Source organism: Pelophylax lessonae, assembly GCF_965119305.1.
Source record: "Pelophylax lessonae genome assembly, chromosome: 4".
Taxonomy (NCBI): Eukaryota; Metazoa; Chordata; class Amphibia; order Anura; family Ranidae; genus Pelophylax; species Pelophylax lessonae.
Window position 1 is genome coordinate 348,373,516 of NC_138771.1, and position 144,179 is coordinate 348,517,694.

A 144,179-nucleotide genomic window follows, 5' to 3' on the forward strand; every position below is an offset into this window, starting at 1 on the left:
CGATAGTAGATTGGTTTGCTGCTGACAGTGCCTCCAGTTCCTTCACATTGTCTCCCACCCAGTCTACTGCAGAAAGGTCAGAGTTGGCACCTGCAGCCAATGTCCAAGCGTCTTTCACCTCACCCCCTTGCAAATCAGGCAAGCAGTCTGAGCCCCAAGTCATGCAGCAGTCTCTTCTTCTTTTTGATGACTCTGTCAGCAGGGTTTCCCAGGGCCATCCACCTAGCCCTGCCCCAGAAGTGGAAGAGATTGCGCTGTTTTGAGTACTCCACCAACATGGCCAGTGCCGATGACGCTGTTGTCAGCTTAACTATCCCACTTCTATGCCTCCTTCAAAAAACGATTCGGAAGAGGATGTGGCACAGGATGAGGAGGAGGAGGAGGATGAAGAGGTAACATTTCCAAGGCTTTCAGGGCATTCATTTGCAAGTGGCTCCGAGACCAGAGACAATGTGGACAAGCTCACGTTCATTAAAATGAACCAGGCATGGATCCCACAGGACTTTTCCATACCTTGTGCTGAATAGAGATGGGTACTGACCTTACCCAGCCATTGTTCTATTTTTGCTCTTTCTCACTCTTTTGGGATGTACCCTCATTTAAAATGACTGAAAAAAAGCAGTGTTGGCTACCTCGTCCTCTTCCACCGCCGCTTCCACCTACACCGTCCATAGGTGTGTGCAGCCTATTGCATTAGGGTGTGCACCCTCCAGTTTTGGACGCCATAGTTTCTGCTACTGCTGACAGAAATGAGGGATGGCGATCCGGAAGTTCTGGCATGTACACATTTAAAGTCTGAGGGGGGGAATTCATGCCTTGGGATTCCATGGGCAGATTGCAAGAAAAAGACGTACTGTCCCTTTAAATCGCGGCCGAGGGATTTACCGCGCTATACCGCTCTGCCACTGGAGTCTCCCATTAAGGTTACAAGAGCAACATATGTCAGAGGAAAAAACACTCTATATTTTAACCCCCTGGAGCAGCAGCGCTGTTACTGTATTCAGCTTGCAGACAACGCTGGACAAGAAGTGACCAAAAAAACACTAGAGGCCGAGCAGTGCCTGTGAACACACAGGCTAACACAAAATGGTGCCTAATGTTACAGTATAGAAAGCTCAGGGAAAATGGCTACATGGCCCATACAGTGCGGTTGCCCACACTTAAGATGGCGCCCGAAAACGGCACCAAACACGCAGGGAGACAAAAAAATGGCGGCAGCCCTTACATAGATGCAGCTTGATGCCCACACTTAAAATGGCAGCTGAAAACGGTACCAGCGGTCAGGAGCCCAGGCAATGAGGCCTTCACAGGGGACCCCCCCAGAGGACAAGGTAACATTGTCATACCCCTTCCCCCAGGCATTAGTCTTCGCTATAGCGCCCCCAGCGGGAACAGGGAGGGCAGGATCTGTCCTGTCAGGCCAGGGGGATATTTTAGGAAACACAGCCCTTTTATCCCCAGGAGTGGGCCCACAGCTCCCCCACAGGCATCTGTTCCAGGGACATGGGGGGCTTGCATCACTCACCATACCATGGACTGTGGGGCTCCGCTCCGATACAGCCCTCACCCTGAATGGGGGTGCTGCCAGCCAAGAGGGGTACGCTGCAACTCAGGGCATTGCATTTTGAGGCGTCCCTGTGAAAGCATCTGTTCGCAGGCTCATCCCCATTCGTCTGGGCTCTGTCGTGGCAAGGCCTAGGCGGACCACAACCTGCTCATGCTCGTTGGCCAGGCTGGGAGACCGTAAGGATCTAAATTATCCAGTGCAAAACCTCAGCCCGGCTGTCACTTGTAGTTCACCAGGAGGATCCACTGACACTAGCTAGTGATAGTTAGTAAAGAAAAATAAACATAAACATTTCTTAAAAAAAAAAAAGAAAGACTGAGACGAGAGTCCCAGCAGGGAACCTAGATCCTACTCTTAAGCTAGGCAGCAAGAAACTGATTCTATGAGCAGGTGTGTCTTGAGGTCATGTGGATAGGACAGCCCCTAAAGGTGTGCCTAGTGAAAGCTTTCACTGCCTAGCTACTCCTGAGGAGGGCGCACATAACCATTAGTGAAGAAACTTCCAGAGCTGCGTCTGTCAGAGAACGTAAGAGAAAAAACATTTCGGCTTTAGAACCAGTTTAAGACATGTTAGTGGAATAGAAGGATTCCGAGGAGAGGGTTTCTATGAATTAAGAGAAGTAATAAAGATCGGCCTTGAAATCAAGCAAGAGAAAACAAAGTATGCACTATATGATAGCTGCAGACAGCTTAGAAGGACAGCAAAATATAAAGAATATTGAAAAATAAGCAAATGGATGCAAATACGTTGAAATATAGTAAGCACTGAAATTAAACTAAAATAAAAGCAGTAAATAAGATACTTTGTAATGTGTTTAATGTAAAAATATTGTTTTTAAATCTTTGAACATATCTTTGAACATAAAACTTTATAATGTTTTAATTAGGCCAACATAAGGATCTAAAACACTATGTGTAACAGGAGATGCAAAATTGCTTCAAATATGGGAACAGAAGATACTGAGGAAAATACTATAAGTTTATAAATATGCACTGTGAAGAATTACAAATTAAGAAACATCAAATGTGTATATATATATATATATATATATATATATATATATATATATATATATATATATATATATATACATACATACACAGTGCCTTGCGAAAGTATTCGGCCCCCTTGAACTTTTCGAACGTTTGCCACATTTCGGGCTTCAAACATAGAGATATAAAACTGTACTTTTTTGTGAAGAATCAACAACAAAGGTGACACAATCATGAAGTGGAACGAAATTTATTGGATATTTCAAACTTTGTTAACAAATAAAAAAACTGAAAAATGGGGCGTGCAAAACTATTCATCCCCTTTACTTTCAGTGCAGCAAACTCTCTCCGGAAGTTCAGTGAGGATCTCTGAATAATCCAATGTTGACCTAAATGACTAATGATGATAAATAGAATCCACCTGTGTGTAATCAAGTCTCCGTATAAATGCACCTGCACTGTGATAGTCTCAGAGGTCCGTTTAAAGCACAGAGAGCATCATGAAGAACAAGGAACACACCAGGCAGGTCCGAGATACTGTTGTGGAGAAGTTTAAAGCCGGATTTGGATACAAAAGATTTCCCAAGCTTTAAACATCCCAAGGAGCACTGTGCAAGCGATAATATTGAAATGGAAGGAGTATCAGACCACTGCGTCCCTCTAAACTTTCAGGTCATACAAGGAGAAGACTGATCAGAGATGCAGCCAAGAGACCCATGATCACTCTGGATTAACTGCAGGGATCTACAGCTGAGGTGGGAAGAATCTGTCCATAGGACAACAATCAGTCGTATACTGCACAAATCTGGCGTTTATGGAAGAGTGGCAAGAAGAAAGCCATTTCTTAAAGATATCCATAAAAAGTGTAATTTAAAGTTTGCCACAAGCCACCTAGGAGACACACCAAACATGTGGAAGAAGGTGCTCTGGTCAGATGAAACCAAAATCAACCTTTTTGGCAACAATGCATGCAACGTTATGTTTGGCGTAAAAGCAACACAGCTTCTCACCCTGTACACACCATCCCTACTGTCAAACATGGTGGTGGCAGCATCATGGTTTGGGCCTGCTTTTCTTCAGCAGGGACAGGGAAAATGGTTAAAATTGATGGGAAGATGGATGGAGCCAAATACAGGACCATTCTGGAAGAAAACCTGATGGAGCCTGCAAAAGACCTGAGACTGGGACGGAGATTTGTCTTCCAACAAGACAATGATCCAAAACATAAAGCAAAATCTACAATGGAATGGTTCACAAATAAACATATCCAGGTGTTAGAATGGCCAAGTCAAAGTCCAGACCTGAATCCAATCGAGAATCTGTGGAAAGAACTGAAACCTGCTGTTCACAAACTCTCTCCATCCAACCTCACTGAGCTCAAGCTGTTATGCAAGGAGGAATGGGCAAAAAAGTCTCTCGATGTGCAAAACTGATAGAGATATACCCCAAGCGACTTACAGCTGTAACTGCAGCAAAAGGTGGCGCTACAAAGTATTAACTTAAGGGGGCTGAGTAATTTTGCACGCCCGATTTTTCAGTTTTTTATTTGTTAAAAAAGTTTAAAATATCCAATAAATTTTGTTCCACTTCATGATTGTGTCCCACTTGTTGTTGATTCTTTACAAAAAGTTACAGTTTTACATCTTTATGTTTGAAGCCTGAAAGGTCGAAAAGTTCAAGGGGGCCGAATACTTTCGCAAGGCACTGTGTGTGTATATATATATATATATATATATATATATATATATATATATATATATATAGTCAAATTGTGTAGCATGCTTTCTAAATTGAGATCAACAGGGTATGTGAAAATTCGGAAAGATAACAAAAATGTGAACATATGCAAACCAGAATGCAGGTAAATCAGAAGACACCAAAAGGTGAAGTAAATTACAAATGGATGACATTAAATTCAAATTTTAAAACCAAAGAATCTCAGCTGGAAAAGGAAGGAAAGATACATTAAAGAGAAGAATGGGCACATATACTGCAGGCCGCCAAGGCTTTGAGCCATGCCATGGAGTAAATAAACTTACAAGAATTTATAAATCAATTGTGAATAGGCTTTCTGTAACCTGTTTCATAAAAACAAATTGGCCACTCTCAGTTTCAAGAAACTCTTTGTCACGATTTTGGCCTGTAGTTTTCCTGCTTGTGTAATTCTTATCTCCTTGCTGCAGTGCTTTTCCTAGTCCTCTGATTCCTTTCCCATGTGTGGTTTGGCTTCTGTGCTTACCTATGGGCATTGCCTGATATTCTGTGGGTAAATATTTCCTTGCCTTACATCACTTCCTGGTCTGCCTCCTAGTTTGCTTCTCTATATAACACTAGCAATGGATTGGGGCGTGTTCAGATCGAACCCGCCAGGAACCCGGCACTGCACACTGCCAATCATAGGCAGCATGTGTACGTGCAGCTGCCAGTCGGGAAATGCCTCACTGCCTATGATTGGTCATGTGCAGTGATGGCTTCCTGGCGGGCTTGTTCCAAACATGCCCTGAGCCCATCACTATATAACACTGTTCAGTGCAGCAACTTCCCAGTTCTCTGAGCTCTTGTTTGCCCAGTGACTTCCTGTTTGCTGACTTCGGCTATCGTATTTGCGTGCCTGCTTCCCAGCCTGATCTTGGCTTGTTTGCTTGACTTCCCTCTGTCTCCTGCCATTGTACTTTGCCCAAGTGAGTGGTCTCCTCACCCTCAGCTGGGCATACCTGGGGGCCGCGACCTGGTTCTAGCTTGCTGCAAATCCATCCTCACCATCAGGGGCCCTGGTGAAGAAGCAGGCTGGGGCTATCACAGACACCTGGTACTCATTTCTAATATGTATATTTTAGATAATAATGGATCTGTACCTGGAAAAAAGTAACTAAACTGGCCATAAAGTAAATCTGGGTATTCAAGATTTGTTTTTGTTTTTTTTGTTAGCTTGCAGGCTGAATCTTTTTTTTTTTTCCTGTATGGGAATGCAGTAGCATCTTCCTCCAATACCTCCCCACTCAGCTTGCCCATTACCCAGTCCTTTGCCTACCTGGTAGCCACAGGAGGTACGGACGATGATTGAGAACAATCCATGACACTGGCAGGTCTCAGCCTTGCAAAGGGGGCAGTGCATGCTATAAATTCTGCAGGGTGCCCAATCTTTTGCAGACGCCATTTTTTTGTTTTCTGTTATTTTGAAAGTGTCAATGATGGAAATAAAATCTAACTTTTGTTGACATATTATAAGAATGTCTAATCTGTAATTTTATGCCTTTTGGAGATTTTTCCATCTTTCCTTGGCTTCTTTATGCACATTAATACAAATTTTTACCTGGGGTGCCCAAACTTTTAATCACCACTGTAATAGTCCCTGGGTAGTTTCTAATCTGTCATGCCTCTAACCTCCACCTACCAAAAAATGTCTGTCAGATGCCTAATATGGCTCTAGCCTATGCTGTTTTTAAACCCTAAGCTTAATCTAGCTATAGAATCCCAGTCCAGAAGGGATTGGGTTAACTAAAATAGCAGGAGCTGTATATGAACTCTATTGTAACAAACAGGTTCACCTTCTTAACACACAGTGGGTGACCACTACACACACACCTTATTACAGACCTATTCATCTAGTAGAGTGCTATCAACAAGAAGACAAATTTACACCTGTTATATATATATTGTGCTACCCCCTAGAGGGCCGCTGGATTTTTAGGTCCCCCATATCTCTGGACAGCCAGGCAACACGAATTTTCCAACCTTCATTTGGAGACAGAAATTGGTCCATGGGCTTGTATTTGTCGTTTTTTGGTGGAAAACGACTTGGATGGGAAAAAGGGATGATTGGATGCCTAACTTGACTTGAAACAACACCACAAGGACAACTTCCTTCACTCTGTACTCTTTAAATCCTTGACTGTATTCCCTCCAGAACACTAACAGTCTCTCTTGATTTGGCAAAAAATAATTCCTCTTATAGGAGCTCTGTTTCCCCTTGGAATTGAGTGGAATTGAGTCCCAAACTTGAAGGCGCTCTATGTCCCCTCTCTTGAAAACACCAGCCCACCTGGCTGCCTTGTAAAGGGTCCCAGGATAAGTGACTGGGTTTAACTGTTAGGACTGTCCCTAGAAAGCTTGCTAGATATTGCATCTGGCCCCCTTGCTTCTTTCAGACCCTTGTGATGCAAAAGTACCCACACTGTTCCTAGAATCCTGCTGCTTTGGAAAGACTGCTGTTCAGGTCCTCCCATGCCAGCCAGGGTGTCTCCTAGAACAGACTGTAAGGTAGTGGAAATCACTTTGTCCAGCTTCTCTCCTTCCTCAGCTCCTGCTTGGAGGCAGAGCCCCCTCAGCCTTGGGGTTCCCTCCCAGGCCCCACAACACAGCCTTAGCACTCTATCTTCCACCAAAATACTACTCCACTTTGCTGGCCAGGTTTTGCAATATTTATGTGGTGACCCAACAACCCTGCCAGGCCTCCTGCCTGGGAATTGGTCAGATTCCAAGAAATATGCAGATCATAGCCTTATCTCCTCCACCCACTAGCTTCTAGAAACTTATCCAAGCTTCTAGAACCAGGGGGAGGTACCAGAGGCCTGACCTGTAGACCCACAGTAGCCCCGACCAATTCACAGACTTACATTGCTACCATGAGTCAATATAAGTGTTTCTGACACTAGACTGTGCTACTCATATATTTTATATACTGTAGATGTGTTACACACAGAGTGATATATTTCAAGAATTTCTTTTTTTTAATTTTGATGATTATGGCTTACAGCTGGTTCAAACCCAACATTCAGTATCTCAGAAAATCAGAATATTACATAGGACCAATTAAAAAAAAAAAAAGGATTTTTAATACAGAAATGTTGGCTTACTTAAAAGTATGTCCATGTACACTACAGTATGCACTCAATACTTGGTCAAGGCTCCTTTTGCATGAGGTAATGTATCAATGCAGTGTGGCGTGGAGGCAATCAGCCTGTGGCATTGCTGAGGTGTTATGGAAGCCCAGGTTACTTTGATAGCGGCTTTCAGCTCATCCGCATTGTTGGGTCTGGTGTCTCTCATCTTCTTCGTGACAATACCCCACATATTCTTTATGGGGTTTAGGTCAGGCGAGTTTGCTAGGCAATCAAGCACAGTGATACTATGACCATTGTAGTGTGGGCAGGTGGCAAGTCCTGCTGGAAAATGAAATTAGCATCTTAATAAAGTTGGTCAGGAGAGAGAAGCATGAAGTTCCCTAGAATTTCCCGGTAGAGGGCTGCGTTGACCTTGGACTTGATAAAACACAGTGGACCAACACCAGCAGATGACTTGGCTCCCAAATCATCAGTGACTGTGGGAAATTTTGCATTTTCATTTAGAAATCAAGGTCCCATAGTCTAGAAGAAGAGTGGAGAGGCACAGAATTCAAGTTGCATGAAGTTGCAGCATGAAGTTCCCACAGACAGTGATGATTTGGGGATTTGTCATCTGCTGGTGTTGGTCCACTATGTTTTATCAAGTCCAAAGGCAGCGCAGCCCTCTACCAGGAAATTCTAAAGCACTTCATGCTTCCCTCTGCTGACCAGCTTCATGGAGCTGCTGATTTCATTTTCCAGCAGGACTTTACACCTGTCCACACTGCCAAAAGTACCAGTACCTAGTTTAATGATCATGGTATCACTGTGCTTGATTGCCTAGCAAACTCACCTGACCTAAACCCCATAAATAATATGTGGGGTACTGTCAAGAGGAAGATGAGAGACACCAGACCCAACAATGCAGATGACCTGAAAGCCATTATCAAAGAAACCTGGGATTCCATAACACCTCAGCACTGCCACAGGCTGATCCCCTCCATGCCACGCAATGATGCAATATATCATGCAAAAGGAGCCCCAACCAAGTATTGAGTGCATACTATACTGTACATGGACATACTTTTCAGTAAGCCAACATTTCTGTAATAAAAATCCTTTTTTTATTGTTCTCATGTAATATTACAATTTTCTGAGATACTGAATTTTGGGTTTTTACTAGCTGTAAGTCATAATCATCAAAATTAAAAGAAAGAAATGCTTTTTATGTGTAACACATCTATATAAAATATATATGTTTCACTTTTTGAATTGAATTACTAAAATAAATTAACTTTTTGATGATATTCTAATTTTATGAGATGCACCTGTATATGTATATTCATCAAGAAACCATGGGCAATGATAGAATACTATTATAGGACCACTTGCCAATTAATCCCTTATAGCCTGGATTTATCAGCAGCTTGTCAGGGCCTGGATTTTAACGCAGAACCTCTGCTGTGTCAGGCAATATCCTGTCTTGCTGTGCCACCTGGAATGCTCGACAATTCCGTAGATAATTCCTTGAATGATTCCGCCTTGAACCTTGTTTGTTTTGAAACTTAAACTCTTTGCTCCTCTCATGAACTTCCTGATTTGGGCTATATCTCTGCACTTTCTGTTTGCTAGATTGTTGTGCTCTCTTCAGCTAGTATCTCATTTTGTCTTTCCTGCTGCCTACCGTATTTTACTACCACTCAGGACCGTCTTTAACGCGGGCAAATGGGGCAGCTGCCCAGGGCCCAGTCATTGTTTTAGGGCCCAAAGCAGCTGCCCCTTAAGCCAGCGCTGCCCGCAAATACAGAGCCCCATCGCCACTGCAAAATGAGCACTCCAGTCCACACAGCCAACAGCCGGCATAAGCGCGCTGTGCTGTACATTTCTAGAGCAAGGAGAGGGTGGGACCATGAGCTCCAATGACGCTCTGACTCCACCCCATGCCATGCCTGTACATTGGGACACGACTCGGAAGACCTCGGGTAGGAGCCGATGTTAGAGTGCGAGTGTGAGCCCATGGATGGTGAGCGAGCGGAGCTCAGCAGACCAGGACCAGGTAGGTCTTTCTTCTCCCCTGGCTCCCCATATTAAGTTCTTAAACTCTGACCTGGCTGTGGCTCACAAAACCAGTGGTGGCACTGTGCTGACATCTTCCACACAGACAGTAAAATGAAGCACTGCTTGATGAACTTCTTTTATGCTTGGCTTACATGTATGTGGGTTTTTGAAGGCATAACAGCCCATTTATTTAAATGGGCTGCAATGCCTGCATTTCCGGCAGAAAAAAAGGTGCATGCAGCATTTTAAAAATGCAGTGGCCCTGAAAGCACATCATGCTTTTTGCACCATGCCATTTTTCTGCAGTTTCTGCACCTGCAAACATGCTGCATTTTTAGATGCATAAGCTACACATCAAAAAACACAGCGCATTTGCGGATGCGGGAACTGCAGGGCCACTGCATTTTTAAAATTGCGGGAAATGCAGGCATAACAGCCCATTCAAATAAATGAAGACAAACAGAGGCGCCTTTAAGTGTAGACTTTATGCAACAGGTTTAATGAATAAAATTATGCACTCACGTTAGTAAGCATAAATTCATGCCCATAAAACAAGTGCCGCCCAGAAGGGGGAGTGTCTGACGACGTAGTACTACGTCGTCAGACGATAACGAGCCACTCTGCCGCAGTAATATTACTGTGAGCAGTCGTAAAGTGGTTAATAATAATAATGCTACAAGATATGTGCGCACAGCAGTTGACTAAATGACATACCATATATAACAACTGGAAAAGTTGACCCTACTGGGCAGTGCTCCTAAATCTCCAGTGCTGTAAAAAATATGTTTGAGTATTCTAATAATAATAGAAATAATTGGATATAAAAAGCTTGCCTTGTTATATGTGAAATCTGCACAGCATTTTAATGATTATAAGACATAATAAAAAATTAAAAAATAAAACACATTTAACAGAATATCATGCCGAAGATGCATTCCAATCAATAAAGTGTGTGTGCAAGAGTAATGATAAGATGATTGGTAGAAGAATGTGAAGTATATACAAAATCCAAATGTAAATAGTTTGTTTAGATACAGTAAGTCTATGTGTGTGTGTTTTTTTTTTTTGTTTTTGGAAAGTTTTGGAGAAGAGCAAAATTGCATGGGGGGGGGCCCAATAAAATGTTCGCCCAGGGTCCAATCCATATTAAAGACGGCCCTGCTACCACTCATTACTGACCCTTGGCTCCTTCTTTGACTACGCTTCAGCTTGATCCCAATCTGCAACTGCTTGTTACCGACCTTTGGCTTGTTTATTGTCTACTGTTCTGTTGGATCCTTCCCTGCTATATCCGCTACTGGAACCTGGCTTGCTCACCTCCTGGTGGGGCTATCCTAAGGACTGGGACCTTGTACTAACACGCAACTAAACAGATCTCCCCTATCAGGAGCTTTGGCGAACATATGTTAGTACTAATGCTGGCCATACACTATACAAAAAATAGTTTGAACTAATTTTCAAAACTTACATGAGATCAAACGATAGTGCCATCATGTAATGACTAATAAATTGTTCAATGGACATAAAAGAATCAATTTTTTTGTTTGTTTTTTTCACATATATCTAGTGCAAACAGTTTTGACATGAAACACATTAACCTTCTAATTTATCGTTAGTTCGGCAGAACATTTCCAAACTTGTCCTTCGTTTTTTTGGCTCAAAAATTTCACAACGATTACTGATTTGTGCCCATTAACTGGCTGAAAAACTAACCAACTGTCCAAATGACCAAACTTCCGCCCATTTTTCGTATAGTGTCTGGCCAGCATTAGACTCTGCACCTTAGGTAAGCCTGTGTTTTTGCCAGGGTGACCTGCTTGTATACTAATCCAGCTGGTCGGTGGGAGTCCCTCTACTTCTATAGCTACTGGTTTCTAAGCCTAACTGTGACAGAATAATCTGGACCAATATTCTAGGCTGCTATAGCAAATGCTGTGACTCCTTTTAGGCAGCAAATTGCAGAGCTTCCAGAGATCGGCTTTACCTGCCAAGAAAAATTTTATAAACTGGAAAGTTTGGTAAAAGTGCAACAGGAGGAAATCTTTGCTCTGCAGAGACCGTTTCTAGACTTAATTTGCTAGGATAATGCTAACACCTCTATGCCTCTACCATTCAAGCTCAATGGTGACCATTACAGAGGTTTTGTTAATCAACGTTCCATTTATTTCCAAATGCAACCTACTGCATTTCCTACTGAGAAAAGGAAGGTAATGTTTGTTATCAACCTCCTGACTGAGGAAGCTCTAGCCACTCTGAACCATTTTGAGACTTTTGTGACCGCGATAGACCAGGTTTTTGGCGATCCCAACTGTTGCGCTGCTGCTGAAGCAAAGTTGCATGGTTTGTGGCAGGGGAGGCACTCTATACAGAGGAATTCAAATGTTGGATCGCAAATACCACCTGAAACCCTGCAGTGCAAAAGAGTCAGTTTTGCAAAGGGCTTTCTGAAAAATTAAAAGATGAGCTTGTCAGAGTGGATCTCAAGGCTTTTATCCAATGATGTATCTAATTAGATTAGAGACTTACAGAAAGAAGGAAGAGACACTAGGAATGTCTGAAAGTAATGGTGGCATGCATTTCTCTGCTAGTCAATTTTTTCAAAGGGATCCAAAAGTTGTTCTCGAACCTAACACTCCCAAACTGCTGTGGAGCCTGAGATGATGAGGGTGGCCTCTTGTGCAATTCCCATCCAAGCACCCCTGGTATGGGAGACAGGGAATGGAAGAGCGCAGGTGCCAGGAAGCTGTAGTAGTGAGCTAAAGCTTGGAGACACAGGAGTCCTTCCAGTGGAGGTATAGAGTCTAGTCACAAGCCTTGTTCACTGGTAGCCACACAGACAGATGCAGGGCAAGATCAGGTTCAAGCTCAGGAACAGGCAAAAGTCATTTTTGTGCTGGCAGTGGGGTACCAATAAACGGAAGAAGAGACATAGTCAGAAATCCAAGCCGAGGCAGGCAGGGGTGATCCAAGAGAAGTGTCAGATGTAGTCAGGTCAGGAACAAAGTTAGCAGATTTTCTAGAATCAGGAATACAGGAACCAGAGTTGAAGACAATCCAGCACTGAAGCCAGGCAGACTCTCAGTTTAAATAGGCTACTGGGCACCAGGATCTGTGCATGCGTTTGCACATCTATTTGTACACGTACTTGCACACACATATGCAACAATGCGCATTCTAGTCCTTGCTTCTATGCTCACAAGTCTGCAAATGCACCTGCTGCACGGGAATGAGCACTTGTTGCACAAAATCCCTTACAGGAACCCATGCAGGTTGATGTGATTAAGAGATCCATTTCCACCCAGGAGAAAGGGAGAAGACGCTCTGAGAATTTTTGTCTATATTTTGGGGACACTGAGCATTACACAGGTAATTGTCCCAAGAAGGTTAAAAGAACAATTGCTGTGACTGATGTGATTGTGCCTGAACAAATAAATTCCATTACCTAGTCAATCTCCCCATTAATGCATGAAGAAAAAAAAAAGTTTATTCTTCACTGTCTCATTTTTTTATCCCTATCAAATTTATCACTGAGGGCCATGAAATTCCTTGCTCTGCTATGCTGAACTCCAGGACCAGGGGGAACTTTATGGACATAGAGTTCACCCAAAGCAATTATATTCAAACAAGAAATAAATCTGCTGCAATTGATATAGAGACTGTTGATGGTTCACGTTTATCATGAGGACCTATTACCTATGAAATGGTTCCTCTGCTACTCCAATTTGAGGCTGATCATTGTGAGAGATTCCAGCTAATTACCTCACCCAAAATTTCCTGTTATGCTGTGCATACCATGGTTTTCTATTCACAATCCCTCCATCACTTGGGGAACACAAGCTATACATTCTGCATCCCTCCATTGCAAGGAACATTGTAGAGAACCTCATAAAACAAGTTCTCCACTGATCAAGGAATCACAAGTTGATGTGATAACTACCCAGTCATATGACAACTTGCCTCCACAATACCATGAGTTCCAGGATGTCTTTGAAGAATGCCAATCGATTATCGCCTCATCGTCCATATGATGGTCCCATTGAGCTGCTCCCAGGGGCAGAAATACCCTTCCGGTGCCCTTTTCAATCTGGCAGAACCTGAAGTAAAGGTGGTCACGGAGTAGCTTGATGAGAATTTAGAGAAAGGCTTTATCAGACACTCAACATCTCCTGCAGGAGCAGCCCTTTTCTTTGTTGAAAAGAAAGACTCTACCTTGCGACGTGCATCAATTACAGGCACTTAACTTTTTAATAGGGAAATCACTATTAAACTTTATCCACTGCATCATGTCACCACTATGTTCTGCCCACCCTCACTTCCTCCCCCTCCCCTCTCCAGGAATTAAGTGTGTTGTGACCTGTGTTCTGTCTGCTGTCTCTTACCTTGTGACACCGCTGTTGGAGGGAGGAGAGCAGCTGGTGCATCTTCCGCCCTGTGCTCCGTTCTCCAGCTGCCTACTCCTCACATGCCGACAGAGAACGGAGCACTGACAAACTCACAGCGCCCCCTCCTCCACAAAACAACACAGCGGACCTTTTTTTCTTTTTGTAGCAATAGCGAGGAAGAGAAGAGGCGGCCGGGGGCCGCCCCTCTCTAAGTGCCGCCTGGGTCCCATGGTCCCACCGGGACCCATGGTAGGGCCGGCCCTGACCTTGTCTGTATTCATCAAGGAGATGAATTGAAAGCAGCCTTTTGGCCTTTGCAATGCACCTGCAACTTTTTAACACTTCATCAATAATGTTTTTCGAGATCTATTGAACCAGTTTGTGATTGCTTATCTGGATGATAATCTCATCTTTTCTGATAACCTGGAGGAGCATTGCAAGCATGTTTGCACTGTCCTTGAAAGAATTGCCTACATCAAACTGGAGAAACTGGAGAAATGTGAGTTTCAACGAATCAAGATTCAGTTCTTAGGGGATATTATTTTTCCAGAAAGAGTAGGCATGGCTCTCAAGAAGATCAAAGCAGTAGTAGATTGGCCGGCCCTTAGACGTTAAGGAGAAACAAGGATTTGTTGTGTTTTTCAACTTCTATAGAAAATTCATAAGAAACTTCTCTAAGCGCTTATGTACACAGGGCAGGTGAAAACCTTTTCTGAACACCGGAAACTTAGCAGCAGGAAACTGACGGTGAAAAACGTCCATTCTACAGCTTTTACATACCACATTTATGCGTGTTTAGTAGCCTTTTTGAGCTTTTGAGGTTAGAAGCATTTTTTTTAAAGATAACCTCAGGAGACCCTCCCTAATGCCAACAATGCACGAAAAACAAAATTATTAAGTATTTCAGCCATTCTGTGAGAGAAGACAGAGCAGCAGCAGAGAGAGCAGTCTGCTTGTAGATAGCTGTCTTATTTTTTGTTGTTTTCACTATGGATCCCATCATGAGCATGTGTGAGGGAATGCTCCGGATGTTGCTATTGCTGAGGCCGTAAAGACGTCGAAAATTGCATGAGAGGACCAGAGTTTGTTCCTACTGGACTCATCCATTGATGCAGGCAACTGCATGTTGTGAAATCTGTGTTTTTTCAACATTTTTATACGTTCAAAAATTACCAGAAATGTTTCCCCCTTTAAAAACACTTATTCACACAAATGCTCATAAACATGGTTTACTATGGTTACATGCAGTTACAAGCATTTGGAGTTTGAAATGCCACTAAACTACAGTCCTGAACAGGATTTTTCCGCTTTCAAAAAATGCCTGTAACCTTCTATAAAACGGCTGAGTGTACATGTACACATATTAGAACATAGAGGAGATTTCAGGAGCTGCTGAAAAAACGCCCTAAACTTCAGTTTAGCAGCTGTAGTGTACATGAGGCCTTATGTAATAGCACCAATTACACAGCTGACAAAGAAATGGGTGCACTTTGTGTGGTCACCTGAGGCACAGAACGCTTTTAGCAAGCTAAAGACTCATTTCACTTCTTCATCAGTGTTGGTACATCCTGATCCTGAACTACTATTTATCGTGGAAGTGGATGCTTCAGACTCTGCTGTGTGAGCTATCCTTTCTCAGCGAATCAGGGTAAAGATGCAGCTTCATCCTTGCGCTTACTACTCTCTTTTAATGTCTTTAGCCAAAAGGAATTTTGACATTGGGAATACAGATTTGCTAAGGATTCAGGAAGCCTTTTATGAATGGAGGCATCTGCTGGAAGGGGCTGTAATCACTGATCATATAAATTTGGAATTCATCCAATCTGCCAAGAGATTGTCTTCTAGACAAGCACGTTGGTCTCTATTCTTTTTCAGGTTCAAATATATTATCTTGTATCGACCTGGATCTAGAAATGGTAATGCCGATGCCCTATAAAGGATGTTGTCTGAGCCTCTCCAGTAAGTTGATTCTGAATCTACAATCCTACCTCAAAAGAACTTCCTAGGGGCTAAAAGTTCCAAGACATTGAGTCTCCTCAAAGAGGGGTATGAGAATGACCCACTCCTCAATAATCTTCCTAAGGACATTAACCTTGAATACAAGAACGACTTTTAGACTCAAGCACATTGTCTCTTTTTACCTGAATCTGCTCGGGTTGAAGCTCTCAGTTTTGTTCATGACTTTAAACTTGCAATTCATTTTGGGGTTTCCAGGATGGAAGAACATTTGTCACATTCCTTTTGGTGGCTTAGTTACAAGAAAGATGTCAAAGGCTATGTAGCCTCGTGCCTGATCTGTGCACTCAGTAAGACACCCCAATCTTCTCTATGGGGCAGCTCCAGCCACTCCCTGTTCCATCAAGACTATGGGGGTCAATTTCTATGGACTTTTTGGTTGATTTACCTCCCTCAAAAGAAATGACCACTACCTTGGTAGTCATCAACCGTCTTACTAAGATGGCTCATTTTTATACTAGTTAAGGGGTACCTTATGCTGAACAAACTGTGGAGCTGATACTTCAAAAAAAAAAAAAAAAACCTTTAAACTACATGGAATTCCTGATGATGTGGTGTCTGACAGAGGAGTACAGTTTACTTCAAAATTTTGGAAAAAACTTTTCCTCAATTTTTGGTGTAACAATTAATTTGTCTTCTGGTTTTCATTCTCAGTCTAATGGTCAGACCAAGAGGATCAATCAAACATTAGAGCACTACCTGTTGTCAGTTATCTACTGTATGGTTGAATATATAGACATTGGAAAAACATGGACTTTTTAGGCACAAATGATCCAATCAAAAAAGTTTATTCAAAACAAAATACACATCATAGTCTACAACCATATAAAAGTCAGGCTAGTAAAAATGGAATATCTGACCAAACCAAATGCTGATACTTAACCAGGGCCAGCTGGCAGATCAGAGCCCTGCGATAGTAGCCAGCACAGTGGGGATTGGTCAGCATCAATGATAGAGGCTTAACATGTTTTGCGATACTTCACTTCTTCAGGAGCTCATTTGATAATTCTAAGTGGATAGATTGACTGATACTCTGAGGGAAGCTCAGGACTGTTACAAGGAAGCTAATCCTTAGGATCCTTAGGAACAAATTACAGTATCTGGTTAAATGGGAAGGATATGGGCCAGAAGAAAAATCTTGGGAGCCCTAGGAGATTGTTCATGTCCCTAGATTAACAAGAGAATTCCACCAGAGGTTTATTTACAAACCTGGCTCTAAGACGTCCATGGGACGTCCTGGGAGGAGGGAAGTACTGTCAGGGCCTGGAGTTAAACCCAGAACCTTTGCTTTGTCAGGCAATGTCTCTTCTTGCTGAGCCACTTGGAATGCTGGACAGTTCTGTGGACAATTCCATGAATAACCCTGCCTTGAACCTTGTTTTTCTTGAACTCTTTGCTCCTCCAGTGAACTTCCTGATTTGGGCCATGTCTTTGCTCTTCCTGTTTGCCAGATTGTTGTGCTCTCTCCAGCCAGTATTTCACTTTTGTTTTTCCTTATGCCATCCGTATCTCACTACCACTCATTACTGGCCCTTGGCTCGTACCTTGACTATGCTTCAGCTTGATCCCAACCTAAAAGTACTTGTTACTGACCTTTGGCTTGTTTGTTGACTACGCTTCTGTATCCACTACTGGACCCCGGCTTGCTCACCTCCTGGTGGGGCGATCCTGAGGACCACGATCTGATATCAACACGCAGCTAAACCCATCTCCAGCATCATCAGTTCTTGTGAACACCAGTTAGACTCCGCAACTCAGGTAAGCCTGCATTATTTGCCAGGGTGACCTGCAAGACACAGCATTCAGCATTTCCATAATTTTTTTTTTTTTTTTTAAACAATTTTTATTGAGGTATAAAAATATACAAACAGCAGTAGAATACAGGCGTAACAAAGCATATGTTCAAAAAGAAAACAGATCTAACAGAGGACAACTATCCAGCATGAGATATACGGATATCTAGTAAGGACCTGATGTGGACAAAAGATGACTACAAAAATTGGAAAATAGTCATGATGATCAACAAGGGCTAAAACAATTGTGAAGACCGAGCGCCCAGGAAAAGAGCCAAGCCCGAGCCTTCTATCACTCTGAGAAGAAAAAGGAAAAGAAGAAAAAAAACTGGGGAAAGGAGCTAGATCTGTATAGAAGGTAGAAAGAAAGGAAGGGAAGGCTAAGAAGAGTGAGGAGGCCTCGAATGGAGAATGTATGGCACCCAGGAACAGGGAAGAGTGAGTTGTCAGTATATTAGAAACCAGGCTCCGGGTGTGTGGATAGGACAAGGGGTGCTTGCCTACCGGGCCCGCCCGGTGGCAAGTGTGCACCCAGCAGGAACGGAGGAGGAAGGGACTAGGAAGGTATAGGCAGGTAGGTGAGAGGGAGGGGGGAGGAGGAAAGGAGGAGGGTAAAAAAAAAAAGGGGGAAATTAGAGGCAGGCCAAATGAAATGAGAGAGAGCGAAGCAGTCTCTTGTAAGGGGTCAAACTCCATCACTACGGTTGTGGAAGGGTAGAGCCCAAGGACAAAGTCCATCGTTTGCAGAGACGGGTATATTCAGACGTTGATGTATAGTGAATCCAACAAGTCTATTTTTTGTAAAATTTGGTAGGAGAATCCCTCGCAACATGAATAAGCTCTTCCATCTCAGCCACTCTTTTAATACGTAGGAGCCATTGTTTAATGAGGGGGATTGTGTGGAGTTCCAAAGTGCGGGGATGCATTGCCTAGCCACATTTACCATGAGTACTGTGAGGGACTATGAGTACGTTCTGCTTGAAGTAGGGGAGTGGTGGAGGAGGTATTGGGCTGGCGTGAAAACTAAATTGTACGTGGTCACCTGTGTGATAATCTTGTGTACTTCTTGCCAGAAGGACAATAAGCGTGGACAGGATTATAGAATGTGCAAAAGCGACCCAGTCTCGGACAGGCATCTCCAACAGGTTGGTGAGGTTGAGGGGAAGAGTTTGTGTAACAGTGTCGGAGTGTGGTACCAGCGAGATACGATTTTGTATCCGATTTCCTGTGTAGTAACGTTCAGGGAGCATTTGTGATTGATGGAGAAAATATTTTCCCATTCCTCTTGAGAGAGCGAAATAGCAAGGTCCACTTCCCATAACTGGCAGCATTTAAGTTTGTGCTGATCGGGTCCGTATAACAGAAGGGAGTGGGTAGTGGAGATGAGCTTGTGAAGCGGGCCTTCCTGCTGACAGAGTCAGTCGAACGGTGTGGTGAATGTCATGGAGGGACATTTGCGTGCCATAGATTTTAGAAACTGAGTAAGCAGGTGGTAGGACCATTGGGGTATGAGGGGTTTACCCATCTTTTCAGCAACGGAAGAGGCAGAGAGCACGGAGTTGCCCTCCCATAGGTGATGGACACGCATTTGGTCGAGGGACCAGTTGGAGTCTAAGTATTTATGGTGCATACCCGGTGGAAAGTCAGGGTTCAACCTAACCGGAGTCATTGGACCTGGAATCGCTGATACGCTACGTTTTGCGCACATCGACTGGAGGACGCGAAGAAAGGGGCCAATGAGAGGATGGTGCTTGAGTGAGCTAGGGATATGGGTATCCATGATCCAGGGTAAGGAATGTAGGTCCAAAGTGGTAAATCCCCCTTCGATGGTCACCCAGTCTTTGTGAGAGTTGTATATGTTCCAGTCCACTACTCGAGTGAGGTGGCAAGCGGCGTAATAGATGCTAATGTCCGGAAGTCCAATTCCCCCCTTGTGTTTGGGCAAAGTTAGGTGGTCATATGAAATGGGCAGTTGCTTGTCTTGCCGTAGAAAGGCGGTGCTGATACACTTGTAGAGTTTAAAAAAGGACGGGGGAAGCAAGATGGGGATTGTCTGAAAAACATAAAGCAGGCGTGGCAGGATGCTCATCTTCAGTATTGCTGCCCTACCAAACCAAGAAAACGGCAGTTTGGTCCAGGACTGCAGATCTTTTTTAATTTTGGCGATAATCGGGGGAAGGTTACAGTAGTACAAATGTAGAAGATTGGATGGGATTTTAATTCCCAATAAGGGATTGAATACGAGTTCCAGGTGAAACGGAAATTTGCTCGGCAGCTTTGTACATCTTGTGGAGGTAAAGTAACATTTAGGGCGAAGGATTTGGAAAAATTGATCTTAAAATTGGAAAGGGAAGCGTAGTGGCTGAATAATTTTAGAAGTGCGGGGAGAGTCGTGATCGGATCTGATAGGAACAATAGGAGGTCGTCCACGTAAGCAGCTACTTTGTATTCTCTATTGGCAAATGTAACCCCATGGATTGTTTAGTTGTGCCGAATGCTGTGCAGGAAGGGTTCAAAGGTTAAAACAAAAATCAGGGGAGACAAGGGGCATTCCTGTCTGGTACAGTTAAAAAAAAAGGCATTCGATAGGGTGTCGTTTACTCATATGCCAAACCGCAGGCCCGGGTCAAAGGACAGAATGAAACTAAGAATGCGGGGGGCCCAGACCCCAGGCGGAGAGCGTAGCTGTCATGTATTCCCACGAGACCCTATCGAATGCCTTCTTGGCGTCCAAGGAGAGCAGAAACCCCTTGTGTTTGGTGATCGCGAGGGCATGGTGTAGATTTAGTGCCTTGATGGTGTTATAAAGCCTACTTGGTCATTGTGAATGCCTTTGGAGAGAAGAGGAAGCAATCTATTGGCAGCGAGATCGGCCTGTAGCTAGACGGGGAGGTTGGATCTTTCCTGTCTTTTGGGATTACTACAATGTGGGCCTCAAGCATACGAGAGGATAAGGGGTTGTCGGAAGAAATGGAATTGAAGGCTGCTAAAAAAGGGGCGACTAGCAAATTACAAAAGGATTTGTAATATGCCACAGACAGACCGTCAGGGCCAGGGCTTTTGTTTGGTTGCATCTGTCTAAGAGCCTTTTCCCGTTCTAGTTGGGAAATCGAGACATCCAACTTGCGTTGATGTTCAGGGGAGATTACGTGTGACATGTTGGTAGCCAAGAAATCTGTGATAGCTTGAGATCTGGAAGGACCAGGTGAATGGGGATCATCAGAGTCTAGGTTGTATAGCTTGCGATAATAGCTTTCAAATTCCACGGCGATGTATCTATTATTGGACACCAGCGAACCTGAGGCAGAGCGAAGAGTGTGGACAATAGTTTTCGCTTTTTTTTGTCAGAGAGCTTTAGCAAGGAGCCGACCATTCTTGTTAGCATGTTCACAAGGGTACGGATGTGTGTCAGAAGTTTGAAATAAGGGCTTCCCTTTGCTTTCGAATAGCCGAAGAGAGTGCAATAAACTTTCCCCTGACCACGCATTTATGGGCTTCCCAATGAGTGAGAGCGTTCAGTGTGAAGTAATCTTTTAGGGTGGATCGAATTTCTGCCGTTCTGGCCTTGTCTGTCAGCAGGGAGGCGTCTAAGCTCCAAACCCTGTCTCTAGGAACAGAAAGCGGGAAAGATAGGGTCATAGTGATGGTATTATGGTCCGAGAGTGCGGACGGTTCTATAGTGGCTGAGGTAAGAGAAGTGAGAGCTGTTTGAGACAAAAAGATATAGTAAATTCTTGAGTATTTGTCATGGATCTTTTTCGCGAGCGTGTAGTGTCCGCCATGAGTCGTGGAGCTGAAGGTCGAGGAGGCAAAACTTGATTTGCTTTAGAGCCCTGTATGGGAGACAGGAGGAACCAGATGACGTGTCGAGTAATGGTTCCAGTGGGGCATTGAAATCCCCACCTAAAATCAAAGTGCCTTTTTGATAGGGTAATAGTTCCCCCACCACGGACCTGAAAAAGGAGACCTGGGATGTGTTGGGGCTGTAGATATTAACAAGCGTAAGCGGTATGTGTTTGAAAGAAACCTCTAAGGAACAGGTAGCGTGTACGCCACTGATTGTCAACGGGACTGATTTGGCTATGAGGATGGATACACCTTTAGATTTGAATACGGCAGAAGTAGCATGATACGAGTGAGTGTAATATTTGTGTTCACAGCGTGGAATGGCGTCAGAGCGGAAGTGTGTCTCTTGCAAGAATACCACATCCGCTCTGAGCCTGTGCATATGTGAGAGTAGTTTGGATCGTTTCTATGGAGTAAATATGACAACAAATTAATTAGCGGGAAGCCCCCAGGTCGGTCAGGTCAAGACATAATGAAAAGCAGTGCACTCAGAATGAGTGAATGTGAGGAAAAAAAAGTTCAAGCAGAGTGAAGGTTGTGGACTGGAAAGCAAAGGCAAGGACAGAGAACCCCTGGTGTAAGGGGGGGGGGCAGGGTAACACCCCCCCCGCCCGACATGAACATCAGAGTTAGAAATGGAAAAACCTTGCTTTATGTTTGAAAGAAAAACAAGAAAACAAAGGAAACAAGGTGGTAACATTGGCAATGGTGCGTGGAGAAAAATTCAGTGGAACAAGGGACTAGGCCAGTCAATATAACTTGTATCAAACATGGAACAGGTGAAAAATGATCACAATCAGAAAGCAAAGCAAAAATTACAAAAATACAGTCTCATACTATAAAACAGGCTTTCTTTCCAGGCCAGATATACAGGAAACCGATGTCAGGAGATGAATTGACTTGAAGGAGCTTATGCCTCCAAGGGTCTGCATGTAGAGCTCATACAGGCAGACCGCAAGACACCTTCATTCTCGTTCAGCAGAGGTATAACTCAACAAGAGGGGCGCACATCCATCGGGACAATGCCCCGCCCCCCTCAAGAGGAAAGGCAGCGCATCGCCAAGACGGGCATACCCCCGAAGACCTCATTTACCGGAGAGGAGCAGAAACAAGCCACTGTATAGGGAAGCACGGACAGTAATGGTCACCCCCTGTGGCAGAGGCCAACACCAGATGGCTGTAGGCCTATGCCAAAGGGGAGATCAGGGGGTCTGCCTCCCATCCGCAAACAAGCTAGTCAACAATACAAGTTGGTCTCAGGACATAACAGAGTGGATAGGTACATCTGGTGAGAGAGAGAATCGAGGGGGAAAAGAAGAAGAAAATATAAATAAATAAATAAATGAAAAAAAAAAAGGACCCCCAAAAGGGGAAAACATGAGAGGGAGGCAAAAAGACAAAAGAAGGAAGGTGGAAGAGCAAAAGTGACAGCAGGAGATATCGGAGGCAATCGTATCTTACCCTGTAATAAGGACCATAGGTGTAGGTTCATACAAGGTGGCTAGGATAAGCGAAAGAGAGTCCATTGCACACAGCTGGGAAAAGAGAAGAGGGCAAACCGCAACAGTAATGTGAAGGAGCAAGTCCAAATGCAGCCGAAATCTTTGAGAGAGCAGTTCCGTTAGAGTGTGATGAATCCAGCGTATCGAGCAAAAAAAGCGGGCATAGATGAGGAGGACTTCAAAGATGAGGGGATTCAGGCACATCTAAATGGAGGCGAGGGGGGGGGGGTGTAAGAGGCAAGTAAGTTCACAGGGTCCAGAGGAGAATATGGGCTGTAGAATGTCAGCGCAGAGAGCAGCCATTAGGTTCAGCAAAGATGCGGATGACAGACGTTAGAAGAGGGTCCTGAGGGAGGCAGAGAATAGAGACTAGAGAGACGGAAGAAACATTGGTAAGTACCAGAAAAAAGGACCCGGCGAAGGTAAAGAAGGTGAGACTGTGACGGGACAGGCCAAGTCCATTAAACAAGCATCACTGATCATTGCATCTCAGGATAGCACCAGAGCGACACAAAGCGGGATAAATTATGGCATATGTCGCACTCTCCGGTGGGCAGGTGATGCAGTCGGGCTGCCGTTGCGGGGGGTGGCGCCTTCTCCCCTAACGGGGGAGAGCGAGGGTGAGCGGGTTCGGCGCCTGCCAAGGCTGAAATTCCCTGCCATTTGGATGCCATCCATGGAAGTAGATCTATGAAGTGGAGAAATGCGGAATTCGCTATACCAATCGGGCAAGTTGACAAGCGGTATGCCCAGGGTGGCACGGAAGTGATCAAGGTCTTCCGGAACTCTTAGGAGCGCAGTGCGACCCTGTAAAGTTGCTGAGAGACCAAACGGGAACTTCCATCTATAAACGATAGCCCGTGAGCGGAGTTCCTCCAGAAGAGGATGGAGTTCTCGTCTTCTTTGCCACGTTATGGCAGAAAGATCCTGATACAGCTTGATGTCAGCACCCTGGAAGGTGATGTGCTGCCGCAGCCTAGCATTTCTCAAGACATTCTTTTTAAGCTGAAAATTAGCTAGGCAGCACACCACATCCCTCTGAGGGTCGTTTTCTCTCCCCCTGGGACGCAGGGACCACAGGAATCTCAAGGGGTCTACCCAACAGCTCATTCCAAATCGAGGAGACAGCTTGCGGTAGATTTTGGTATTCAATGCTTTCAGGGACCCCCCTGACTCTCAGATTCCTCCTACGACCCCTGTTGTCGAGAACTTCAACGTGTTTGTTAAGAATGCACAGAAGAAATGCGTGGGATTCAGCGACCTGGGGTACATGTCCCAGGGAGACATCATGGTGGCGGTGACATGTTCAACCTCCTCCACTCTTGCCGTCATAGATTTGAAGTCACTGCGCAGTTCTGCTATGGCCGCCACCATAGCGGATTTGATGTCCTCGGCAATGAACTGCAAGTCAGCCATGGATAGTGCAGGTGGTTGTCTCGGAGGGTCCGGAACAGGTGAGGAGGTCCCCATGCCAGTAGCTTGTCTGTTCGGCAAGCGGGAACGAGAGCGGGTGGCTTGAGAGGGTGAGGGAGAAGGAGAAGGCCGCTGCGTCCGGAAGATGTCAGGGATATTGCGGCTTAGATGGGTCTACATCTTCTGTGGGGACACCGATCTTGTTGCAGAAGTGCTTCTAGATGTGCTTCCCATGATTGTGAGGGTTAGTGCAGTGAGATAGGGCTGTGTAGAAGTAAATGTCGGACCTCGTTCTGCAGGAGCTCAGAGTTAAGTGGCCATCACGGATCGGGACCAAGCCATGCCCCTAGCATTTCCATAGATAGGCCATGTTGGTTGAGACGTTCTCTCTCTCTCACTCTCGCTCTCTACTCTTCCCCTTTTTGTGATTTTCAACCCAACAACCAAGGAATGACAGGAAGTGCATACATAATATATCAGCAGCCCAGGGGATTACAAATACAGACAGTAGAGGACAGCAGACCCCTACAGTATTAAAACAAAATGATGAATGCTCTTGAACACAATTACTTTGTAAACATAATGCAAACTTTCTTACACTCAAGCTTTTTTAAACTTATTTTGTAGAACTTGAAGCCTCAGTTGTCTTAACATTTTATTTGAGGAGAAACTCTGTGATTTTCAACTGCATTAGGCATAGATGATTAATTTCCATCTGTAGCAGAAGTTTTGAAGTCACTAAATCTACACGGCTAAGACAGTGGAATCTGTGACAAGCAGTAATCCTAAAACCTGACTTCATACCTTCTATACAGGAAATTTTATAGTTTAGTTTTCTCCATAGTCTCCCTAAAAGGGCCCCCTCTTATCACAAGCCCCACTCATTAGGGGGGTACAAAGCAAAAAAAAAAATAATGTTAAGACACTATTATTAGGAATTACCAGAATTATAAAGCTGGCCATTGTAATGTTCCGGTACCTTTGGTACCCTAAATTACTTTTTTCACAAGTGTATGCACCCCCACCATTCTCTTTTGGAAAGGTGCGCATACACCTTTAAGACTGAAGCTGTCATCACTCAGCGCCGGACTAGATGGCTATTTAAAGCGCCGGTTCTCACTCACATGTGTTCGTTCAAACACCCTTACCTGGATGCTAACTTGGCTTGAAGCTTTCGTGCTTGCAAGCATACCTCACTGACGGAACCTCGCTGCGCTGATCCCTGCATCCCGCTTCCGGATCATCCTCTCCTCCTGAACCAACCTTCGGCTGTATTGCTATTAGTGCTAAGTACCCCGCAGGGGAACCCTCTATAAACTTATACTAAGCTTACACTATCTAGCTCTGCATAGTAAAGACTATTTATCACATCTGCATATCTAGATTGCTAGCTCTTAAGACTACTGCTACTTATTCCTGCACTGGGTTGATCACTCTTGTATGTCCACCTGCTACTCTGTCATCTGCTACCATACATGATTGCTAAACCTACCTGCATCCATCTGCTACTGTCTTACCTTCAAGTGTCTGTCACCTACCACCTCCACTCAACCTGTCTCTTAAATCTTCATCACTGTGTTACTACATACATAAAGTCACTCTAGGAACCAGCTTGTTGAGTGTGTGTATTTACTAGCTGAATTAAGACCTTCCACACATGATGAGTCATTGAGGTTGGGAATGGTATCTCAGCATCTCTCTTACATGACTACTGAAGTGGAATATTTCTGCAGCTGAAAATCCACACCATACATGAAACGCAGGAGCGTTACAGCCATATACTAGTAGAATTTCTTATAAATGTTCATATGAAAATTCTTGTCAGAACATTCTTTCTTGCCCCTATGGATTCAACTAATTTTACTTGAAAGCCTTAAGAGCCACTATTGAGTCAACTAAATTCACCTAAAAGCCCTTAAGATTTTCCTATGATTTTTTTCCAGAAAGAAATTCACATTCACAATTATAATTTCATTCTTTTGAGATAAAAATTACTATCCTGCTCCTTCAAATTTTTTATCTCTATGGTTGCAAACAAACGTTGCTTTGATTATGATTAATGTATTATGGAGGAGGCCCACATTTTGTGTGGATCTCTCATTTCTTTCTAACAACAGTAGATCTCTGTTACCAAACAGATAATCCATTGTTTATACAAATACATAAATGTTATTATGAAGCAGAAATGCGCAAGTACCTGGATTTGGTTGTTGACAGGTTTGGCAAATCTTACTAAAGTTCAGATGCCAAATCTGAACCCCATTTAAAGTCATAAAAGAGTTAAATGTTAAATTAATAGAAATGGCCATTTTCTAGGCTAATAGACGAGGCTAATAAATAAAGGATTGTCAAACAAATGGTATGGGGTCAGGATATTATCCCTAATTAATCTAGCTGTAATTGCGCATAAGGTAAAACTACTGGTGCTTCTTTAGACATGGCCACAAGTTTTCATTTGGCTTTCACTGCCAGTTTAACAATTTCACTTCCCATTTCGCTGTAGCATCCAGATGATATGAGATTGGAAAAAAAATGTGGGGCAAGGTCAGGACTTTGTAGGTACCGTCTGAGACCAATAAATACAGAGGATATATAAAATCGTTTAGTTTATTATAGATTTCTCAAAAACAAGAAAGAAGCAAAAGAAAATTTGCAAATGGACAAGGGAACAATTGATCTGTACATAGAATCAATACAGTAAAATCATCACATAAATGTGATGATTGCTTCTTTCTTGTTTTTGAGAAATATATAATAAACTAAACGATTTTATACATCCTCTGTATTTATTGGTCTCAGACGGTACCTACAAAGTCCCGACCTTGCCCCACATTTTTTCCAATCTCCTGCCATTATTGAATTGGGATGTGGTACCTTTAACTTATTATCTAGTTCATATGAATGAGCCATCTCCATATACATCCAGATGATATGACAAGCCAATAGAAAACATGTACAGTGCCTTGCGAAAGTATTCGGTCCCCTTGAACTTTTCGACCTTTTGCCACATTTCAGGCTTCAAACATAAAGATATAAAACTGTAATTTTTTGTGAAGAATAAACAACAAGTGGGACACAACCATGAAGTGGAACGAAATTTATTGGATATTTCAAACTTTGTTAACTCTCTCCAGAAGTTCAGTGAGGATCTCTGAATGATCCAATGTTGACCTAAATGACTAATGATGATAAATAGAATCCACCTGTGTGTAATCAAGTCTCCGTATAAATGCACCTGCACTGTGATAGTCTCAGAGGTCCGTTTAAAGCGCAGAGAGCATTATGAAGAACAAGGAACACACAAGGCAGGTCTGAGATACTGTTGTGGAGAAGTTTAAAGCTGGATTTGGATACAAAAAGATTTCCCAAGCTTTAAACATCCCAAGGAGCACTGTGCAAGCGATAATATTGAAATGGAAGGAGTATCAGACCACTGCAAATCTACGAAGACCTGGCCGTCCCTCTAAACTTTCAGCTCATACAAGGAGAAGACTGATCAGAGATGCAGCCAAGAGGCCCATGATCACTCTGGATGAATTGCAGAGATCTACAGCTGAGGTGGGAGACTCTGTCCATAGGGCAACAATCAGTCGTATACTGCACAAATCTGGCCTTTATGGAAGAGTGGCAAGAAAAAAGCCATTTCTTAAAGATATCCATAAAAAGTGTAGTTTAAAGTTTGCCACAAGCCACCTGGGAGACATACCAAACATGTGGAAGAAGGTGCTCTGGTCAGATGAAACCAAAATCAAACTTTTTGGCAATAATGCAAAATGTTATGTTTGGCGTAAAAGCAACACAGCTCATCACCCTGAACACACAATCCCCACTGTCAAACATGGTGGTGGCAGCATCATGGTTTGGGCCTGCTTTTCTTCAGCAGGGACAGGGAAGATGGTTAAAATTGATGGGAAGATGGATGGAGCCAAATACAGGACCATTCTGGAAGAAAACCTGATGGAGTCTGCAAAAGACCTGAGACTGGGACGGAGATTTGTCTTCCAACAAGACAATGATCCAAAACATAAAGCAAAATCTACAATGGAATGGTTCACAAATAAACATATCCAGGTGTTTGAATGGCCAAGTCAAAGTCCAGACCTGAATCCCATCGAGAATCTGTGGAAAGAACTGAAAACTGCTGTTCACAAACGCTCTCCATCCAACCTCACTGAGCTCAAGCTGTTTTGAAAATAGGAATGGGCAAAAATTTCAGTCTCTCGATGTGCAAAACTGATAGAGACATACCCCAAGCGACTTACAGCTGTAATCGCAGCAAAAGGTGGCGCTACAAAGTATTAACTTGAGGGGGCTGAATAATTTTGCATGCCCAATTTTTCAGTTTTTTATTTGTTAAAAAAAGTTTGAAATATCCAATAAATTTCTTTCCACTTCATGATTGTGTCCCACTTGTTGTTGATTCTTCACAAAAATTACAGTTTATATCTTTATGTTTGAAGCCTGAAATGTGGCAAAAGGTCGCAAAGTTCAAGCAGGCCGAATACTTTCGCAAGGCACTGTATATACCTAAAATTTTGGTAGTAGATTGAATTATCTTTTACAACTAGTAGTGTCTTTCTAAAGACGTTCTTGATGAATGCTATTACTACAGTTGATAAACTGCCAAATTACAATTCAATTTTTCTCTGTGGTTAGATTCCAACTACAGTGGAACATTTGAAAATTTACATCAAAAGCTGTACACAGATATTATACTTAAATGTTGATAACTAAAACTGATATTCAAGTTAGGAACACATCTTTAATGTGCTGATAACCATTTACAACTTCAAGTCATTTACAAAGTAATTAGAAGACTGTATGTAAAATTATAAAGTTATTTTCCTATGAACTTAAATATTTCTTGGCCTTATTCACAAAAAAGGAGCTGGCGATCCTGGAAGATAGTGGACATATAACTGTTAGAATCATATGGGTTTTGAAGTTCAAAGCTTTCATTTTCAAATAAGATCAAGGACATGCCCTATCTATTTTTGAGCTGTCACAGTTTGAAATACAAGCTGTGGTGGGAATCAAAGAAAATAATTGGTACAGTGTTCTTAGAGAATTTGTAATTTGCCTGGGATTTAGTGATCTAGTTGATATCTCAGTCACATTTAGAAAATTTAATTAGCTTTATTCATGACAGTAGATTTATACTAGGTCTACAAGATGGTATATTGAAACTGAAAAAGATAAAATAATCTAGAGACATGCCAACATATGCACTTTCCAAAATAGTCAAACCCAAAATATAGACAGAAATAAAATGTTCCCCTAAATACCCAAAGTGATAGAAGTTGCTGGGTTTTCTGTTTTATTTTATTATCAAAGAGGAATAACATTATTTTGTGTGTGTGTGTGTGTGCTATACACACACACACACAAACGCACACATAGTATCTCACAAAAGTGAGTACACCCCTCACATTTTTGTAAATATTTTATTACATCTTTTCATGTGACAACACTGAAGAAATGACACTTTGCTACAATGTAAAGTAGTGAGTGTACAGCTTCTATAACAGTGTAAATTTGCTGCCCCCTCAAAATAACTCAACACACAGCCATCAATGTCTAAACCGCAGGCAACAAAAGTGATTTCCCCCCCCAAAGTGAAAATGTCCAAATTGGGCCCAATTAGCCATTTTCCCTCCCCTGCGTCATGTGACTCGTTAGTGTTAGTAACCAATAGTAGCACAGCTTGTGACAACTGAAAGTGTAAGCGTTTATACACTATACTCAGCTTCCTAGGTCTACTCAGCTTCCTAGGTCTACTTATCTCTTCTAAGTTACCAACTTGTACTCTAGGTCTACTCAGCTTCCTAGGTCTACTTATCTCTTCTAAGTTACCAACTTGTACTCTAGTCTTAATAGTTTTGTACATATTGATAACTTAATTTATCTTTTATAGCTTTAGGCGACTATATAGATTATACTGTAGATCACCGGGCTGAATTTATTATTTATCTTGATAGCATCTATGAGCCAGTGCCTTGAGCAAGAGGAGGTCAGCATTAAGACTCAGTCACAACTTAAAATAAAGACAAAATGAACACAATTTTTGTTTCTTTTTTTCTGGTCACCTCTAGACATTTGTGGCTAGAACCAGAGAACTGTAGACAGAAGTGGGAGTCGGGTAATGTAGGAGGAATCAGAAGATTCTCGATAGTCCAGAAAATATGAGTCCATCTTTCCTTTGTTTAGCAGCCTGTATAGTTGAAAGGTATTTCAAAATATAAAACAGAGACAGGAAAGTCAGGGGCTGCCTAGGGCAGCAAGATGTCTAATTATGGCCCTGTGTACCTCAACATTAGACAAAGAACATGTGGCGATGATCTCTATCTCAACACATTCACAGCAGCACACACACGAAGTCATTTTAATAAAACCTGTGAGTACCCTAAGCCACCTTAAAAAAAAAGGATCATTTTCTCAGAAGTGCCCAATCTTTGCTAGCAAGCATTGTATAAAGAGATTATAAGCATTAACCCCTAGTCCCTTCTGAGCAGTAATCATAATGTTTACAGATTTGCATGGATAATTTTGAAACCTCTAATACTAATTCCCCACTTGGTACTGAATAGATGGATTCCTATTATGTTAGTATAAGTACTGCGTTCAGGTAGCGGTAATGTACTTGTTATCCTACTGTTTAAGTAGCCACTTTACATATAAATTAAAATGAGCAGAATCACATAAATAAATATAATATGGGTTTCTCATACTCGATTTTACATTTCCTGTGAAGTGTGGTTTCCAGAATTTAAAATACTTATGGGGACTGATTAATACAATACTTTAAAACATGAATTTGAAAGCCAATATAAAAGTATTTGAGATCATTTTAAAATAGTTAATCTTCTCTGTTCATAAATCGTTCCTAGGCTTTTATTAGTCGGAAATTTTAACAGAGCTTGATTCTAAAACTGCAATTATTTATTAATATCTAAATGTTTTAATGTATACTGTAGGCACAATTTTGTGATAAAAATAAAAACTATACTGTTGTGCTGGAAATTCCAACTAAATTCATTTCTATATCTGGAAGTCTACTGGAAATTCCAACTAAATTCATTTCCATACCTGGAAGGGATAAGGTTGTTAAGAACATTGTTGAGCCACCAAAAATAACTAACTTGAGCTTTTGGGATATAAATGGGGTTTCATAGATGTTAGAGTCCCTAATAACATCCGAAAAAGGAAAACTTTTACCAACTCCGCCATGCTTAAGCCCTACACCATTAGGGACTTTATATCATGTGACACTAAAGGCGTTGTCTATGCCCTTAATCACATAACGGCCGCCCACCACAGTTTTACTGTGGCAGGCAGCCGCTCCTGGGCAAAGCAACGTAATACTACATCGCTCGCTCAGGAGACTCTAGGGGGTGAACACACACCACCGGCGGTGCACTCCCACCCCCGCCCGTTAGCTGGGGAGCCAGTGCATGGTCTGTCATTCTCCCTGAAGTGATCACAGAGGCTATGTGATCCTGCTATATATAGGATCGCATGTCTCTGTGATTACTTCACAAGCCACACCCCCTGACAGTTAGAATCATGCCCCTAGGGACACATTTAACCCCTTGATCACACATACTGTTAACCCCTCCCCTGCCAGTGTCATTTTTACAGTAACAGTGCATATTTTTAGCACTGATTACTGTAGTAATGTCACTGGTACCCCCAAAAGTCTAAAAAATTTCAGTTAGGGGTCCAATCTGTCCGCCCCAATTTGGCAGTCACACAAAAAAATCGCAGATCGTCGCCATTACTAGTAAAAATAAACAATAAAAATGACATTAAATCTTTTCCGTAGATAGTAAACTCAATAACTTTTGCGCAAACCAACCAAAATATGCTTATTGCGGGTTTTTTTACCAAAAATATGTAGCAGAAAACAAATTGGCCTAAAATGTTAAAAAATTTAGATTTTTACATTTTTTTTTGAGAATTTCATATAAAAGAATGTGAAAAATATTGTAATTTTTTCAAAATTGTCCCTATTTTTTTGTTTATAGCGCAAAAAATAAACATCGCACAGGTGATCAAATACCACCAAAAGAAAGCTCTATTTGTGAGAAAAAAAGGACATCAATTTCGTTTGGGTACAGCGTCGCACGACCGCGCAATTGTCCATTAAAGTAACACAGTGCCAAATCGAAAAATAGGCCCTGGTCATTGAACAGCCAAATCCGCCGGGGCTAAAGTGGTTAAATGTCCTTGTAATTTGGGAGATTACAATTTTGGGGTCTGGAATCCCCCAAGAAACATTGGAGGTGTACTCGTTTTATCCTGGAAGCTCAGTAAAAGGGAGTCTTGGTGGATTTATAAGTTGGGATCTTTGGTGCCAGGGGGTTGAAACAAAGATTTTTCATCTGGGGTGTTTTATCAGTAATCAGTAAGGAAAGGGGGGTGGTGAGATGGGCCACTTTACTACCATTTTCATTACGCAATTTTGAAACAAGGTTTCTATATGGGGAAATTTGTGTGGCCTTAGGTTAACATATTTGGTATTTTTACATACAGTGCCTTGCGAAAGTATTCGGCCCCCTTGAACTTTGCGACCTTTTGCCACATTTCAGACTTCAAACATAAAGATATAAAACTGTAATTTTTTTGAAGAATCAACAACAAGTGGGACACAATCATGAAGTGGAACAAAATTTATTGGATATTTCAAACCTTTTTAACAAATAAAAAACTGAAAAATTGGGCGTGCAAAATTATTCAGCCCCCTTAAATTAATACTTTGTAGCGCCACCTTTTGCTGCGATTACAGCTGTAAGTCGCTTGGGGTATGTCTCTATCAGTTTTGCACATCGAGAGACTGACATTTTTTCCCATTCCTCCTTGCAAAACAGCTCAAACTCAGTGAGGTTGGATGGAGAGCGTTTGGGAACAGCAGTTTTCAGTTCTTTCCACAGATTCTCGATTGGATTCAGGTCTGGACTTTGACTTGGCCATTCTAACACCTGGATATGTTTATATGTGAACCATTCCATTGTAGATTTTGCTTTATGTTTTGGATCATTGTCTTGTTGGAAGACAAATCTCTGTCCCAGTCTCAGGTCTTTTGCAGACTTCATCAGGTTTTCTTCCAGAATGGTCCTGTATTTGGCTCCATCCATCTTCCCATCAATTTTAACCATCTTCCCTGTGCCTGCTGAAGAAAAGCAGGCCCAAACCATGATGCTGCCACCACCACGTTTGACAGTGGGGATGGTGTGTTCAGGGTGATGAGCTGTGTTGCTTTTACGCCAAACATAATGTTTTGCATTGTTGCCAAAAAGTTCGATTTTGGTTTCATCTGACCAGAGCACCTTCTTCCACATGTTTGGTGTGTCTCCCAGGTGGCTTGTGGCAAACTTTAAACTACACGTTTTATGGATATCTTTAAGAAATGGCTTTCTTTTTGCCACTCTTCCATAAAGGCCAGATTTGTGCAGTATACGACTGATTGTTGTCCTATGGACAGAGTCTCCCACCTCAGCTGTAGATCTCTGCAGTTCATCCAGAGTGATCATGGGCCTCTTGGCTGCATCTCTGATTGGTCTTCTCCTTGTATGAGCTGAAAGTTTAGAGGGACGGCCAGGTCTTCGTAGATTTGCAGTGGTCTGATACTCCTTCCATTTCAATATTATTGCTTGCACAGTGCTCCTTGGGATGTTTAAAGCTTGGGAAATCTTTTTGTATCCAAAATTCCGGCTTTAAACTTCTCCACAACAGTATCTCGGACCTGCCTGGTTTGTTCCTTGTTCTTCATGATGCTCTCTGCGCTTTAAACGGACCTCTGAGACTATCACAGTGCAGGTGCATTTATACGGAGACTTGATTACACACAGGTGGATTCTATTTATCATCATTAGTCATTTAGGTCAACATTGGATCATTCAGAGATCCTCACTGAACTTCTGGAGAGAGTTTGCCTCACTGAATAATTTTGCACACCCAATTTTTCAGTTTTTTTATTTGTTAACAAAGTTTGAAATATCCAATAAATTTCATTCCACTTCATGATTGTGTCCCACTTGTTGTTGATTCTTCACAAAAAATTACAGTTTTATATCTTTATGTTTGAAGCCTGAAATGTGGCAAAAGGTCGCAAAGTTCAAGGGGGCCGAATACTTTCACAAGGCACTGTATATCTACTGTGAAAATTATTCCCCTTTGCTAGGTAATTTTCTTTTCAGGGTTGTCACTTGTTTTTCTATGACATTGTGATTATCATTGTGCGATTAATATGCTGTTACCATCTTCATCTCTGTAACCGGAGCTCATAACATACCTCCCCGCCATGGGGTTGTTTTAACATTTTATTTACTCAATATTTTTTGCTATTTTTGATACTGTTTGTTCAATAAAGAAATACTTTTTAGAAGTTTTTGACTTTTCTTCTATTAAATTACCTTTTATTGTTGCTGCCTAAAAACCATCTGGGGGTCGATACCTATGGTATCACTTGTCTCAGGTTATTTTCTTGAACCCTCTTCTGGCAAAATACAAACTGCAATGCAAGAGATGCTGATCAGCACAGGAGGCAGTTCTTCAAATGGTGTTTTTCATCTTGTGGATATTTTTTCAAGAAATATAGAATTCCTAGGGGAAATTGTATGAGCTTGTCAGTAGACAATGCCTGTGGTAACATAGAGATTTACAGCTGAACTCCAGTGTAGGCCTACTCCCATAGGAGCCACTTAAATAATACCCAGATTGTTCTTACTTCTTCACTGGCAGCAAGGCACAAGGTATCTTCTGCAGCCAGGTACACGCACACATTTTAGCTCAATGTAGTCAAAGACCAGTTAAGAGGTGTTGTTTTGTACGTAGTAGAAAAATATGGGACAGGACTCAAATTACTGTGGCTCCATATCCCCATGTAATATTGACAATAAAGGCGGAGAAGGAAATGGGACTTCAAAAGGTAGCCACTAATAACCACATGGAAGAACTCAAGTATTAATGGAATAAAAATTTACTGTATTTAAACATCGTTAAAAATCATACTAAAATCAATTCATGAATGTATGAAAATACATAAAATTACAAAACAATACTGTATCTCCCCATTGTGAAACAAGATCTCTCCCAGTGATAACAAAGTACACAAGGGAGACCTATAGAGATACCCGTATATTGTATATACGTAAATCTTTCAAATTACATAGTTACATAGTTACATAGTTACATAAGTACATAGTTAGTGAGGTTGAAAAAAGACATCAGTCCATCCAGTTCAACCTATGATGTGTGTGTTTGCTGTTAACCGTACATTGTATACCCCTGTATGTTGTGGTCTTTAAGGTGCTCATCTAATAGTTTTTTGAAACTATCGATGCTCCCTGCTGATACGACGGTTTGCGGAAGAGAATTCCACATCCTTACTGCTCTTACAGTGAAGAACCCCCTGCGTATTTTAAGGTTAAACCGCCTTTCCTCTAGTTTTAGTGAGTGGCCACGTGTCTTATTGTATTCCCTTTCTCTGAATAACTTTTTCCATATGCTAGGGTTGCCAGTACAGTATTTGTACATTGATATCATATCCCCCCTCAATCGTCTCTTCTCCAGAGAAAATACGTTCAGTGCTTGTAGTCTTTCCTCATAGTTGATGTCCTCCATTCCCCTAATTATTTTTGTTGCCCTTCTCCAGTTCCAGCACATCCTTTCTGAGGACCGGTGACCAGAACTGGACAGCATACTCCAGATGTGGCCGGACCAGAGTCTTGTAGAGTGGGAGAATAATCCCTTTATTTCTGGAGTGAATCCCCTTTTTTATACATCCCAGCATTCTGTTGGCTTTGCTTGCAGCGGCTTGGCATTGCATGCCACTGCCAAGCCTGTTGTCTACCAGTACCCCCAGGTCCTTTTCCATCCTAGACTCACCCAGAGGCCCCCCCCCCCCCCTAATGAGTAGCTTGCTTTCTGGCACCCAAGTGCATTACTTCACATTTTTCAACATTAAACCTCATCTGCCATGTAGTTGCCTACCCCATTATTTTGTTCAGGTCCGCTTGTAAGGTTTCCACATCCTGCCCAGAACATATTGGCATGCTTAGTTTAGTATCATCCGCAAATACTGAGATTTTACTCGATATCCCCTCCTCTAGATCATTTATGAATAAATTAAACAGGATTGGCCCCAGGACAGAACCCTGGGGGACCCCGCTTTCCACACCCGCCCAATCTGAGTATTCCCCATTAATCACCACCCTTTGCAACCTCCCCTGGAAAAACCTAAATACAATTAAAATAAAAAATGTGCTGCGCTAAAATATAGTGAATGTGAAATCACCAAATTATATAAGGTCAAAAAGCCACTCTAAACCATCAGTGATTGTGATATTACTAAAAAAATATATCATATGTGTTCAAAATAATTGATACTTAAAAATTATCACATATAGTAAAACAATCCGTGCAAAATAGAAAGTGAAAAAACGGAGGATATTTAAATCCAAATAAAGTCCATAGTGATAAAGTGTAGAAATTTAGGAAGATCAGCCACAAGTCCCAGAGATCATTAAATCCACACGGCACTTATTGAGGATAAGGAGGACACCGATGTGCAAATCACCAGATAGATTAATCAGTTGGCTGCTTACCAGAAGGAGTTGGTCACTCAAACTAATGAGTAGACCTAAATGGGCTTGTATGTAATGCCGAAATTGGCCACAGGATGTCGCCTTACAGACTCAAATTCGATATCCACATGGTAAGAATAGGGAAGAAAGTATAGACAGGGACATAGCGTAACTCCGTATAAAAAACGTTTATTTATGTTAAAAGCAGGTAACACACTCACATTTAAGATGAATGTCTAGGGCATGTAAAGCTGAAAGGAACCACATCAGAAGTGAACGAACATCTCCCACGGTAAGGATGTATCTCGGTAGCCGGCTGTTGGGGGCGTGGTTGCGTCACGTCTGACTCACCCAGACGTGAGACGGGTGAGTCAGACATGACGCAACCACGCCCCCAACAGCCGACTACCGATATACATCCTTACCATTGGAGATGTTCGTTCACTTCTGATACGGTTCCTTTCAGCTTTACATGCCCTAGACATTCATCTTAAATGTGAGTATGTTACCTGCTTTTAACATAAATAAACGTTTTTATACGGAGTTACGCTATGTCCCTGTCTATACTTTCTTCCCTATTCTTACCATGTGGATATCGAATTTGAGTCTGTAAGGCGACATCCTGTGGCCAATTTCGGCATTACATACAAGCCCATTTAGGTCTACTCATTAGTTTGAGTGACCAACTCCTTCTGGTAAGCAGCCAACTGATTAATCTATCTGGTGATCTGCACATCGGTGTCCTCCTTATCCTCAATAAGTGCTGTGTGGATTTAATGATCTCTGGGACTTGTGGCTGATCTTCCTAAATTTCTACACTTTATCACTATGGACTTTATTTGGATTTAAATATCCTCCGTTTTTTCACTTTCTATTTTGCACGGATTGTTTTACTATATGTGATAATTTTTAAATATCAATTATTTTGAACACATATGATATATTTTTTTAGTGATATCACAATCACTGATGGTTTAGAGTGGCTTTTTTGACCTTATAATAGGTTTTGAATGGTATAATTTGGCGATTTCACATTCACTAAGTTTTAGCGCAGCACATTTTTGATTTTAATTGCATTTAGGTTTTTCTATGATTCCTTATGTGCAGCAGCTTATTATATAATTTTTTCTGTATTATTTAATTATTAATTCTGATTAGCGCAGAAATTCCACCACCATACCAACCTCCCCTGGAGCCAGTTCTCCATCCAGGTACTCACCTTATGGTCCATACCTACCTTCCTTAGTTTGAACAGTAAGCATTTGTGGGGAACGGTGTCAAAGGCCTTTGCAAAGTCCAGGTACACCATATCCACAGGCTTACCTTTATCTAGGTGGCAGCTCACTTCATCATAGAAGGTTAATAGATTGGTTTGGCAAGAACGATTTTTCATTAATCCACACTACAGTGCCTTGCGAAAGTATTCGGCCCCCTTGAACTTTGCGACCTTTTGCCACATTTCAGGCTTCAAACATAAAGATATAAAACTGTAATTTTTTGTGAAGAATCAACAACAAGTGAGACACAATCATGAAGTGGAATGAAATTTATTGGATATTTCAAACTTTGTTAACAAATAAAAAACTGAAAAATTGGGCGTGCAAAATTATTCAACCCCTTTACTTTCAGTGCAGCAAACTCTCTCCAGAAGTTCAGTGAGGATCTCTGAATGATCCAATGTTGACCTAAATGATTAATGATGATAAATAGAATCCACCTGTGTGTAATCAAGTCTCCGTATAAATGCACCTGCACTGTGATAGTCTCAGAGGTCCGTTTAAAGCGCAGAGAGTATCATGAAGAACAAGGAACACACCAGGCAGGTCCGAGATACTGTTGTGGAGAAGTTTAAAGCCTGATTTGGATACAAAAAGATTTCCAAAGCTTTAAACATCCCAAGGAGCACTGTGCAAGTGATAATATTGAAATGGAAGGAGTATCAGACCACTGCAAATCTACGAAAGACCTGGCCGTCCCTCTAAACTTTCAGCTCATACAAGGAGAAGACTGATCAGAGATGCAGCCAAGAGGCCCATGATCACTCTGGATGAACTGCAGAGATCTACAGCTCAGGTGGGAGACTCTGTCCATAGAACAACAATCAGTCATATACTGCAAAAATCTGGCCTTTATGGAAGAGTGGCAAGAAGAAAGCCATTTTTCTAAAGATATCCATAAAAAGTGTCGTTTAAAGTTTGCCAAAAGCCACCTGGGAGACACACCAAACATGTGGAAGAAGGTGCTCTGGTCAGATGAAACCAAAACCAAACTTTTTGGCAACAATGCAAAACGTTATGTTTGGCGTAAAAGCAACACAGCTCATCACCCTGAACACACCATCCCCACTGTCAAACATGGTGGTGGCAGCATCATGGTTTGGGCCTGCTTTTCTTCAGCAGGGGCAGGGAAGATGGTTAAAATTGTTGGGGGGACGATGGATGGAGCCAAATACAGGACCATTCTAGAAGAAAACCTGATGGAGTCTGCAAAAGACCTGAGACTGAGATGGAGATTTGTCTTCCAACAAGACAATGATCCAAAACATAAAGCAAAATCTACAATGGAATGGTTCACAAATAAACATATCCAGGGGTTAGAAGGGCCAAGTCAAAGTCCAGACCTGAATCTGCATTGTTGGACTGGAGAGAGAGTTGAAACACAGGCTGGTGGGGAGCTGTGGCTCCTTAAATGCAGTGGCTGCATTAGTTTTATTTTTTTACTTTTTTTTATATTTGTACCTGCTGATCTAGCTAGTAATGCACTTCAGAAGTTAGGGTGTCTCTGGTCTAGATGAAGAAGGAACAGAGACAACTTTGGATAGAAAAATTGTTAATCCGGAGGGAGTGTCATATCTAATGCACAGGCAGATTTAGATGGAGATGACTAACAAACAGAAGCCGCATCCCATCTAAAGCCCGGTACACAAGGGCCAAATATTGGCCGGTTTCAGGCAGTTAAACAGAAACCAGCCGACATTCATCCTATATGTACAGCAGCCTATATGACAGAGGCCACCCAAACTGCATGCTGGAACCAGTGCTGACCAGTGTGTTCTGGCAGGGGGGGGGGCAGTCCCCCTGTCAGAACACAATAGCTCAGCAGGGAAATCTCTGTACTAACATTGGATAGTTATTAGTTAGTACAGCGAGCTCCACCTGGGCTCCTCAGTTTTTCATTTGCTAAGCCCACTGGGTTGAATGAAAAAAAAAAAAAATGATAGTGTGTACATAGTGTGTACCAGGCTTTACGTTATAACCACCATTAGATTTTTTTTTTCAACATCTGTGTCCCATTTTGAAGATTTCTATTCACTTCCTGTCCCATAGCCAAAAAGGGAGAGAAAAATCCCTGCAAATAAAGGGAATTCCTTGGGGACGCAAAGGCCACCAGAACGTGTGTCCTCATTGGAATATTTTCCTCCTATTATTTTCTGGGGACAACCCAAAATTTGAGATTTTCTTTTACTTTCAATGATAATGGTAAACATGACAAATAGAGAGAGTTAATCTTCCTAACGGGGGCACAAAAAAAAAAAAAAACTGGTAGGGGTTCTAATCTCTCTCTACTATTTCCAAAATGGAAAAAAAAAAGTTTTCCCCTGTAGTTATACTTTAACCACTTGCCGACCGCCCGCCGCATATCTGCTGCGGCAGGCTGCGCGAACTGACGTATGGGTACGTTGGTTCGTGGGAGTGCTCCTGGGGGTGAACGTGCACCAGCCTCCGCTAGGCAGCAGGGATGCTAATACACGGGGCCAGCGGCCACAATTGCCACCGGGCAACAGCGATCACTCCCCACTGAGAGAGAAGACAGTCTACTGATGTAAACACAGCAGACCGTTGTTCTCTCTGAAATGATCACAGAGCACCTGTGATCTTCCTATTTAGTCCCTCTCCCATACAGTTAGAAAACACTCCCCTAGGCTCACACTTAACCTTTTGATCGCCCTTGGGTTAACCCCTTCCCTGCCAGTGTCATTATTACAGTAACAGTGCATATGTTTAATACTGATTACTGTAGTAATGTTACTGGTCCCCCCAAAAGTATCAAAAATGTCAGTTAGGGGTCCGATCTGTCCGCCACAATGTCGAAGTCCCGTTAAAAATCGCTGATTGCCACCATTACAAGTAAAAAAATAAATAAAAATGACATAAATCTTTCCCCTAGTTTGTAGAAGCGATAACTTTTGTGCAAACCATTCATTCAAAATATGCATATTGGAATTTATTTTTACCAAAAATATGTAGCAGAAAACAAATTGGCCTAAAAGGATAAAAGAAAACCTTGATTTTAATTTTTTTTTTTTGGAATGTTATATAGGAGAATGTAAAAAATATTGTTTTTTTTTTTTTTTTTCCCCCCAGAATGGTCGCTCTTTTTTTTAGTTAGGTAGAGAGAGATTAGAACACCTGCCAGTTTTTGGTTCTGTCTGTGCCTTCATTAGGGAGATTCACCCTCTATCCTGGTTACCATCTTCATCAAATTGAAAGTAAATAAAATCCCAAATTTAGGGCTGACACCGAACAGTAATAGAAGGGAATCTCCCACTAGTTTTGGTGACCCTGGTGACACTTCAGGATTCCCTCACTTTGGAGGGATTTTCTCTCCTATTTTGACAGTGGGACAGGAAGTGAAGGGAATTCTCCCCAATTGGACATAGATGGCAAAAAACTGACAGGGGTTATAACTCTTCCTTACTCTATCCAAAATGATAAAAATAGTTTTGACTTTAGTTCTACTTCAAAGGAAGTTGAAACATAACAGACTTAGTGCTTGTTTTCACATGCGGAAGCCATTGCCACCCCTTTCAAAAGTGATCTGCAGTGGATCGCTTTTCAAGGAGCAGTTGATAGGCAATTGGGAGGCAATATGTCATCTTCTTACCACCTGTTTGAAACTTAAAAAGTTGAAATCACTGCACTGCATGCATTTGCACAGCAGTTGTGGTACAGCCATGTTAACTCTAAAGGGTAACTCCACTTTGTAGGGGGGGGGGGGAGAAAAATCAGCAAATAAAGAAACACCAATAAAGCGTATACAATTGCGACACAAATCATGTTGTAATTGAATGTTATTAAAAATGACCTTTCCTTTTCAATCTGCAGCTGTTGTAATTTTCTGAAAATGCAATGCAATATGGCCACCTGGAGCTGTTCGGTACTCAGAACGTATACTGACCACACCCCAGAAACATTATTTCCTGCTTGTGTGATTGGCTCACCAATTTTCCCAGAAGTCTGCCCAAAGCCCTGTACACAGGCGTCGATAATTGGCAGTGAATTTTCGGCCAACGTCCGATCGGCCGATTTTCGGCTTGTTAGTATGATGCTTCCGACAACCGACTCCGACTTTTTGGCCGAAAAAAATCTGGTGTGCAGGCTATAAAATTTTTGTTGGCCGTCAACACAACGGCCGATTTTCCGTCAGTCAGTACAGATTTCAGCAGACAAAAATCTGATGAGCAAGACTGGGCATGCTCAGAGGAGAAAAAACACACGGAAAGTAAACCAGCACATGACATCACTTCTGAAGTAGATTTTTGTTGGCCGAGAAAATTCGAATGCAGTCTAGGCACATTCAAACCAACAAAACACCACTCTGGACAAAAGTCGGACGATCGGTCGGCCGATAATCGTTGCGTGTGTACGAGGCATAAGAGTCTTAAAGCGGAGTTCCACCCTGGATTTGTTTTTTTTTTTTTTTAATACCCCCGGGACAGTCAGGGCTAGTGCATTCCACAATGGCTAGCCTCTGATCTGTCCCGGGTTGCACTTACCTGCAAGACGAAATACTTACCTTGCAAACGTCTTGTCCAGCGCTGCCATCTCAGATGTGGGCAGCTTGAAGCCAGCGCGTCCTCTTCGGCGTCTTCTTCCGCATTCTGTGGTCCCACGATGCTCTGCGCCGGCCCCGACGTCACTTCCGGGTCGCGCGCGTCACCCCTCCACAGCTTCTGGGCATGCCCAGAAGCTGTTTAGAAGGGGATGACGCGCGCGACCCGGAACTGACGTCGGGGCCGGTGCAGGCGCAATGATTCCTGGGAGCTATGACGTCCAGCTCCCAGGAATCATTGCAGAGCCAGGAAGTGACGACGGGCCGCGGCCGAGGAAGGAGGAAGAAGGAAGTAAGGTAAGTATATTTTGTTCGCTACGAGGTAAGTAAAAAAAAAAAAAAATATGCGATTATCCATTTCTTTTTCAGGTGACCCGGAGCGAGAAGATGGAGGTAAGTATAAAAATAGGGTGGAACTCCACTTTAATGAAGCTTCAGCAAACCCATGGCGAGTGGGTAGTAGACCTGGGTCACCTGTGCATGCTAGCCAATCAGCTTCTAACTTCAGCTTGGTCAATTAGGCTTTGACAAAAAAACCTGGAAGCGGATTGGTTTCTGTGCAGAGCTGCATCAGATTTTGCATGCTCCCGTTTTAGTAAATCAACCCCTAAATGTTTATGATTTGACTTAACGTGGTTGCTATCTGCAGACAGAACAAAGCATATCCCTCTTGTTGTAATCCAGAGGACTATGGGGTTGATTTACTAACAAACCTGGTCCAGCTTTGCATAGAAACTAAAAAAAAAGAAAAAGAAAAAAGAAACTAATCAGCTTCCAGTTGTTTTTTTTTTTTTTTTTGTCAAAGCTAAATTAAACAAGCAGAAGTTAAATGCTGATTGGCTAGCATGTACAGCTGCACCAGATTTTAGTAAATCAACCCCTTAGGCTGCATTCACACTTGAGAGTAGCGTTTTTACAGCGTTTTTCACCGCGATTTTACCGCGATTTTTACTGCGATTTTGCCGCGATTTTCAGGCTTTTTTTTCAGGCGTTTTTGGAGGCAGGCATTGACATCTATCAAAAACGCTGTTAATCAGCCCAAGAAGAAGCTCATGTACTTTTATCAGCTACAGGCGTTTTGTAAAACGCTCTGTTGTGAACAGGGGTCATTTAAATGAATGAGGTTTTACTTGTTGGGCGTTTTGGAACGTTTTTTTTTTAGCGTTTTTGGAGCTGAAAAACACTCAAAAACGCCCAGGTGTGAATGGAGCCTAAAGGCCCGTACACACGTACCGATCGTCGGCCGAAAAGCTTCGGCCGACGACCGATCGGCCGATTGTCGGCTTGTTAGTATGATGCCTCCGACAGCCGACAGCGCACATTCGGCCGAAAATAATCTGGCATGCAAGCATTAAAATTTTTGTATGCCGATTGTTCGCCAGTCAGTACAGAATTCGGCCGACAGACCACAGATTTGCAAGACTGGGTATGCTCAGAAAAGAAAAAACACACGTAAAGTTAACCATTACATGACATCACTTCTGCAGTCGGCTGTAGTCGGCGGACAAAATTCTTGTGCAGTCTTTTGCACTTTTCAACAGACACCGACAGCCCTGGACAAAAGACGGCCGATCGTTCGGCCGACGATCGGTACGTGTGTACAGGGCTTAAGTGTCATTTTTGTTTGGTGTCCAAAAATTAAATGCTGCCCCCCCCACCCCCCAAAAAAAAATCACACCCACCAAAAGTCCCCCTGGATTGTTATTCTATATCATAATAATTAAAACTAAAATTAAATGTATCAGGAAGTCAGACTTATAGGCAACAGCACCTTGTCTACATGCGCAATTATTTGACATACCATTATGTTCAATTCTAAACCACAAACTCCAGTATTATTTTGTTTGTCTGAATGTCTGACGTCATTGCGCACACCACAATCACATAAGGAACGTTCCCCGGAGGAGACCCTCTGCCTCCTCATACTCATCAGTTTGCACTAAGTTCGCAGTATGAGATGGGGAAATGCCGCCCGTAAAGCACTGCAAACTGATGACACACAAAACTGCTGGAAAAAAAATCTTGGGCACCATTTTTCTGCCCCTCTCAAAGTGCTGCCTGGGTCCAATGGACCCAGAGGGACTCGTGGTAGGGCCGGGCACAAGTGTTTGCTGACACGAAGAGGTAAAACATTTACATTGGAGGGAGCTCCAGCACACAGTCTTAGATTGACAGCCTTAGCCTGTCCCAGTGTATTGTGTGAAAGGGCTGTGTCCCTTCCCTCAATTCAGCTCTCGTAGCTCCTCCTTCCGAGCTCTGCAGAGTGTTAAGGCCTGTACACACGTACCGATTGTCGGCCGTAAATATTCGGCCAACGTCCGATCGGCCGATTGTCGGCTTGTTAGTATGATGCTTCCGACAACCGACTGCGACTTTTCGGCCGAACAAAATCTGGTGTGCAGGCTATAAAATTTTTGTAGGCCAACAAAGAACGGCCGATTGTTCGTCAGTCAGTACAGATTTCGGCCGACAAAAAGCAGATGAGCAAGACTGGGCATGCTCAGAGAAAAAAAAACACACGGAAAGTTAACCATCACATGACATCACTTCTGCAGTCGGTTGTTGTTGGCCGACAAAATTCGTGTGCAGTCTTTAGCACTTTTCAACCTACACGACAGCACTGGACAAAAGACGGCCGATCATTCGGCCGACAATCGGTGCGTGTGTACGGGCCTTTACTTTAGCTCCCTGCTCCTTGCCTTCTGAAGCTTAGACAAGCTATATAAATTCTGGACAGTTGTAGAGAAGAGACTACTGCAGATACAGGTACAACTTTTGTAGGAGATCTGTTTTATCACCTGCTGCTAGTCACTTCACTGGGTATATGTAGGGGTTTACAATGACTTTTAGGTTTTGCTAACTTCCTTACCTTCCACTGGACATCTGAAGTAACCTTCGTCTATTCTACCGGAGAACGTTTTTTTTGCCCCTTTCACACTTGTGCGACCTGAAAGTCGCGCAATTTTACCACACATTTTTGACTCAACTTTGACTGGACTTGAAGCAACGCCTGTGTAAATCACATTAAATTTGGACCAAAGTAGTACAAGGACTACTTTGAAGTCGCACATATATGAATGGTATTCATTGGAAATCATGGGGTATTACTTGTCATGCAAATTTGCAGTCTCAAGTTGCACATGTGTGAAAGGAGCCTTATTCACACCCTGTTTTCTTAGGAGTCGAGACATTCTGATGTTGTTGTGGTATTAAGAGCCGGTTCACACTGAGGCGACACAACTTCGGGGGGCGACCTGTGAAGTCGCGTGCACCGCTGTGCACCGCGACTTCGGCGCGACTTATAGGGACTTCACATAATGGAAGTCTATGCAAGTCGCCCCGAGGTCGCCCCAAAGTAGTACAGGACCCTTTTTCTAAGTCGGAGCGACTTGTGTCGCTCCTATTAGAACGGGTCCTGTACTACTCAATGGACGGCGACCGACCGCGACTTGTCCGGCTGACAAGTCACCTGACAAGTCGGGGCAGTGTGAATGGGCTCTAAAGGTTACAATGTTATGTATACATAAGATGTCAGACCTCATTTAAAAAAAACAAAAACAAAGTAAGGGCTCTTTCACACGGGCGGTCCGATCAGATCCGCCTGTCAGTTTTTTAGGCAGGTCTGATCGGATGCCCCATTCAGCCCTATGGAGCAGCGGATGTCAGCAGTGACATGTCCGCTGACACCCGCTGCCATCCGCATCCGATCCTGTCCGTGAAATCCGGACGGATGGAAACCCTATTTTCCATCCGTCCTGGGGATCGGATGGGATCGGATGAGAGCGGACAGGCGGTCCGCTCTCATCCGATTCCCCATAGAGAGCAGCGGGGGCTGTGACACCTCCCTCTCTGCACTGCAAGGGAGGCGGACCGTGTGAAAGAGCCCTATAAGAAACAGGTCTTCAGCTCTCTGTTTTGGATTACTACTCACAGTTATACAGTAACTGATTGACAATTACTATGTTATTAAAAAGATCAAGATTATTTTTGAGGTATCGTCATTTATCCAAACATGTTACTGTATGCTTGCATAGGTTAAGACTATAGGAAAATATTATGTGTAGTTATATTGGAGAATCAGCAGAATAGATATTTGCGTGTACATAATTTAGACCATTAATGTAAATAGTTTGTATTAAAAACAAATAGTTTTACATTTTCACCATGATCCCTTTTGCTTTAGATCTATCAAGAGCCCCTTTTCAGGGAATACTGTAGACAGAATTAATAACTCATAGCAAACAAGATCTGTAAATTCTGAAATCATAATTTTTATCACTTTCTCAAAAACTTTAATAAAACTCTTACAACAAAAATGTTCTGTTTAAATGTTTCATTGTACATCTCAATAATGAATACTTTCAACTGCAAAGCTTCTTTGTTTTATTCTATGGGGAAATGTCTTCTCAGTCACAAATGAAATAAAGTAGTGTTTTTAATATTGCAGACTGTAGACCAAATTAAGACATCTATCAGAATGCAGTTCCCTCAAATCTCAGATTAAAAGTGGAAACATTAAAAAAATAAAATAAAATACATAGTGCTTTATAAAAGAAAAAGTATATAAAAATTCATTTTTATCAACTTGTGTCTTTTTTACATTAATATACTTTTTTTATACACTAAACGTTTTAGTCTATTCTAGTATTAGGTAGGATAGGGGAGGAGAACATAAATGTAACAAGCATTTATAATTTACATCAATATATACTATACTATTATGTATATGCATTTAAATGTCATAGAACCTTCAGAAAAAAGACATGTGATAGTAGTTTAGAAAAAAACTGCAATACATTTTAATATTTTACTTTAGAATTAAATAAAATACTTTGTAAATTTGAACCTTTATCCTCCATGATAGATGATAGTTGTAGCTGAAAGATGAGGTACCTTTATTACTGATCAATTTATCTTGATTGTTGTGTGATAAAAGAAACATATAGGGGTCTATTTATTAAAAAAAAAACATATGTTTTGAAAATGTCTCATCATTTGTGCAATTGTAACAAATAATACCCATAATGTTTGTAATATGCGTGTAATGTCAGTTTCTATTTGTTGCCTTTCGCCACGGGAATGTAACATTCAACCATAAGAGTTAAAGAACATTCATCAATGGAGAAACAAGCCTAACACTATAGACTATGAATATTTGACCAGTAAGGGAAATAGTTTGAGGGAGACCGTCCTCAGCACTGTGTACAGTTTATGGAGATTCCTGTGCAAACAGGCGAACAAATGGCTGTTCAGCTGAGTTAAATTCCAGCTACAGTGTGAAGTAAAATATTTATAAAATAAACCATAAAAATATTCCTGCTCTGAGTGAAAGGCAAAAACTGAAGCACAAATATCACAGTCCAGATACAAAACATGTAAATAGAATTTTACCCAACAAATAAGTGCACTGTTCCTTTAAGAATTCATAATCTTAATAAATAACTCAAAAGGTGATACAAATTCAGGAATTCTATATAAAATTCATAATCAACGTCACAAAGGTATGTATACTGCCCCTTTATAACTCACAGCATGAAAATTCATATAGTGCAATTCGTAATGAAAATGTGTAAATCATAATCATTCCTTCTTATAAATAACATACAGTGAACATTATAAATAACATACAATGAACAAACTGTAATTTCATAAAACAATACATAAATTCAATTCATGATACATAAATAAACATACATTAACAGTTTTTAAAGAAATTCATGCTGATAGTGTGAAGATAAAGTGAAACACAAATTATTCATATAAAAATCCAAAATCAGGAAAAAAGTCCCCAAAGATAATTCACGTCTGGGTGAAATAGATATGGATGTAGTACATCGGGAAAAGAAAGTGCCAAAGGACCAATCTATCAACACCGTTAGGTAGGCTCCTTACCATAAAATCAGATTCCCCAAAAAGATCACAAAGGTCCTTGCTGCCCTGCAGCACCAAACACTCTGGCCATAGAAATCCAGCTCCCGAATCCTAGATAGATGTGCTCAGCAAAACAAGATTAAAAGCGAAGAAGAGACCACCATAGTGCAGTAATCTTTAAAACCGCTTCGCTTTAATAAAGTAATGATGCTTACAAGATGTATAAAATCAACAGCTTGTAAGGTGGCATGTGTGGAGGAACTGATAGTTGTACTATTGATCTTGATGCTAAAGTTGGGGGAGAGGGATTGAGGGTGAAAGAAAGAACATTTTCATAAGTTTTTGACATATTATGTTTTGCGGAAGAGGTGATATGTCATCAGTGAATTAGCAATGTGCGGCACGATTGAATGGGTGAGCTGGGAGTAGTGATAGATTTGGGAGTTATTGGCATAGTGATAGTACTGAAAGCTGTGATCAAGGAATAGTTGAAGAGGGAGCATAGAAGGAACACAGTGACAGAGCCTTGGGGAACTGTCAGGACTCTGGAGGCGAGCCTGATGTGCAGAGGGTAGCCTTCTTGCTCACCGAGGGATGGAGCACAGACGAGTCACCCAGGCAGTAGACGCAGGCTAACCTGAGATGCAGAATCTAAGTGCCAACCGGTCTTCACCAGAGCCTTTTGATGGTGAGGATGGATTTTGATGTGTGTATAGCACCAGGTCGCGGTCCTCGGGGTTGCCCTGCCCGGAGTTGAACAGGTCCGGATCCGGTGGCAGATAAACAGACAAGGATAAGGCAGAAGAGTGGTCATAAACAAGCCGAGGCACCAGACAAGCGAGGTGAGGGACAAGCCAGGAGGTCAAACAGGAATCAAACTGGATACAACAGGTTTTAGGTTCAGGAACACAGGAGAAGCTGCAGATCAGACAGCAAAGACACGGTGCTGCCGAGGTATTTAAATAAGGCAGCCTGTTGCCAATTACTAAAATTAGTCTTCACTGGGTTAACCCTTAGGTGGCAGACTCATGACAGCACTTCAGTGTGCACAGGGAGCGTTCCTGACAACAGGGAGAGAAGAGATGATAACTTTTAGGCTGCATTCACATGTCAGCGTTTGGATCGCGGGCAGAACCGCCGCGGTTCCGCCCGCGATCCGGAGATTATTGCAAATCGCGGGACGCTTAGCGTTGCCCGTTGATTTGCAATAGCCCCCCAAACGCCGAGCGATGTTGCCGCGATTTCCGCCTGCCGAATCGCGGCAACATCGCGCAAACAAAATCACGGGACGAAATACGCTCCAAAGAAGCTCTTGTACTTCTTTGGAGCGTATTGCGTCCCGCGATTTTGTTTGCGCGATGTTGCCGCGATTCGGCAGGCGGAAATCGCAGCAACATCGTTGGGCGTTTGGGGGGCTATTACAAATCAACGGGCAACGCTAGGCGTCCCGCGATTTGCAATAATCTCCGGATCGCGGGCGGAACCGCGGCGGTTCTGCCCGCGATCCAAACGCTGACATGTGAATGCAGCCTAAGGGGACACTAAATGTGCCTTGAGATAGGTAGGAGGAGACCCAGGAAAGATCACAGTCATGGAGGCCAAGGGTGTGAAGTTTCTTGAGGAGAAGCAGGTGGCCAGCTGTATCAAAGACTGCAAAAAATAATTAATACAAAGTGAGATGACGGTGTTTTATTGCAGTAGATAAACACCACTCACCACTAGGGCACATAGAATACAATTGAAGTAGGGGGTCGACAAGGTTAATATCAATGAGGTAGCAGCTCAGATGGTTGTTATTCAAACTGGTGAGGTCCAGTGAGGCCTTTGTAAGTATGATTGTGACCAGTGCATGTTTGAGAGGAGTGGGGAAGATGTCTTTGGAGAGGCCAGAAAGCATAAAATAGAGCAGGAGTGTGACAATAGTAGATGTAAGGAAACAGGGGGCAGGTGCTTTGGTAGGCCTCAACAGATAGATAACAGATGCTGTACTCTGAACAGTGGAGCCTCTGAATAAAGTTCATGGATAGAATCCAGAGATAGGTGCTCTGGCTCTGATGTCCTCGAGACAACAAGTGAGCAAACAAATCCATTAAGTGAGCCGGCAACTCCATATCCATATAGAAAATGTATTTGTAACATGAAAAGAGTATACAGGAAGATAGCTGGACAGTCACTGAAGAGCACAAGTGTCTTTTGAGACTTCTGGTGTGATCTGTTTGCTAGAGTTGTAGCAGTGGAGACCTGGTTCTGCATGTAGAAAGGGGAGAAGGTGTGTCCAGGGAAGAGTGGACTGTTGTAGACAGAAGAGGCCAGGTAAGTAAATAGCAGGGGTGAGATTTTTTTGTAACAACACTCAGTAGCAGAATAGACAAGGAAAGGTTTAAAATGGCAACGTTTTTTTACAAGTAACTGCTAGGTGAAGAGATAGGCAATTTGAGTGTTAAACGGAATGGGATGTAATCAGAGTGAGGAAAAGTAAGGGTGTTGCTTCCAAAGTGAGTAAAAGTATCCATTGCATTAGGTTAAAAGAAGAAAATAGGTTAGCTTGAGAGAAAGTAGGGTAGCCAGGCACAGAAGTCATCTAGAAAGCATGATATTAGTTTAGGAAGCTGATAAATCACTGCAATCCTTAGAGAGCTTCAAACAAGGAGATGAATAGGTGTTGGAAAAACATGAAATGTGCTATGAGGTAAAGGACAAAATCCACCTCCTTTTTGCCCACTGGGTCTGAGTGAGTGATTCCAGTGGACACCACCATGGGAGAGGGCAGCTGAAAGGACAGAGTCATATTCCCATAGCCAGGTTTCAGTAACAGCAAGTATGTTTAAGGAGCTGGAGATAAAAGGTTATGGGCAGGAGTGAGTTTGTTACAGACCAGGCAGGCATTCCAGTGGACACACAAAAAGGAGAGCGGGGGTGGCTTGAGGAACTAAAGATTAAGGGACCCATTCACACTAGGAACTGCACGTGAATCACACAATAAGGCATTGCAAGTTCCTGTGTGATTTATATGCAGTTCTGTACAGTGCGATTTCAGCCCACTCATTTTGAATAGGCTGAAAACGCCTGTGTTTGAAACCTGCGTTTGGGGTCTCATTAACTTTGCACTCACTGAAGATCTCAAGGGCAGTGTGATTTAAAAGCGGTGCTGGAAACCAGCATGGAACTCAAGTTTCCCGTACAGCTTTCTAGTGTTAACAGGCACTACAAAATTAATGTGTGAGAATTACTGATTGTGCCAAAGGATGGGGTGAAGGTTAGATCATGGAGAGAAGATCACAAGAACTTAGGAGAAGCACGATTAGACAGTTGAGCTGGCCTGGGAGCAAGGTTTATACGAGGGCATACCTGTATGCTCCAGTGTTTTGGAGGTTATGACATTGTGTGCTCGGTAAGCATAGGCTTTTGGGGTGGAGAGAAGGGGTAAAAGGGCCAAGAGTTTGAGGAGAGAAGGAATTAATGTTAGAAGAAAGGTTAGGGGGAGCATATAGTAGGGTGGAGAGAGTGGAAAGCAGACTGAGAGAGAAAGTTAGATGAAGAAATTACAAGTACGCTTGCAGACTGTTCAAAGGGGAGCACTGATGTTTGTGCTTGCTTTTTTGTTGTTCCCAGTTAAAGTGCAGTATTAAAATTGCCACACACTTAAAGGAGTTGTAAAGTCAGGAAGGTTTTTTTTATCTTAATGCATTCTATGCATTTTTATCTTAATGCATTCTATGCATTAAGATAAAAAGCCTTCAGGGTGTAGCAGCCCCCCCCCCCCCCAGCACACCTAATACTTACCTGTGCCCCCTCTCTGTCCAGCGATGTCCATGAGTTCCTCGGCTGTCCTGGGACTCTCCCTCCTGATTGGCTGAGATTCAACCGCGACGCCAATGGCTGTCAATCAAAGTCAGTGAGCCAATCAGGAGAGAGAGAGAGGCGGGCAGAATAGCAGGTCTGTGTCTGAATGGACACACAAAGCTGAAGCTCAGCTTGGGTGCCCCCATAGCAAGCTGCTTGCTGTGGGAGCACTCGATAGGAGGTAGGGGCCAGGAGCAGGAACGAGGGACCCGAGAAGAGGGGGATCTGGGCTTCCCTGCACAAAACAAACTGCACAGAGGAGGTAAGTATAACATGTTTGTTATTTGCAGAAAAAGGCACTTTAGGTGGCCCTACCTGCCCCTCACCAATGACATTCCTATGAGTCAATTAAACTTAAATGCAGATGGGATGGGGAAGTTATGCCAATTAATCAATTAGAGCTGATAAAAAAGACACATGGGTAAGAATGAAGGCTTTACACCCTAAAGACAATTTCAAAGCAGGATAGAACCAAATCTAAACCAAGATAAAATTAGTCTTTTGATGGTCAAGCAAGACAACAGAATAGTAAGTTTAACCACTTGCCTTTCACCCCCTTCCTGCCCAGACTGATTTTCAGCTTTCAGCGCTCTCACACTTTGAATGACAATTACTCAGTCATGCAACACTGTACCCATAAAAAATTTGTGTCCTTTTTTTTAACACAAATAGAGCTTTCTTTTGATGGTATTTAATCACTACTGGGTTTTTTATTTTTTGTGCTATAAATAAAAAAAGACTGAAAATATTGTGAAAAAACGCATTTTTCTTTGTTTCTGTCATAAAATTTAGCAAATGAGTAATTTTTCTTCACAAATTTTGGCCAAAATTTATACTGCTACTTATCTTTGGTAAAAATAACCCAAATAAGTGTATATTATTTGGTCTTTGTGAAAGTTATAGAGTCCACAAGTTATGGTGCGAATCATTGAAAATTGATCACACTTGACCACACCTAATATACTGAAGGCCTATCTCATTTCTTGAGACACTAAAAAGTCAGGAAAGTACAAATACCCCCCAAATGACCCCTTTTTGGAAAGTAGACATTTCAAGGTATTTAATAAGGGGCATGGTGAGTTTTTTGAAGTTGTCATTTTTTCCCACAACTCTTTGCAAAATGAAGACTTTTTTTTTTTTACAAATTGACGTATTAACAGGTTATTTCTCTCACACAGCATATGTATACTTGCAACTACACCCCAAAACACATTCTACTACTCCTCCTGAGTATGGCAATACCACATGTGTGAGACTTTTTCACAGCCTGGCCACATACAGAGGCCTAACATCCAAGTAGTACCGTCCGGCATTCTAGGAGCACAAATTACACATATAATTTCCTGACAACCTATCGCACTTTTGAAGGCCCTGGAGCACCAGGACAATGGAAACCCCCATAAAATGACCCCATTTTGGAAAGCAAACAGCCCAACGTATAATTTTTGAGGCATAATGAGTCTTTTGAATATGTCATTTTTCCCACAAGTTTTTGGAAAATGTGGAAAGAAAATGAAAACACATTTTTTTTACACAAAGCTGTCCATTTATGCAATATTTCTAACAAATAGCATGTACATAGCAAAAATTGCACCCCAAAATACATTCTGCTATTCCTCCTGAATATGGCGATACCACATGTGTAACACTTTTTCACAGCCTGGCCACATACATAGGCCTAACATCCAAGTAGCACTTTTCTCAAAGTTGTCCATTTATCCACTTTAAGACTGGGTCTATTTTTGACACTTGGTGTTTACAAGCTAAAATCATTTTTTTTGCTAGAAAATTACTTAGAACCCCCAAACATTATATATTTTTTTTTTAGCAGAGACCCTAGAGAATAAAATGGAGATCGTTGCAATATTTTTTATCACACCATATTTGCGCAGCAGTCTTCCAAATGCGATTTTTTTGAAAAAAAATCTTTTTTTGAACTAAAAAATAAGAAACCAGTACATTTAGCCAAATTTTTTTCCATAATGTGAAAGATAATGTTACACCGAGTAATTAGATACCCAAAATGTCATGCTTCAAAATTGCGCATGCTCACAGAATGGCGCCAAACATTGGTACTTAAAAATCACCAAAGGCAACATTTTAAAAATGTCTGCAGGTTACTAGCTTAGAGTTACAGAGGAGGTCTAGGGCTCAAATTATTGCTCTCGCTCTAACGATCGCGACGATACCTCACATGTATGGTTTGAACACCGTTTACATATGTGGGCGGGTCTTGCGTATGCGTTTGCTTCTGCGCGTGAGCTAACGGGGACAGGGCGCTTTAATTTTTTTTTTTTCCTATTTATTTTATTTATTATTTTTTTATTTTTACACAGTTTAAAAAAAAAATGTTTTGATCATTTTTATTCCTATTACAAGGAATGTAAACTTCCCTTGTAATAGAAATAGGCATGACAGGACCTCTTTATTGTGAGATCTGGGGTCAAAAAGACCTCACAACTACACTAAAAAAGAAAAAAAAAATTGTTGAAAAAGGAAAAAAAAAAAAAAGCGGCCCTTTAAGCCGGTTGCTAGGCAACGTCTTTTGACGTAGCTCCGGTCCTCCAAGACCATAGAGTCGAGTGAGGGCCATCTTGCCCTCACTCGACTTCCTGTCTCTGAGGATCCAGGACCGGATGGTTTTCCCCGCTGCCGGCGGGTCCGGTAAGCTGGGAAAACGTCTGGGATGCAGCAGGAGGGGGGGCACCTCTTCCCCTGCACCGTAAGGGTAATTCCGCGGCGAATCCGCCACTGGGACCACCCTTATCTGAAAGCCGACTGCCCGCCGTTTCAAAAAATACCAGGGTTATGGCAGCTATCTGCTGCCATAACCCCAGTATTTAGCTTTAAATGGCCGACGCATATAGTCGTTAGGAGGTCAGTAAGTGATTGCATGTATATGGCAAACAGGTGACGATGACTGATGGGGTGACAGGTGACGATGACTGATGGGGTGACAGGTGACAATGACTGATGGGGTGACAGGTGACGATGACTGATGGGGTGACAGGTGACGATGATTGATGAGGTGACAGGTGACAATGATTGATGAGGTGACAAGTGACGATGATTGATGGGGTGACAGATGACAATCACTGACAGGGTGACAAGTGACGATGATTGATGGGGTGACAAGTGACAATCACTGATGGGGTGACAAGTGACGATGATTGATAGGGTGACAGATGACGATGACTGATGGGGTGACAGGTGACGGTGATTGATGGGGTGACAGGTGACGGTGATTGATGGGGTGACAGGTGACGGGCGATGGTCACTGATGGGTGACAGGTGACGGGCGATGGTGCACGGCGGTACAGATGGCAGTCTCTGGTGACCGGTGAACTTTAGGCTACGTTCACATGTGAGCATAGCGATCATGGGCAGAATCACTGCGATTCTGCCCGCGATCCAGAAATCATTGCAAATGGCGGGATGCCTGTGCGTTGCCCGTGATTTGCAATAGCACCCCAAACGCTGTGCAATGTTGCTGCGATTTCCGCCTGCCGAATCGAGGTAACATCACGCAAACAACGCATGATGCCCCAAAGAAGCTCTTGTACCTTTTTTGGGCGTCATGCGTTGTTTGCGCGATGTTACCGCGATTCGGCAGGTGGAAATCGCTGCATCGCACAGCGTTTGGGGTGCTATTGCAAATCACGGGCAACGCACAGGCATCCCGCAATTTGCAATGATTTCCGGATCGCGGGCAGAATCGCGGTGATTCTGCCCGCGATCGCTACGCTCACATGTGAACGTAGCCTTATTTTCTGGGCACTGATGAGGTGACTGTTGGGTGACAGGTGCAATTGGGGGGGGCTAAGGACTGTGTGGGGACATTTATTTTTGTGATTTTACATTTGACAGGTACACAGAGCAGTAACTCACTATTTCTAGCTCTGCTCTCCTCACACTGGAAACTGTGTGAGGGGAGAAGAGCTAGTAACAGTGAGTTACTGCTCTTTGTTTACATTTTGTGATCGGCTGTGAATGGATTCACAGCCGATCACATAGTAAACAGTCACTGTCAGTGACTGTTTACTACTGCCGGTGACAGCTGTGTCCCTCTCCCGATCGCGCATGCGCGGTCATCTTCCGGGCTCCTCTATTGTGATCGGCTGTGTCATTGGAACACAGCCGATCACGTGGGAAACAGCCATGCCCATTGGCTGTTTCCCCCCTGCCGGTGACGGGGGGTGTCCCGGGGACACCCGACACCAGCAGTGCAGGGCGGAGCGCACACGATCGCGCGCCTGCCCTGTTTTCTGAGATCACGTCATATGACGTCTTCCCAGAATAATGTTCGCACCGCTCCGCCGTCAATTGACGGCGGGCGGGCAGCAAGTGGTTAACTTAATATAGACAAGCATAAAAAGTAGTTAACCACTTGCCGACTGCTCACAGTATATTTACTGCGGCAGTCAGCCCCGGCCAGGCAGAGTGACGTAGGTCTACGTCGCTACTTGCCGCCGGTCCTGTGCGCGCTCCCGCCGACACCGATGGCTCGATTGGGTTCAGAACCGATCAGTCATCAGGTCCAGGCCAATGATTTTTGGCCTGGACATGTAGATCGGTCCTGCCCAATCAGATCTTGTTCTGAGTCTGTGAAATGTAAACACAGACTCAGAAAAGACGTGCCCTCTTCTCCCATGATCCTTTTTGGATTCATCTGGAGAAGAGAGCACTTCTAACTGTAAGTACTGCACCAAACACAGGCACACACAGCTAGATAGGCACATTTACCCCCCGATTGCCCCCCTGATTAACCCCTACAGCCCCTGACACAACACACACTATATACAGCATATAGCATTTACCTGTATACCTGTATAAGTGTGATTTGTGAACAGGTGTAGCGCTTGCGACCCCCCCTTTTCCACTTGAATTACCCGCCACCCCCCCTAATAAAGATTTAAGCCCCTGATCCCCCCTGACCCCCCCTGATCACCGCTAGTTAACCCCTACACCCTCTGTCACATCAGCACTAATACAAACGTAATATACAGTGTTTTTGTATTTTTGTATTAGTGTGATTGTGATCAGAATTAGCGCAGGCGACTAAGTTTCTGTCCCAAGAAGGTTTAGGGTCCCCGCCACCCGCCCAATAAAGATTTAACCCCCTGACCCCCCATGATCACCCCTACACCCCCTGCCATAACACACACCGTATACAGTATATAGCATTTTGCTATATACCCGTATAAGTGTGATTTGTGGTCAGGTGTAGTGCTTGCGACCCCCCCTTTTCCACATGAATTACCCGCCACCCCCCCCCTAATAAAGATTTAAGCCCCTGATCCCCCCTGACCCCCCCCCCCCCCTGATCACCGCTAGTTAACTCCTACACCCTCTGTCACATCAGCACTAATACAAACGTAATATACAGTGTTTTGGTATTTTTGTATTAGTGTGATTGTGATCAGAATTAGCGCAGGCGACTGTTTCTGTCCCAAGAAGGTTTAGGGTCCCCGCCACCCGCCCAATAAAGATTTAACCACCTGACCCCCCCCTGATCACCCCTACACCCCCTGCCACAACACACTGTATACAGTATATAGCATTTTCTATATACCCGTATAAGTGTGACTTGTGACCAGGTTTAGCGCTTGCCACCGTTCCTTTTATCCTTAGGATACCCGCCAGCCCCTTCCAATAAAGATTTAACCCCCTGATCCCCCCCTGATCACATCCCGTTAACCCCTTCCCCCCTGTCACATAGCACACTAATACACACATAATATACTGTTTTTACTGTATTTTGTATTAGTGTGATTGTGACTTGAGGTTGCGCTAGCGAGCTAGTTTCTTTCCCAAAGGAGGTTTAGGGTCCCCGCCACCCCCCCCCCCCCCAGATCCCCAGCCCATAGTTAGAAATAACCCCTTGATTACCACACACACACGCACACACACACGCACGCACATACACTTCCATTTCTAGTATAGTGTTTGAACAGATCAATATCTGATCTGATCAGAGCTATACTAGCACCCCCATAGTTTAGGGTTCCCAAAACGCGGTGTTTGCACGATCAGCACTGATTCCGGCCAGCACCTGCGTTTAACCCTTTCACCCAGGTAAGTGTAGTAATCAATAGATTACTGTCACTTACAAAAAAACACAACACACAAAACCGCTGTGTTAGCAGAGTCAGGCCTGATCCCTGCTAGCATTAGCAGTTTTTTTGGTAGCGCTTGAAATAATCCTTGACAACCAGGTGCTTTTATTACCTGTGAGTCAACACCACTGTACAGGTAAATTTAGTTACCAAAATGTCTAAACGTTTGTACAGTGGTGAAGAGGCTTATAGTATGCTGGCCGTGTCATCTGATAGCGATGGGGAAGCTACAATGACCGAATTAGTGTCAGTATACGAACTTGACAGCAGCGGCTCCCTGACAGATAGCTCCGACGACAGATGGGTCCCTGTTAGACCCAGCCGTACCCGACCCCATTCTGGAGTTGTTGAGATGCAGGAATCGCAGGGTGCTCGTATGGAGCAGAGTGTGGTTACTAGTGCCGCTCATTTTTCTGGTGACCTGGCAAGCGCCAGCGGCCTAGTACACCCTGGACCTAGTACAACCAGCACTGCAGTAACACCTGGTGACGTGGCGAGTCCCCTAAGTGCAGTTGAAGCTGGTGCGGTGGCTAGCACAAGTAGTGGCCGCGTATTCGTAGACAGGCCCGTAGAGCCCATAGTGCCCTCCCTGATGTGCTGGCATATCCCAATTGGCAACCCACTGATTCTACAGCGCCAATACTTCCCCCATTCACCGCTCAACCTGGAATCCACGTGGAGACAGCTGGTTTTACGCCCCTGAAATTTTATGAGCTGTTCTTCACGGAAGATCTTTACAGATCTATTGTGGATCAATCAAATTTATATGCACAACAGTTCATCGCCGCCAACCCAAATTCGCCCCTTGCCAGACAATTCGAATTTAAAATCTTTCTGGGCCTTTCCCTCCACATGGGCATAACTAAACAGAGTGAATTGCGGCTATATTGGTCCACTAGCCCAGTTCACCATATGCGCATGTACTCTGCCTCCATGTCCAGGGGGAGATACAAGTTGTCTGCGTTGATGAGTCCCTGATTAAATTTACTGGCCGCCTTGCTATGAAACAGTACCTCCCCAGCAAGCGTGCCAAGTACGGGGTCAAACTGTATAAATTGTGTGACAGGGCCACAGGCTATACAGTTAGTTTCCGGGTCTATGAGGGAAAAGATAGCTGTGTGGAGCCCCCGAACTGCCCAGACTACATAGGGTGCAGCGGTAAGATTGTTTGGGACTTGGTGTCACCCTTATCTGGAAAGGGTTACCATTTGTACGTGGACAACTTTTATACAAGCGTGCCACTATTTAGTCACCTTCTCGATTTACAAATTGGCGCATGTGGCACCGTGCGACCTAATCGCCGGGGCTTCCCCCAACGGCTTGTAAATTCCCGTCTTAGTCGGGGGGCGAGAGCCTGTTTGAAAACGGACAAATTGCTTGCGGTGAAGTGGAAGGATAGACGGGATGTTTATGTTCTGTCCTCCCTTCACGAAGACACGACGATCCAAATCACTACTGCAACTGGCGTTGTTGAGAAACCCCTCTGTGTCCACGAATATAACCTTAACATGGGAGGGGTGGACCTTAATGACCAGCTTTTGGCGCCGTATTTAGTTGCTCGTAAAGCCAGACGCTGGTACAAAAAAGTGTCTGTTTACCTTTACCAATTGGCTATGCTGAATGCCTTTGTCCTATACAGGGCATCAGGACGAACTGGATCTATCCGGGAATTCCAGGAAGAGATCATCCTTGCCTACCTGTACCCAGGAGGCATGCCTGCCCAACTTCCCCTTCCAGATGCAGTGAGCCGGCTGCATGAGAGGCATTTTTCTTATGTCCTCCCGAGTACCCCTATCCAAAGATACCCCCAAAAAAGATGTCGTGTCTGTAGCAGGCGCGGATTTAGGCGTGACACCCGCTATTATTGTCCCAAATGTCCTGACCAACCTGGTCTCTGCATCGGGGAATGTTTTGAGCGCTACCATACACTAGTGGAGTAATAGTGTAGGGTACAGCACAACACAGTGTAGGGCACACAAACACAGGGTCTCGAAGGATGTTGGATGTCCATCGACATTTTGAGAGACCCAAACTGGAAGATCGCAGTCCCAAATCAAGACATCAAGAAACAGTTAGAAAGAAAAATAAAAGGATCCAAAAACTGTTGTGGTGTCAGTCATTTTATATGTTCTTCTACTCTTCCTACTGTACTTTTTTAATGTCCTTTGTTTGTTTTCTCATTCTTTTGTGACCTGTTTCTCTTGCAGGTACTCGTCGGCTACCACGCATTAATTTTATATATTCTGACACAAACAGTGTTTGCGCTCAGCATATATGGATACCTTTGCTGATAGCAGCTGTGGTGATTTTCTGATTTCAGCACTGCAGTTAAAATCCTATTTTGGTATACGTGGATAGTGTCGTGTATACCCATCATTAAATTCAGTGGGTGGTTGTTTGGGCGGTTAATGATGAGTAATACTACGCATTATTCCTGTGCTGATTTCTGATAGGTTCTCTTTTTTTCCGTTCAGCCCACAGGCTGCATGAAAAAAAAAAACCTATATGCCAAACAAGGCCCAGCAATGTACTGGTACGTTGCTGGACTTTGAGTGGTTATACCAGGATGATGCCTGCAGATTTAGGCATCATCTTGGTATCGTTTTTTACAGCCAGCGGTCGGCTTACATGTAAAAGCAATCCTAGCAGGTAATTGGCCGCTAGACTGCTTTTACATGCAGTGGGAGGGGCCTCCCCCCCCCCACCGCCGCCTTCCGCAGCCTTCCGTGGATTTTCTCGGGCTCTCCTGTCCCACCGGTTAACCCGAGAGTGCAGCCGGTGGTTCAATTATCTAACCATAGAGCTAATTGGAGATGAGAATGGCTCCAATCATCTCTATGGCCTAAGATGCCGGAGGCTACGAGCATTTCATGACTTCTGTTTCGCCAGAAATAAAGAGGGCCATTGGGAAATTGGGAAAGTATTTTATCACACCAATTTTGGCCTGGTCAGATGCGTTAAGGTCAGAGGAGAGATCTAGAGTCTAAAAGACCCCAATTCTTTTAAAAAAAGAGTACCTGTCACTTCAGATTGCTATCATATGGGGATATTTAAATTCACTGTGATAACAATAAAAATGATTTAAAAAAAAATTAAAGGAAAGGTGTCAAAATAACATAAAAAAAAACAAAAGAAAAAAGAAAAAAAAATTGAGCCCCCCCTTTCCCACTGTGCTTGCGCGCAATGGCGCACGCAAGCGTTGGTCTAGTGTCATATGTAAACCGCAATTGCAGCATGCATGTGAGGTATCGCCACGATCGCCAGATCGAGTGCAGTAATTCTTGCAGTAGACCTCCTCTGTAAGTCTAAAGTGGTAACCTGTAGAGACTTTTAAAGGTTTTTAAAAATGTACGTATGTTTTTGCCGCTGCGCAGGCATGCGCAATTTTTAAAGCATGTCATGTTAGGTGTCTATGAACTCGGCATAAGATCATCTTTTAAATTTTACCAAAAAAATTGTAATTATATAGTGTATTTGTGCAATAAATTTAAAAAAATGTATTTTTTTTGCAAAAATTGCGTTTGGAAAATCTGTGCGCAAATACCGTGTGACAAAAAAATTTGCAACATCCACCATTTTATTCTATAGGGCCTCTGCTTTAAAGAAATATATAATTTTTGGGGGTTTAAAGTAATTTTCTAGTAAAAAAAAAATATTTCTCTTATGTCCTCCGACAGTCGCCGCCCACTTCATATTCATCACCAATGGGGTTATGTCCTCTATTCTGTAGGAGTAGCTAGGCAATAGAATATGTTAGTACAAAGACTTTTAACATATCCCACCCCCAGGGGGTGGTCCCCTCAGTACATAACCCTCCACTTCCTGTATCCAACTCAGTTTCATTTGTCTAGCTGTCAGGAGTAGCTGGAGGTTTCTGTGCTGGGGCACCTTGTCTCAGCTCTCTTTCCTTTCTTTGGATTTTATTTGAGTTTTTTCTCTCTTTCTTGTTAGCTGTTATTTTACCAGCGTTAGTTAGTTCTTCGGAAGAAGAGGATCATGCGGGCTGCGTCTCGGGCTGACCCCCCTGGTAGCAGGCTGTGGGTCAGTGGTTTCTCAGCCCGCCATCGAGCGTTCAGTCAGGTATCGCTCCTGAGTTATCTGAACGACCCATCCCTGTTCCGTGCAGGGATGCTAGGTGAGGTGGCTACCTCACCGGACGCTGTGCGGTTTCTCAACCCACCTTCTGATGCGTCCTGGATGCGACTCTCCCTGCCTCATGTGCAGCGGTTTGTTCGCCTGTGCGGGTCCCCCACGCCATGTAAGAGGTAAGTGCATTTATGTGGGGACCTGTCTGTCTGGGGGGTGTCAGTCTGGGACTGTGTACCTTGCCCTGTGTTCACACTATTACGTTTTCCCTATCTCTCACATTGCATGCTGTGGGCTGCAGGAGGGGGGGCTGGCTGCACTCTGTGTCAGTTTTCTGTCCGTGTGAACGGCTGTGTGCTGTGGGGCTTGAGTTTCTCATGCTTGGGGCACATTACAGCGCCGCTGCGGCGGTTTACCATGTTCCTTTTTTGGGCAGATGGTGTGTTTTACTTCACCCTCATGGGGTGTGGGAGCGGCGGTTTCGGCGCCAAAACGGCGCCATTTTGGCTGCGATCGCTCCGGCCGCATGTTTTACATGCATGGCGGCCATTTTCTTGTAGCCTCCATAGGCTTTAATAGAGCGCCCTGTATGCCAGCACTTCCTTTCCTTCAGGAGCACTGCAGGCAGCAGCAGCAGCACCGATCTCTCCAGGTTCATTTCTCTCTATTCCCTGTATCCTGCCTTGGTATACTTGTCCCTGTGGGGGTCCCTTGTGTGGGGTGCTTAGTGTGAGTGGGCTACGATCGCAGCGCTCTCTTAAAGGGGCGGTCACCCATTTATTTTTGCTACTACAGGGGCATGGATTCTCAGGAATGCTAGTTTCCTGCCAATTTAGTGGGAAGCCAGGGGACTGCGGTTTCCCCCCCCGGGGGGGATTTGGCTGCGATTGTGGCTAGCCTTGCGACTCAGGTGCAAATGCTGGTGGCTGCTCAATCCTCTAAAAGGCCCAGAGTTTCAATTTCCTCTGATTCAGAGGGTGATGGTACTGGGGCTGCTGTGGCAGAGATCTCCTTATCGGGGTCTCGTTCCTCCCTGGACCTTATAGGGTCAGAAATGGAGGCTGAGGTAGAGGGGGTTGATAATTCTCCCCCTGGCTCGTCTGAAGAGCTTGCACTCATGGATGAATTGGTTGCTTCTATCAAGCAAACTCTGCGTTTGGAGGAGGAAACATGTCCTCCAGCTGCCTTGGCGGCTTATGGGACGCAGAAAAGGCGCAAATCATCGCAGATGTTTCCATGCACTGATGATTTTCAGCGCGCTGTGAAAGAACGATGGCGTAATATACGCAAACCTTTTGCTGTACCAAGTAGGTTTAAGCTGCGCTATCCTTTTACGCCCGCTACTGATGGGCTTTGGTGTTTCCCACCTCCGGTGGACCATGCGTTAGCAGTTTTGAACAAGTCCACTGCGATTCCTGCTGAAGACACCCCGGTGTTCCGGGATGCCACGGACAAGAGGATGGAGTCCCTTGCCCGTCGTACCTATTCTATTATGGGTTCTATGTTGACAGCTTTATTTGCTTCACTTATGGCGGCCCAGGCGGTCGCGAGCTGGACGCAGGTGCTTAGGCGTGTCCTGGTGGCTGATTCTGCCCCCCAGGCGACTTTGGATATGGTGGATCAAATCCACCAGGGTGTCATGTATTTGTGTGATGCGGACCTGGATATGGTTCCGTTGGCTGCACGTGTACACAGTGTGGCGGTGTTATCTCGCCGCCTGGTTTGGTTGAAGTGTTGGTCTGTGGATCAATCTTCACGTAAGACCTTGGCCAATCTGCCTTTTGATGGTTCTCGCCTTTTTGGCGAATCCCTGGATGCCCTAATTAAAGGGGTCACGGGGGGTAAGAGCACGCTCTTACCTCAATCCCACAAGACTAAGACGGCTCCTGGAAAAAAGAATGCTTTCTTTCGGCCCCCTCAGGGGTCCTTTCGTGCCTTTCGGTCACACTTTGGGGCAAGCCATCCAAGGGTCGAGGCTCCCGCAAGAAGCCGTGGGCAGGTAAGCAAAAGTCCGGCCAATCCGGTTCTGCGGCCCACAACAGTGTGGCCTGAAGGGGCGCCCTCACCCAATTCACAGGAAATCGTTCGATCTGGCTACTAGATCGAGTTTCTCTCTCGGCCGGAGAGCAGATTTTTTCCCTCAAGTCTTCTGTTATCCCCGGAGCGTTTGCGGGACCTGCATCTAGCGGTGCAGGACCTGAGGGCTCAGGGAGTGGTGGTCCCGGTGCCTCATCAGGACAGATTTCGAGGGTTCTATTCCAATCTGCTCACCGTGCCCAGGAAGGAGGGCAAGGTGCGTCCGATTCTGGACTTGAAGGCGCTGAACCGCTTTGTGCGGGTGCGCAAGTTCCGCATGGAATCCCTGCGGTCGGTGGTGGCTGCCCTGGTTCCGGGGGAGTTCATGGCTTCCATCGACTTGAAGGATGCGTATCTTCACATCCCGATTTTCGAGGGTCACCAGAGGTACCTTCGATTCGCCATAGCGGAAGATCATTACCAATTTGTGGCGTTGCCTTTTGGTCACGCCTCGGCTCCGAGGGTGTTCACCAAAGTGCTGGCACCGGTTCTGGCTTTGTTGAGGGCCCAGGGCATTTCGGTTCTGGGGTATCTGGACGATATTCTGGTTCGGTCTGCGACCAGCCAGGGTCTGGAGAAGGATCTGTCCGTCACGTTGCAGACTCTGCAGGAGTTTGGTTGGACGATCAATTTTCCAAAGTCGACATTGTGCCCATCGGTTCGGATTTCTTACCTGGGTATGATTCTGGACTCTGTCCAGGCGAAGGTCTTCCTGCCGGAAGAAAATCTCGCAGCTCTTCAGGAGGCAGTCAGGTCCCTCAGGGACGTTCCATCTTCGTCCATTCGGACGTGCATGCGGTGTCTGGGATTGATGGTCTCGGCTTTCGAGGCGATTCCCTTCGCCCAGTTTCACACATGGGATCTCCAAGCGGAGATATTGTCCATGTGGGACGGGCGTCCGCAGTCTCTGGATCTCCAGATGTCATTGAGTTCTCAGACCAGAAGGGATCTTCTGTGGTGGCTTCAATCCCCCTCAGTATCGGGGGGCAAGTCTTTTCGTCCCCTTTCGTGGACGGTGATCACCACGGACGCCAGCCTGTCGGGCTGGGGTGGTGTTCTGGGCGTTCTGTCCGCCCAGGGTGTTTGGTCGACGGAGGAATCCTCCCTTCCGATCAACGTTCTGGAACTGCGAGCGATACTCCTCTGTCTTCATCGTTGGACGGACAATCTTCACGGCTACCCGGTTCGGGTGCAGACGAACAATGCCACGGCGGTGGATTACATCAATCACCAAGGGGGCACCAGGAGTGCCCGGGCGGCTCGAGAAGTGGCCGCGATTCTGTCTTGGGCCGAGACGCATGTCCCGGCAATATCGGCAGTTCACATTCCGGGGGTGGAAATTTGGCAGGCGGATTATCTGAGCCGCCAGACCCTGGACCAGGGGGAATGGTCCCTTCACCCGGCTGTCTTCCAGATGTTGTGCGCGAGGTGGGGTCTTCCGGAGGTAGACCTGTTCGCGTCTCGTCTGAACAACAAAGTACCACGGTTCGTGGCAAGGACGCGCGATCCTCGGGCAGACGCGTCGGACGCGTTGGTTGCCCCGTGGCATCAGTACCAACTGATGTATGCGTTCCCACCGATTCAATTGCTGTCCAGGTTCCTTCGCGGAACCGACCACGGTGATTCTTGTGGCACCGGACTGGCCTCGCCGGTCCTGGTACGCAGACCTCGTAAATCTGGCAATCGGCGACCTGTGGCGTCTGCCTCTTCAAAAAGATCTTCTGTCGCAAGGACCGATCTTCCATCCTGCTTTACAGTCGCTGGCTTTGACGGCCTGGCTGTTGAAACCGAGGTCCTGAAGAACAGGGGTCTTTCCCCTGAGGTCATTCACACCTTAATAAATGCGAGGAAGTCTTCCTCGGGGAAGGTTTATTACCGTACTTGGAAGGCGTATTTTGCCTGGTGCGAATCCAGGGGTTTCTCTCCTGACACTTATTCGGTGTCTAGGGTGTTGCCCTTCCTTCAGACGGGTGTTGACCAGCGTCTGGCGCTGGCCACGATCAAGGGTCAGGTGTCTGCTTTGGCCGTTCTTTTTCAACGGCCTGTGGCATCTGATTCTTTGGTTAGCACTTTTGTGCAGGGGGTACGTCATCTGATCCCTCCTAGGAGGGACCCTCTTCCCCCTTGGGACTTGAATCTAGTTCTATCACTATTGCAGCGTGCTCCTTTTGAAAGGATCAGGGGGATCTCGCTGTCTTTGTTATCCAAGAAGGTCGCCTTTTTGGTGGCTATCACCTCGGCTCGTCGAGTGTCGGGGCTGGCAGCCTTGTCCTGCAAGTCTCCGTATCTGGTTGTGCATTTGGACAAGGTGGTCTTGCGACCTAACCCTTCTTTTCTTCCAAAAAGGGTTTCGGACTTTCATCTCAATGAGGACATTGTCCTACCTTCGCTTTGCGCGAAGCCGAAGCATCCGACGGAGGTGTTGCTTCACTCCTTGGATGTTGTCCGGGCGATTAGAGTCTATCTCAAATCGACTGAGTCTTTTCGCAAGTCGGATGCCTTGTTTGTCCTTCCGGAAGGTCCTCGGCAGGGCATGGCGGCGTCGGCTTCTACAATCGCCAAATGGATCAGACAGACCATTGATCAGGCCTATGCTTTGAAGGGGAAAGTTCCCCCTGTACCTGTGAAGGCGCACTCTACCAGATCTCTGAGTACGTCTTGGGCCTGTCGTCATGGGGCCTCTGTGGCCCAGGTGTGTAAGGCGGCGACTTGGTCGACCGTACACACTTTCACGATATTCTACAGAGTAGATGTTCAGGCATCGGCTGATGCTTCCGTTGGCCGCAAGGTTCTTAGTGCAGCAGTTCCCTAGAGCCCTTGTTACGGGTTCTTTGGCTTTTTGGGATATTTGTTTTTTCCCTGGGTTTTCTTGCTCCTGTTGAGCGAGTGTTTTGTTCTTATGCCCAACTGGTTTCCTTCCTTTGGTAAGGTTCCTTTCTCTGATGGGGAGACGGCGTTGCCTTGGGCGCGGCTGCGTTCTTCCCACCCCTCATGTTTACACTGCTTTGGGACATCCCCATTGGTGATGAATATGAAGTGGGCGGCGACTGTCGGAGGACGTAAGAGAAAACGGAATTTTTGTAAAATCTTACCTGTAAAATTCCTTTCTCTGAGTCCTCCGACAGTCGCCGCCCCCGCCCCTCTTTTGGGGTTTTGATGTACTCTCTACTGCTATTCCACTGAAACTGAGTTGGATACAGGAAGTGGAGGGTTATGTACTGAGGGGACCACCCCCTGGGGGTGGGATATGTTAAAAGTCTTTGTACTAACATATTCTATTGCCTAGCTACTCCTACGGAATAGAGGACATAACCCCATTGGTGATGAATATGAAGTGGGCGGCGACTGTCGGAGGACTCAGAGAAAGGAATTTTACAGGTAAGATTTTACAAAAATTCCGTTTTTTTCATGTAAACAAAAAGGCACAAAAAAGGCTTGGTTTTCAAGTGGTTAGAAGAGTGGTTGATGTGTGGCTAAGATTGAGCATAAAATGCCGGGACAGTTCAAACACCCCCCAAATGACCCCTTTTTGAAAAGTAAACACCCAAAGCTTTTTTCTGAGAGGCATGGTGAGTCCATGGAGTATTTTATATTTTGCCACAAGTTTCGAGAAAATTATTTTTTTTTTTTGTTGTTTTTTTACCGAAAGTTGTCACGAAATTATATATTGCTCATGCATGCCATGGGAATATGTGAAATGACACCCCAAAATACATTCTTTTGCTTCTCCCGAGTACAGGGATACCACATGTGTGAGACTTTTTGGGAGCCTAGCTGTGTACGCGACCCCGAAACCAATCCACATCTTCAGGTTTTCTAATGGCGTAAATTGCTGATTTTACCCCTGACTACCTGTCACAGTTTCAGAGGCCCTGAAATTTCAATATAGCACAAACCCCCCCCCCCAAATGACCCCATTTTGCAAAGTAGACACTCCAAGCTACTGGCTGAGAAGCATGGTGAGTCCATGGAATAGTTTATATTTTGCCACAAGTTTCGGGGAAAAAAACATTTTTTATTTTTTTTTATTTTTTTACACAAAGTTGTCAGTAAATGATATATTGCTCACACATGCCATGGGTATATGTGAAATGACACCCCAAAATACATTCTGCTGCTTCTCCTGAGTACAATGATACCCCATGTGTGAGACTTTTTGCCAGTCTAGCCGCGTACAGGACTCGGAAAACCAATGCGCACCTTTTGGCTTTCCAAGGGCGTAAATTGTTGATCTCACTCCTTACTACCTATCACACTTTTGAAGTCCATAAAAAGCCAAGATGGCACAAAACCCCCCCAAATTACCCCATTTTGCAAAGTAGACACTCCAATCTATTTGCTGAGAGGCATGGTGAGTATTTTGCAGCTCTCATTTTTTTTGGAAAATGAAGAAAAAACAGGGAAATGCATTTTTTTCCTCTTTTTTCAATTTCCAAAACTTTGTGACAAAAAGTGAGATCTGCAAAACACTCAACATGCCTCTCTGCAAATAGCTCAGGGTGTCTACTTTCCGAAAAGGGGTCATTTGGGGGGGGGGGGGTTGTGCTGTCTTGGCATTTCATGGCCTCCAAAACTGTGATAGGTAGTCAGGAGTGAAATCAACAATTTACGCCCTTGGAAAGCCTGAAGGCGATGATTGGTTTTCGGGGTCCTGTACTCGGCTAGACTGCAAAAAAGTCTCACACATGGGGTATCCCTGTACTCAGGAGAAGCAGCAGAATGTATTTTGGGGTGTCAGTTCACATATACCCATGGCATGTGTGAGCAATATATCATTTACTGACAACTTTGTGTAAAAAAAAAAAAATATATATATATATATATATATATATTTCCCGGAACTTGTGGCAAAATATAAAATATTCCATGGACTCACCATGCCTCTCAGCAAATAGCTTGGGATGTCTACTTTCCAAAATGGGGTCATTTGGGGGGGTTTTGTGCTATCTTGGAATTTTAGGGCCTCCGAAACTGTGATAGGTAGTCAGGAGTGAAATCAACAATTTACATTTTCCATCCCACCCCCTTGATAAACAGCATCTATTACAGACAGTATTTGAGAATACGCAGGATCTGCTTCGACAATACGCTTTTTCAGAAAGAGTCAGATCTCCTCAGAGATAGATTGTTAGCCGTGGCTATTCCCCAAACAATTTTATAAGAAGCCTATAGAAGAGCTGTTAGGCAGACTAGACAACAGGCATTATCTAAAAAGAAGAAAACCAATGAAGATGACACCACTAGAGTCATCTTAACATACCTGCCAACACCCATGTCTACGTGGGATATTACAAAAACATTGGTACTTATTGACAAATTATCCAATTCTCAGGAAACATATAGGAGACAGGCCCAATATTACATTCCAGGGGGCATAATCCCTAAGGGATAGATTAATCACAAGTCACTTCCCTACTGAAGTGGAAGATAACTATTCACAAAGGGGCACGTGGACATGTAACTGGTGGGGTTTTTGCCATTGGATTTTTGAGAATCACACCATGTACTTGCCAAATGGCAAGTTGCACTCACTTCCACATCATGTTAATTGCAAATCTATCGGTGTGGTATATATCATGTTTTGTGAGTGTAGCAGCTTTTATGTTGGGAAAACCAAACGCCCTTTTTGGCACAGAATTAAAGATCACATATATTATATTACCACCAACATCCTATCCACACCGATAGGACTCCATGTAGGTTTTCATCATTCAGGCAATGTCTCGGTCATCACATTTTATGCAATAGAACCGATCATGATGGATCCCAGAGGAGGAGACTTTGATAAAAGGGTACTCAAAAGAGAGATGCTGTGGATTCATTTTTTGAAAGCCACCTTACCACCGGGTTTAAATGACACCATTAGCTATAAACCATTTCTATAAAACCCTGAACCTGCCCATATGGCTGTGTTCACTATTAGACAAGGCTATATGGTACAGCTACGATGACCCCTACTTTATCCCCCCCCCCCCCTTCCTTTATGGACACACGGGCAAACTACTGTCTTTTGGACCCTAAGTACCCATTCTTACTATATAGATAGTTTTTCTACAAAAGGATGGGCGGAACTCTCCAAACGGCAGTGTGTCTGGTGCCGTGGGGGGGGGGGGGGAGGAGGGTATTTAGGAGGTGGGATCGGGAGGGCCCCAGGATCAGGATTCAACCAGTCTGCCTTTGGTTGCAAGGTGAAGGAAGTTTTTTTGGCTCCTTATGTGTTTGATAGATACTAGCCCTAGCTGCACCTTCATATTTGATCCAGCTCTTATGGCCTCCAGTATGGCTTTCTTTTATCTTTAGGCCCATATGGGTGCACTGGGGCATGTTTAGCCTATTTCTAGGAAACTCTACCTCTGATACTAGCATTATCTCATACCAGCCACAGGGGACTGCTAGACACAGGTGGGTGTTTGTTTATTTATTCACCAATAATTCCATATAGAGTAATGCCCCAACGAGAATGTTCCCTTTATTGTGGCACACTGGGGCCCTTTTGAACACTGAGCCAGCCTATCTGTATCTTTTTATCTCCAATAGAGACAATTATCCTGCATACTTCCAAGCTTTGTGGTGCTTCTTGATGCAACGTTGTGACTTCACGTATCCATAATCTATTCTCCTCCCCTGCTACAGATGTCTGGCTCATTTCCAGCCACCTTCTAGCCTATGGGGTAAGAGCTTTTATGGATTGTATACATCTTTGATGGTTTATGCTTTTTGATACACCGTGGTAAAACAGTATATATTTTTTGCTTCTTCAGTATACCCAGGTTTTTTTCACCAGTCTTATTCTACTGTCCGGCTGACTTTGGCCCCCAGGAGTTTTCTTCCCTTACCTTCCTTTGGGGTGGCCCCTATGCTTTCCCCCGATCATTTATCACCCTCTCCTCCGCATCTGAAGTCGATCAGGCAAGCATAATACATGTTTAATACATGCTGATAACATGTAAAGATGCAAGTAATAACTGGAAACATATATGTTTCCTATATGTAATTCTGATATTTATATAACTTTGTATATTTCTGAATTCAACAACAGCATCCACCCAATCAGTCGCAAAGAAGCAAGTAATCCTTGCGAAATATGTAGACGCTTTATGTTTGGAGCAACATTGGGTCACATCTTGATGATCTATAGCAACACTATATCCACTGATCTTATTGTTGGATTCTAGTATACTATATGATGTACTCTGGCTCTCTATCTCCATACAATAGGATTGGGTATCTGGTGACTTCTTTTTAAATGGGGGGTGTTTTTTTAATATTTTTTTAAGTCTGCTATGTTTTAGTGTATTCCAAATAACATTTGTTAATCTTTTAATAATTACCGCTTCATGCTGTGCCTATAAAGTCCGCTTGTTGGAGAAGCTAGTTTGGCTTCTCCCTTTTTTTTGTTTGGATACCTCTGGGAGAAAGGGAACAAGGGCTGTTCCAAAGGTTGCTTCTGCCTTAACTTTGCTTCTGATGTTGCCTAGGCACCCTAAGCTTGACAGTTCCAATGTCAGATATCTTAGTATCCCTGGTGGATCTTTTAAAGAAAGTGATTCAGGCAGTTTATTTCTCAGCCATTTTATTTGGCAGGGCTGCCAGTAGCTTCCTAATCTAATCTACAAAATGTTTCTGGTCTATTCAGATTCAAATTGGCAGTAATGGGACTTCAGTTCAGAAATTCTGAATCTTGGAGGTTTACAAATGTTTTAAACATTCAGCACAACAAATCAACATTTCAGAAGTTCACTCATCTCTTATAACAAGAAAAGAAAAAGAAGTTGAAAAGAAAAAGTTGCAAAGGCTTTATAAAGTGGATGCTGACATGAAATATAGAGAGCATATGTGTGACTGTAGCTGTGTACATCCTGGACTTACAATACAAGGTATTTTACAGATTAGATGGGAGATGCTCTTATTATACATTCTTGAGGCTACAGAGAGGAAAGCGAGGGGAATTGGGCAAAAAACAGGAACCCCAGGAAGAAATTCTTACCCTTGGATTCTTAAGAATTTAAGAAATTGTTGGGCAATACAGCACCCTTGTGACTACCTTCCTTACTGGAACTGAAGTGCAATTAATTAGGATATTGGGACTCACTTTTAGAAACTAGAAAAATATAGCATATAATTGTTTAATAGAACAATAGTTCTCAAACTTCTTTGGGTCTTTTTTACAGAGCCATGTGTCATGAACACATAAAATAAGAAAGTATAGGATCTTTTTAGACTCTGCCTTATTAAAGATGAGCAATCAAGTGCATTGCATAAACTACTTTGGTGCAAAATTTAAATTACCATCACCACACACAAAGTACACACCACAAAGTATATTGTCATAATATTGTTGTGATGGTTGCCAAGCAGTAGAAGAGGCATTGAAGCTGCTGGCCAGTGGCCACATGCATCCTTTCTGGAACCTTTTAGATGCCATCCCATGCTGTACATAAATAGTATGTGTTCTACTCATTGTACACATCAAAGTGGTTCTAAAGCCTAAACATTTTGTGCATTCCTTGCATTAAGGTAAAACATGTTTCGGTAGTAGAACCTCTCCCTGACCCCCCTCTAATACTTACCTCATAAGATCAAGTGCTGTGCCCATATGCAGAAGCACTCTCCTCTCACTTCCCAGTCTCAAAGGCTTTGCTGAGGCAGTGGGAGCCATTAGCTCCTGCTGATGTCACTCAAATCCTGGGACAAGTGAGCAGAGGGCAGGACTGAGCCATGCTGTCTATGGACACAGGCAGCATGGCTCAATATTTAGCCTGTAGGTGTGTCATGATAGGAAACAGCTTTTTTTGGGGGAACACTGAGAAGCGGAGGAGCCTGGAGTGGGTAGGTATAAACCAAAATGCATTTACAATCTTGTTTTAAATACATTAGAACTTTCAGAAACAAAAGGCATGGAAAAATACAAAGGCATGGAAAATACAGTAATCAGTTTTCATTTTCTAACCTGCACTAGAAATGTAGCGACTGGAAGCTGGTCAGTCACTATGCACAGTAAAGATAAGTATGTTTGTTATTCTTCTCCATTTTGCTGCTTCCTCCAGGACTTTACTCTACTTGACAATCTGTAATCTGCAATGTTACTGAGAGAAACAGATTTATAGTTAATAAAAACCTCTTGATGCATGGGATTATGTTCAGCATTTTCAGATGTGCCATGTATATCTAGGATCATAAATACAAAAGCCATGGCTTCATTTGCAAGTAGGTCACATACATGATGCATTTGAGCTTAAGGCGCAGTTCTGCATAGAAACCAATCAGCTTTCAGGTTTTTTTGTCGATGCTTAATTAAACAAGCTAAAGTTAAAAGCTGATTGGCTACCATACACAGCTGCTCCAGATTTTGTACTCTCCCATTTTAGTAAATTTACCCCGCTGTGTTGTACTCTAGCAACTATTTTCCTTTTAACCTCCCTCTGAACACATATTGGATTATATCACTTTTTTTCCTGTGAACTAATGATTAATATATGCATTTACTAAACTCCGCTCAACCTGGTTGATTCTTAGAAAAACAATATCTACAAAAACATAATCATTTGAAAATGAAAAGTGCTAAAAATAATTGTGAACATAAAATTATTACTGCTCCAGGCAGTCCTACAGATCATCCTCAGACTGTGGGTACACACAGTATCTCACAAAAGTCAGTACAACCCTCACATTGTTGTAAATATTTAATTATATCGTTTCATGTGACAACACTGAAGAAATGACACTTTGCTACAATGTAAAGTAGTGAGTGTACAGCTTTTATAACAGTGTAAATTTGCTGTCCCCTCAAAATAACTCAACATGCAGCCATTATTGTCTAAACCGCTGGCAACAAAAGTTAGTACACCCCTAAGTGAAAATATCCAAATTGGGCTGTGTCAATATTTTGTGTGGCCACCATTATCTTCCAGCACTGCCTTAACCCACTTGGGCATGGAGTTCACCAGAGCTTCTCAGGTTGCCACTGGATTCTTCTTCCACTCCTCAATGATGACTTCACCAAGCTGGTGGATGTTAGAGACCTTGCACTCTCCTGCCATCTGTTTGAGGATGCCCCACAGTTGCTCAATAAGTTTAGGTCTGGAGACATGGTTGGCCAGTCCATCACCTTTACTCTCAGCTTCTTTAGCAAAGCAGTAGTCGTCTAGGAGGTGTGGTTGGGGTCATATTATGTTGGAATACTGCCCTGTGGCCCAGTTTCCGAAGGGAGGGGATCATGCTGTTTCAGTATGTCACAGTACATGTTGGCATTCATGGTTCCCTCAATAACTCAATACCTACTGGGATTTATACCTCCCTGCAGTATCCAGATTCAAACACATAGGCTGCATTTTAAATATTTTTTTCTTGATATTGAGCAAGATTTTTTTCAAGCAGAGCAAACTCTCAAAGCCAAACTGTGGTACATTGTTCAAACTTACAAAGTCAGACTGTGGCACATCATTCAAACTCATAATCCGGACTGTGGCACCTAACTTAAACTCACAATGTGTTAGAGCTAGGCTTTTGCTATTACTAGCAGCTCTTATCTTAGTGCTCTAGGCTGTTCAGCTGTCGGTTATGTAATCTTTATTTTTATTAATATGCTGAAAGCATAGGTTTTCATACAGTAAGATAAGTAACAGAGGTAACATAGGATACACAAATCACAACACACGTGGATCACAACAAATGGCGCAAAGCATCATTATTTAAATGATAGCTACAGGGACATATTAGACAATCTGAACACAAAAACCAGAGTGTCTCCCTCTCAACTAGGATCTGGTTGTTGGTGGGTGCGTCTCCATGAGGGGGATAATTTCAATCATCAGGAGGCTAGCTCCAGCGTCCCAGGTCTCCAAGGTCACCAGCTTGATGGTGCCATCAGAAGAAGCATCCAGCAAAAACCAATCTGGTAACGGCCTAACAGGAGCCCCATCAGGCTGGGGAGCCTGTGAATATTAAAAGGTATTTTGTTTAAGGAGGCTTTTATCTGGTATGTAGAATGTAGGATCATAACACATGGGGGGGGGGGGGGAAGCAATAGTAATGAAAGAAGGGGGAAGGAAACAAAACAAAAAGAAGGGTGTGGGGGGGGGGGTGCTTGTATGCTCAGGAGAGGGAGAACAGTGAAAAACCATGAAAAACCTCAGTGAGCAAGTAACAACTTGGACAAGGAAGGAAAATGAAGAGGAACTGTTATCTGGTCTAACTATCTAAGGTAATTACAGTTGAAAAACGTGAAAGAAACAAAAAAGAAACCAACATTGTCCAGATCAGAACCCATGTCAATCTATACCTCAGGACATGAGTGCCAAAACGGTTGCTGAAAACCCAGGGATATAACAGAGGAGCATGCCACAGGGTCTCAGGTGGCCAGCAATTTTTGCAAAGGAGGAGTACTGTAACAGAAAGCTAATGTGACCCATTGGCCTTAGACGTATACCTCTCCTGACGTGTTTTCGACAAAATATTAAGAAATGATGTCTGAGATTTTTTGAAGCACTACAGCGTCATCTAATAGGTTGTCTTTTAAGCGCCATGTCCATTGTCTTGTGTCTGGTGACAAGGCGCCAGGGAGAGGAATAGGCGCATGGTCAGAAAGTGTAAGGGAGCCTGTTGACGCACCCGAGCGCAATTCTAACAATGATTGGTCTATTAGGAGTAGGTCAATAGGTGTGTAGACATCATGGGTGGCTGAGTAGTAGCTATAGTCTCTGGCAGAGGGGTGTAAAACCCTCCAGCAGTCTATTAGGTGGTGAGCATGTAGGGATTTCTGAAAGTGTTTCAAGAAGGGGAAAGAGTGGACCGAATGGCCAAAGGAAGTGTCAATGCGAGGATCTAAGCTCACGGTAAAATTACCCCCCCAAGATCAGTTGTCCTTCACGGAAAGAGGATAAGGATTCCAGAATAGAGTCCAGGAAAGTCAGGTGTCCCATGTTTGGTGCATACACATGTGCAAGGGTTAGTTTGCAGTCATACATGGTGCTCTTGAGGAACAAAAAACTCCCATGAGGGTCTTCATAATGGTCTACTGAAACAAAAGGACAATTTTTATGGATGCCAATAGCAACCCCTCCTGATTTTGCATGAGGGTAATTGCTAAGGAACCACTGACTATATAGGTGGGTAGGCAAACGGGGGACTGGATCTTGACGAAAGTGGGTTTCCTGCAGGAGGAGATATGTGCACCCAGTCTCTTCGATTCAAACCACAACTTACCACGCTTGCAGGGGGAGCCTATACCACGCACATTGTATGATTCTACCTTCAGAGAAACCATGACCATCTTAAATCACAGGGCAACTGGCATCGCCGGGGGTGGGGCGAGAGAGAGACCTGCAGCAGTCCAACACATGTCCCAAGCAGCAATAGGAAATGTGAGCAAAACAGAGATAAACCACCATAAATAAACAAACATATAATAAAACCAAATGCCCAGAGGGCCAATATTTACAGCCAGTAATAGCCATCAGAGGGACCTCTCCATGCCAGTAGGCATACCTCAAAGAGGGTAGAGGGGACTGTAAGAGGGTTAGGGAACCTAATCAGGATCAACGACTCTCAAGAGTCAGCCTATTTGGGGGAAAGTGATAAGGCAGCAGGCATGAACTGTGTTGCAAATTCACTTCAGCAGTAATAACACACACTTCCTGTGCATTGGTGAGTCGGGTACCACAGGGCCCAAAGGAAGGGAGGAAGGGGTAGCGTAACATCAGTCAGTAAGATAGAGGAGTTCGTGAAAAATAGGAGCAAGCTTGGGGTGAAAGGAGATCTCTAAGAATGAGCAGTAAGTCACAGCATCACATTAGAGTAAAAACTATTCAGGCGTTTCCAGGAGAGGATGCTCGCTGTGAAGCTTGATGAGAGGATCTTGATCTTGGGCGATTCCAACCATGTCTATTGACTGGTTGTCAGGCTGGAGGACGGGTAGGCACAGGGATATCCGGGGAGGAGCAACAGTCAGGTATATCAACCTGGGGCAGGTTAAGTTGAGCCAAAAAATTAGGCAGGTCATCGCTATCCCGTAAAGTGATCTGTTTGCATCCTTATGGAGGGAGATGCTGAATGGAAAGCCCCGGCGATAGGTGAGGTCCGCATCTCGGAGAGTTTCCAACAGTGGCTTCACTGCCTTGCGTTGCATCAATGTACGATGGGAGATGTCTGGGTAGAGAGATGACTTGGCGCCATCAAAGTCCACATGAGAAACACCACACATATGGGACATAATAATCTCTTTCAGAGAATATTTTTATAACCAAACTTTTATTATTGAGGTAAAGTAGACATGTACAAGTAAAAAATCAAACTTTTCTGTACTTTAATAGCGTAACAAATTGCATTACAAAGGTAATCAAATACAGTCTAGCAAGTGTCACTAAAGCATCAAAACATAGTTGAACCCTTTAATTTCTTGCATAGCTACTGTAAAGGTAGTTCTCTCGCCACACACTAATAACCACTACATATCCTAACAACTCATACTTTTCAGAAAACCTGCCAGGCGAGGAATGTACAGCAAAGAGATACTCATCACCCCCAAAGGGAACACACTGTGGTCGAGTACCCCTTAAAACTGCTATTGGAGGAGGCAAGTGCGCCTCTACCGGCCCCCTTGACCCAACTAGGTTAGGCTGAGATTGTCAAAACTTTAGCTAAAAGAACCACCGCCGTCCATAGGCTGGCCTACAATAGGGTTCTCCTGGAGCCCGTCATGAACCTAAGTATGAAAGTAGGCTGGACAAGGGTGAGAATAAAAGGGCAAATAAAGGGAGGTGTGGAGGGAAGTGGGGACGGGGGGGAAGGAGGGGGAAACAAAGAGGAGGGAAGGAGGGAACAACTGGGTGCCTGCCACTGGAGATAGAGCCCTGAAATAGCTCAGAGTCACGTCAAGCTAGCGTCAGAGGACCTGAGAAGCCTAAACTACTTTCAGAGAATATTTATGCAACTTGCATATGATGTCTCTGGACTTGTCAGGGTCGTCTAATGGTGGTCGCAGGGCGATATGACCCTGATCAATATCAATATGGTCGGGGGTTTCTCGACCCAGGATTTTCTTGAAAATGCCTTTTAAGGTGGGGACAATGTCCCTAGAAGAGGTAGCTTCTGGTAAGCCCCTAATCCGTATGTTCCCTCTGCGACTTCTGTTTTCATAGTTATCTAACTGATCAAGTAGTGAATCAATCCGTTTATCCTGCACTCTGCAATGGTCTTTCAGAGCCTGCATAGTAGGGACCATGTCATCTGGCCCGCTTTCAAGTGATTCCACTCTGCTCCCAATCTGTTTTGTCTATGCTTGTAGGTTTTCAATGTCCTGTCACAGGGACCTTTGTACTCTTTTGGCAAATCTCCTCAGCTCCTCCTTGGTGGGGAGAGACAGGATTGTAAGAATGGTCTTTATCCCCCAGTACTTCTTTACTTAATAGCCCCTTTCTTGACTGTCTGATGAGCTAGGGGAAGAGTGGAGCTGGTACTAACCTCTATTAAGGGAAGGGAGAGACTGTATGGGAGACAGAGACATCCTGCTCCGGCACCATCTTGGAATGCTCGGCGGGTCCCCAACTGCTCCCAGAGAAGTAAATATCTTTGGAACTGGACCGTGGCTGAGGGGTCTATTGGGGCTGTGGAGACTGTCGCTGTTTAGGAGGCTTCCTGTAGGGGTGATGAACCCCCTGTATAGCCACTGTGGGTGTTTGTTCAGAAGCAATGTGCCCAAAGTTCAAGGTCCACATGTCCTCACACCCCCAATGCCGAGACCACGCCCCCCGCTCAGCTGTCGGTTTATTACCAGGCACCCATTGTTTGCACAGTGACTTACCTGCCTCATTAGTCCAGCCTACAGCCAGCCCCTTTTTGATATTTAAACTGCCTTGTTCATTCCCTCCATGCCTTTGTGTGGTCAACATCTCCAGACTTTGCCCAGCTGACATCTCTTCTGATTCCTAATCCTGATTTTTGGCTTCTGACAAGGCTGACTTCTGGATTCCTGATTCTGGTAGTCTGATTACCTGCTGTGGCTTCTGTTTTTGACAATTTTTCTGATCTGTTATTTTGCTATTACATTAAAGGTGTGATTTTAGCTACACTTGTGCTAGTCCTAAACTGACCAGGGATGCACTGTCTAGAAGAAAAGGAGGATGGTGGAGGGGGCAGGGGAATAAAGGGGCAGAAAAATTATTACAGGAGGGGCAGTCCTTTTGGGATGTTCTTCTGCCAGCTCTTGCAGGGACCCTTTAAGAATGTTTGTGCACTTAAAGACAGTCAATAGGTTTGCTTAGCTTTAGCTCTCTCCCTGCTGGCAAGAAGAGAATGGTGCAGCATAGCATCAGTATCTCTGTAGAGGGAGAGAAGAATACAAGTCAATGTCTCCTTCTTCATATTGCTGTAGCCCAGCACCTGGCTACACTCAGAAAGCCACATTGTGAGTCTACTGATCACAGGTGCAAGGCTTTTAAAACATGGACCTAGCCTTTAAACAGATAAATACAACAATAACATTTTCTCATATTTATGATTTTACCTGTCAAAGTTTTGTAACTATGTGCAGTCAGCCTTATATTTTTGGCATATTTGCCAAACTGCATAGCTTGGTAAGTATATCGAAATCTCCAAAATTTTATGGGATGGCAGAATGTTAAAACCACTGTCATTTCTTTGCCTATCTGTGTCTCATTAACCACTTAAGCCCCGGAGGATTTGGCTGCTAAAAGACCAGGGGGTTTTTTGCGATTTTTTACTGCGTGACTTTAACGGACAATTGCGCGGTCGTGCGACGCTGTACCTAAACAAATTTGACTTCCTTTTTTCCCACAAACAGAGCTTTCTTTTGGTGGTATTTGATCACCTGTGCGATTTTTTGATCATGCGCTATAAACAAAAAAAGAGCGTCAATTTTGCAAAAATAACAATATTTTTCACATTTTTTTATATGAAATTCCCCCCAAAAAAATGTAAAAATCAAAATTTTTTAACATTTTCAGCCAATTTGTTTTATGCTACCTATGTTTGGTAAAAAAAATTGCAAAAAGAGTATTTTGATTGGTTTGCGCAAAAGTTATCGCGTTTACTAACAAAGGGAAAGATTTTTGTCATTTTTGGTGGTTTTTTTTTAACGCGTAATGGCGGCGATCTGCGATTTTTTTTTTCGGTACTGCGACATTGCGGCGGACAGATCGGACCCTTGACTGACATTTTTGACACTTTTGGGGGTACCAGTGACATTACTGCAGTAATCAGTGCTATATATATGCACTGTTACTGCAAAAATGACACTGGCAGGGAAGGGGTTAACTTTATTGGACAGGGAGGGGTTAAGTGTGTCCTAGGGGCGTGCTTCTAACTGTGCAGGGACATTGCTATTGGTGTAAAAACAAAGATCAACGGTTCTACATAGTAGAACCGTCTGATCTTCATTTTTACACAGGGAGAATGACGGGTGGCTTGTTTACATAAGCCGCTCCGCCTTTCTCCCTTCACAGGAGCGATCGTAGTGTGACCGGCGGACATCGAGTCCACCGGTCACACGCACTGACTTGTCTGTGAACGAGCCGCGGCGGGCGCACGCCCGCCCGCAATTGGCTCGTAAGTCAGTGACAGGCGAGTGACGTATCCATACGTCACTCTGCCTGGCCGGGGCTGACCGCCGCAGTATATAGTCGTGCGGCGGTTGGCAACCGGTTAAAGCGGTGATAACCCCCCTCCCCTCTTCCCAAAAATAAAAAAAGTAATATATTGCATCTTATAAATCTATAGTTGTAATGGCTGCATTGTTTTTCTTTAGGCATTTTTGTATAGAGTGCCCCCAATCTGGATGAAGAAGCATAGGTGGCACCTTTGGACAGTGGCATTGTCAGTCTGGGGGAAGAAAAGTGTTAGATGTACTAGCAGATTGGCTTCAATTTGTTAGTGTATCCAAAACTCCAGCTCAAACTGTTGCAACACAAGCAGTTACAACAACAGTTTTTTTTTTTTACTTTTGGGATACATGTTTTACATAAATAAGTAAAAGCTGATCGTTGTTAGCACTCCTGTAAGTGATAAATGGTTTGTCTCAGGGGCGTAACTACAGGGGTTGCAATTGCAACCGGGCCCCATGCTCCAGGGTGCCTGTGTGGTTCCCCTGTACACCTGGATAGGAGGGGGGGCTGGGGCAGCATGTAGAGAAATCACTGCCCTCCCTTTTCCTCCTGTAGCTTCAGGAGGAAAATGGAGGAGATTGGTTCCTCTGTATTCTGCCCCTGCATTCCTCCTATCCAGTTCACTTGTGTTCTGCTGTCTCGGGGACCCTGTGTGCTTCCCTGGTCCCCCCCCCCCCCAAATTTGCTCCCCTCCCTCTTCTGCCGGCTGCTGCATGGGAGGTGTCACAATAGAGAACCAGAAAGGGGTCGGTAAATATGTAATTTACCAGCATCTTCCTTTTCTGAATGGACAGAGTCATAGTCATGTAAAAAAAAAAAAAAAATAGTGACATTGTAAAAAAAAAAAAATAAAATGATAAAAAATAATACAATTAAAATACCAAAAAATAAAAAACTACTGACACCAGTGGGTGAACTTCCAGGACCGCAAAGGTCACACTTGCGACTGGGCCCTGGCATTCCACCACCGTGGGGAGGCCCCAAGATAGTAAGAAGGGAGCCCACTGCAGAATTTGTGAAAGGGTCCCGCAACGAGAGTAAAGGGCCCCAGGATCAGTGGAAGGAGCCCCAGGCTTGAAGGGAAGGGCCCCGGACAGGGGTCCAGGGGGCCCTTCATGGTTTCTTGAACTGGGGCCCTGAAGGCTCTAGGTATGCCTCTGGTTTGTCTCAACACTCTAAACTTATACTTTTGCAGGACAGCTTGTTCTGTTGAAAAACAACAGACCTACTGGCTGAATCACTAGATACAAAATGTAATAAAAGAAGCCTAAAAAAACTAATGCAGCCATCACATTTAAGATTTAGTAAGCTGCAATGTCATCATTTGGGGGGGGGGGGGGGGTTAATACCACTTTAAGGGTATTTCCCTTTATTTCCTGTCCTGTAGACTCAACTGTAAGTTAGAGTCTGAATAGATCTTTATCCAATGTGAGGAAAATCCCCTCTGACACAGGGGATTTTTGTCATGGGAACACGCAGCCCCATTGGAAGGTTCCTCCAATATTCTTGTTCTGATGGATTTACTCTCACTGTTATTCCCTCTGACACTGGTTATCAGGACTAGGGTTGAGCGAACACCTAGATGTCCGTGTTCGACGGGTTCGGCCGAACTTTAAAAAAAAGTCTGGGTCCGTGTCCCGGACTTTTACCGAACTTTTCCCGGACACCGAACCCCATTGAAGTCAATGGGGACCCGAACTTTAAGGCACTAAAATGGCTCTAAAACACCAAAGGAAAGGGCTAGAGTGCTGCAAATGGCAGCAAAACGTAATTAAGAGCATGGCAAGTGCTCTGCAAACAAATGTGGATAGGGAAATAACTTAAAACAACAAAAAAAAAACAGAAAAATAAAACAATGTTCTTCTTCATCTCTGAAGGACGAGGCCCATATGGAGTAGGAGGGAGGTTGAGGTGGTGGTGGATGTGGCGGTGACATAGGCGTGCGCACAGGGTGTGCTGGGTGTGCCTGGGCACACCCTAATCACCTAGGGCACATAGCATTGCCAGTGAGGAGATGGGAAAGATCTCCCTGGGACCTGCTCTGCTCTATTTCTCCTTGCCTACAGGTACATGGCCCCGATACATTACTCTCCCTGCTGGCAAACACATGCATGTGTATTTCAACTTTGGGGTGCACACCTTAATGCAATAGGCTGCGCACACCTATGGGCGGTGTAGGTGGAAGCGGCGGTGGAGGAGGACCAGGGCCGGATTAACAGCATCATGGGCTTGGTGCTGAGGATTTTGAAGGGCCTTAAGGGCCGTGCCTTGCCATGCACCCAGAGGAGGAAGGGTGCAGCCATGCATGCCTAATTCAACATGGGATGCTGTCTCTGAAGCCCATAAACACATCCATGCATCGCCAACTGTCCCTCCTTGTCCGGCCTTCACGCTGTGTGGGGAGGTTCTGAGGGTGCTGCCTGGGGAAGCGAGCATAGAAGCCAGACTTCTGTGTTTACAAGTGACAGAAGAGCGGTAACAGTGAATATGGCCAACCCGGGGCCTATATAAAAGGTAGGGGCCTGGAGCTGCAGCTCCAATAGCCCCTACATTAATCTGGCCCTGAGGAGGAGGACGAGGTAGCCAACACTGCTTCTTTTCAAAAATTTTAAATGAGGGTACACCCCAAAAGAGTGAGAAAGAGCAAAAATGGAACAATGGGTGGGTAAGGTCGGTATCCATTGCTATTCTGCATAAGGTACGGAAAAGTCCCGTGGGATCCATGCCTGGTTCATTTTAATGAACGTGAGCTTGTCCACATTGTCTCTGGACAGGCGGCTGCGCTTGTCTGTTATAACGCCCCCAGCCGTGCTAAATACCCGTTCAGATAATACACTGGCTGCAGGGCACGCCAGCACCTCCAAGGCGTAAAGGGCAAGCTCAGGCCATGTGCCCAATTTGGAGACCCAGAAGTTGAAGGGGGCAGACCCGTCATTCACTACATGTAGGCGTGTGCACACATACTGCTCCACCATGTTGGTAAAATGCTGCCTCCTGCTAAGACGTTCCATCTGAGCTGCTGGTGCTGCTGTTTGTTGTGGCGTGCTGACAAAGCTTTTCCACATTTCGGCCATGCTAACCCTGCCTTCTGAGGTGCTGGCGGTGCCCTGGTTGCGTTGGCAACCTCCTCCTCCTCCTCCTCTGCCTTGTGCTTCCACTGTGGCCCCGCTGTCAGATGGGAATGCCAGCAGCATGGCGTCTACCAGCGTGCGCTTGTACTCGCGCATCTTGCGATCGCGCTCCAGTGAGTGAATTAAGGACGGTACGTTGTCCTTGTAACGGGGATCCAGCAGCGTGGCCACCCAGTAATCAGCACAAGTTAGAATGTGGGCAACTCGGCGGTCGTTGTGGAGACACTGCAGCATGTAATCGCTCATGTGTGCCAGGCTGCCCAGAGGCGACGAAAGGCTGTCCTCTGTGGGAGGTGTATCGTCCGTGTCCTCTGTATCCCCCCAGCCACGCACCAGTGATGGCCATGAGCTGGCCTGGGTGCCACCCTGCTGTGAACATGGTTCCATCTCCTCCTCCAGCTCCTCCTCCTCCTCATCCTCCTCATCCTCCAGAACTGTGCCCCTGCTGGACAATTGCGTCCCTGGCGTTTGCGTGTGCAGGAACCCACCCTCGGAGCCCCTTGCGAATGACTGCCCTGAAAGCCTTGGAAATGTTACCTCTTCATCCTCCTCCTCCTCCTCATCCTGTGCCACATCCTCTTCCATCATCGCCCGAATTGTTTTTTCAAGGAGGCATAGAAGTGGGATAGTTAAGCTGAGAACGGCGTCATTGCCACTGGCCATGTTGGTGGAGTACTCAAAACAGCGCAACAAGGCACACAGGTCTCGCATGGAGGCCCAGTTATTGGTGGTGAAGTGGTGCTGTTCCGCAGAGCGACTCACGCGTGCGTGCTGCAGCTGAAACTCCACTATGGCCTGCTGCTGCTCGCACAGTCTTTCCAGCATGTGCAAGGTGGAGTTCCACCTTGTGGGCACGTCACATATGAGGCGGTGAGCGGGAAGGCCGAAGTTACGCTGCAGCGCTGCCAGGCGAGCAGCAGCAGGGTGAGAACGCCGAAAGTGCGCACAAACGGCCCGCACTTTCTGCAGCAGCTCTGACATATCGGGGTAGTTTTTAAGGAACCTCTGCACCACCAAATTCAGCACATGCGCCAGGCAAGGGATGTGCGTCAAACCGGCTAGGCCCAGAGCTGCTATGAGATTTCGCCCGTTATCACACACCACCAGGCCGGGCTTGAGGCTCGCTGGCAGCAACCACTCATTTGTCTGCTGTTCCATGCTCCTCCACAACTCCTGCGCGGTGTGTGGTTTGTCCCCCAAACAGGCAAGTTGTAAAACTGCCTGCTGTCGTTTACCCCTGGCCGTGCTGAAGTTGGTGGTGAAGGTGTTACGCTGTCCGGATGAGGAGGCGGTAGAGGATGAGGAAGCGGAGTAGGAGGAGTTACGAACAGGAGGCAAACTGAAGCGCCCTGCAATCCTCGGTGGTGGAAGGACATGCGCCAAATTGCTATCCGCCTCAGGCCCATCCGCCACTGCATTTACCCAGTGTGCCGTTAGGGAGATATAACGCCCCTGACCGTGCTTACTGGTCCACGTATCCGTAGTTAGGTGGACCTTGGCACAGATGGCGTTGCGCAGTGCACACCTGATATTTTCCCCCACTTGGTTGTGCAGGGAAGGGATGGCTTGCCTGGAAAAGTAGTGGCGGCTGGGCACGACGTACTGTGGGACAGCCACCGACATAAGGTTTTTAAAACTGTGCGTCTCCACCAGACGGAATGACAGCATTTCAAAGGCCAATAATTTTGAAATGCTGGCATTCAGGGCCAGGGATCGCGGGTGGGTAGGGGGGTACTTCCTCTTCCTCTCAAGTGTTTGGGAGATGGAAAGCTGAACGCTTCCACGGGACATTGTGGAGATGGTTGTTGGTGACCCAGGTGGTGGTGTTGCTGACAGATCGTCTGTTTGCGGGGTGGCAGGTGCCGGTATCACTACAGATGTGGCTGGAGCGGCCGAGACTGCAGCAGAAGAGGAAGCAGGATGAGCCAGAGACGTTTCTTGGTTTTGAAGGTGTGTACTCCACTGCAGCTCGTGCTTTGCACTTAGATGCCTGATCATGCAGGTTGTGCTCAGGTTGAGAAGGTTCATGCCTCGCTTCAAGCTCTGATTGCACAGGGTGCAAACCACTCGTGTCCTGTCATCAGCACATTTTCTAAAGAACTTCCACGCTAGAGAACTCCTTTGAGCTGACTTTGGTGCGCTCGTTCCCTTGCTGCGTTGGGCAGTAGCGGGCGTAGTGTCTAGGGCACGGCCGCTCCGCTTCTGCACCCTGCTCCCTCTTCTGCTGTGCTGGTGGCTCTGTGCGACCACCGCCTCTTCCTCCAAACTACTCAGGTCACCTGCATGACGTTCATTCCATGTGGGGTCGAGGACCTCATCGTCCTCCACATCATCTTCCACCCAGTCTTCACCCCTGCCCTCCTTGTCGGTCTCCACAATGCTGAACGCCGCAGCAGTTGGCACCTGCGTTTCGTCATCATCGGAGACGTGCTGCGATGATCCTTGCATGTACTCATCTTGAGAAATAAGTGGTTGGGCATCGCTGCACTCAATCTCTTCCACTTCTGGGGCAGGGCTAGGTGGATGGCCCTGGGAAACCCTGCTGACAGAGTCCTCAAAAAGAATAAGAGACTGCTGTATGGCTTGGGGCTCAGACTGCTGGCCTGATTTGCAAGGGGGTGAGGTGAAAGACGGTTGGACATTGGCTGCAGGTGCCAACTCTGACCTTTCTGCAGTAGACTGGGTGGGAGACAATGTGAAGGAACTGGAGGCACTGTCAGCAGCAAACCAATCTACTATCGCCTCAACTTGTTCTGGCCTCATCACTTCTAGGGGCGTTTGATGCCCTACCAAATACTGATGCAGGTTCTGTCGCCTACTCACACTTGAGGAAGGTGTTTCACTTGTGCGTGTAGCTGGCACAGATCGACCATGTCCTCTCCTTGCAACAGGAGCTCTACCAGCAGCACCACGACCCAGGCCACGGCCCTTATTTGACGGTCTCCTCATATTTCTGTAATTTAAGATCTTGCCCTAGAAAGGTTTTTATTGAATAGCGGAATAGAAAATATGATCCAAAAAAAGTGTATGTATATCACACGTACACAACCACACTAGGCCCCAATTACTATTGTTTGTACCCCTAAAAGGCTAGATGAGGAGTAGGGGGAGTATGGAACAGGCAGCACCCTCAAACCTTCAGAAGTATGAGATGAACCCCAACAACTTGGAAAGGTGGATCTCTCTCACACGTACCGACACAGACTATCCCGCAATTCAATTGATCCTCAAAGGTTTTTATTGAATAGCGGAATAGGAAATATGATCAAAAAAAGTGTATGTATCTCGCACGTACACAACCACACTAGGCCCCAATTACTATTGTTTGTACCCCTAAAAGGCTAGATGAGGAGTAGGGGGAGTATGGAACAGGCAGCACCCTCAAACCTTCAGAAGTATGAGATGAACCCCAACAACTTGGAAAGGTGGATCTCTCTCACACGTACCGACACAGACTATCCCGCAATTCAATTGATCCTCAAAGGTTTTTATTGAATAGCGGAATAGGAAATATGATCAAAAAAAGTGTATGTATCTCGCACGTACACAACCACACTAGGCCCCAATTACTATTGTTTGTACCCCTAAAAGGCTAGATGAGGAGTAGGGGGAGTATGGAACAGGCAGCACCCTCAAACCTTCAGAAGTATGAGATGAACCCCAACAACTTGGAAAGGTGGATCTCTCTCACACGTACCGACACAGACTATCCCGCAATTCAATTGATCCTCAAAGGTTTTTATTGAATAGCGGAATAGGAAATATGATCAAAAAAAGTGTATGTATCTCGCACGTACACAACCACACTAGGCCCCAATTACTATTATTTGTACCCCTAAAAGGCTAGATGAGGAGTAGGGGGAGTATGGAACAGGCAGCACCCTCAAACCTTCAGAAGTATGAGATGAACCCCAACAACTTGGAAAGGTGGATCTCTCTCACACGTACCGACACAGACTATCCCGCAATTCAATTGATCCTCAAAGGTTTTTATTGAATAGCGGAATAGGAAATATGATCAAAAAAAGTGTATGTATCTCGCACGTACACAACCACACTAGGCCCCAATTACTATTGTTTGTACCCCTAAAAGGCTAGATGAGGAGTAGGGGGGGTATGGAACAGGCAGCACCCTCAAACCTTCAGAAGTATGAGATGAACCCCAACAACTTGGAAAGGTGGATCTCTCTCACACGTACCAACACAGACTATCCCCCAATTTAACTGATCACCAAAGGTTTTTTGATTAAATAGCGGAATAGAAAATATGATCCAAAAAAAGTGTATGTATATCACACGTACACAACCACACTAGGCCCCAATTACTATTGTTTGTACCCCTAAAAGGCTAGATGAGGAGTAGGGGGAGTATGGAACAGGCAGCACCCTCAAACCTTCAGAAGTATGAGATGAACCCCAACAACTTGGAAAGGTGGATCTCTCTCACACGTACCGACACAGACTATCCCGCAATTCAATTGATCCTCAAAGGTTTTTATTGAATAGCGGAATAGGAAATATGATCAAAAAAAGTGTATGTATCTCGCACGTACACAACCACACTAGGCCCCAATTACTATTGTTTGTACCCCTAAAAGGCTAGATGAGGAGTAGGGGGAGTATGGAACAGGCAGCACCCTCAAACCTTCAGAAGTATGAGATGAACCCCAACAACTTGGAAAGGTGGATCTCTCTCACACGTACCGACACAGACTATCCCGCAATTCAATTGATCCTCAAAGGTTTTTATTGAATAGCGGAATAGGAAATATGATCAAAAAAAGTGTATGTATCTCGCACGTACACAACCACACTAGGCCCCAATTACTATTGTTTGTACCCCTAAAAGGCTAGATGAGGAGTAGGGGGAGTATGGAACAGGCAGCACCCTCAAACCTTCAGAAGTATGAGATGAACCCCAACAACTTGGAAAGGTGGATCTCTCTCACACGTACCGACACAGACTATCCCGCAATTCAATTGATCCTCAAAGGTTTTTATTGAATAGCGGAATAGGAAATATGATCAAAAAAAGTGTATGTATCTCGCACGTACACAACCACACTAGGCCCCAATTACTATTGTTTGTACCCCTAAAAGGCTAGATGAGGAGTAGGGGGGGTATGGAACAGGCAGCACCCTCAAACCTTCAGAAGTATGAGATGAACCCCAACAACTTGGAAAGGTGGATCTCTCTCACACGTACCAACACAGACTATCCCCCAATTTAACTGATCCCCAAAGGTTTTTGATTAAATAGCGGAATAGAAAATATGATCCAAAAAAAGTGTATGTATATCACACGTACACAACCACACTAGGCCCCAATTACTATTGTTTGTACCCCTAAAAGGCTAGATGAGGAGTAGGGGGAGTATGGAACAGGCAGCACCCTCAAACCTTCAGAAGTATGAGATGAACCCCAACAACTTGGAAAGGTGGATCTCTCTCACACGTACCGACACAGACTATCCCGCAATTCAATTGATCCTCAAAGGTTTTTATTGAATAGCGGAATAGGAAATATGATCAAAAAAAGTGTATGTATCTCGCACGTACACAACCACACTAGGCCCCAATTACTATTGTTTGTACCCCTAAAAGGCTAGATGAGGAGTAGGGGGAGTATGGAACAGGCAGCACCCTCAAACCTTCAGAAGTATGAGATGAACCCCAACAACTTGGAAAGGTGGATCTCTCTCACACGTACCAACACAGACTATCCCCCAATTTAACTGATCCCCAAAGGTTTTTGATTAAATAGCGGAATAGAAAATATGATCCCAAAAAAGTGTATGTATATCACACGTACACAACCACACTAGGCCCCAATTACTATTGTTTGTACCCCTAAAAGGCTAGGAGTAGGGGGAGTATGGAACAGGCAGCACCCTCAAACCTTCAGAAGTATGAGATGAACCCCAACAACTTGGAAAGGTGGATCTCTCTCACACGTACCAACACAGACTATCCCCCAATTTAACTGATCCCCAAAGGTTTTTGATTAAATAGCGGAATAGAAAATATGATCCCAAAAAAGTGTATGTATATCACACGTACACAACCACACTAGGCCCCAATTACTATTGTTTGTACCCCTAAAAGGCTAGGAGTAGGGGGAGTATGGAACAGGCAGCACCCTCAAACCTTCAGAAGTATGAGATGAACCCCAACAACTTGGAAAGGTGGATCTCTCTCACACGTACCAACACAGACTATCCCCCAATTTAACTGATCCCCAAAGGTTTTTGATTAAATAGCGGAATAGAAAATATGATCCCAAAAAAGTGTATGTATATCACACGTACACAACCACACTAGGCCCCAATTACTATTGTTTGTACCCCTAAAAGGCTAGGAGTAGGGGGAGTATGGAACAGGCAGCACCCTCAAACCTTCAGAAGTATGAGATGAACCCCAACAACTTGGAAAGGTGGATCTCTCTCACACGTACCAACACAGACTATCCCCCAATTTAACTGATCCCCAAAGGTTTTTGATTAAATAGCGGAATAGAAAATATGATCCCAAAAAAGTGTATGTATATCACACGTACACAACCACACTAGGCCCCAATTACTATTGTTTGTACCCCTAAAAGGCTAGGAGTAGGGGGAGTATGGAACAGGCAGCACCCTCAAACCTTCAGAAGTATGAGATGAACCCCAACAACTTGGAAAGGTGGATCTCTCTCACACGTACCAACACAGACTATCCCCCAATTTAACTGATCCCCAAAGGTTTTTGATTAAATAGCGGAATAGAAAATATGATCCCAAAAAAGTGTATGTATATCACACGTACACAACCACACTAGGCCCCAATTACTATTGTTTGTACCCCTAAAAGGCTAGGAGTAGGGGGAGTATGGAACAGGCAGCACCCTCAAACCTTCAGAAGTATGAGATGAACCCCAACAACTTGGAAAGGTGGATCTCTCTCACACGTACCAACACAGACTATCCCCCAATTTAACTGATCCCCAAAGGTTTTTGATTAAATAGCGGAATAGAAAATATGATCCCAAAAAAGTGTATGTATATCACACGTACACAACCACACTAGGCCCCAATTACTATTGTTTGTACCCCTAAAAGGCTAGGAGTAGGGGGAGTATGGAACAGGCAGCACCCTCAAACCTTCAGAAGTATGAGATGAACCCCAACAACTTGGAAAGGTGGATCTCTCTCACACGTACCAACACAGACTATCCCCCAATTTAACTGATCCCCAAAGGTTTTTGATTAAATAGCGGAATAGAAAATATGATCCCAAAAAAGTGTATGTATATCACACGTACACAACCACACTAGGCCCCAATTACTATTGTTTGTACCCCTAAAAGGCTAGGAGTAGGGGGAGTATGGAACAGGCAGCACCCTCAAACCTTCAGAAGTATGAGATGAACCCCAACAACTTGGAAAGGTGGATCTCTCTCACACGTACCAACACAGACTATCCCCCAATTTAACTGATCCCCAAAGGTTTTTGATTAAATAGCGGAATAGAAAATATGATCCCAAAAAAGTGTATGTATATCACACGTACACAACCACACTAGGCCCCAATTACTATTGTTTGTACCCCTAAAAGGCTAGGAGTAGGGGGAGTATGGAACAGGCAGCACCCTCAAACCTTCAGAAGTATGAGATGAACCCCAACAACTTGGAAAGGTGGATCTCTCTCACACGTACCAACACAGACTATCCCCCAATTTAACTGATCCCCAAAGGTTTTTGATTAAATAGCGGAATAGAAAATATGATCCCAAAAAAGTGTATGTATATCACACGTACACAACCACACTAGGCCCCAATTACTATTGTTTGTACCCCTAAAAGGCTAGGAGTAGGGGGAGTATGGAACAGGCAGCACCCTCAAACCTTCAGAAGTATGAGATGAACCCCAACAACTTGGAAAGGTGGATCTCTCTCACACGTACCAACACAGACTATCCCCCAATTTAACTGATCCCCAAAGGTTTTTGATTAAATAGCGGAATAGAAAATATGATCCCAAAAAAGTGTATGTATATCACACGTACACAACCACACTAGGCCCCAATTACTATTGTTTGTACCCCTAAAAGGCTAGGAGTAGGGGGAGTATGGAACAGGCAGCACCCTCAAACCTTCAGAAGTATGAGATGAACCCCAACAACTTGGAAAGATGGATCTCTCTCACACGTACCAACACAGACTATCCCCCAATTTAACTGATCCCCAAAGGTTTTTGATTAAATAGCGGAATAGAAAATATGATCCCAAAAAAGTGTATGTATATCACACGTACACAACCACACTAGGCCCCAATTACTATTGTTTGTACCCCTAAAAGGCTAGGAGTAGGGGGAGTATGGAACAGGCAGCACCCTCAAACCTTCAGAAGTATGAGATGAACCCCAACAACTTGGAAAGGTGGATCTCTCTCACACGTACCAACACAGACTATCCCCCAATTTAACTGATCCCCAAAGGTTTTTGATTAAATAGCGGAATAGAAAATATGATCCCAAAAAAGTGTATGTATATCACACGTACACAACCACACTAGGCCCCAATTACTATTGTTTGTACCCCTAAAAGGCTAGGAGTAGGGGGAGTATGGAACAGGCAGCACCCTCAAACCTTCAGAAGTATGAGATGAACCCCAACAACTTGGAAAGGTGGATCTCTCTCACACGTACCAACACAGACTATCCCCCAATTTAACTGATCCCCAAAGGTTTTTGATTAAATAGCGGAATAGAAAATATGATCCCAAAAAAGTGTATGTATATCACACGTACACAACCACACTAGGCCCCAATTACTATTGTTTGTACCCCTAAAAGGCTAGGAGTAGGGGGAGTATGGAACAGGCAGCACCCTCAAACCTTCAGAAGTATGAGATGAACCCCAACAACTTGGAAAGGTGGATCTCTCTCACACGTACCAACACAGACTATCCCCCAATTTAACTGATCCCCAAAGGTTTTTGATTAAATAGCGGAATAGAAAATATGATCCCAAAAAAGTGTATGTATATCACACGTACACAACCACACTAGGCCCCAATTACTATTGTTTGTACCCCTAAAAGGCTAGGAGTAGGGGGAGTATGGAACAGGCAGCACCCTCAAACCTTCAGAAGTATGAGATGAACCCCAACAACTTGGAAAGGTGGATCTCTCTCACACGTACCAACACAGACTATCCCCCAATTTAACTGATCCCCAAAGGTTTTTGATTAAATAGCGGAATAGAAAATATGATCCCAAAAAAGTGTATGTATATCACACGTACACAACCACACTAGGCCCCAATTACTATTGTTTGTACCCCTAAAAGGCTAGGAGTAGGGGGAGTATGGAACAGGCAGCACCCTCAAACCTTCAGAAGTATGAGATGAACCCCAACAACTTGGAAAGGTGGATCTCTCTCACACGTACCAACACAGACTATCCCCCAATTTAACTGATCCCCAAAGGTTTTTGATTAAATAGCGGAATAGAAAATATGATCCCAAAAAAGTGTATGTATATCACACGTACACAACCACACTAGGCCCCAATTACTATTGTTTGTACCCCTAAAAGGCTAGGAGTAGGGGGAGTATGGAACAGGCAGCACCCTCAAACCTTCAGAAGTATGAGATGAACCCCAACAACTTGGAAAGGTGGATCTCTCTCACACGTACCAACACAGACTATCCCCCAATTTAACTGATCCCCAAAGGTTTTTGATTAAATAGCGGAATAGAAAATATGATCCCAAAAAAGTGTATGTATATCACACGTACACAACCACACTAGGCCCCAATTACTATTGTTTGTACCCCTAAAAGGCTAGATGAGGAGTAGGGGGAGTATGGAACAGGCAGCACCCTCAAACCTTCAGAAGTATGAGATTGTGTTCACTGTACCCCACAAAGATTGAGTTCACTGCACCCCACAATGATTGTGTTCACTGCACCCCACAAAGATTGTGTTCACTGCACCTCACAAAGATTGTGTTCACTGTACCCCCCAAAGATTGTGTTCACTGCACCCCACAAAGATTCTGTTCACTGTACCCCACAAAGATTGTGTTCACTGCACCCCAAAAAGATTGTGTTCACTGCACCCCAAAAAGGATGTTGTTCACTGCACCCCAAAAAGGATGTTGTTCACTCCACCCCAAAAAGATTGTGTTCACTGCACCCCACAAAGATTGTGTTCACTGCACCCCAAAAAGATTGTGTTCACTGCACCCCAAAAATGATTTTGTTCACTGCACCCCAAAAAGGATTTTGTTCACTGCACCCCAAAAAGGATGTTGTTCACTCCACCCCAAAAAGATTGTGTTCACTGCACCCCAAAAAGATTGTGTTCACTGCACCCCACAAAGGATTTTGTTCACTGCACCCCAAAAAGATTGTGTTCACTGCACCCCAAAAAGGATGTTGTTCACTGCACCCCAAAAAGGATTTTGTTCACTGCACCCCAAAAAGATTGTGTTCACTGCACCCCACAAAGGATTTTGTTCACTGCACCCCACAAAGATTGTGTTCACTGCACACCAAAAAGGATTGTGTTCACTGCACCCCAAAAAGATTTTGTTCACTGCACCCCAAAAAGATTGTGTTCACTGCACCCCAAAAAGATTGTGTTCACTGCAGCCCAAAAAGATTGTGTTCACTGCAGCCCAAAAAGATTGTGTTCACTGCAGCCCAAAAAGATTGTGTTCACTGCAGCCCAAAAAGATTGTGTTCACTGCAGCTCACACACAGAAAAATGGATGTGGATCACTGACACCTGCCTATCTCCAATCCCACACCACACAGCAATATCGATTGTAGTTTGTAGAACACAGTTTCCCTAAAATTCAGCAGACTCTGTCCCTAACAGGATTGAGAAGAGATCGTAGATCAGGATTGAGTGCAGACCCCACCCCCCACACAGCAATATCGATTGTAGTTTGTAGAAGACACTGACCCTATAATTCAGCAGACTCTATCCCTAAAATGCCTACAACTCGCCCTGCCTAAACACTCCGACCTGTCCCTCAATTCTATCCGGACACAAATGGTTTTTTCCTGCCTATCTTTCCCTAATCAGCAGCCAGCACGTTGATGTGTGCTCTGTCCCTGAATCTAAGCAGCATAATGACGCCGCTGCGGCTGCCTCGAACTTATAAAGACTTGGTCACATGCTTCAGACGGCCAATCACAGCTACTGAGACATTTGCAGGCATGGCTGGGATGGCTTAAGGCACACCAGTTAAACGATTGTTGATTGGCTGTTGAAAGCCTGCCATGAAAAGAGCGCCAAAGCATGCAAAACCCGGAAATAAAACGACCGAACACGGATTTTTACCCGAACATACAGTAAAGTGTCCGTGTCCGTGTTCGGGTACAAAAAATCCAATTATTCGGTACGAACACGAATAATACAGTCTGTGTTCGCTCAACACTAATCAGGACACATCAAAAGTGTGAAGATATAGCAATGCAAACCTGACAGTGGTTCTATCCCCACACCGCACTCTATTCAAATAAAAAAAAAAAGTATTTCGTTATACTTTAATTTAGCAGTTAATGCGTCCCCTCTACTTTTGCAGTTTAGTAATTTAACAATAAATCAGCATCTTTTTGGGTTAAGCAGTGCGGTAGAGATGTGTAAATGAAAAGATTGTCTATATAGAATCAAAAATCAGAAAACATATGTATGTAGGATGTATTTTCCAGTTTGCCTGGAGCTCCACTTTAACCACTTCAGCCCCAGAAGGTTTAACCCCCTTCCTGACCAGGCCTTTTTCTGCAATACGGCACTGGGTTGCTTTAACTGACAATTGCTCAGTCGTACGATGCTGTACCCAAATAATATTGATGTCCTTTTTTCCCACATATCAAGCTTTATTTTGTTGGTATTTGATCACCTCTGCAATTTCTGTTTTTTTGCGCTATAAACAAAAAAACCCAGACAATTTTGAAAAAAAAAAAAAAAAAACAATATTTTTTTACTTTCTGCTATAAAACACAGCCAATAAAATTTTTTTAAAAATCGAAATTTTTCATCAGTTTAGGCCATTTGTATTCTGCTACATGTTTTTGAAAAAAAAAAAAACCCTAAAAAGCGTATATTGATTGGTTTGTGCAAATGTTATAACGTCTTCAAACTATGGGATAAATGTATGGATTTCTATTTTTTTTTTAATGTTTTTATTAGTAACGGCTGCGATCAGCGATTTTTAGCGGGACTGTGACATTTCGGCGGACAATTCTGACACTGAGTGACACTTTTTGGGGACCAGTGACACTAATACAGTGATCAGTGCTAAAAAATGCACTGTCACTGTATAAATGACACTGGCAGAGAAAGGGTTAACATCAGGGGCGATCAAAGGGTTAAATGTGCTCCTAGGTAGTAATTTTTAACTGTGTGGGGGATGGACTGACTGCAGGAAGAGAGGCATCTGTGTTCCTGATTAGTAGGAACACGCGATCTCTCGCTTCCTGTCTGACAGAACAACGGTCTGCCTTGTTTACATAGGTTTATATAGACTGCCTTTCTGTCATTCCTCCGCACGATTGCAGGTGACCCCTGTGATTGTGTACAACCAAAGCGAGGGATCAGCTCTGGTGGCAGACGTGATCCCTAGAGCCAATGGAAACAATCACGTACAGGTACATGATTTGGCGCTTAAGGGCCACCCTGCAGCAGTAAATGTACATGGGGCGGTCCTTAAGTGGTTAAAGGGAACATTACAAAAACTGTGAATTGTGGGTTTTGTGGACATGACCAAATCAGGCATACATAGCTAGCACCAGGATCCCAGATAATATGTATTTCGAAAGGGTATGGGGTATGGGACTTTCAAGATGCTTGAACACGTAATACCACAAAATATTATAGTAAAAATATCAACATTTGTTTATAGAAAAAGCTATATGCATAAAAACATTATACTGTATATATGTGTATAACATATATATATATATTTATATATATATATATATATATATATATATATATATATATATATATATATATATATATATATATATATATATATATATATATATATATAATGTGAACAGGTTTTATGCATATATCTTTTCTTAAAATAAATGTTGATATTTTTACCATAATATTTTGTGGTATTACGTGTTCAAGCACCTAAGTCCCATACCCCATACTCTTTAAAATTACAAAAACGTTGCCTAAATAAACAACACTAATAAACAAATATTTAGTCTTGATATTTAGTAAATACCTATTCATCCCATTTCATTTAATTTTTGTTCCAAATCAATTTGTTAAAATTACCCTTGTGTGGTTTTTGGTTACAATTACTTGCTAATACACTACAAATACACAAAACTGCAAATAACAATGTGTGTTTGCGGTTAATCATAGAGATTTTTCAGATTTATATTCCTTATATATGAGCCACTTAACACAGCCATTGCTATATGTCAGTCTGATAAGATAAATTAGTAAGGTTTCATTAATTATTAAAAGCAATAATTAGTTTTGTCCAATAAATGCACCTAAATAAGTAAAGGTAGCTCATCATTAGCTTCAGTTTGTTACCTCTTACAATATCTGCAGATTGTAAAATAAGTCTAAAAAATTTGTAATACCTAAAAGTAATTTTAAATGATTTCCTTTTTTTTTTTTTAAGGGTTAGTATTGTGTATTGTGAAGATTTGCTTTAATCTTAGGCTTGGTTGCAACAGAATTGCAACAGAACGTACTGACTACTTTGTTCTTTAATATGACAGATTCCTATTGGTTCCAGTAAACTGGGTTTAAACAGAGTTTAGACCGAACCCCGGCCACCTGTAAATGAATGTACAAAAAAAAAACCTATGTATTTAAGTCAGCACAGCTGGAACCTGGTATTCTGTAAAAAAAAAAAAAAAAAAAAACAAGTAAATTGATTTTCTTTGAGTTGCAAATTACCAGTATTCCAAAGATTTCAGGTTCAAAACTGGCCAGAGTGAAACAGCTTTCTCAAGAAGTGCATTGTTCTATGGTAGTTGCAAAATAAAAATGATGACACGGAGTTGATTTACTAAAGGCAAATAGAGTGTTCACAGTGCAAGGGAATTTTTACTTTGCATGCAAATTTTCCTTTAGCTTAGTGAATGCGGTGAAACTCTGCTGACTTCTTTCATTTCAGCACATGATAGCCAACCAAGTTTTTTGTAGAATAAATTTTTATCACATTCAGAAAGCTAACAGAAAATGTTCATGCAAGTTAAAAATTTGCCGGCAAAGTAAACAGTCTATTTGGATCAACCCCCATGTCAGTGTCATGCGTCAGATTGCCAAGAAACGTAACCAGTTTGTCTCCAGAGCAATTCTCTATTCTATTTGTCACGTACATTTAAAAAAAATCCCTTATTTTTGGCAATAAAATTACTTAAACCCCACATTATATATTCCGTGAAAGGAAATGTCCTGTAGAATAAAAAGGTAATAGTTGCAAGTTTTTGTTTCTCATGGTATTTTGCACAGCTGTTTATTAAATGCAATTTTTTGGGAAAAATAATGAATTTTAGTGCAAAACCACACCATATAATACCCATTTTTGGTAAAATATAAAAGATGAGGTTGCATCGAGTAAATAGATACCAAACATTCCATGTCTTAAAATTGGGTGAGCCCGCGATATCGCCAAAAACTATGGTCTCCAAAAACCCCCATAGGAGACGCTTTAAAGCCTTTACAGCTTAACTAGGAGCTCTTCTGCTAGAATTGTTGTTCTCCCGCTGACGTTTGAGGCAATACCATGCGGTTTACATATGCGTGGGCACCCTAGGCTTGTGTTTGCGCAGGTTTGCGGGGTAATGGGGGTTTCAGCAATTTTTAATTGCAATATATTTTATTATCATTTATTTATTTATTTATTTTTTTATGTATTTTACTTGATTGCTATAACAAGTGGTCATCAATGTCTCCCCTGCCCTTCATACTATCTAACCAAGCACAGATTGGCTTGGTTAGATGTGTCCCCTGCCTGTACTGGCCAGGAAAGGATGCATATATAATGGGAAGTGACATTATTTCCTGTTTTATTGTTTGCATGTGAGATTGAGGCATGGATTTGCCTCTGTCTTACCGCAATCTCTCTCCCTCCGCCGGCAGTTGCGTTCCTGGGCTCCAATAAGCGCAGGACAGAGTGGGAACCATGGGAACAGGGGGGCCTCCAGCTATGGAGCTGCCGCATCACTTTCACTTTGAAGCCGGGAGCCGGCTAAACAAAACACACACAAGCTGATGGCTGCTACTGCAGTCATCAGCTTATGATTAAAGGTTCACTTGTTGGATGTACATGGTATTTCCAAAGAGCTGAACTGGTTAAGGTTTCAAACAAAGGTGTCTCCTGCTTTACCTTAACCACTTAAGGACCAGGCCTATTTCAGACACTTGTTTACATGTTAACATCAGTATTTTATTCTAGAAAATGACTTAGAACCCCCAAACATTATATACTGTATATTTTTTAGCAAAGACTCTGGAGAATAAAATGGCGGTCCTTGCAATGTTTTTAGTCACGCGGTAATTGCACAGCGGTCTTTCAAACACAATTTTTTTTAGGAAAAATTACATTTCACTGCATTTAAAAAAAAAATGTTTTTCTAAAATGTGAAATATAATGTTACACCGAGTAAATATATACCCAACATGCCATGCTTCAAAATTGTGCACGCTTGTGGAATGGCGACAAACATTGGTACTTAAAAATCTCTATTGGCGATATTTTAAACATTTCTACAGGTTACTAGTTTAGAGTTACAGAAGAGGTCTAGGGCTCGAATTATTGCGCTCACTCTAACAATCGTGGCGATACCTCACATGTGTGGTTTAAACACCCCTTACATATGTGGGCAAGACTTGCGTATATGCTCGCTTCTGCGCGCAAGCTTAGAGTGACGGCGCACTTTTCTTATTTATTTTACCCTTTTATTTTTTATTTTTACACTGTCCCTTTAAAACATTTTTTTAAATCAATGTTTATTCTTATTACAAGGAATGTAAACATCCCTTGTAATAGAAATAAGCAGGACAGGTCCTCTTTCATGAGATCTGGGGTCAAAAAGACCTCAGATCTCACATCTACACTTAAAAGCAAAAAAAAAAAAAAGGCATTTTTCTTCATCGTGAAAAAAAAAATGTGTCCTATAAGGCCTTTGGGAGGAAGCGAGGTATGACGTCGCTCCGGTCCTCAAAACCCATTGTCAAGTGGGGGCCAGCTTGCCCGCACTCAACTTCCAGCCTAGGAGGGGAGAGAACCGGATCATTTTCCTCGCTACCAACAGCTCGGTAAGCAAGGAAAACGACCGGGAAGCAGTGGGGGGGGGGGGGGCACCTCTCCTACCGCCCATAAAAGTGATACTACAGGGGATTCAGAAGTGGTTAATGAATCTATTGGGGTATGTACATTCAGATATTCATATAATGTGAAACTTTGCCCATAACAACTTCACAAAAAATCATGTTCTTTAGCAAGGAACATACACATCCCACATTACTATGCTAGCAAAATTATGGTGTGCTGTATATTGCCTCCAGCATGACTCCTTTTTTAATCTTACTCAAAGCTGCCATTTTGTTAAAGCTTGGATCAGTCACTTTCTTATTGAGAGCTCCTCTCCTTAATATCAAAAATGTTGTGTCACCTTCTGCATATCTGTAACTATATCGTCTGCCCTTAAGTTGTAAAGCGTCGTGCAAACTGTTGGCGCTATATAAATCCTGTCTAATACAATAATAATAATTCTGTGCAGTCAATTCTGTGTGCAGTTCCAGCCTTGATTGCATGTCCTGGCTCAGAACCATGGGGGGGGGGGGGAATGCAGCAGCTGCACAGTGCTTAGCTTCACAGTGCTGCCAAAGGGGAGAGAATCAAAGAGAAAAGATCCTATCATTGTAAGTTGAACTCTTTATTTTGTGCTTCCCCTTAGCTGTAGAGTTTGTCCTGTCTCCTCTCCGGATTTCCCCTTCTCTCGCCCTAATCCAATCTTCCCCAGTCCAAGCTGTCTTATTACTGTGGTTTCCTTCACCCCCTCAGCAGCAGCATATTATAGTGCTGTCAGCAGACTGGTCTCTAGTGATTCCCTCACTGCTCTGATACTTGGCACAGTGCCAAGAATAGAAGACAACTGAGGCTGCACAGAGCAGAATGAGAGAGCGAACCACTAGATTGTAACCTGTAAAGGTCATTTTTAATGTTTTATATAACCATACATGCAAAAGGGGCCAACAGGTAGCAATTATTAAGAACTGAAAGTAGAAGTCTGGACTAATACCATGTAAGTTTAAACTTGCTTCCATCCCCATTCTAAGCTCTATACTAACTATCCTGTTAAGGAAAGACATGTATACTTACCTAATCTTTGGGTGCTTCAGTCCAGTTATGTGATCTCCCCAGCAGCCAGCTTCAGGGGAGAGAAAAGAGCAGTGACAACCTGTTGCAAAGCCTGGGTGGTTAATTTACCCATAGACTTGCTATGGAGCATCTGTTGTCCAATGTCCATCCTCTCTCCTGAAGCCGATGCTGGGAGTCAATCAAATGACTCGACTGGAACACCCTTAGATTAAGTAAGTATACACTTTCCTTTACAGGATAGTTAGTGTAGGGCTTAGAATGGGGTAAGAGCAGGTTTAAGCTTAGCTAATATTAGCCCGGACCTCTACTCAAATCTTTAAGCTAAAGTTCCACTTTAAAAAGCCTTCATTGTCCCCTGCAGCTGCAGGTACTATGGAGCAATGCATTCTCAAATTTCACAGTAGAACACTGAAATCAAGTCTTTATCTCAACAGCTCAGCTCACTCTGCTGCCTCCTCTCAGAACACCTACTTATTTGCCTGCTTGTTAAAGCGGTAGTAAAAACTGCTTATTGACTAGTACTTACAGGTAAGCTTATAATAAAATGTACCTCTGGGTACAAGGGATATCTCCTAAACATGCACTGTTTAGAAGATATTAACCACTTCTGGACCGGAAGGATTTTCCCCCTTAAAGAGGAAGTAAACTCAGCTATAAAAATCAAACTTTTACAATGTATTAAAAGGACATGCAATATAAATACATTACACATAAAGTATTTACATCATAACCGTGTAAAAATACCTTTATTTCAAAGTTAAACTTTGTCCTTCTTCCTGGTCTCGGCCGCACCATGTCATCTCCTGTTTTATGCTCCCCCTGCGACCGTCATTTCCGCCCTTACTGCATTCCTTTTTAATTGTAATGCAGACTCTTTGTGTAATACCGGCTCTCACTATATTGTAAGGCTGCTGTTTTTCACTCACTCCCCCTCCCCTTGTGTTCTCTCTCTTGTTCACTCCCTCTGTGAGATGAGGAAGCAGGAAGCTGGGGAGAAAGGCACAGCTAATCGCGAGACTTAGCTGTGCCATTTTGACACATACAGGGAGAGCACAGGCATTCTTATGTTAATGAAACGGCACACATATCGTGCCGTGGATTGAAAAACACACTGGGCATGCGCCAAAGATGTCAAATATTACAGGAAGGATTACAGGAAGATTATAGAAGTAAGTAATCTTTTACAGGCACCTATCAATTGCTTTATTTAGGCAGATTATATTGAGCTGAAGTGAAAATGGGGAGTTTACAACCTCTTTAACCTCCCTGGCGGTATGATTCTTTCAGGAATTCTGTACCAAAAGCGGTACAATTCTTTTCATGGAAATTTGGTGTTATGTATTATAGGCCTACAATTCTTAGTAATTACTGACTTAAACCTGACCAAAACAAGAGTTTAGTAGACATCCCAGATGTGATAAATTTGAAACACAAACGCATGAATTATAATCAAATCAATAATATAATTTTATTATAGAATATATATATAATATATATAATAAAATTATTATTGATTAGATTATAATTCATGCGTTGTATATTATATATATATATATATATGTGTGTGTGTGTGTGTGTGTGTGTATATATATATATATATATATATATATATATAAAATTATATTATTGATTCGATTATACGCATGAATTATAATCGAATCAATAATATAATTTTATATATATATATATATATATATATATATATATATATATATATATACACATATATATATATACATATATATATATATATATATATATATATATATATATATATATATATATATATATATATATATATATATATATACATATATATAATATAAAATATTGTTTTGTGCAACGTTTTTTTTTTTTTTTTTGAATTTCCCTCCCTAGTTCCGCTCCCATGCAGCATTGCTGCTGCAGGGAACGGAACTAGGAAGTCCTCCTACCGACAGACGAGCGGCGGAGATCTCGGCTGGCGGTCACAGCAATGAGAGCTCATCGCTGGATCACCAGGATAAGGTAAGACACTCCGCTGCGCTGTCTGCACAGCTCTGCACATTCACCCCGAGCGTGACTCGGGGATACCGATAATAGCAGGAAATTCCTACCCCAAGTCACGCTCGGGGATACCGCTAGCGTGGTTAATGGACAGGCCCTATTTTGCAATTCAGCACTGCATTACTTTAACAGACAATTGTGCGGTCGTGCAACACTGTACCCAAACAAAATGTATGTCCTTTTTTCCCCACAAATAGAGAATTCTTTTGGTGGTATTTGATCAGCTGTGCAATTTTTTATTTTTTGCCTTGTGAAATGATCACAGAGACATGCGATCCTATATAGCTGGATCACATGAGCTCTGTGATCATTGCAGGGAGAAGGACGGTCGGCTGTGTTTACAATAGCCAACCATCCTTCTCTATCGGCAGGGAGAGATCAGGGGTGTCAGGCGGCAATCAGAGCCACCTGACACCCGCATCGGCTTCCCCGCTGATGATCAGGGGCACGCACACGCCCCCTAGCGGCCTTTAGGAGAGCAAAGTAGACCTACGTCGCTTTGCCTGTCCTTGCCACCCTGCCGCAGTAAAATGGCTAACTATTTCTGCAGCCAGTGATGTCATTAGCGCATTAACACTGTGCTCTGAAGGGACAGCATACTGAGTATGCCATTTCTTCAGAGCACTGTGCTAGGAACATGACTCCCTTGCGCATTGCGGCTCGGCCATTCAATCGGCAGGAGCCATGCCCTGCTTGCTATGGGGGCACTTGAGGAAGAGGAGGAGTCAAGATTGCCAGCGGGGGACCACAAAAGAGGAGGTTCAGTGCCGCTCTTTGGAAAACCATTGCACGGAGCAGGTAAGTATGATATGTTTGTTATTTTTTAAAAAATAATGCAATCACTTTAAATATTGCATGCCAATCAGGAGCATGCTCTGTAAAAGTAAAAATGTAATTCTGGGATGCTGACCTTAGAGGCAAAGTCTTAAAGAAAAAGCCATATTAAATAAAAAAAGTGTGTGGTGCTTGGATCATAATTTATATGGCATCCGTATTTTGGCATGCAGCCTGGCTGGTCAGGAAAAGGAGGGACAGTGAGCATACATCCCTCTCCTGAACTATACCAGGCCCCTAGCCCAGTGGATGTGGGGGTCTGTTCGGGGTAGGGTGGGGGGGGTTAACTTATCAGAATCTAGAAGCGCCCTTTAGAACAAAAGGGCCCATAATATTTCACTCCCCCCCTTATGCGGATTATACTTTACAGAGCATGTTAAGCTGCAGAAAGTCGGGGCGTGTCCAAGATGGCGACTTGAGAGGACGTGTTGGAAAGAGCTCCGCTGCCTAGCCCGGTTTTTATCCTGCTTTCCTGCTGCCCTGTGACTTCTGGCTAGCCTTGTGTTCGCCAGCGAGTTCCCCCGGACTGCTATGACCAGGGGCCGACAGTCTTCGGTGTCCCGCAAGCCGCCCACGGAACAGGCTACCCCGGCTGGCGCGAAAGCGGGGCCTCGTGCTCCTTCCAACATGGCGACTCGGACCGAGGGGGATGACCCTGCGCTATGGGAGACCAGCAATTTTAATGCCCTCATGCAGGCCATCACCTCCCTTCAAACGGCGCTGACGGGGAAGATAGACTCGGTCCAAATGGACATTGGCCTGATTCGCCGAGATATGGATAAATTCCGCACTAGGCTGACCGAGGTGGAGCGCCGGGTGAGCGATACTGAGGACGTGCTGCGGGACCACTCTGCCTCTCTACACACCCTGCGGGTCAAAGTTAAGGCCCTAGAGTACCGAGCCGAGGACTCGGAGAATCAGAACCGGCGCAACAACTTGCGGATCCTGGGTCTCCCGGAGGGCACTGAGGATCCACACCCTGCAGACTTCACGGAGAAGCTTCTCCGCACCCTGCTCCCTCAGGCGGCCTTCTCCCCCCACTTTGCGGTGGAGCGCGCTCATCGGATGCCGGCGCGCTGGGGACCCCCGGGTTCCCCCCCTCGTACCTTCATCCTACGCTTGCTCAACTTCAGGGATCGGGACTTGGTGCTCCGGGAGAGGCGGCGGCTGGAATCTCTGAGATTTGAAGGGTCCAGGCTGATGATCTTCCCGGACTTCTCGGTCGAGACGCAGAAGCTGCGTAAGTCCTTCGATCAGGTCAAAGCAGCCCTCCGCCAGAGGGGCCTGAAATAAAGCATGTTGTTCCCGGCTCGCCTCCGGGTTCAGGACGGTGAGTCCCTCAAGTTTTTTACCTCGCCGGAGGAGGCCTCTTCCTGGTTGGAGTCGTTGCCCAGACGTTAAGACTCCTGTCCGGCTGTGCGGGGTGGTTGGAACGATTTTGGGCTGCTGGTTCTCTGCTGGTCTGCATCTACCGCTTTGTGGCCACTTCACCCTGGACTCTATGTCTACTCCTGTTTTCCCTCGCTGCCTCCCTACCTACCTTGGTGCTTGGTGACATTGGGGGCCCTCTGGTTGGCCTGGTCCCTGGACTGGCGGGCTGACGGATGGACCCAGGATATCTGGATTTCTGCCCTGACTTTTGCCGTTGGCTGGATGCTCCTCATCTTTTTTGGTTCTCCTGGGGCACTGGTGGGTGGGGGGGTGGGGGGGTGAGGGGGTTCTGTTGGGGACTAGTGGCCTTACTCCTTTTTTTCTATGGTCGTAGTTTATTTTCCATTTTTTGTTTCTCCTGTTTCTTTTGCTTACTGTATTTTCCGGGCAACACTGCGGAGGCTCGTGGACTCAGGACTTGTCGCTGTTGACGCTTTCCTGGTGCATGGTCCCCCATTGACCAATGGTTATGTTTTTTTTGGGGTCTCAGGCTCACCCGAGTTTTTGGGGTGTTGCAGGGTGGGGGGAGGGGGGGAGTTATTTTGGGAATGTTCTAATTTTATGTTTAACCATCTCTTTTTTCCTAGGTTTGCCACCAGGGTACTGGATTAATATTGTGCACATTGTTTGCTTTGTTACTGCCTACCTTTGGGGGTGCTGTACGGTGGGGGGTGTGTGTGTTCTCGGGCTCAAGAGGTGATCCAGCAGCTGCCCCCCGGTTTTTCATTTTTCTGCTTGTCTTATGGCTCCGTTAAGAGTTTTAACTTGGAATGTGCGGGGCTTGAATTCTAAATTTAAAAGATCCCTTGTGTTTTCCTTTCTACAAAAGCATCACCCGCACATTTGCATCCTACAGGAGACGCATCTCACGGGGGCCCGGGTTTTGTCTTTAAAGAGGTCATGGGTTGGGTCCTACTATCATTCCACCTTCTCCACCTACTCCCGGGGTGTCAGTATCCTCATACACCGTTCTCTGCCTTTCTCGCTGCTGGATCTCCATCTTGACCCTGAGGGCAGATACGTGGTTTTACATGCTATGTGTGATCGCCTTGAACTTGTTATCGCTGGTCTGTATGTGCCGCCGCCTGCGGCTATGTCCATTTTGCATCGGCTTCAGAGTGTGGTTGCTGGCTATCCTACCCCTAATGTGATTTTTGCGGGTGATTTCAATATGGCCCCAGAGCCGGCTATGGACCGGCTGGGTGGTGACCCGGCGGCTGACTCGGCCCTGGCCCGTTGGGCGGAGGCCCTGGGGCTGGGGGATGCATGGCGCTTGAAGCATCCCACTCTACGACAATACACTTGCCACTCGTCCACACATGCCTCATTTTTGCATATTGATGTGGTTATGTTGGCTCGTCCCTACTGTGGCGGGTGGAGGAGGCTACCATTTTGCCCCGAGGCATTTCTGACCATGCCCCGGTACTAGTGAATTTTATGACGGACATGGCTGCGGGCCAGGGCCTGTCTAGATTCTGGGTCACGGATGAGCGGGTGGTGCTGCCAGTGTCTACTGAGCTGCTGGCTTACTGGGGTCACAATGATGGCACGGCCGCTCCGGCCATGGTATGGGATGCTTTTAAGGCGTATGCCAGGGGGCGTTACCAGTACACAATTGCTAAGATTAGGAGGGACTCACGCGCCCGTCTCTCCTTGGCGGAGTCCACAGCGGCATCCCTTGAGGCAGGTTACCTGGCCTCGCGGGATAGTGGGGTTTATGCTGACATGCAGGCGGCCTATAGGGAGGTGGCACTAATCCGTGCGGAGTCTTGCCGCAGGTTTCTCCTCTCCCACTCCCAACGAGTATTTGAGCAGGGGGAGAGATCGGGTAGGCTGTTGGCGTGGTTGGCGTCGGAGGGCTCGGGGACTGTGGGCATTGCCAATATCAGGGCGGGGGACGGGACCCTACTGTCTGATTCGGGTCTAATTAATTCTCGGTTTGCGGAATATTATGCTCAGCTACATGAGTCCAAAGTTACTTATTCCCCCGCTGAGTTGTCGGAGTACTTGGAGGGCATAGACTTCCCCTCACTTTCTCCCACCAAGGTCCAGCTCCTTCGACGCCCCCATCTCTTTGAAGGAGGTTCGCAAGGCTATCAAGTCTCTCCCAGTGGGCAAGATGCCTGGGCCTGACGGTCTCCCTACAGAATTTTATAAAACTAATCTGGAGGTGGTTGCCTCTCACCTTCACGAGACGTTTCGCAGTACGATGGAGGCGGGCGCCCTGTTGCCCACTATGTCGGAGGCTGTTGTGGTTGTCCTGCCTAAGCCAGGGAAGGATCCCGAATTGTGCGCCTCTTACCGGCATGTTTCACTTCTGAATGTAGATGCTAAAATCCTTACTAAAATATTTGCCAACCGCCTTAACTCAGTGATACTGCCTCTGGTGCACGGCGACCAAACTGGCTTTATGCCCGTAAGGGCACGGACATAAACATTCGCCGCCTACATACAAACCTGGCACACGGGGTGGCTAGCGGTTCCCGGGGGGCAGTGGCCTCTCTTGATGCCGAGAAGGCTTTTGATTCCGTGGAGTGGGAGTACCTGTGGCAGGTGATGTCCCTCTTTGGTATTGGACCGCGCTTTATTGCCTGGGTTCGCCTTCTCTATGAGGCCCCTGTCGCCCGTGTCCGCACTAATGGCCTCCTCTCCCCATCTTTTCGGCTATTCAGGGGTACCAGGCAGTGTTGCCCGCTCTACCCGGGCCTTTTTGCCTTGGCTATTGAGCCTCTTGCCATTTTGCTGCGAACGTCGGATGTGATTGGGGGACTGGTGGTCGACCCTGTAGTGGAGCGGATCTCTCTATATGCTGATGACACTACTTGAACAACACCACTGATTCTCTGGTGGCGGCCTTGAGCATAATTGATCGCCATGGCGGGTACTCTGGGGTGCGGATCAACTGGTCCAAATCTAGCTTGCTCCCTATTGATGCTGCGACGCTTCCTCCCTCCCCCCCGTGGCCCCACTAGAATGGGTTTCTCATTTCCGTTACTTGGGGGTCATCGTGAAACTTGATCTCTCTTGTTACCTGGCGGACAATCTGGAGCCGGTGTTTCGGCAGCTGGTCGCTAGGTGTCAGGTGTGGCGGACGCTCCCCCTGACTCCCGTGGGACGCATCAACTTATTGAAAATGACCTTTCTCCCCAAGTTTTTGTACGTTTTTAGTAATACCCCCGTACCCATACCGGCGTCTTTTTTCCGTCGCCTGGATAGTGTTGTCTCTTCCTTCGTTTGGGCGGGGTCGGTTCCGCGTATCTCTCAGCGGAAATTGCAGTTGCCCCTATCCTCCGGGGGACTGGCCCTGCCGTGCTTCCGAAAGTACTACTGGGCTGCGGTGCTGGTCTCAGTTCGCTGGTGGTTCGCTCAATCCAGGTCCAATCCGGCGGTACACCTTGAGGCGGCGATTTTGGGCTCCTATGCGGCGTTGACTAACCTGGTGTACAGGGGAGCCGGGGCTGCCCCTCAGGTGACACTTCCTATGCGGACGGTGGTGCGGGTGTGGGAGCAGATGTTGGGGGCCACGGGGGAGGCTGGCACGATCTCGCCCTACACTCCTCTGTGGGGTAACCCCAGGTTGTCTCATTTTCGCTCCATTCCTGATTCGGCCGTGTGGGCGCAATATGGAGTGACTATGATACAACACATAATGCCCTCGGGTCTCTGCTGACCTTCCAGGCCCTGCGGGCTAAATTTCATCTCCCGTCATGTATGTTGTTTCGGTTTCTACAACTTAGACATGCTGCCCAGGCTCAGTTTCCAACGCCTCCTACACTTGCTCCCCATGTGGTGGAGAGATTTTTGACCACGCATAATGCTGATAAACTACTGTCCTCTATCTACCTTAGACTTACGTGTGGTCGGCTGGCACATGCTCCAGCAGTGGCGGCAGGATATCCCTGGGCTTCTGGAGGATGATTGGGATCAATGTATTCCTCATTATATCCCCACTGTAATCTCGGCCAGAAGATAGATTTATTCAATTGAAGTTTTTGCATAGGGCTTACTACACCCCGCAATGTTTGGCTAGGATATACAGCACCCACTCTGACTTGTGCTCTAAATGCCAGCAGGCGGTGGGCACCTTTCTTCATGTTACGTGGGAATGCCAGCTCCTTCAGGATTATTGGAGGGGTGTTGTCCGGGAGCTCAGCGCGGTACTGCAGGTGCCGGTGCCCTTGGACCCTAGGGTCCTCCTTTTGGGGATGGGGGAGCTGGTGACACAGGCAAAATACTCGAAGCTTCTATTGTTTTTTCTCTGTTTCTATGCCCGGAAGGCGTTGCTGCTGAAATGGAGGGGTGCTGACCCCCCCACGGTTGCTCAATGGAGGGCGTTGGTGGATGCGGCTCTGCCCCTCTACAAGCTGACCTATATGGGGCGTCAGTGCCCTCAGAAATTTGGGAAGATATGGGATGTTTGGATCGCAGCTAGACCTCTGCAGATCTAACCAAGTTATGTTGTTCGTTGCTCCCGGGGCCCTGGTGGTGAGGTTGCTGCTGTGTGGTGGTGGGCCGTGGGGTGCTGTAGGGGCGCTTCTGTGTCTTGTCTCCCACGCGGCCTGGCCTCCTGGAGCTCCCCCCGACGCCTCCCCCTCCCGGGGGACCTGGGGTCTAGGGGGACTATGGATTATTGAGGCCCTTTAGTTAATACTGTATCTCTGGATGAAGGCCAGTATCTATGTCTGTTCAATTACCATGTCTATCATTATTGTGCATTTGCTCTGTTTGGATCGTTTGTTCTTATTTTTACTTCCTGTGTATCCATACCTTGTTGGCACTGTTAATTTATTCTTTGTTTTATATCAATAAAACGTTTCTGTTAAAAAAAAAGCTGCAGAAAGTCATTAGCCAGGACTAAAAAGGTAAACAAACCCCAGAACACATAACCTATATAATTTCAAGATTTATCCTTTGCATGTTATCCCACAGAAAAAGTATCAGTTTGTCTTGAATAGAGTGAAAATTGCTTGCACTACTGAGCCCTGTCCATGGTACTGAAAAATAAACATGTCAGTCTGATCAACAGACCATAAGCTACATTTATTTGCAATTGCTTTCCATGATCAATACACACACAGGAAGTGTAGTAAATAGGCTTTAGATGCAAGCTCCACTGCATAATGTAATAGAATCCTATTAAGTATGGGTTCCTAGAATTTATAATGCAGAATAAGTAAACAGTTCCTCATGCGGCATGAAAAGGAAAAGTCGACTTACTGTAATAATAGAATCATAAATGCTGATGCAGCTTGTGTTAATTCAATTGTCAATGCTTATATTCCAATTTTTATAAAATACTGCTTAGAAGCTAGACAAAATTCCCCCTCTGATATTGCTGCATGATACTATTTTTCACATAGAAGTTGTTTTTTGTTTTTTATTCTATGTTTATAACACAGCACACTTTATTTTATATGGTACACATAGGCTTATAGTAGAATTGGCAAAGCCTAACTCCAGGCATTAAAAAAAATAAATAAAAATGCCCCTAGAGGAGATAAAGATGAACATTTTCTTTTGTTCTAATGGATTATCTAAAAGAGGGTTCTCCTTACTATAAGATACATATATATATATATATATATATATATATATATATATATATATCCAAGCTCCCCATTGATCCCAGATGTGGTAACCAGTCCCCAGAAGCCTCTCTTCTAACAGGTCTGCAATTGTCTTGTAACTGCCCAAACTTTGGATGTTCAGCATTTGTGGAGCAGCTAGACAATTTGGCTGGTTCACCAGCCTGAACATCTTTCTGCAGAATCAACAGGAAGTAATTCATTTATTTGAGGTATAATGCTGCACAGCGTCATTGGTTGCTGAGATGCTGGGGTCTTAGTAACCACTCTCCTGCTGCCTGGCAGCTTGTAAAAATGATGACAATGGGCAACCCAGGAGACATCATTAATCAAATATAGTAATTCCCATTTTTAGTTAATAAATTTAGACAGCTCCCACCCCCTTTATATTCAGGCAGATTTTTTTGTCTTAAAAGAAGATAAAAATAAAAAAAAAAAGATGCAGGGTTCCTCCCAAAATTAAAAAGATCCTTATCCTAGACATAGTGTGGTGTTTTCAGGGAAAATCCCTTAGGGGGGATGGGGGGGGGGGGCACTAAGGGGGGCTTTTAAATATATACAGTCTTACATATAGATTCAGTTATTAAAACTGTACAATTAACTTTTGAGCGAGTTGGGCTTTAAATAAATGCAATATTTTAATCATGTAATTAAAACAAAAATACAGTATTGCACGAGAAAGTAATATTTGAAATGTTTTATCTAAATACATTAGTCAAACTTGCTTTGCCACCCTTACTTAATTAACCATCGCCTACTGACCTTAATTATCTACAGGTTACTGAGCATATTATAGATATGTACAAGTATAATCAATTTTCACCAAAGGAATAAATATTGTGCAAAATGAGCAAACCAGTTTAAGTGACAAAGTAAGGGGTTATGTTTGTTGCTGCAAATGTATTAAGTAAAACTATTTCTTATGCTGAGCTAAAAAAAAACATAATTTCAGTATGCTTTCCTATGATTTACCTGCTATCAATTGAAAAAACTATTTATACATAAACAACATTGTGTGAAAGGGACTTTTAAAGTATCAAGATATTGTATAAATCCTATCACAGTAAATTGGTATTAAAAACTCTTATTTTTTTTTATTATAGATATGTTTTACAAAAGGAAGGTAAAAAGCAAGATTTATCCACTGGATATAATAACAGGTATACATCATCAGGTATACATTATCAGGTATACATCATCAATTCCCCTTAATAGTATTAAGGGAAATTGATTAACTCAACCATTACTAGAGTGTACACATATTGACTGAACATAAGTAAGGTACTCCATGCATGGTTGGTGGTAGGTTTTTGACACACCCAGATTTACGAGTAGTGTTGGACAAACGGAACATCGCCTGTTCGCCCACTCAGCAAAATCCTGAATCTGCGGGGTGCTCAGCAGAACTTTAGCCCACTGAACACCCCACAATGCACTGCATGCTGCACAGTGCATTCTAAGCCCTGATTGGGCAAAGCTTAACAAGCTGAATTTAAAAAAAACATTGCCGGGAATAGAAAAAATGTTTAAAAAAATGGCATGGGGTTCCCCCACAATCCATAAAAGTCCCTTTGGGTCTGGTATGGATTTTAAGGGGAACCTTGTGCCAAAATTAAAAAAAAACTGGTGTGAGATCCCCCCCCCCAAATTACTACCAGAACCTTATCTGAGCATGCAGCCTGCAGGCCAGGAAAGGGGGGGCGAACAAGCGCCCCCCCAAACCATACCACATGCCCTCAACATGAGGGGGCAAGGGTTGTGGGGGTCTGTGGGCAAGAGGCTTATCAGAATCTGGAAGCCCCCAGATCCCAACCCCCTCTATGTGAATGAGTATGCCCCAAAGCACCCCCCTCCTTGTTGAGGGCATGTGGCCTGGTATGGTTCAAAAAAGGGAGCACCCCCCCTTTCCTGGCCTGCCAGGCTGCATGCTCAGATAAGGGCTTGGTATAAATTTATTAGGGGGGGGACCCCATACCATTTTCTTTTAGTTTTGGCATTTTTTTACTTTTTTTGTATTCCCGGCAATGGCTTACAGCCGCGATAATCAGTTTATATGTAATGTTTATTTCTTTACATATATATGTCAGCTTTGCTGTAGCAGGTTCTATACACACCACTTTACAGGCAGACTAAGGGGACCCCCAGGCACTATATATAAAGGATTTTTTTATCATTTTAGTGTTTCACTTTACAGTGATTGTAAAGTCTTGTTTTTTTTTTATTTGTTATATACAAATAACAAACATGTTATACTTACCTCCTCTGTGCAGTGATTTTGCACAGAGCAGACAGATCCTCCTCTTCTGGGGTTCCTCTTAGGCTCTCCTGGCCCCTCCCTCCATTTAAGTGCCTCCACAGCAAGCAGTTTGCTATGGGGGCACCCAAGCTGATCCACAGCTCCGTGTATCCATTCAGACACAGAGCTGCGGTTCGGCCCTGCCCCCTCCAAATTGGCTAACTATGCTTGATTGCTGTGTCTTAGCCAATGAGTAGGGGAATCTCAGACTTCTGAGACAGTCATGGACATCGCTGGATCGAGAGGGGGCTCAGGTAAGCATTGGGGGGGCTGGCTGCTGCACATAGAAGGCTTTTTATCTTATTGCATTAGGATAAAAAACCTTCTGACTGTACAACCACTTTACATAGTTACATAGTTAGTCAGGTTGAGACAAAGACAAAAAAAAAAGACAAAAGTCCATCCGGCTCAACCAATAAAAAACAAAAAACATTAAAGAAAACACAACCATACAATCCCATATATGCAATCCTATACCCGCAGTTGATTCAGAGAAAGGCGAAAAACCCTAGCAAAGCATGATCCAATTTGCTACAGCAGGGGAAAAAAATCCTTTCTGATCCCCCAAGAGGCAATCGGATATTCCCTGGATCAACTTTACCTATAAATATTAGTACCAAGGTACCTTATTTACACTTAGGAAAAAATCCAGGCTTTTTTTTTAAAGCAAACAAGTGAACTGGCCAGAACCACCTCTGGAGGGAGTCTATTCCACATTTTCACAGCTCTTACTGTGAAGAAACCTTTTCGTTTTTGGAGACAAAATCTCTTTTCCTCTAGACATAAAGAGTGCCCCCTTGTCCTCTGTGATAACCTTTAATTGAATAACTCAACGCCAAGTTCACTATATGAACCCCTTATGTATTTATTCATGTTGATCATATCCCCCCTTAATTTCCTCTTCTCAAGAGAGAATACATTCAGTTCCTCTAATCTTTTCTCATAGCTGAGCTTCTCCATGCCTCTTATCAGTTTGATTGCCCTTCTCTGCACTTTCTCCAGTTCTCCAATATCATTTTTGAGAACCGATGCCCAAAACTGAACTGCATATTCCAGATGAGGTCTTACTAATGATTTGTACAGGGGCAAAATTATATCTCTTTCTCTGGAGTCCATGCCTCTGTTAATACAAGAAAGGACTTTACTTGCTTTGGAAACTGTAGCTTGGCATTGCATGCTATTATTAAGCTTATGATCTACCAGAACACCCAAATCCTTCTCCGCTATGGATTCCCCCAGTTCTACTCCCTCTTAGTATACAGTATATGATGCATGCATATTATTAGCCACCAAGTGCATAACTTTACATTTATCAACATTAAACCTCATTTGCCACATAGTTGCCCAATGAAACAGTGCATTGAGGTTGGCTTGTAAGTTGGAGACATCCGGTAAGGAAGTTATTCCACTGCAAAGCTTGGTGTCATCTGCAAAGACTGAAATGGTACTTTTAATCCCAGACACTCTGTAACCTCTATCATTTATAAAGATATTAAAAGGTAAGGGTCCCAACACTGAACCTTCAGGTACACCACTGATAACCTTAGACCATTCAGAGTATGAATCATTAACCACTACTCTCTGAATTCTATCTTTTAGCCAATTTTCTATCCATTTACAAACTGATCTTTCCAAGCCTGTAGACTTTACCTTACACATTAGCCGTGTGTGGAGAACAGTGTCAAACGCTTTTACAAAATCCAGGTATACTACATCCACAGCCACCTTTCTATCCAAGCACTTTTAGCATCATTAAAATCACTGCTCCTTTAAAAACTTTTTTAAAGTTTTTTTTTTGCATCGATACATGTCCCCAAGGGCAGGACCGGGCCCCCATACCCATTTTATGGCAAATAACTTGCATACAAGCCTTCAAAATGGGGACATTTGATTTTTCATGTTCAGGGTTCCACAGGCTTTAATAGAGTTTGCGGCTTGGGTCAGAACAATTTCTCTGTTCGAGAGTTCTGGTGCATATAGGAGGGTGTTCAGCCCATTACTAATCAGACATCAAACTAAAAAGGTGTGTGGAAATAACACCAAGAGCATATTAGGCATACCAATATACAATATACAATACAATTTCCTTCAGAGTAATCCCAAGTATCCCTTGGGTATAGTGATGAGCCGAACACTCCCCGGTTCGGTTCGCACCAGAACACCACGAACAGGAGAAAAGTTTGCTAGAACATGCAAATTTCATTAACCTCCCTGGCGGTATTCCCGAGTGTGGCTAGGGGTGGAATTTCAGTGCCATTAGCGGTAACCTTGAGCCACACTCGGGGTACCGCCAGGGCGCATTGCTGGATCCTGGTAGAGGTTACTTACCTTGTCTCCGGGATCCCGCGATGTGTCCCTGCAACATACGGCGGCCGGATCTTCCGCCCGATGCAGTGAGTCCCGGTTTCCATCTCCTGCGAGCATCACGTCGCAGGGCAGTGGAACCGGCTGCAAATTCAAATAGTAAAACACACAAACACACTGAAATATTGTAATCCTATTGGATTACATTGCTAAATAAAATAAATTGACATTAGTTTGCCCCCCAGTGCCCTTTCCTGCAGCTGTACTGTACTATATATATATATATATATATATATGTGTGTATATATATATATATATATATATATATATATATATATATATATATATATATATGTGTGTGTGTGTGTGTGTGTGTGTGTGTGTGTATATATATATATATACTGTGTATATATATATATATATATATATATAAAAAGAAGGTTATAACCGCGCTAAAGGTAACAGATAGTGAGCTGCGACTTCAAGTGTGACCACACCCCTAAAAATTATATATTGTATAAGTCGCGCTAAATTGAAAAATAAACAAATGAATGTCCAACTGTTTAAAGTCCCAAATATCATAAAGTGACTAGTGATGTATGAAATCTTGTGCTGCTTCCAAAAGATCCCGTAGGAATTGTGCTTACCAGAATGGCAATTTTAAATTGCAGAATTCATGTGATGAGATGAGTTCACGTGCCCAGGTGATCCGATGGAATTCTAACGCAAGGAACTCCCAATATTGTGGTCGTGTATCATGTGAAGGAAAAATAATAATCCATAGCGTGATACCGTACAAAATTGTCAATATTATAACTGTGTAGGACTACAAATACTGTGAATCCTTCACCAATTGTGCAGCCGCTTACCAAAATGACTAGTAAAAAGGCATGTAATCAAATCAGAAGAAAAAAGGACCGCCACCAAACGTAGAGCCTCTTACCAGATAAATCTGTATAGGTGTATTCTATCCAAGTATAGAAAAGGTGAACCACCACCAGACATAAGGCCTCTTACCAGATGGAAATGAAAAGCCAGCAGAACATTGAATCCACATGCACCAATATCAGCAAGCCACCCAAGAGCGTATAAAGCCTCTTACCAGACCATAAGAAAAATGCTCGATAACACTTGGTATATTTTCCAATGGAGAGGTAACCTCAAGGTCCCAATGACAATCCGGGCAAATCACTGATAAATACCACGATGTACCACTTAATGTGCCTAGGTGGCCTCTCGGACCCCCTATGCCACAAGCTGAGCCACTGTGTTTCTCAGGGTTACAACGCCAGACCAGCCGATAAAGGAAAGAGAAGGCGGCAATAGTGTAAAAACTTCCAACAGATTTATTCACATAAGGTAGTGTACTTACAAACAAAGAAGAAAAATTAGAGAAGGATGTAGAGCCGCCGGACGGACGGCAAGGCGCATCCGTTCCCTCGATAAGCTTCCAGGGATGACGTCAGCACGCCGTGACCTAACGGCGTTTCGTCCGAGGAGACGTTATCAAAGGTGTCCACCTTTGATAACGTCTCCTCGGACGAAACGCCGTTAGGTCACGGCGTGCTGACGTCATCTCCGGAAGCTTATCGAGGGAACGGATGCGCCTTGCCGTCCGGCCGGCGGCTCTACATCCTTCGCTAATTTTTCTTCTTTGTTTGTAAGTACACTACCTTATGTGAATAAATCTGTTGGAAGTTTTTACACTATTGGCGCCTTCTCTTTCCTTTATCGGCTGGTCTGGCGTTGTAACCCTGAGAAACACAGTGGCTCAGCTTGTGGCATAGGGGGTCCGAGAGGCCACCTAGGCACATTAAGCGGTACATCGTGGTATTTATCAGTGATTTGCCCGGATTGTCATTGGGACCTTGAGGTTACCTCTCCATTGGAAAATATACCAAGTGTTATCGAGCATTTTTCTTATGGTCTGGTAAGAGGCTTTATACGCTCTTGGGTGGCTTGCTGATATTGGTGCATGTGGATTCAATGTTCTGCTGGCTTTTCATTTCCATCTGGTAAGAGGCCTTATGTCTGGTGGTGGTTCACCTTTTCTATACTTGGATAGAATACACCTATACAGATTTATCTGGTAAGAGGCTCTACGTTTGGTGGCGGTCTTTTTTTCTTCTGATTTGATTACATGCCTTTTTACTAGTCATTTTGGTAAGCGGCTGCACAATTGGTGAAGGATTCACAGTATTTGTAGTCCTACACAGTTATAATATTGACAATTTTGTACGGTATCACGCTATGGATTATTATTTTTCCTTCACATGATACACGACCACAATATTGGGAGTTCCTTGCGTTAGAATTCCATCGGATCACCTGGGCACGTGAACTCATCTCATCACATGAATTCTGCAATTTAAAATTGCCATTCTGGTAAGCACAATTCCTATGGGATCTTTTGGAAGCAGCACAAGATTTCATACATCACTAGTCACTTTATGATATTTGGGACTTTAAACAGTTGGACATTCATTTGTTTATTTTTCAATTTAGCGCGACTTATACAATATATATATATATATATATATATACTTTAACTTATTTATAGTTTTTTATTATATTATAATTTATGATTTTGTGTTTCAAACTTTATCATACCAGAGATGTTATAAAGAAGAACACACAGTAAAAAAAAATCATATGTAAATAGTTGATTTGGGCTGCTCGTCTTTAAGAATTACATGCAAAATAACTGTACCGCTTTCAGCACCTAAAATCGGAAACAATCATAGGTTGTTAAGTCAAGTTATAACAATCATAGGAGGTTAAAGTCTTTGGGACTTGAACATGAAAAATCAAAAGTCCTCATTTTAAAGGCTTAAATGCAAGTTATTGCCCAAAAAAAGTGTATGGGGGGTCTGCCTTGGGGGACATGTACCAATGCAATTTGTTTTTTAAAAAACAATCATTTTTACTGGAGCAGTGATTTTAATGATGCTTAATGTGAAACAATAAAAATGAAAAAATCCTTTAAATGTCGTGCCTAGGGGGTCCCTTTAATGTGCCTGTAAAGTGGCGCATTTATGTGATGTATGTAGCCTTCTGCAGCAATACTGACATTTCTAAAGGAAAAAATGTCATTTAAACTTGCTCGCGGCTGTAATGTATTGTCCGCTCCCAGCAATACAGATAAAAAAACATGAAAAAAAATGGCTTGGGGTCCCCCCCAGTCCATACCAGACCCTTTACTGATTTTAAGGGGAACTCCATGCCAAAATTAAAAATGAAAAAAAAAAACAGCGTGGGGTCCCCCCCAAAATCCATACCAGACCCAATCCATTTTTTGGTTTGTTTTCGCTTCCAATAATATATATACTTTTTATTGGTTTCAGGCACCATATGTTAAGGGGTATCCCTTTTTTGTTATATACCCCGTGAGTCTACCGGAGGGGCAAATGAGGGGTGCCAGACCCTATATCCAGGACAATTTGTGAGCCACTTTGGTCTTTCTGTGGATCAACAGTGATATACTTTTTTGCTGAAGCTCGGATCATTTTTAGCAACCATTACATTCGTTGCCATGAGGAGGCAATGGTGGGTATTTATATCCATATATGCACATTGTTATATCTCTGTCCATCTATTACATCCATGATCTTGGATTTCAGGTGTTGGGTGGGTAACGTATTCATGCCTCAAATGTAGTCTTACATTGTTTTCTTGTTTGCGTTTGTTTGTTGATATTTCTTCTCTAGGTAAGAAAATAAAGGGACTAGTATATATATCCCTGACGAAGACTGGAACTAAAAGTTTGTTTAATCACTCGAAACGCATTGGATTAACGCTCTCCTTCACCTAGGGTATATCCCTTGCTTTCTTACATGTCTTCATAATTTCGATTTCCATTTCTGTACAACAAGATATATGTCACATGTTTTTGTGATCCATGGCCTGCTGTGGTTTTCCACATTTGGCCAGGGAATTTGTATATTTATGTATTCATGACATGATATGTCGTTTTTAATCAATAAATTTCATACATTTACTTATTTTGTTTTTTTTTTTCCATGTATTATTGCCTTAAAAATCCCCCCTTTTCTCTTAGAGGAGTTTAACACTTTTTAGTGTTAGTTCTATGCATTGACTAATTGGGATGATGGCAATTGGAGGTACTAATCATCTGGAACCAATTTTTCACGACCCTTATCCGAGCAAGCAGCCTGGCTGGGCAGGATAAGGGGGGACGAGTGAGTGCCCCCCCTCCTGATCCATACCAGGCCACTTTCCCTCAACATGGGGAGGGTACTTTGGGGTGCCCCCCAACGCACCTTGTCCCCATGTTGATGGGGACAAGGGTCTCTTCCGACAACCCTAGGCTGTGGTTGTGGGGTTCTGCGGGTGGGGGGCTTATCGGAATCTGGAAGCCCCCTTTGACAAGGGGGACCCCACATCCTGCCCCCCCATGTGAATGGACATCGGTTACATTGTACCCCTACCCATTCACCAAAAAAGTGTACAAAAAAAATAAAAACAAAAGCCAATTTTTTGATAAGTCCTTTATTAAAAAAATAAAGAAATACTGTCCCCCGAAGTAAATCCACCATCAATCACATTGCCCGCCGCACCCGAAAAATAGAAAAAAACCCCAAAAAACTAAGCTCCTGCCTCTTCAGACGCTTCCAGCGTAATGAGCTGTTTGAGTTTGACAGCTCTTTTAAAGGAATCTGACGTCACGAGTGCCCCATAATGCACTGCTCAGGTGCAGTGAATAAATTACTGATGTCATGTTAGAAGGGGCAGTGCCACCGGGTGGTGTCCCCGTGATTTTCCTATAAAAGAGCTCTCCAGTGGCTCATTAGGCCGGAGGCGTCTGAAGTGGCAGGAGCATTTTTTTTTCTTTTCTATTTTACCGGTGCTGCTGCGGGGCGAATTTGCAGCGAACAGACCCATTTTTTTGTGTGTTCAACGAATACACGAACGCCTAATGTTTGACTTGAAATCGAAGCTCATCCCTATTTGTATACTTACATACCTGTATAATAACATATGGTAAACCATAGTGTGTATCCTGGAGGGGGCTGTAGGAGACATACCAATGGCTTAGAGGGGCTCTGTCCCAAAGGTTATTGGTCCTACAATATTCATATTAGACCTCACTCAGGAATTAAAACACACCTCCTATATCCTAGTTAGCACCTTATTGCACGTAATAGACTGTGATTTTCTGGCACCTAGTTACTGTATATTCTAGGAACTGGATCCACACTATTGGAGATTGGCCCAGCACCACAGAAAGGTGTTCTTACTAGGAATATCTAAAAATAAAGACAGAGAATGCATATCTGTATAAAAGGTCTCCAACTATAATCAGAGAAAATCTATAGCTTGATAACACCTTTTCAAACTTAGTATAACATTTACACAAAAAAGAGTAAAAGGTTGAAGAACACGTTTGTAAATATTCCTAAAGGGGAGTGGAATTTTAGGTGCCAAGGCATTCATTTTAGTTACAAGTGCCAAACTAAAATCCAGTATACAAGATCTTCCTACCAAAAGGTCACGAGGCCCTAAAAGACCTAGAGGTAAAAAAAAATGGTTTATTTATAACCATACAGTGTAACACAGAGAGCGTAGGGGTCAAGGGTGCACATTACAAAAAGTGCAGGGCAGCTCAAGTGTGCATATCACAAAAAGTGCAGGGCTCGGGAGTGTGTAATAGGCTAGAGAGTGTACAACATTGTATATCACAAATAGTGCAGCAGTTAGGAGTGCGTAAAACAATGAGTGCAGGGTACAGATTACAACTAAATGCATCACCTTCTCCAAGTATAAATTCCCCCAAAGCCCATATACCGAACAATATAGATGCCTCCCACCTCCTATAAACCCGCCTCAATGTAGACCCCCTCAGTATAGACACCCTTCCCTCAGTAGATAGCCCCCTCCCAGGCCACCCACTCAGTACAGACCCCCTTCACTTTCAACATAGACTTTCCTATCTTAGTACAAAACCCCTCTGGGCCCACCTCCTCAGTGCAGACTTTTCTTTAAATACAGAACCCCCAGGGCTGAGCTCAGTGTTTGGTCTAAATGTAAGTTTGGACCTAACAGTGGCTGTTCTTAAATGTGTCTGAATCATGAACTTTTAGGGTGTTTAACCACTTTGTACCTGTGCTATAGCCGAAAGATGGCTACAAAATGAGCTTAAAATGCCAGGAGGGCGTAAATAGACGTCCTCACATTTTAGCGGCACACTCCGTGATCGCCAAGTTCTTGTGACTCGGCTAATCACAGAGCAGGGTAAATGGCCAATCACAGCAGGCCCTTTACCACGTGATCAGCTGTGAGCCAATGACAGCTGATCACAGAACTAAACAGAAGCCGGTTTCATAGTGTCAACTTGAAGAAAAGAAGCGAGCCGTTGCCTGGCTTCTGTTAGAGGGAAATTGGTCCCCTTAGTGCCCACCAGAGCTGCAAATAAATGCCCTCCAAAGCTGCTAATTAGTTACCACCAGTGCCACCTATTAGTGCCCATCAGTGCTGTCATTCAGTGCCCATCAGTGCTTCCTTATCAGTGCCAACCAGTGCTGCCTATCAGTGCCCATCAGTGCTACCTATCAGTGCCCAGTGTCACCTATCAGTGCCCACCAGTGCCGTCTATCCGTGCTGCCTATCAGTGCCCATTAGTGCCACCTATCAGTGCCTCCTGATCAGTGCCCACCAGAGCTGCCTCATCAGTTCCACATATCGGTGCTCGTCAGTGCCACCTCATCATGCCCATCAGTGAAAAATTACCTGATTTCAAAATTTTATAACAAAATATGAAAAACATTTTGTTTGTTTTTTTCAAAATTTTCGGTCTTTGTTTGTTTAGCAAAAAATAAAAAAAACCCAGTGGTAATTAAATACCACCAAAAGAACGCTTTATTTGTGTGAAACGAATGATAACAACTTAGTTTGGGTACAGTGTTGCATGACCGCGAAAATTGTTATAAGTGTGAGAAAATTGACGTGGGCAGGAAGAGGGTATACGTATGCGAGTGGTTAACATAGAATAACGTGACAGTTTCTGTCTGTCAGGGTTGCTATGGTCAGTCTAGTATGAAAATTCCTGTGTAGTGAAACCAATAATCAGATATATGAAAAATAATTAAAGTGGACTACAGTGGGGATAGCTGTAATCAAAAATATTGCACATAACATAAAAAATAAAATAATTGATAAGAAATTGATGCACTATCCATAAATCATAAAGTGAGTATCATGTGTACTGCTTGATGCATATCAAGTCCTCAAAGTGCAACAGAGCTAACCAAAATGATTAATAGTCCCATATTAATACAATGCAAACATATTTCAAAATCAAACATTGTACATAACATATAAATTCATATAGTGCAAAAAATGCTGCAAAGAATATAAAAGTTCATACACATAGCATATATGTTGAGCCATGCTGATATAAGAACAAAACAGTGCAAAGTCCCATAAAACGATAAAGCGTAATCAGGAATAGTCTCAACAACCAATTATTTGCAGTGTATGATATTCTACAGATATAATCCAAATGAGATCAGATTGTGAATGGTCACCACATCGTGCTCCACTGCAAACCAAGGAAATTGATCTTATCTAACTAGTGCATAACAGAAGCTAGAAACCATGAAATGTACCAAGTACAATAAACAAGACAAAGACAGACTGCAGTGGCTGCACACCTAGATTAAAAAAAACAAAATTCAAAAAAGGTAAATGGTTAAATCATCTGCTTCTGCTGTGTGATGGAAAGTCAATGAGTATTGCTATCAAACAGAAATTGCATCTGAAGTTTCTCTAGCTTTGAAATATCCTATGCTATCAAACAGAAATTGCATCTGAAGTTCCTCTAGCTTTGACAGATCCTATCCTTTTTTACAATAAACTGTAACCCACAATAGTAAAATCTGTCTGTAGATGCAGAATACCATGCTTGTTATACTTACTGTGGAATTTAAGTGATTAATCCTCTGCATTGTGTAAAAAAGGCTCTTTGATCCTGTATGCACAGATCCTCCCCCTCCTGAATGATCACTCAGGACAAGTCCAGATAAGTAGTCCGACTGCACATGCTCAGTTTTGTCTCTATTGCTGGAGAGAACATTTTCTGTTTCAGCTGAGTTGGTCAGGTCACATGATATTGACATCACACATTTGGACATGTATACAGATCCTAAATGACAGCCCAGTCCCTCCCTCCTCCTCCTCCATGCCCAGTAACTAAAAAAGAACACAGTGGGTGGGAAGTCACATCTTAATTGATGCATGATCCACCACCCATAAATGCATGGAACACACACTGTAGTGGATTTCAAGGGGCAGTGATTCCATAAACAACATAACACAGCTGTACATGTTTTTGCAGTGTTCTTTTTTGACTTCTCACAGCATCAGTTACTGCCTGCAGATGTGCATATTGAGGTCATAGATATAATTTTAAACTTTTAAAAATATTTTTTTTTCCCGATTTCTAAATTTATAAATAATACAGATCATGTCAAATGTGTTATGTTTTCTTTTTTCATATTTGTGATTCTTCTTTTTCTGTTTCTGCGCCTTTCCTCTTTCTCTTTCTCTCCTGTCATCCTCATCCCACCTGGCACCCCACTGCCACCTTGCTAACACACTACCCTCCTGTCATCCTCATCACATCTGGCATCCCACTGCCGCCTTGATAACACACTACCCCCTGTCATCCTCATCACACCTGGAACCCCCCTGCCACCTTCCTAACATGCTACCCCCCTGTCATCCTCATCTCACCTGGCACCCTATGCCACCTTGCTAACACACATTTCCCTCCGTCATCCAAAATCCTCCTCCCACCTGGCACCCCACTGTAACCTTGCTAACACACTACCCCTTGTCATCCTCATCACACCTGGAACCTCACTGCCACCTTGCTAACACACTACCCCCTGTCATCCTCATCACACCTGGCACCCCACTGCACCCTTCCTAACACACTACCCCCTGTCATCCTCATCCCACCTGGCACCCTATGCCACCTTGCTAACACACTACCCCCCATCATCCTAATTCTTCTCCTACCTGGCACCCCACTGCAACCTTGCTAACACACTACCCCCTGTCATCCTCATCACTCCTGGAAACTCACTGCCACCTTGCTAACACACTACCCCCTGTCATCATCATCCCACCTGGCACCTTATGCCACCTTGCTAACACACTACCCCCTGTCATCCTAATCCTCCTCCCACCTGGCACCCCTCTGCAACCTTCCTAACAGATCTCCCAGAAATTCAGTGATCCCGATTTCCTGTTGGACTGACAACACAGTGGGGTTGATTTGCTAAAAATAGAAAGTGCAAATACTTGTCCAGTTGTGCATGATGTCCAATCAGATTCTAACTTCAGCCTGTTCAATTAGGCTTTACGAAAACATGAAAGATGATTGGTTTCTGTGCAGAGCTGTACCAGTTTTAGTAAACCAACCCCAGTACCTTTTCTGCACCGAAATCCCATCCCATCCATCATTGAGAGCCTGCCCTGCTAGACTAAAGAACTCTGCCTATTCCCGAATCCCGACACCTCTTCCGCTCCGCTCCCCATGCATACAATTTCTTTCTTAAAGCGTAACTCCAATTTTGTTAAGGAAAAAACATTCCCCTCTGGGTGATCTATGCCAATTTCAAGGATTATAACAACCTTTGTTGCAGATTTCTATTTTTGTTATTCTGAAGAAATCACTGTTTGTTCCTCTGTGCTGAGTGAGTCTAATGGGAGTGGTTTCAAAATGATCAATCAGCTGTGCAGCTGCAGAGCACTAATGACAAAAACTGCTGGGCCTGCATCCATTTAGGCATGATTTCCTATTGAGAGTATCTCACCAAAAATGGCATTTTTGTTGCAAGGGATGCCTGAAATCTGACTTGTATCTTAGGCAGACTTCTGGGAAAATTGGTGAGCCAATCACACAAGCTGGAAATGATGTATCTGGGGTGTGGTCAGTACACATTCTGTGTACAGAACAGCTCCAGGTAGCCATATTGCATTGCAGTTTCAGAAAATTACAGTGGCTGCAGATTGAAAAGGAAAGGTAATTAATAATATCATTCAACTACAACATGATTTGTGCTGCAATTGTATACGCTATATTATTTTCCTTTAATTGGTATTTTTTCCCCACAAAAGTGGAGTTACCCTTTAACAAAATTTATTTTGGGATATGTTGTCCTGGGAGTTGTGCATATGTCAGAAGGACCTGACCTCCCAGCAGCTGTCCCTGCAAGAATTTTACAAGCCTGGTGATAATTGTCACAGGGAGTAATACAAAATGTTTCCAACTTCAGGTACTAAGAAGAAAAAATGCTGCAATATGCTCTAGAGGAGGAGAGGGAGGTTTGAGGGTAAATTTGGTCAATCCCTTACAACTTAAAGTGATTGTAAAGTACATTTTTTTCTTCTATTACATTACAAACATGTTATACTTACCTACTATGTGCAGTTGGTTTTGCACAGAGCAGCCCTGATCCTCCTCTTCTCAGGTCCCTGGCTGGAGCTCCTGGCCCCTCTATTTTGTTGAGTGCCCCTACCACAAGCAGCTTGCTATGGGGGCACTCGAGCCGACCTGTAGCTCTGTGTATCCATTCAGACACAGAGCTGCTGTTGGACCCACCCCTCTCTCTCCTGATTGGTTATCTTAGTCTGATCGACAGCAGCGGGAGCCAATGGTGCCACTGCTGTGTCTCAGCCAATCGGGAGAAAGAGTCCTGGGTGGCAGATAGGGGGCTCAGGTTAGTTTTAGGGGGGGGGCTTTGGGAGCTGAGGGGGGCTGCTGCACACAGAAGGCTTTTTATCTTAATGCATTCTAAAAACCTTCTGACTTCACAAGCCCTTTAACAATCTGACCAACACTTCTAAACGTGCTGTAATCTAGTGACCCCTTGGGCAACAGTGTCAAATAAGAAAAAAATGCATTTCATTCATCTGCTCTGCTTTTGTCTTTTCATACACTGACAGTAATGCCCCGTACACACGTGCAGATCGTTGGCCGAACGATCGGCCGTCTTTTGTCCCCGGGCTGTCGTGTCTGTTGAAAAGTGCAAAAGACTGCACAAGAATTTTGTCCGCCGACTGCAGAAGTGATGTCATGTGATGGTTAACTTTCCCTGTGTTTTTTCTTTTCTGAGCATGCCCTGTCTTGCAAATCTGCTGTCTGTCGGCCGAATTCTGTACTGACTGGCGAACAATCGGCCGCTCTGGTGTCGGCATACAAAAATTTTAATGCTTGCACGACAGATTCTTTTCGGCCGAAAGTGCGCTGTCGGCTGTCGGAAGCATCATACTAACAAGCCGAAAATCGGCCGATCGGTCGTCGGCCGAATCTTTTCGGCCGACAATCTGCACGTGTGTACGGGCCTTAAAGCTGAAGATACCCATATTGAAATTTGGTCAGTTCAGCAGAAACTGTGAAACTGAGTTTAGATCCGAATGTATCCCTCTATGTTTAACAGAAGCCAATTATTAGACTGGCTTCTGTCGAATGATCCTGCTGGAAAAAAAGCATTTATGTCCCCGCTGTCAGAATACAATTGCACAGCGGGGGGATGCAGGGATCTGTAGGTTGAACGAAAAATAACTCTACGTGCAAACCCAGCTTTAATGCAATATTTCCAGAAGCTTACCTGTCTTCTTTCTCAATCTAATGTAATCCAACAAGGGAAACACCCTAAACAGTAATAACAGTTATAAACTGACAGGACCTCTCCTCTAGTAGTAAAACAATATAATATATTGAAGACTGCTCTTGCTATCTCAATTACACAGATCAAGAACATAATCAGGTATATTTTTTTTCACGCTCAGACCAGCAGAGGGAGAACTTGTACATGTTCTTAAGGAATCCAAACACAAATATGTGGCATACATATTTACTAGAGATGTTTGATACATCTGCATTCATTCAAAGCCTTTTTTAATAGTAAATTAATTTGGTATACTTGCATAATAAAGGTTCACGTTCAGGGTGATAGATAGGCTCTGAAGCATGTTCTGTTTGTATAAAAGGCTTTTAAGTATCACAGCGCCTACATATTATTTGTCAGTTAATTTTTATCACAACCTTGCCACCTACTAAGAAAAGAAAGATTTTATGTTCATATTTATTTAATAGGTCAGTCCATCAAGATAAATTGGCCTATTCTTTTCTGTAGAATCTTTAATTTATTTCATACTATGAAAAGCGCCACAAGAGAATTTGGATTTTATAACAAGCGGACATATAGATAATTATGTTGGCTAGAGTTCCAGCAGGAATAAAAGGATAATTCCATCTAAAGCTTAACTAGTCTTAGTTAGTGCTTCCCCCAACACATATGCTACCTAATCTGTATAAAAAAGATGTAAATACATACCTGTTTTCAGCTATCTCTGGCCCAATCATGTGATCTGGCTCCCCTGTGTCAGCCAGCGGTGGCTGCAGGGGAGAGGAGGGACCGTCAAAAATGGCTGCATGGGAGCCTATGGGTAACATCATAGTTTCTGGCTTTCACAGCCATTGGTGGGCGCTCTCAATTCCCCTGCAGCCACTGCTTGCTGGCATAGGGGGCCACGTGGCCAGCCTAAACCAAGCTTAAAATAGAGGCATATATACATTTTTTATTTTTTTCACAGATTAGTTACTATAGGTGCAGGGGGGGGGGGGGTAATTTTTAAGTCTGGTTAAGCTTTAGCTGGAATTCTACTTTAGGACTTGTGTGTAACTCTATCCTACAATATCTACCCATAGCTTATGTAAATTCCGTAGGTGTCCTAGCCCTCAAAATAACAACTCTCATTAGGCTGTAAAAAAATAGCAGCTAGTATAGGGTCCCACCTATTTTCTGACACAAGATTTAGTTGGCACATCAGATTAGTGCAGCTGCAATTTGGCTTCCCCCTGATACCTAAATGGGGAAGGGCTTAATTATTTAAAAAATAAATTACTCAGACCAGACTTCACACTAGATTTCATCCACACAACAAAAACATCTCAGATCCAGCAAAAAAAATAAATATTATCATTTAGGCATTGTAGCCATATATTGACTGCTTTCAATGCACTGCATGGAATATGTGACATGCAGGAGTGCTGAAATTAAAATACATTTTGTTCATAATGTCAACTATAATGTCAAATAATGTCAACTATAATGTCAAATAATGTCAACCAGAACAACAAACCTAAGGAATCGTACCTTGCACCCGACCCTTCATCTCATGATCTTTCAGGAATGTAATAGTCTATATTTTCTGTATGCATGTCTCTGGCATTGTCTGTATTACAAGCAGCTGTTTACTAATGATAATGAATTAATGATCAGATCAGCAATTCACAAACTGCCTTTTCAAATGTATTACTACTAATAATACAAGTTGGTTCTAATGGACAGAGAGTATATATATGATTGAGGTTAACTATAGCGATCAGTTCAGACAAGTTAGGCGATAAGCCCTTCCACCACAAATTAGTAATTAAGGATTTTACCACTGGTGGCATGTGGAAGACTACAATATGGTAATGGGTAGGGAACCTCTCAATACCTTTGTTGAGCAGCGCCAAAGCGGGTTTAGGTGGGGTCAGAACTCCTGTAAGATTAGAAATCAATTGGAGCATCTGATGCCAAAAGCTAGGTAAATTCTTACATTGCCATAAGATATGAAGTAGGTTGCCCTCCTGGCCACATCTATAGGGGTAAGATACCACCCCAAAATTATTTTGTGGTTCAATTCCCAGTGATTAATGCAGTGGGAGGTGCTATAGGAGTATTGAATTGCTGAGAGTCACTGTTTATCTGAGAAAGTAAAATTTAGATCTCACTCCCAATATTGCATTCACATGGTTTTGTTGAAATGCTTCTTGTGCTGCAGAAAAAAATAGAAAAGGGAAATTCCTTTTGTCCTGAATTAAGCAGAAAACAAAAGAAACAGAGCGCACACTGCCCTAGTGTAACACCATTTAATGAAAATAATAGTAGCCATAAAAACAGGTACTCACAAACATGTGTAGTGTCATGCATGGAAATAATATCCCCCGATCTGATGTGTACAGGGTACTCTCCTCCTCGCCGGCGGCTCAGCTGTTCGTTCCCGCACTGGTAAGTGGATAACGTCCGGTTAAGCCAACCACATCAGATGACTCAAGGTAACTCAATGCGGTGCGCCTGCGCATGGTCCAGCCGCCGCTGCACACTCTCCAAGAGCCGGATGCTGTAGCCGACAGTGCGGTTACACAGAGGGGAGATCCCCAATCAGGACCCAGGACATGACATTCATGGGGTTGCTAAGGACAATGTTTCGGAGGCGTGGCCTCCTTCTTCAGGTCTCAACACCCCAAAGATCTTGTGCCGTCATATATATATATATAACGATATAGCAGCTCCTCCCCTCACAGTTTCTTAAAGGGACATGACAATAACGAGCCTATAATCAAGGGCAATCATATCAAAACATTAATATATATCCATAAATTGTACAATTTTGATAAAAGTTGATAAAAAAATTCATAATACAATAAATATCATAAAAAAAAAAAAAAAATATATATATATATATATATATATAAACTACATGACACTGTGGAAAACAAAACAAAAACAAAAATATTACGCCCACCAACCGTACATGTACGCATGTGTATCTCAACACGCATCCGCATGATGAATTGACTGGGTGCGTATAAATGGTCACACATGCACACATGTATATATACTAACATTAAAAAAACAATAGAAGTGGAAGAGAATATAAATGTATGCTGCTGACAAACTGTTAACCTTAAAGGTATAACGATATATAGACCTGAAACTTCAAATCAGGGTGCCAACCTCCAGTTCCTCATTCAAGCCATGGGGGGACATAGAGTTGAGCGTAAATATCCAATACGTTTCGCGCATACATAGACGTGAAAATCTTTCACCTTCTGATAATGTCATAGGGATGGCTTCAATACCAAATAACTCTAACCCCTCAGTGCTACCCCCATGTACTTGGCAAAAATGCCGGGGAACACTATGTTTATCTTTCTTTTGTTCTATGAACCGGCGATGTTCACCAAATCTGGTTCTCATAGCCACGGTCCTCTACCACCAAGCAGGTCGAATGGCAATGGTTCATCTCACTACTGCACAACAGGAGTGGGCATTGGCAGGGATCTACACTCCTAACACACCTTCTGCGGCGTTCTTTCAAAACATAACTCAAAAATTAGCCCCATACTTACACCTACCGCTACTGGTCGCAGGGGACTTTAACCAACTTATGCACCCAGTAGAGGTAGTGTGGAAGGGAGATTTTTATGAATAAGTATAAGGACACCTGCCTTACCCTTCACTGCAGGGGACCCAAAAACCTGGCCCACCCACAATTTTTGCATGCGGTGGAAGTCCTTTGCTTCCAAGTGAGTTTCCTGCAAAACTGCTATGTCAGCTCTCAGATGCTTCAGGTGTCTGAGAACTGCCATTCGCTTGTTAGGTGACCTAAGACCCTTAACATTCCAAGAAAATACTCTCATGTAGGGTCATACATGCGTGGTGAAATATGCTGCCGGGTGTCAGTGAGTATATGTGGCTGCAGATAGTTGAGTAGGATCAGCGTGTGGGGGAGAAAGCTGGTGAAGCGTAGCGCATGGCCGCTCGTTACTGGTGAGGTGGGTGAAATAAACAGGGAGGATTTTAGCCCAACAGGGGCATGGGAAAGAAAAGGAGGAATACAAAACTTGTGAGGTCTAGACTTCTCTTTTTTCCACATGCAAAATCATATACGTATCGGACAGCGTTACCAGGTCCTGTAGGCTGACATCCAGTGCAAGATAAGAGTAAACTACGATTGACCGACGCTGCGTGGAGCTATGCAGGAGGTCACACAGGAAGCAAAGTGCCGTCAGACTCCAGGAAAGAGGCAAGGCCATACGTTCGGGGTGCCTGATATAAATCCTGTAACAGTTAAAAACAAAAACATGTAAGAACCAAAATCAACAACAATATATCAAGGATTGAGATTAATGAAAATACCAGTAGGGTTTGGTAACCATTACTGTCAGTATGCAGGTCAAACAACACATGAAAATAAAACCTAACTTATCATAGAGATCAGCGATTCATAAGTCTCACTGTTTACCGGTTCCAGAGAAGGGGTATAGCAGGGCAAACACAGGATATTCACTCTGCATATACAAAGAGATGGATGCCATAGTTTGAGCTGAGAGAGCGCTGGTCAACATGATCTGTAGCGGGAAGAAGGGCCGTTTACATTCTGTTTTTTTGCCGGTTCTTTCCTGGGGCTCCTCTGTTCCCTAGTGCCTTGGGGGCGCTGGGGTGATGGAGTAGAAGGAGGATCCAGGGCGATGTTAAAATGGCGTTGTAGAAATTGGCAGGCTTCATCAGGATGGGTGAAGGATTTTTGCTGTCCGGACAAGTCTGTGAGGCATAAAGTGGCTGGATACGCCAGGGTGAATTTGATAGATTTATGATACAGGGCCTGGCAAATTGGTTGGAAGGCCTTTCTGCACCTGGGAACTTCCTGGGAATAGTCGGTGAACACTAATAGTTTATGGCCATCAATTTGAAGAGATTTTGAATTGTGGAGACTTAAGGATATTTTGTCTGCCCATATAGTTGAGGTACCGCACTATAACCGGACGGGGGGTGCATCTCTCATTTGAGGGGGCCCCCAGGCAATGAGCACGTTCCACAGTGCAAAGGGTCTGGATCCCCAGAGCCGCAGGGAGGCGAGTTATTGCTACCTCAAAGAGTAAATCAGCGCCAAACGATTCTGGGAGCCCAATAATCCGGAGGTTGTTCCTCCTGGATCAAATCTCCAGGTCATCCATCTTGTCTAAAATGTCTCCATCTCTTGTCTGAGTCTGCCTGGGCTGCTCATCCAAGGAGAAGGATCCCCGCAGCTCATCCTCCAGGTCAGACATCCTGTGTTCAAGCTCTTTGAGTCTATGGGTGTGTTCCCCTATCTCCTTCTTTATTTGGGCAATCCCCAGGGATATGGCCTTGTTCACAGCCTCTGTAATAGTGGGGGATAATAGTGTAGCCACCGCTTGAGCCAGGGAGGCTATTTGAGCTTCAGGTAGTGGGTTTGGTGACTGACCGTTTGCTGCAATGCTGGGCTGGAGGGCGGTGTCTGCCATTTCTGCTTCAGAGGAGGCTGCAGATGAAGCCACGGTCTTGATTTGCGGGTGCGCCCAGGCACTTCCATGATGTAGGTAGCGATCCGTGGCCGCCTGAGCCCTGAGGTGTCAGTGGGGGAGTCTCAGTGTCAGAAGGCTCTGTGGAACTGTGTATGCCGGTATTAAAGCAGATTAAGCCTGGAGCTGCCGTCCCACGCTGTTACCTACATGGGCGCTGGAACCAGAAGCTGCAAATTTACATTTTTATACAAGCTGTACACTCACTACTTTACATTGTTGCAAAGTGTCATTTCTTCAGTGTTGTCACATGAAAATATATACAGTAATAAAATATTTACAAAAATGTGAGGGGTGTACTCATTTTTGTGAGATACTGTATATAAATAATCCCAACCCCCTCTCTAGAAGTGATCTAAGGTCTGAAGGTCCGAACCCCCCTGAGCTGTCCCCTCAGGAAGTTTTTACTATGGACACTATAAATGAAAAAAAGTGTAGCACTACCCTATTTATAATCAATTAGTCTCTTGTGAATAGTGGTGGAAACCTCCTCCACTTAGGTAAATCAATATACAGTATAATCCAAATAAATATAAATATTGGTGAAAACACCTATCACTGACACTTGGAAGGCAGGAAGGATGAATTACTATGGCACTTGGAAGGCAGGAAGGATCACTGATAGAGTTGAGCGGACACCTGGATGTCCGTGTTCGGCGGGTTCGGCCGAACTTGAAAAAAAAGTCCGGGTCCGTGTCCCGGACTTTTGCCGAACTTTTCCCGGACACCGAACCCCATTGAAGTCAATTGGGACCCGAACTTTCAGGCACTAAAATGGCTCTAAAACACCAATGGAAAGGGCTAGAGTGCTGCAAATGGCAGCAAAACTTAGTTAAGAGCATCGCAAGTGCTCTGCAAACAAATGTGGATAGGGAAATAACTTAAAACAACAAAAAAAAAAAACAGAAAAATAAAACAATGTTCTTCATCTCTGAAGGACGAGGCCCATATGGAGTAGGAGGGAGGTTGAGGTGGTGGTGGATGTGGCGGTGTCATAGGCGTGCGCACAGGGTGTGCCGGGTGTACCTGGGCACACCCTAATCACCTAGGGCACATAGCATTATCGCTCTGTTTGCCAGTGAGGAGATGGGAAAGATCTCCCTCGGACCTGCTCTGCTCTATTTCACTTTTCCAGCAGGGAGAGTAATGTATCGGGGCCATGTACATGTAGGCAAACACATGCATGTGTATTTAAACTTTGGGGTGCACACCCTAATGCAATAGGCTGTGCACACCTATGGGCGGTGTAGGTGGAAGCGGCGGTGAAGGAGGACCAGGGCCGGATTAAGAGCATCATGGGCTTGGTCCTGAGGATTTTGAAGGGCCTTAAGGGCCGTGCCTTGGCATGCACCCAGAGGAGGAAGGGTGCAGCCATGCATGCCTAATTCAACATGGGACGCTGTCTCTGAAGCCCATAAACACATCCATGCATCGGCAACTGTCCCTCCTTGTCCGGCCTTCGTGCTGTGTGGGGAGGTTCTGAGGGAGCTGCCTGGGGAAGCAAGCATAGAAGCCAGACTTCTGTGTTTACAAGTGACAGAAGAGCGGTAACAGTGAATATGGCCAACCCGGGGCCTATATTAAGGTAGGGGCCTGGAGCTGCAGCTCCAATAGCCCCTATGTTAATCTGGCCCTGAGGAGGACGAGGTAGCCAACACTGCTTTTTTTCAGAAATTTTAAATGAGGGTACACCCCAAAAGAGTGAGAAAGAGCAAAAATAGAACAATGGCTGGGTAAGGTCGGTATCCATCTCTATTCTGCACAAGGTACGGAAAAGTCCCGTGGGATCCATGCCTGGTTCATTTTATGAATGTGAGCTTGTCCACATTGTCTCTGGACAGGCGGCTGCGCTTGTCTGTGATAACGCCCCCAGCCGTGCTAAATACCCGTTCAGATAATAGACTGGCTGCAGGGCACGCCAGCACCTCCAAGGCATAAAGGGCAAGCTCAGGCCATGTGCCCAATTTGGAGACCCAGAAGTTGAAGGGGGAAGACCCGTCATTCACTACATGTAGGCGTGTGCACACATACTGCTCCACCATGTTGGTGAAATGCTGCCTCCTGCTAAGATGTTCCATATGAGCTGCTGGTGCTGCTGTTTGTTGTGGCATGCTGACAAAGCTTTTCCACATTTCGGCCATGCTAACCCTGCCTTCTGAGGTGCTGGCGGTGCCCTGGTTGCGTTGGCGACCTCTTCCTCCTCCTCCTCCTCTGCCTTGTGCTTCCACAGTGGCCCCGCTGTCAGGTGGGAATGCCAGCAGCATCGCGTCTACCAGCGTGCGCTTGTACTCGCGCATCTTGCGATCGCACTGCAGTGAGTGAATTAAGGACGGTACGTTGTCCTTGTAACCGGGATCCAGCAGCGTGGCCACCCAGTAATCAGCTTAAGTTAGAATGTGGGCAACTCGGCGGTCGTTGTGGAGACACTGCAGCATGTAATCGCTCATGTGTGCCAGGCTGCCGAGAGGCAACGAAAGGCTGTCCTCTGTGGGAGGTGTATCGTCTGTGTCCTCTGTATCCCCCCAGCCACGCACCAGTGATGGCCATGAGCTGGCCTGGGTGCCACCCTGCTGTGAACATGGTTCCATCTCATCCTCCATCTCCTCCTCCTCATCCTCCAGAACTGTGCCCCTGCTGGACAATTGTGTCCCTGGCGTTTGTGTGTGCAGGAACCCACCCTCGGAGCCCCTTGGACTGCCCTGAAAGCCTTGGAAATGTTACCTCTTCATCCTCCTCCTCATCCTGTGCCACATCCTCTTCCATCATCGCCCGAATTGTTTTTTCAAGGAGGCATAGAAGTGGGATAGTTAAGCTGACAACGGCGTCATCAGCACTGGCCATGTTGGTGGAGTATTTAAAACAGCGCAACAAGGCACACAGGTCTCGCATGGAGGCCCAGTTATTGGTGGTGAAGTGGTGCTGTTCCGCAGAGTGACTCACGCGTGTGTGCTGCAGCTGAAACTCCACTGTGCTGCTCGCACAGTCTTTCCAGCATGTGCAAGGTGGAGTTCCACCTTGTGGGCATGTCACATATGAGGCGGTGAGCGGGAAGGCCGAAGTTACGCTGCAGCGCTGACAGGCGAGCAGCAGCAGGGTGAGAACGCCGAAAGTGCGCACAGACGGCCCGCACTTTCTGCAGCAGCTCTGACATATCGGGGTAGTTTTTTAGGAACCTCTGCACCACCAAATTCAGCACATGCGCCAGGCAAGGGATGTGCGTCAAACCGGCTAGGCCCAGAGCTGCTATGAGATTTCGCCCGCTATCGCACACCACCAGGCCGGGCTTGAGGCACGCTGGCAGCAACCACTCATTTGTCTGCTGTTCCATGCTCCTCCACAACTCCTGCGTGGTGTGTGGTTTTTCTCCCAAACAGGCAAGTTTTAAAACTGCCTGCTGTCATTTACCCCTGGCCCTGCTGAAGTTGGTGGTGAAGGTGTTACACTGTCCGGATGAGGAGGCGGTAGAGGATGAGGAAGCGGAGTAGGAGGAGTTAGGAACAGGAGGCAAACTGAAGCGACTTGCAATCCTCGGTGGTGGAAGGACATGCGCCAAATTGCTATCCGCCTCAGGCCCATCCGCCACTGCATTTACCCAGTGTGCCGTTAGGGAGATATAACGCCCCTGACCGTGCTTACTGGTCCACGTATCGGTAGTTAGGTGGACCTTGCCACAGATGGCGTTGCGCAGTGCACACCTGATTTTTCCCCCACTTGGTTGTGCAGGGAAGGGATGGCTTGCCTGGAAAAGTAGTGGCGGCTTGGCACGACGTACTGTGGGACAGCCACCGACATAAGGTTTTTAAAACTGTGCGTCTCCACCAGACGGAATGACAGCATTTCAAAGGCCAATAATTTTGAAATGCTGGCATTCAGGGCCAGGGATCGCGGGTGGGTAGGGGGGTACTTCCTCTTCCTCTCAAGTGTTTGGGAGATGGAAAGCTGAACGCTTCCACGGGACATTGTGGAGATGGTTGGTGACCCAGGTGGTGGTGTTGCTGACAGATCGTCTGTTTGCGGGGCGGCAGGTGCCGGTATCACTACAGATGTGGATGGAGCGGCCGAGACTGCAGCAGAAGAGGAAGCAGGATGAGCCAGAGAGGTTTCTTGTTTTTGAAGGTGTCTACTCCACTGCAGCTCGTGCTTTGCACTTAGATGCCTGATCATGCAGGTTGTGCTCAGGTTGAGAATGTTTATGCCTCGCTCCAGGCTCTGATTGCACAGGGTGCAAACCACTCGTGTCCTGTCATCAGCACATTTTCTAAAGAACTTCCACGCTAGAGAACTCCTTTGAGCTGGCTTTGTTCCGCTCGTTCCCTTGCTGCGTTGGGCAGTAGCAGGCGTAGTGTCTAGGGCACGGCCGCTCCACTTCTGCACCCTGCTCCCTCTTCTGCTGTGCTGGTGGCTCTGTGCGACCATCGCCTCTTCCTCCAAACTACTCAAGTCACCTGCATGACCTTCATTCCATGTGGGGTCAAGAACCTCATCGTCCTCCACATCATCTTCCACCCAGTCTTCACCCCTGCCCTCCTTGTCGGTCTCCACAATTCTGAACGCCGCAACAGTTGGCACCTGCGTTTCGTCATCATCGGAGACGTGCTGCGATGGTCCTTACATGTACTCATCTTGAGAAATAAGTGGTTGGGCATCGCTGCACTCAATCTCTTCCACTTCTGGGGCAGGGCTAGGTGGATGGCCCTGGGAAACCCTGCTGACAGAGTCATCAAAAAGAAGAAGAGACTGCTGTATGGCTTGGGGCTCAGACTGCTTGCCTGATTTGCAAGGGGGTGAGGTGAAAGACGGTTGGACATCGGCTGCAGGTGCCAACTCTGACCTTTCTGCAGTAGACTGGGTGGGAGACAATGTGAAGGAACTGGAGGCACTGTCAGCAGCAAACCAATCTACTATCGCCTCTACTTGTTCTGGCCTCATCACTTCTAGAGGCGTATGATGCCCTACCAAATACTGATGCAGGTTCTGTCGCCTACGCACACTTGAGGAAGGTGTTTCACTTGTGCGTGTAGCTGGCACAGATCGACCACGTCCTCTCCTTGCAACAGGAGCTCTACCAGCAGCACCACGACCCAGGCCACGGCCCCTATTTGACGGTCTCCTCATATTTCTGTAATTTATGATCTTGCCCTAGAAAGGTGTTTATTGAATAGCGGAACAAAACAACAACAGTATCGCACGGGTGTATCTCAGTCAAATATGCAAACTATGCCGCAATTTAATGTTTTTTACCCCCAAAGGGTGTATATTGAATAGCGGAATAGGAAAAAGGATAAAACACGGTGTATCTCACACGTACAAACACAGACTAGGCCCCGATTAAAATTTTTTGTACCCTAAAGGGAGGATGAGGAAGAGGAGTAGGAGGAGTTGGGAACAGGAGGCAAACTGAAGCGCCCTGCAATCCTTTGCGGTGGAAGGAGATGCGCCAAACAATTTTAAAAGGTGTATCTCACACGTACCGATACAGACTATGCCATAATTTAATTGTTTACACTCCAAAAGGGTGTATATTGAATAGCGGAATAGGAAAATTTTTATAATACGGTGTATCTCACACGTACAAACACAGACTAGGCCCAGATTACAATTTTTTGTACCCTAAAGGCAGAATGAGGAAGAGGAGTAGGAGGAGTTGGGAACAGGAGGCAAACTGAAGCGCCCTGCAATCCTCGGCGGTAGAAGGAGATGCGCCAAACAAATTTAAAAAGGTGTATCTCACATGCACCTATACAGACTATCCCGCAATTTAATTTTTTACACTCAAACAGGGTGTATATTGAATAGCGGAATATGACAAATTTTACAAAACTGTGTATCTCACACGTACAAACACAAACTAGGCCCTGATTACAATTTTTTGTACCCTAAAGGCAGGATGAGGAAGAGGAGTAGGAGGAGTTGGGAACAGGAGGCAAACTGAAGCGCCCTGCAATCCTCGGCGGTAGAAGGAGATGCACCAAACAAATTTAAAAAGGTGTATCTCACATGTACCTATATAGACTATCCCGCAATTTAATTTTTTACACTCAAACAGGGTGTATATTGAATAGCGGAATATGACAAATTTTACAAAACTGTGTAGCTCACACGTACAAACACAAACTAGGCCCCGATTACAATTTTTTGTACCCTAAAGGCAGGATGAGGAAGAGGAGTAGGAGGAGTTGGGAACAGGAGGCAAACTGAAGCGCCCTGCAGTCCTTGGCGGTAGAAGGAGATGCACCAAACAAATTTAAAAAGGTGTATCTCACATGTACCGATACAGATTATCCCGCAATTTAATTTTTAACACTCAAACAGGGTGTATATTGAATAGCGGAATAGGACAAATTTTACAAAACAGTGTATCTCACATGTACAAACTCAAACTAGGCCCCGATTACAGCCTTTTGGCTAAGATCAAGTGTAGTATCTGTTCTTATCAGTTGGTATGGACCCTGATGGTTAGTATCGGCAGGGGCTGAAATGAACCGGGGCGCTCTAGGCGTAACTGGAGGACCGGGAAGTAGGCACTGTCAGAGAAAGCCGGATGGGTCCGTTGCCTTCTGATCTGAATGGGTCCGCCCCTGTCAGTTTGAAGGGAGCGGGAAAGCCGGTTTCGCCAATTTTCCGGTTAGTACTGCTCCTGGATGTGATTGGTAAGGAATGGCGGATGGTGGTGGGGGAACCTTTCCTCCTGGGTTGAATCTGGCCTTGCAAAAGGCTTGTCCCCAGTTGAAGGCAGGTTCTCCCTAAGCTGTCTAAAATTCTGATGCCTCCTGATGGGATAGGGCTACACTGGGTCTGGCCGGGGGCTGAGACCGAAAAAGCCTGTGGTGTACGTGCCCCTGGGGTGGCAGCCCAGGGGTGCCTCAATCTCACTGGTGAGGGGCAGCTCACCTGAGTTTTGTGGCACCTTGGTCACTGCACCATCACACTTTTTCAAGCACCTGCCTCTTGGGGTGGGCCTTTTGGCCAACACCAGAGGAATTTTTTATTCCTGGCCGGGGGGCCTGCCAAGGTTTTTCACTTTGGCACTACCCTGCACTTCTCCACTTCCCTTTTCCCCACTCTGTTTTTCTTTGTTGTGTGTCACGTTTGTCCCTTTGGTTGAGCACTTGCAAGACTTTGATGGCGTAGGTCCTCGGGCCTGCCCTGTAAGTCTTGGGAGGGGGTGGATATGGCCTTTTGGCTTAGTTCGCCCTCTCCCATGGGGTCTCCCTTCGGGGGAGCCCCACCTAGTACTCGGGGTGGGCTGTTTCGGCAGTCCCCCTGGAGAATGGGGTCTGCCCGGCTTCGGCTGGGTGGACCAAAGTGAGTACCTCAGTCCCTGTCAGGAGCTTCGCGCCCCGGGGGATCAGGGTCAGGGCCCTTCCTCTTCGGAGGAGGGCCATGTGTACGCCTTGTGCACTTTTTGTGTGTCTCACGTTTGCGTGTGTGCACTTTTTTATGCACCGGGTGTAAGTCTTTTGAGTGTGTTTCACACACCACGGGCTTTAAAAAAAAAAAAAAAAAATTTGTAGGCATGGCTGGGATGGCTTAAGGCACACCAGTTAAACGCTTGTTGATTGGCTGTTGAAAGCCCGCCATGAAAAGAGCGCCAATGCATACAAAACCCAGAAATAAAATGACCGAACACTGATTTTTACCCGAATATATAGTAAAGTTTTCGGGTCCGTGTTCGGGTGACAAAAATCCAATTATTCGGTACGAACACAAATAATACAGTCCGTGTTCGCTCAACCCTAATCACTGACACTTGGAAGGCAGGAAGGATGAATTACTATGGCACATGGAATGCAGGAATGATCACTGACACTTGGACGGCAGGAAGTATGGATTACTATGGCACTTGAAAGGCGGGAAGGATCACTGGCACTTGGAAGGCAGGAAGGATGAATTACTTTGGCACATGGAAGGCAGGAAGAATCACTGACACTTGGAAGGCAGGAACAATGGGATAATATGTCACTTGGAAGAAACTTGTGTGTGTTCAACATTAAAATGGACCTAAAGATGGCTGGTGATACAAGATCTTTGAAAAGAATAGTCCTAAAATTAGGGCTATCTACAGCGCTTGCAAATATAAGTGCAAATGTGCAAATAGCTTGTGCAAATCAATTTTCCAATATCTACAAGTCCATGTGTAGATTAATTAATAAAAAAGTTTTCTTGTGTACCAAAGTATATAAAAAAATTGAAGTATATAAATTATAAACAAAACATCCGTGCAAATCCCTTTTCTTAGGTAAATGTGCGAGTGCTCTTTCAAAATACAATATGGTGACTGGTCAAGTGCAGGTGCTTGAAACCTTCTAAGAGCCTTTGAGAACGTCACCGGATATGACGAAACGCGTCAGCATGTGGACCGCACAACGTAACTCACGTGACTTACCATTGGAACGCAAGCCGGAATTACCTCCGCTCGCCACTCTGCATGGTCGTACTGAATGTCACGGACATCAGCACACTAGGTCCTTGCTGGAACTTGCTGAAATCGTTGTTAAACCTTGGAATTTTTTGGGAATAAACCTTGGACCTACAATATTACACTATCTGGAGTTTCTCTTCTTTCCATTTGTTACTACCTGAGCTGCCTTATGGAACGCTGAGGAGAAAGCCAGCGGCATAGGAGGATCTTAAAGGGAACTTACCATTATGCTCGATTGGTCTCAATATTATAAGATATGTGAGACCCACTACATTTGGTAAGTTACCCATCGTATAAATTACTGCACGGGAAAGAAGGTTTGAAGCACCTGCACTTTACCAGTCACCATATTGTATTTTGAAAGAGCACTCGCACATTTACCTAAGAAAAGGGATTTGCACGGATGTTTTGTTTATAATTTATATACTTCAATTTTTTTATATACTTTGGTACACATGAAAACCTTTTTATTAATTAATCTACGCATGGACTTGTAGATATTGGAAAATTGATTTGCACAAGCTATTTGCACATTTGCACTTATATTTGCGGATTTACAGATTTATTTATATATATATATATATATATATCATTGCACAGATTTATGTTTTATGTTTCTTTATAATATTTTAGCAAGCGCTGTAGATAGCCCTAATTTTAGGACTATTCTTTTCAATTTTACCATTTTTATACTACTGCTGCTGCTATTTTATATTTATATAATATTTTTATAATTTTACACATTTTTCACATATTTAAAGGTAATTTATATGTAATAACATCAACTCCTAGGCGCGGGGAGTACAACCTTTTTTTCGGAAAAGGGTACTTGTTTTTATGATACAAGATCTTTACCAGGCTTGGGGAGAGTAACTATGTTGGCTGGCAGCATCTCCATGGGGAAAGATGTGTCCTTTGATGCTTATGTGAAAAGTTTTGTCATTTGTAGAGCTAGAAGATCTGCAAAACTTGTATAATTATTGTTTGTAAACCCGTCTGCCAAATGGCAAAACGCCAGGCCCAGAGTATGGATTATAGAAATAATTTCAGTAGAGGTAAATGGGGAAATGTAAAAATTTAAGTTGTTCAGGGAATAGGGAGGGGAGATTGATCTTTTGTAAAAAATTCTGAATGTCCTCTGACTAAGGTCATTAAACAGTGGAGTCATTTTTTAAACTGTATAGGCACAATAAAAATCTTCAAAAGCATCTGCTATCTGTTAAGTGTTAAGAAGCTCCTGGTTTGTAAACAAATGATACAGAAATAGTATTCTAAATTTTGTGGTACAGGATTTTAACCTATTGGCCAAAAATTTTCCGGCTTTATTGTTATTTGCGTAATAATTGAGTTTGAGTTTCCTCAGACAGGTTTCGTATTGGGAGATCAACAATGCACAAAGCTCACAGCGCAACTTAGTAGGAGTAGCAAAAAAGGGCTAAGATGGGGATATTTTCTTTTGGAATTTTAAGGTGTATAAACGCCAAAAGTTCTGTAAGCAATGCAATATGGAACAGCAAACTATCAGTGCAATATAAGATAGCAAATATTTAAACATGCATGTTCCAATAATAAACAGTAGATAAAGTGCCAGAGAGTGCAATATGGAACAGAATCCAATAAATGGAAGATATACTGTACATCCAATACTTAATCATGCATAAATGTAACAATAAATTTGAAAACAAAAACAATGCATATAAAAATGTCCTTATGTCCATAAAAAGGAAATTGTGAAGTGCATTGTGAGAACAAACACACCTGTGTTTTTTTCAACACAGGTGTAAAGAGATCCACCTCTGGCTAGAAATGATCATCATGCCTCCTACCAGAAAAGATGGGCCAAAGGTTATAATGACCAAAAGCACATAAGATGTTAACACAGGCTGGGCAGTCAGCAAGGAAAAAAAATCGGCCATCACTCCTCAGTCAATTCCAGAAAAGAAATACAAATATCCATCGTGAAGTTTATAATAAACATCAAATGTATTGAAAGCTTACAGGATTCACTAACAAGCTTCATAGCAGGGTGGCTCAGCAGGCTGATAGTTTATAGTAGGGAGCACTAAACGGTGCTCGATGGCTAATGCAGGCAGATGTCATGTGCTTGATGGCTAATGCAAACGGACGCCAAGAATAGCCTTTGCTTAGCTGGATGGTTTAGGCCC